The 121,896-nt window shown below is 40.2% G+C and overlaps 1 protein-coding gene across 1 annotated transcript; it reads right to left on the bottom strand.

The window, feature by feature from the left end:
• Positions 1–17,409: 17,409 nt before the first annotated feature.
• LOC132393443 (uncharacterized) lies at positions 17,410–42,509 on the bottom strand. The gene is made up of 5 exons (XM_059968673.1): positions 42,394–42,509; positions 41,639–41,977; positions 41,459–41,545; positions 32,752–32,847; positions 17,410–24,643 (listed from the first exon to the last, which is right to left on the bottom strand). The coding sequence occupies exons 1-5, from the start codon at positions 42,446–42,448 to the stop codon at positions 24,516–24,518; spliced, it is 705 nt and encodes a 234-aa protein (XP_059824656.1). The 5' UTR covers positions 42,449–42,509; the 3' UTR covers positions 17,410–24,515.
• Between the last annotated feature and the right edge of the window lie 79,387 nt (positions 42,510–121,896).

Genomic DNA, 121,896 nt, shown 5'->3' with positions numbered 1-121,896 from the left:
GGTCTTTTAAGAGACTCCTGGATAGGTACATGGAACTTAGAAAAATAGAGGGCTATGGGTCACCCTAGGTAATTTCTAAAGTAAGGGCACATTTGGCACAACTTTGTGGATTGAAGGGCCTGTAGTATGCTGTTTGTTTTCTTTGTTTCTATGTTTCTATGTTCTATGTACTTGAAAATTTTACAGTGCCTTTAATACAATAAAATATCTTCAGGCATCACATAGATGAATGGAGAACAGAAAATTTCTGGAAAAGCAATTTTTAGTTTAGAAATTTGTAATGTTTTTACAAAGCAGAAATCGGTTTGTTAAGTTCATCATGATACCATTGCTAAAGGTATAAACCTTGGCAGACATTTTTCAAAGTCCTTGTAGTGAAAATAACCAATGGTTTTCAACATGTAAAAAATGTAAGCTTTTTTTTTCTTAAAATACTTGCTCTTCTAATTTGCTTTGAATCTGCTTACAGTTTGCATCTTCACTGAACCAAATTTGTTCGTAGGGGAATTGTGATAACCGTCTCAATGATTCATTGCTGTCTTAACAGACAATGATACATTCTTCTCTAACTACCTGGAAAATGGAAAGCATGGAAGCTCATTTGTGTGTGCCAACTGAAGTGGAAAAGTGTCTCAATCTCAAAACGATAGAGGCTTTTGTGGAAGAGAATAGTAAAGCAAGAAAATTTTTTCACCAACATGTCAATACAAGTGATGCGCATTGTGATAATATCATGCTGATATTTTTATCAAAAGGTAGAGATAAAATGGATGAAGGATGACAGATAATAATCATCAGCCAAAATAAAACATGACTTGCACTAGAAATGTTACTATTAGCATTTGAGAGTTTCAGCATCTGTCATGTCTTCAGATCCTGATGACAGTTCATCCTGTTTCTATCCAATTTTCTGCTCGATTTGATGATCTCAGAGTGAATGTTCTCATTAACTCCTCTCCCAAGCATATAATGTGGTGATTTTTATTGAAATCAGGATAGGGTGGGTTGCAAAACATTGCAAATATGGGAAACCTCTCCTTTTCACTTATACTTTTTACAATACAGAAGTACACAGAATAGATTCCATGTTCTCCAGCCACTCAGTACATTATGTGCTCCAGACCTTCCGCTCTCTGATAACAAACGATCAGTCCTCAGCAAAGGCAACAGCTTGCCATCAATATTCTCCTTCTCTTATTCATCCACCTCCACCCTCAGCCTCTTAAAATTAACGTATTCACTATCTTTTTCAGTTCTGATGAAATGTCTTCAGCTTGAGCAGTTTACTGCATGACCTTCAGAGTCAATACAGAACTTTACGCTTTTTTTGCCCGTTCCCCCAATTTTTTTCTCTGTAATCTATTCTCTCTCACATACCCATGAACTTCCCCTGATGTTTTCTCACCACACATCTGCACCACCGGCCAATTAACCTTTCAACTTGCATATCTCCGGGATGTGGGAGGAAATCAGAGAACTTAGGGGAAACCCGTGCGTTCGCAGCAAGAATGTGGAAACTCCAAATAAACATCACTAGAGAACTGGGTGAAATTTAGGTTGCTGGAGTTGCGGGTCAGCACGAGATCTGAAACGAACACATTAAAATGTTGTTGCAGTTATTATCTGCAGATTGCCAAAAGAATTTAAACGAGCCCTGAAGATGACAAATGGATTTTCCTCCAATCTTTTACTAAAATATTAATTTATAAAATATTTATTATAAAATAATTTCTATATGCTTTTAATTTTCAAGAAGATTATAATGCAATTTAAGGTGAATTTTTATTGCTTTTGCTAAAATAACATCAGGAGTGGGATGGTGGCATAGCAGATAGTGTAACACTATTACAGCACCAACAATCCAGGTTCAATTCCCACCGCTGTCTATAAGAAGTTTTTACATTCTCTCCATGACCCTGACCCTGTGCGTTTCCTCCCATATTCCAAAGACGTTCTGGTTAGTAGGCTGATAGGTCACATGGTCCTGTTGAGCTGGAAAGGCCTGCGAAAGTGCTGTATTTCTAAATAAAAATAAACAGTAAAGTTAAAACAAAATCAGAACAATAAAGTTCAGAACAGGATTATTTATTCCAACTCTAACAAGAGTATGCTCCCGAATGGTGCTGTTTTCAGTGTGAAAGTGAATAAATTGCTTACCGATGTGGGGGTATTGCAAACAACGCATTGGCTATTTTGTAACATGGACTCTATACTGGCCAAATATCCTTACTTCCTTATAAGGAGGGCATTTTTTTCTCATTGGGTCTGTGGTGGCTATGCTGGAAACAGTTCCATCAGCCTCATTCCCTCATTTTGTTTAAAAATATTTATAGATTATGAGAGGAATAGATAGAGCAATAGGAACATCTTCATCGCCAGGGCAGAAGCATCTAAAGCTGAAGGTCAGAGGACTGAGGTGAGAGAGGAAAAATCTTAAGAGGGATCTGAAGTGGAATGTTTTCACACAGAGGGTGGTGGGTATTTGGAATAACTGCTAAGAGGAGGGTACAATTTCAAAGTTTAAAAAGGTATTTGGTCATTTCCATGGATAAGCAAGGTTTAGAGTTTAGAGAACTTTGAATGTGTAAAGTTCCCCTGTAAGCAGTTCTCTCTCATGTGCCCATCAAATTCCCCCATTTCCTCTATGATCCACTTACAACTTATATTTGCTGATTAATCTGCCATCGTATGTAAAGGACGTGGGAGGAAAGTGAAACACATGGACGAAGCCCATGTGGTCACATGGACAAACTGCACATAGGATGGAGCCTGTGTTGCAGAATTTGTGAGACAGCAGCTCTGAGCCGTGTCATGCCATGCACAGACCAACTACAAATACAAAAAAACAAAGATAATTCTCTCTTCACAGGAAAGAGATTTTGCACTGATATACCGTCTTATCACATCTCACTAAAAAGTGGCCTAGAGGAATAATCAACAAATGTAGAAGAGCTGTTACATCAAAGGGGAAAAAAAACAGGGTATTTCTCATATTAGAATAGAGAGAGGATTATTTCTTCACAGCTTCTTCTTTCTACTTTATAATTAAAACAGAAATAATTTTAGACCTAGCTTTTAGAGTAGGGATTTATTCTAGACCAAGTATTAGCAATGTTGGTGACTATATGTGATTACCTATGAACTTTCTAATGTGCCATTTCGTTTGATCTGCAATGTAATCGCAGTTTGTATTATCTTGGACAACTCGACAATAGCTGGTTGACTGTCCAGTTTGCCTTAATTATCAAGTCTCACTGATAACTTGGCAGGTTCAATACAGGTAATCAACACTGGGGCTGAGACAAAGAACCAGAAAATAGTTACCAACTTCCTAGTGTGTGCTAGAAAGGTAGTCTAAGTAATAAACTGGAATTTCTTTAACCAGAGACAGTCGTGGGTTGAGATGTATGCTCCTAATGCCTGCATGTGATACACTTTTTCCTATTATAAGGGGTAATGATGTGGCTCAAATCTGGTAGTCACTGAAAGCTTTAACAAGATCTTAATGAGGTGTAATGTCATGAAGGATAAAGGACATTTATCTGGTGATTTAGCTTAATTTCATTAGAAATAAATGTAAGCTCTCAATGTTTTTTCATCTTAAAATATTCAATGAAGCTCTTTCAGAAGTTGATACATCGATTTTCCAGTTGCTTGTTTTTTTATGGGGGGGGGGGGTGGAGAAAAGGCAGCCATTTACTTCAAAGATAACCTGAAATGATGGAAAAGAGATGGTGACCTTAACATAGGAAACTTCTGTTATAGAATAAGCATTTTCTAAAACAAAGTTAAAAACAAATGGAATAAATTATTATTGAAGGCAGTGAACACAGAATCTGTAGAACTGTTACAAGAATGATTTGGAGAGGAAGTTGTAGCTGTGAGCACAGATCTTGGTTAAGATAATGCCTAGTTCATGACACATTATATAATTCCTTCTTGCCAAACATAAAGTGGTATTTAGAATGCAAATAAATAAAGATTTTTATGTTTACAGTGATTTAAGTTTGTTTTAAAAATAAAGTAGACGTTAACATGGTGAAGGTAACCAAATTATCCTCAGACTAACGTAAGTCCCATTCAGCAGATAGGTGCATGCTTGTTGAAGTTAGCATAGTTACGTCTCATCCTTTTGAGGACATTTGCAATAGTTTAATTTTGCCACAGATGTAGTATGATTGAAATAGGTGTGAAGAAACCAGGGAGCAAACTACCACAACTTGGCTTTGCTGGACTGACATCATTCTGGGAAGGTTCTGTATTCAAATGAATTTACATGTCAATAATATTTCCAGATTTTTGCTTTATTCTCATTATTTAACACATGAATGTTATTGAATTTCATTACTGCTGGCATTTTCATGAGTAAAGACAACCATCTGAGCTGGAGGAAAATCATGCACATTGCAAATTTATATTTTGTCACACATTGTTAAGTTGAATATACTTAACAGTAAGTATACTTTTAAGCTGCATCACTGCCTGGTTCAGAAATTGCACCACCTCGGATTGCAAGACCCTGCAGTGGATAGTGAGGTCAGCTGAGAAGATCATCGGGGTCTCTCTTCCTGCCGTTATAGATATTTACACAGCACGCTGCATCCGCAAAGCAAACAGCATTATGAAGGACCCCATGCACCCCTCATACAAACTCTTCTCCTTCCTGCCATCTGGGAAAAGGCTCTGAAGCATTCAGGCTCTCACGACCAGACTATGTAACCGTTTCTTCCCCCAAGCTATCAGACTCCTCAATACCCAGATCCTTACTGCCCTATTGTCCTGTTTATTATTTATTGTAATGCCTGCACTGTTTTGTGTACTTTATGCAGTCCTGGGCAGGTCGGTAGTCTAGTGTAGTTTTTTTTTTCTCTCTGTGTTGTTTTTTACGTAGTTCAGTCTCGTTTTTGTACTGTGTCAAGTAACACCATGGTCCTGAAAAAAATGGTCTCATTTTTACTATATGGTCAAAATGACAATAAAAAGTGACTTCACTTGACAAATAATTTCCTGATACCATAGGGTCAATCTTATTTTTGACATGAAGGTGATGGGATGCCTATCCCCCTATAAATATAAAGATATCAATAAAATCGCCTGATTTTCTGAACGAAGCCTGTTATTTTTGAGAATATGAATTTGTATGACTTTTCATTAGTTTTGCAGGAGAGCGGACATTCACTTCAGTTTAGTATGCTATTTAAAAGATGGCTACCTTTTGTTTCAGATTGGTACACTTGATATATTCTCCCGCTGCTTTGGCTTCCTTTCACATGCATTGGTCTTTTCAAACTGGTCAAGCATTTGATTCTTCTTACAGTAAGATTCAGGGTTCAATATTGTTTAATGCCATTTCTAATACACGTGGAAAAGAGAACAAAATAATTGTTACTTTGGATTCTTCTCAAACAGGCCAGGCATCAGACTCTTCTTCCTGTATGATCACAGTAAGATTCAAGGTTCAGGATGGTTTAATGTCATTTCCAAAGCACAAGTTTAAAGGAAAATGAAATAATTATTACTTTGAATCCAATGCAGCACAAGAAAACACACCAAGATAAAGAACACTGTTGTGTGTTTAATATTTTAGTAACATTGTACTGTAACTATATTGTTTGATTAAGCATTCTCTACTTACATGATCCAATATGGGTTATATGCCAAAGTAAGTGAATGGCATATGTCATCACGTCATCGCTTCATAAGTGCACGTCTCGCTAAAGTAAAATGAAATTAGGGATACATTATTATCCAGCTCCATGTTTTGCTTTCAATTAGTTTTATGATTTAGAGTTACAAAACATAACATGCACAGTAATAAAAAAACACAATAAATATAAATACGTAAGATAGCTTATGTACATAGATTGATTGTGTGTCCATAAAGAGACACTAGGCACAGGAGTGTCTGTGTATAAGGTGATTCTGATAGGAAGTGATACATTAGTGGTGGTGTGGGTTACTGGGTGGAGGTGTCGGTCAGACTTACTGATTGGGGAAAGTAACTGTTTCTGAATCTGGTGGTGCTGATGTGGTGCTCCATAACCTCTTACCTGATGGGAGTGGGATAAGTAGTTCATGAGCAGGATGTATGGGATCCCACCATCAAGGAGGAGGTACAAAAGCACGATGAAACATATTCATTGTTTCATGAACAGCATTTTCACCTCCACCATTAGATTACTGAATTGACAATGAATCCACAAACACTATTTCTGTTTTTTAAATTTTTTTCTCTTTTCACATCTATTATTTTTATATAAAAGGTATTCACACCCCTTGGAAGTCTTCATGTTTTATTGTTTTATGACATTGAATCACAGTTAATTTAATTTGCCTTTTTTGACACTGATCAAGAGTAAGTTTTTAAAAATAATTTTATCAAAGGAAATCAACTGAACAAAACTGTCAACATAGTTATACATATATCTGAGTGTTCCACATGCATTGAAATAAATAGGAAATAATACGTCAACAGAAAATAATGACTACTGATGGTCACTAGTCAGAAAATTACACATATTTAGTCATAAATGATCCTGGTTTGTCATCATTTTCTGTCTAGCAACTTGAGCTAACTGCTATTTTCCATTAACTTAATATTTCCTGGTTATTTAAGTATTAGTGATTAACTGTGAGCCATTGCAAGGCAGTATTTTAACTTGAATGACTTTCATATAGAGATTAGGAAATTTGCGATCTTATTGCCATGGTATGTTGATCCACATTGTAGTCTTTAGAGTCATAGAGTCATAAAAAAGTACAGCATAGAAAAAGGTCATTCAACTCATCTAGTTCCTGGCTGAACCATTTAAGGGGCCTAATCCCATTGACCTGCACCTGGTCCATACCCTACCATCGATAAACTTATCTGAACTTGAAATTGATCTCACATACACCACTTGCACTTGTAGTTCTTTCAAAACTCTCATGACACTCTGAGTGAAGTAGCTCTCTCTCATGTTTCCCTGTTTTGTGGGTTCTTCCCCTGTGTGTGGGGTTTCCTCTGGATGATCCAGTTTCCTCCCATAGTCCAAAGTCACACTGGTTAATAGTTTGATTGGTCATTGTAAATTGTCCTGTGATAAATCGATGGGTTGCATGGCAGTACGGACCGGTGGGCCTGTTCCACGCTGTATCTCTAAATAAAAATAGAAATAAACTTTACACGTTTCACCCTTAACCCATGACCTCTAGATGTTGTAGTCCCACCCAACCTCAGTGGAAAAAGCCTGCTTGCATTTGCCCTATCAATACCCTTCATTATTTTGTATACCCCTATCAAATCTCCCCTCAATCTTCATCGTTCTAGGGAATAAAGTTATAACCTATCCAATCTTTCCTTATAATTTGGAGAATTGTGTATAGTTCTGGTCACTGAATTATAGGAAAGATATCAACAAAACAGAGAGAGTACAGAGGAGATTTACTAGAGTGTGGGATTCAGCACCCAAGTTACAGAAAAAGGTTGAATGTTAGGTCTTTATTCTTTGGAGCATAGAAGGTTGAGGGGGGACTTGATAGAGGTATTTACAATTATGAGGGGAATAGATAGAGTTGACGTGGATAGGCTTTTTCCATTGAGAGTAGGGGAGATTCAAACAAGAGGACATGAGTTGTAAGTTAGGGGGCAAAAGTTTAGGGGTAACATGAGGGGGAACTTCTTTACTCAGAGAGTTGTAGCTGTGTGGAACAAGCTTCCAGTAGAAGTGGTAGAGGCAGGTTCAATATTGTCTTTTAAAAAAAAATTGGATAGATATATGGACAGGAAAGGAATGGAGGATTATGGACTGAGTGCAGGTCGGTGGGATAAGGTGAGAGTAAGCATTTGGCATGGACTGGAAGGGCCGAGATGGCCTGTTTCCATGCTGTAATTGTTATATGGTTATGTAGTTATAACTCAGGTCCTCCACTCCAGGCAACATCCTTCTAAGTTTTCTCTGTACTCTTTCAAAGTTTTTTTCCTGTAGGTGGGTGACCAAAACTGCACACCAAACTCCAAATTAGGCCTCACCAACATCTTATGCAGTTTCAACATAACATCCCATAATATAATAATTATGAGGGGTGTAGAGAGGGTAAATGCAAGCAGGCTTTTTCCGCTGAGGTCGGGTGAGACTACAACTGGAGGTCATGGGTTAAGGATGAAAGGTGAAGTGTTTAAAGGGAACATGAAGGAAAATGTCTTAACCGAGAGGAAGGTGAGAGTATGGAACAAGCTGCCAGAGCAAGTGGTGGATGTGATTTTGATTTCAATATTTAAGAGAAGTTTGGATAGGTACATGGATGGTAGGGACAGGCATGGCTATGATCCTAGTGCAAGTTGATGGGTCTAGGGAGTTTAAGTAGTTCGGTAGGGACTAGATGAGCTGAACGGCCTGTTTCTCTGCTGTAGTTTTCTATGACTCAAGCAATACACACAAATTGCTGGACGAACTCAGCAGACCAGGCAGAATCTATGGAAAAGAGTCCAGTTGACGTTTTGGCCTGAAACATCGACTACTTTCTTGCATAGATGCTGCTCAGCCTGCTGAGTTCCTCCAGCATTTTCTGTGTGTTGCTCGGATTTCCAAAATCTGCAGATTTTCTCTTGTTTGTGTTTGTCTGTGACTCTATGTCTTTAAATTTGACAGACCATAGAGAAGCTAAAGAGTAGCCATTTTCAAAGAGGAAATCAAAGTGAACAGGCTAATTACAGACCAGTTAGTTTACCAGAAGAAGTGGCATGCAGTCCCTCAGCCTCTTTACTCTCTTTCATTATTTGATGAGATTAAGATCTATTGGTAACTGGTTTCTAATTGTTTTACTGTATAACCCAGTCCATTACTCTCAGATCTAAAATTATCTAAGAGACAGCCTACAGTTTTCTGGTGATAGAGCGTGAAAAAGTCAAGTGTGATAGTTGTTCCCCTTGTGTTTATGGCTTGTAATTGTCCTGATTACACCAGTCACTCTTTTTGTCCCTTATCTTGGATTGCATCTACTTTTGGTGTGCTGAAATATTGTTACATTAAGAACTAATGTTAAATTTGATTCCCCTGCAACATATTACAAAATTCTTCAAAATACAACATCAAATAGGGTGTATTACAACATAATGCAGCTGATGGCAGTTTTCTGTTTAGCAATATGAGAAATGCATTAGATCTTTTAAGAGCCAAATCCCCATGGCAGTTAAAAAATTAGCAAGTAGCTCACACTTTGTTTGCCATAGAGATGAACCCCCCAGACCCAGATATCAAGAAACAATGTTTGGATCCTGTGTTAAATGCAGGAGGTTCTGCAGATGTTAGAAATTTAAATTAACAAATACAAAATGTTGCAGGAACTCAGCGAGTCAGGCAGCGTCTATGGAAGTGAATAAATGGTCGATGTTTCGGGCCGAGACCCTTCATCAGGATCCTTCATCCTGTGTGATGAAGGCGTAGGGGTGGTGGATGCAGGTCATCTTCCAGATCCACCATAAGAAGGACCTAGAGAGAGTGGCTATATTAGTTATCTCTGGGAGTGAGAACCACACAAAACGAGGAAATTTAAGAAATGTAACCTGCACATTTCTATTTACACCTACAAGCTGAAGATTTGCATAGAATTGTTTTGTGGAGGCTTAAATTCTTCAAATAAAGCCAGATTCTTAGAAATGCAGAGATATTGTAACAAACGATCGGAGTAATTGGAGCAGAGATTAATTTAGTTATTTAATCCACAGCTAATGCCTGCCTTTTGCCCTTAGGTGTGGGATGAGCTGTAATAAACCCTCCACCCAGCCCTCACCATGATCTTCATCTGCTGTTCTTCAGGCTCCATCCCTTATTGAAATCAGGAAGATTTCCACATATAGCGGAATGTGTTATTTTTTTGCATCAAAGACCAATACAGTCCAAAGATATGTTGGGAGCATGCCAGCTCCACATGCCAATGCTTCCAGTACCAACTTAGCATTCCCACAATTTACAAACCCTAACCCTTTTCTTTTGGGATGTGGGAGGAAACCAGAGCACCCAAAGCAAACCCATGCGGTCACAAACTGCTTATGGACAGCAGTGGGAATTGGACCCTGATCTTCTGATCAGTGGTGCTGTGAAGCATTATGCTATCATGCGCAATTAATGCAACCATAGGTGGTATAGGATGGGATTGCTTGCAAGAATAGAGCTTGGATGATATCTATGTCCCTGAAGAATTATGTAAAGAAAATAATTACATTTGAGCACCCATGAAATTTGGTGGTTGGGGAATGATTTATATAATGGTGGAGCTATGACCAATGTGTAACGTTAGTTGGGATTGGATAGGAATGCAGTTACAATATCCAACTGTAGCAAACTGTGACCATGCTCTGCAGGAGAAGAGGCTCAAACATGAAGAAGCACGTCCAGTCTGGTCAGTGACCAACCACTTCCTGTTGCACTTTAAAAGAGACTTTGAAATCCGTACATCTCTGTTTTTAATCATCTTAAAATGCAAAGGTGTTGCAAGATCTTAGGCTGCCTGCACATCATGGAGAAACCCCATCTGAGTCAATTTGAAGAGATAAATATATTTAACCAAAATTTAACACTGCAAAACATTATGAGAATGGTTGAAAGAATAGTTACTAAATACTTTTACAAAACAGTAGGAGGGGAACGATATTCTTTATTTAATTAGTTTAGAAATGACTGACAAAATATTTTCCTCTTGTGGACATCTCAGAACCAAACCATTGATGCACTTTCATAATAGTTTTAAAAGATGTTAACCTCATTTACAAATCACACTTAATTGGACAGAGGTGTAATCAGAATTCAAAGATATACGATGCTGGGTGATAGATTCTGGAAATTTGCTGCAAGAAGTGACTAATGTCAAAGGAAGGAAGAAGGCATAATTGAGTTTGGGTAGGATCAAAGTCTAAAATGCAGCAACCATCACAAGCAGATATTTTAATCCAGAGGTGTGAAATGATTCATTTTTATAAGAACAATAAGAAGAAATGATGCACAACAAATGGTACAATTTGGGTTCTGAAGAAGGGTCACGTTTTCCTCCATAGATGCTGCCTGACCTCCTGAGTCTTCCAGCACTTTGTATGTGATACAATTTTAATGCAGGTATGGACTGAAGAGAGGCAAGGATTCTTTGACTAAAGTAGAGGATGTGACTAAAAAAAATCAGACAAGTTCCTTGGTTAATAAATAGTCATATTGGTTGGTAGTTACTTGACCACTGTAAATTACCTCAAGTGTAGGGTGTCTGGTGTGAGAACCTTAGAATGGTTATGGCTGTGCATGATTGAATACGTCATTGGCACAGTTGTGTTTCTTCAGATCCAATGAACAAGGTTTAATCCTGAGCTCTGGTGCTCTCTATGTAAAGCCTGCAAATTCTTCCTTCAACTGCAAGGTTTCCGATGGGTAGAACCTAGAACATAGAGTATTACATAGAACATAGAGCAATATAGCCAATAATTTTGTGCTAATATTTTAACATACTTGAGGATCAATCTGACCCTTCCCTCCTACATAGTGTTCCATTTTTCTATCATCCACTGTCTATCTAAGAGTTTCTTAAAATGCTCCTAATGTATTTTCCTCTACCAAGTTTCAAGATCTCCAGTTTCTTCACACATTCCAAAGGCATGGGTGTTGTTAGGTTAATTAGCCACTGTAAATTACTCCTTAAATAGTGGATGCAGCCCAGTCAATCATGGATAAAGCCCTCCCCACCACTGAGCACGTCTAAAAGGAGCGCTCTCACAGGAAAGCAGCATCCATCATCAAGGACCCTCACCAACCAGGCCATGCTCTCTTCTCACTGCTGCCATCAGGAAAAAGTCATAGGAGTCTCAGGACCCATACCTCCAGGTTCAGGAATGGTTAATACCCTCAACCAGGCTTTTGAACCAGACGGGTTAACTTCACTCAACTTCACTCAACCCATCACTGAACTGATCCAACAACCTAGGAACTTACTTTCAAGGACTCTTCATCTCATGTTCTTGATGTTCATTGTGTTCTTTTTGTATTTTCACTGTTAATTGTCTCTTGAACATTGGTTGGTTGTCTTTGTTGAGTGTGGTTTTCTTCATTCATTCTATTGTGATTCTTTGTACTGGTTGAGTAGTCCTTATCTGAAATGCTTGAGGCCAGAAGTGTTTTCAGATTTTGGAGTTTATTGGACTTTGGAATATATAATGAGATAGCTTGGGATCACGATCATTTCTGACTCTGAATTTACGTGTTACCAGTAAGCCTGAAATAATATTGTTTTACACTTGTTCATCACACATATGTACTAGTGCAGCTGTTCAGTGTATTAGATTTGATCTTTGAAAACTCATCAAAGAATTTTTCTGCAGCTTCATGATCAGCAGATGCTTTATCACCACAAATCTCTTACAACTTAACACCGTGTCTTTTATTAAATTTCTGCAACCAGCCCGCTGAATATTCACAATTATCTTCAATTTTCAGTTCATCATGATAGATCTTTACTTGGTTTATGATCAGCATGCTGTTAAGCAGCGTTTATACACTCTGGCACTAATGAATCCACTCAATACACAGTCGAGATCTTCATCTTTCATGTTATGCAATGGTTTTCTATTTTTCATTAACTTGTGTTCATTACAGATGTGAGGTCATTTCTCAAAACTGCCTGTGGTGTGCAGAGACCTGTGCATTGCCTGCTGACCTTCTCAGTGCCTTGTGGAATTTTCCATTTGTGACATCATGTTAGTGCACCAAAAAATTTAGAATTTCAGATGTTTTCAGATTTTTAAATTTTGGATAAGGGGTAACAGCCTGCATTTACTGTGAATGCCCACAAGAAAATGAATCTCAGGATAATGTATGGTGACACATAATAAGCATATACTTTGATAATAAATTGACTTTGAACTTTGAATTTGAATATGTCTATGAATGATAGAATCTGGGCAGAGCTGATTAGAATGTGGTGAGTGTAAATGGCTGCTTGATGGCTGGTTTGGACATGATGGGCCTTAGGGCCTGTTTCTGTGCCATCTACAACTGTATGAACAAACTGCAGGGGTGTGAAAGGGAGTGAGAGATTGAATTGATTTTGCTCTGAGAGGCAGTATTGACATGAAGAGAGAATGGCTTCCTTCTATATAATGAGAAAATTTGTGGTGGTAACTGGGGTATTTATCATGCTCTGTTCTGGATATACGTCGGGAAGCATGTCAAGGCTAGAATCGTAGAGTCATAGAATGTTACAGCACTGATACAGGCTCTTTGGCCCATCTATTCTGGGCCAAAATATTATTCTGCCTAGTTCTATCAAGCTGCACTTAGGCCTCCATACCTATCCAAATTTCTCTGAACATTTAAATCAAACCCAAATCCACAACTTATGTTGGTAGCTTGTTCCATGTTCCCAACACCTCATATTCTCTTTAAGCATTTCAACTTTCACCCTTAACCATTGACTTTGAATGCTGGTCTCACCCAACCTCAGTGGAAAAGCCCTGCTTGCATTTACTTTATTTATGCTCATCCTAATTTTGCATACCTCTATCAAATCTCCCCTCAGTCTCCTGTGCTTCAGGGAATAAAGCCCTAACCTATTCAACATTTCCCTGCAGTCCAGGTCCTCTACATTATTTCAGGCTTATTGATATCTTTCATGTAGGTAGGTGACCAGAACTGCACACAATACTCCAATGTCTTATACAACTCCAACATAATGTCCCAGCTCCTATGCTCAATACTTTGATATGTCAAAAGCTCTCTTTGCTGCCTTTATCTATTTGTGATTCCACTTTCAAGGAATTATGGACTTGTATTTTCAAATCCCTCTGTTCTTTGCAAAAAAAATGTGGGGATAAGGAATTAGAATTAATTATGTACCAAGGACACAGGAACAAATGTTGGAGAAACTGGCATTATTCTCCTTGAAATAATTTGATAGAGATAAATATAACAAGCCAGTGTTGTACTTACCCAATGCAGGTAATACCAATCCAAGTAAATTTCAAGCTGGTAGCTATTGGGAAAGGTTTGGTTACTGCCAAAACTCCCCTTGTAACAAAAAAGACTGATTATTTGCTTTATAATCAGGTCTGCTGTAGTAACTTAGTGGTTATGATCCTAGACATGTAGTCTTGTAGTGATGAGTTTATATCTTGCCACAGAAAGTCAGAAAATTACCAATAAATAAAGTAGTTTTGAAAATTGGGGTGGCGATGAGTCACCACCTAGGTGTGAGGTAGAACATCTGGTTGATTGTGCTGCAATAACAACCTTATACTTAACGTCAACAAGACTAAGGAGCTAATTATTGATGAGTTACAAATCCAGAAAAGAGAACTCCGGAGACCTCAGACCTGTTTTGACTGAAGACACACCAGTGACTCTGTCTGCAGTGATACATCAGTTGAACTGATAGAGTTTGCACTGTCTTTGGACTAATCATCAGAGACGACACATCCAAGTACCACCAGGAACCAGACAAGCTAATGCCCTGGTTCAATCACAACAACTTGCAGCTGAATGCTCTCAAAACCATGGAGTTTTCATATTGACTTCAGGAGAAATCCATCTCTTTTTCATAACTAACGTCAGTTAGCACTATTTCAACATTCAGTTTCTTGGGCATCATTATTTTGCAGAACCTCTTATGGGAGAACCATATCTCCTTCATTAACAGAAATGTTTGGCAGAGGATGTATAGTACTTATTGCAGCAGTTGCTAAAGTTCCATCTTCCTCAGAACATTTTGCATCTTGGGGCTTTGTTGTTTGGCTGCCGGTGATTAGTCATATTCTGCGTGGGTTGGTGTTGGGACTGCTTCTTTTCACGTTAAGTATCAATGATTTGGTCGATGCAATTGATGGCTTTGTGGCCAAGATTGTGCACGATATGAAAACAGGTGGAGTGGCGGGTAGCATTGAGGAAGTAGGGAGCCTGCAAAAGTTTTAAGACAGTTTAGAAGAATGGACAAAGAAGTGAGTGATGGAATATAATGTGGGGAAGTGTATGTTCATGCACTTTGGTAGAAGGAATAAAGGCATAGACCATTTTCTAAATGGGAGGCAAATTTACAAAGCAGAGATGCAAAGGGTGTTGTCATGAAGGGTTCCCTAAAGGTGAACTTGAAGGTTGATTCAGTGAGGAGGAATGTCAATGCAATGTCAGCATTGATTTTGAGAGGACTAGAATATAAATACAAGAATGTAAGCTGAGGCTTTATAAGACATTGGCCAGACTGCACTTGGTGTATTGTGAGCAGTTTTGGGCCCCTTATCTAAGAAAAGATGTGCTGGCATTGGAGAAGGTCTAGAAGGTTAATATATAAGGAACATTTGATGGCTCTGGGCATGTTCTTGCTGAAGTTTAGAAGAATGAATGGGGATCTCATTAAAACCTATTGAATATTAAAAGGCCTAGAGAGGATATTTCTAATAGTGGGGAAATCTAGGATCAGAGAGCATAGCCTCAAAATAGTGGGACGTCCCTTTAAATCAGAAACAAGGAGGAATTTCTTTAGCTGGAGGTTGGTGAATCTCTGGAATTCATTGATTAGTGATGGTGTCAAAGATTAGAGGAAAAAAGTAGGACAATGGGATTGAGAGGTAATAATTAATCCATCACGATGGAAATGTGGAGTAGACTCAATGGGCCATATGACCTAATTCTCTTCTTTATCTTATGATCTAACATACCGGTGCAATTCTATGTTGCCAGTCATCCTACAGAGCATCTTGACATGAACCATTACTGTTTGGTTTAGTGCAGCATCCTCTTACAGTTTATGAAAACTACAGCAAACTCTCAGGTCAGCAGTAAAGGGTTATTGGTAGCAGTCTACTGTCATTGCAGGCTTTGTATATGTCAAGGACAAGGAGTTGGACAGGAAAAATCATTATGGACCCAACCCACCCTGCAAAGAGCTTTTCATAAAAGCTCCTTTCTGGATATCTAAAATGAACACCTCACAACATCTTAAAAATTTTTATCCAGGCTGTTAATCTAATCAACCTTTCTAGTTAGCCCCTCCCCTCTCTATCTGTTGTCCCCATCACTGCACTGCTCTCAAACCACTTTTATAATGCAATTTACAATGTAAGTACAGGCTGGTAGTTATGCACATTTTATTCTACGTCCGTAGTTTAATCTCTAAATTTATATTTGATATATTTTTATTGTTTATAATTTTTGAATGTTGTTGTTTTTGTTGCATGTCATGCCAATACACCACCTCAAATTCTTAATACATGTAAGCGGTGAATCCAGTTGATCCCTGAACCTTGATCCTTGATTGGTAGGTCAGAGGTGCAGAGAATAAGCAGAGTCAAATTCCTGATCGTTAACATCTCAGATTATATGTCCTGGTCCCAGAACGTTGATGCAGAAGGCAGGCAAATGCCACAACTTTCTTTGAAGCTTCAAGAGCTCTGGTGTGTCACCAAAATCACTAACTTGTACAGTTATACTTTTGAAAGTCTCCTGACTGATTGTATGATGGCCTGGTATGGCAATTTCAACACAGAGGAACACAAGAGGTTGAGTGTGGTGGACAAAGCCACATCCCTCCCTTCCACTGACAGCATCTACAGGAAGTGCTGCCTCCAGAAAAGGGTATGACCCCACCATCTGAGTCAAGCTCTCTGCTTGCTGCTATTGTCAGGCAGTAGGTAGAGAAGTCTTAAGGTTCACTCCACCAGGTCTAGAAACAGTTATTTTCCCATATCCATCAGATCCTTGAACTTCCTAAATCAACCCTAACCCTACCTCAGAAATGAACACTACAGACCACTTCTTGCACTGCCATGGATGTTGTTTGATCGTATCTCTGTTAATTTTTTTTAGGCACTCGTAAAATCTTTTTTTTCAACTGCAGGCATTATTTTATATTTAATTTTCATGTTATGTGTGCCTTTGCTGCAAGCAATTTTTCAGTGTACTGGGCCTCACTCTACTTGTGCACAGGACAATAAAATGAACTCGGCTTGACTTGGAAGTAGTCCTAAAAACTTGTAAAATACCAAATATTCAAATAATACCCTTCGCAAAAGGGAGGCACCCACTATTCAAGATAAAGAAGACCAAGTAAGCTTGAAGTAAATGGATTACAAGAGTAAGATTATTGGTATTTGTTATATACTAGGGAAGATTATTATTGATCAATGACACTGAAAAGTGAGTGTGGAGCATTTAACTTGTGTCATAAAGCAGAAAATTCTCGAAACACTCAACAGGTTAGTCAGCATCCGTGCAAAGAGAAAGAGCACAGTGTTTCAGATCAAAGATCTTTTGTCACTCTAACCTACAGAGGCCAGCATTTTCTGTGTTTATTTCATATTGCATATTTTTGACATTCATTTAGCTCTAAATATCAGTGGAACTGAATGTATGGAGGTAAATCAGCCAATGTGTTCAGATTTTTTATATCAACATAAACTTTATTCATAATAAAGAATATTTACAATAATAAGCTTTCAATGCCTTTTCATTCTTTACATTAATATACAATGCTATTTATTGCATTCATACATATCAATGGCACTCATGTGGCACTCTGGGGCAATACACTGCTACAATAATAATTAAGAGGCTTCCTCCCATAACCCAGCCCCTCCCTTTCCAGTAGGAGAAGAGCTCTACGTAGTGGTCCTTCCCCACCGAGCCCGTGCAGTGACCATACCAAGTTTCAGTGCCTCCTTCAGCAAATACTCCTGGAATGAGTCAGTGGGCAGTATTCATCCACAGACATCTCGCTGTGCCAGCAGACCAACAAGTTTTGGGCAGACCAAGCAACAGGTGTGTAGGGGTGTGTGTGTGTGTGTGTGTTCATTCATTCCTGGAGACTGCCCATAGATCAGTTTATGTACTGTATGTGCCATTTAGAGTTTTCTCATGGAATTGTTTTGAGGTGAAAATCTGCAAGTGGACTCAACTGACCTGACTTTGTTGTTATCCATTGTGGAAATGGTAATTCTAATTTCATACTTTCACCTTTTTTTTTAATAGGCATATATTTTATTTTCCCACAACTCTATATACTTTGGAGACACAATTGAATGCAGCTGCTGGAATCCCAAGCAAAAATAAACTGCTGGATGAACTCGGCAGGTCAAGCAACATCTGTAGAGGTAAAGGGATGGTTGACGTTTCAATTCAAGCCCCTACATGAGGATTGACTCAGGCAGAGTCTTGACTCAAAGTGTCTCTATACATGCTGTTTCACCCTCTGAGTTCCTTCAGCAGTTTACTTTTTGCTACATGTATCTCTGTTGGGTACAATCACATTGTTTATTTGATCAGATTACAAGATTTAGGAAACAAAATGACACCCCAGGAGAATGAAAGCGGATTATTTTATTTTCTATCCAGTGTAAAAAGGATGTTGGAAGCTGGAGGTCTTGGTTGCAGCTAAATGTTCCTGAGACTTCTGTCAAAGTACTTTTGCAAGTCTCGTCAGCTTTTAGCTATGAGATCCTGTGGTATGTATGTGTAAAAATTGGAAAATGCAGTATTGCCGCTCAATGCAAATCATAGATCAATTTCCACAAAATATTAAAGGAAGTCCTCCATGTCTGTCATACATAATACATGGAAGAGTCCCTATATGTCCTGTGTCTCCCAATGTTTAGCATCACCTCGATGGATTTTGAGTGGCTATGTGACATATGCATTTTGTTTTTGATCTGGTTCTGAGCATATCCATCTCTAAGTTACTTAGCTTGCTCTCCTTCAACAGGGCAAAAGTTTACAAAGATGGCATATGTGTAAATATTCTTGAGCAGGAAGGTGGCATAAGATGAATCAAAGAGTGCAAATCATATACACAGACGTCCCAGAGAAGTTGCATTGTGTTTTCTAAGTACAAACTTGAAAGTGTTAACCTCCTCCTTCACCTCCATTCAGAACCCCAAATACTCCTTCCAGGTGATGTAACTCTTCACCTGTGAACCTGCTAGGCTTCTCAATATAGCCTCCTCTACATTGGTAAGACCCGTTGTAAATTGAAGGACTGCCTTATCAAACACCTCTGCTCCACCTGCCAGAAGCACAATTTCCTGATGTTCAAACATATTAATTCCAATTCACATTCCTGTTCTAACATGTCAGTCCATGGACATCTCTTGTGCCATGATGTCCCTCATGGTGAAGGAGTAACACCTTATATTCCATTTAGGTAGCCTCCTACCTGATGGCATGAATACCAATTTCTCCTTCCGGTAAAAAATTTCCCTCTCCCACCTCTGGTCTCTCACCACTTCTTGCCTGCCTATCACCTTCCCTTGGTGCCACTCCTCCTTCCCTTTCTTCTATGGTCCACTCTCCTCTCCTATCAAATTCTTTCAATTCCCGATCTTCACTTTTCCTACTGGCTTTATCTGGCACTTTCAAGCTATTCTCTTCCCCTCCATCTACTTTTTTTATTCTGGTGTCTTTCCCCTTACTTTTCAGTCCTGAAGAAAGATCTCATTCTGAAACATCAACTGTCTATTCATTCATTAGTTGCTACCCAACATGCTGAGTTCTTCTGGCACTTTATAACCATATAACCATATAACCATATAACAATTACAGCATGGAAACAGGCCATCTCAGCCCTTCTAGTCCATGCTGAATGCTTACTCTCACCTAGTCCCACTGACCTGCACTCAGCCCATAACCCTCCATTCCTTTCCTGTCCATATACCTATCCAATTTTTACTTTAAATGACAATACCGAACCTCCCTCTACCACTTCTACTGGAAGAACGTTTCACACAGCTACCACTCTCTGAGTAAAGAAATTCCCCCTCGTGTTACCCCATAACTTCTGCCCCCTAATTCTCAACTCCTGGCCTTTTGTTTGAATCTCCCCTACTCTCAGTGGAAAAAGTCTATCCCCATCAACTCTATCTATCCCCCTCATAATTGTAAATACCTCTATCAAGTCCCCCCTCAACCTTCTATGCTCCAACTTAGGTGCTGAAACCCAGGTAACATTCTAGTAAATCTTCTCTTCACACACTTTGCGTGTGTGTTGCTTTGGATTTCCAGCATCTGCAAAATCTCTCATGTTTCAACTGTTTTTATTGTTTAATATATCAACACAAAATATCTGGAGCACACAATATAAGAAACAGTAAAAAGACAAAAGGCACTACATTTGTATGGAAATGTTGCTCCATTTTAAATATAAACACAAATTGTCCTACCCAGTTGAATATTTTAGTGTGCAAAATGCATTCATTTTCAGCATTGAAACTTTTAGCCATTTTTCATCAATGGTTATAAATATCAGCTGTTTTGTTATACATTAATGTTATGTCAGAGGTCTGATTGGTAATTCTTTCCATGAAGCATCAGCATTCAAAAAGAGAAAAGATATTTTTGTCAACTGAATGGACATCGAAATCTAGACACTTTAATTTAATTGATATATAAATAATACACCTTTCATTTAACAGAAAATACAAAATCAACCGTACTAAAGAAGGAAAATCACAGGAATAGTTTGTATGCAATGGGATCTTTCTGATATCTGTTAATCTGAAACTGGAAGTAAAATATTCAGGACCATTCACTCAATGTCAAAATTGATCTGTTTCATTGAAATAATTCAATAAAATGTGAACTACTTCTAACTAAATTGTGTTTTAACAATAAAGGGTGTCACCTTCAATTCTTGAATAATGTTGCAGTAGAAAACTTACAGGAATCAGAACATCCATCAGTTAATAGATTTGTTCCTTGAAATTGGAGCCTTAGAATTTAACTATGTGGAAGTTTAGTATATTTACATGAAATTTCTTTGTTATCATCATTAACTTTTTAATAACAGGATTAATTTATTCAGTAATGAAGTACTGTAGTTGTGTGTCATCCCATCCATGGGTCAACATAGGACTCTTTGGCTAGTGTGATTTGGAAAATCTGTTAGAAGGAATTATTGATTAAGGTAGAAATTGAAAGCTGGCATCACCACGATCAACAATCATGGTCCAATTTAACAAATTATTGCACAAATTAAAATAATGATCCATAAATCTAATTGATAGAAATGTGTCCTTAATTGTTTGAGCTAAATATGCTGAAAAGTTGGTTATATGTTCACTTGTAGAGAAATGGAAATGAACCTGGCAATGGAGTACAAACTGCAGCCACTACTACTGTGAATGCTTAAGGCTCAGAGACTGAAGATGTATTTTCACATTCCAGTTAATAATGGATTATAGTAATGAAACTCGTATGACTTAAAAACTGTACATGCAATGCAGAAATCTTCTGTTTCTAAAAATAATCTTTGAAATATTTGAAAATAGCATTCACTTAGGACTGTATATGTTAATCTCAGATTTGGATTTAAGATATGCTATTTCTTTTTAAATTCAATGGTTCAATGGTTCCATTTAATATCAGAGAATGTATATAGTATACAACCTGAAATTCTTACTCTTCACAAACATCCATGAAAACAGAAGACAACCCCAAAGAATGAATGACAGGAAAACATTAGAAGCTGAAATTCTATCAGTGACGTCCACAAAAGCAACGTTCTTCATCACTATGTAAGAATAACTGATAAGGTTACTAACTAATTCCCTGCACATCTATTTTCATAGTGAAAATAAATGGGGAAAATATATCATCCAATGCTAATCCCAGGCCTCTCAACAATAGAGGAAGGTAAATGAGACTGAATGCACTTGTGTCTGCACTCAAATCAGATGTGTACAAAGGCAGCCTTCAAACACTCAAGAGATTCTGTAGATGCTGTAAATCCAGAGTAACACACACACAAAATGGTGGAGGAACTCAGTGGGTCAGGCAGCATCTGTGAAAAGGAATAAAGAGTTGCCATTTTGGGCCGAGACCTTTCATCAATGTGCAGGCTGCCTGCTTAAATGGATACAAAGTGGTAAACGTGCTAAATTTAACCCTAACCATATCAGGAAATGTTAATTTCAACAGAAGGAACCACCACTTAAACATTCTGCAAGGTCGTCCACTTTGGAAGGGAAAATGAAAGAGCTGGTTATTATTTAAATGGTAAAAAATTACAGCATGCTGCTGTGCAGAGGGACTTGGGAGTGCTTGTGCATGAATCAGGAAAGGTTGGCTTGCAGGTGCAACAGGCTAGCAAGAAGGCAAATAGAATTATGACTTTCATTGCTAGAGGGATTGAACCTAAGAGTAGGGAGGTGATGCTGTAACTATACCGGGTACTGGTGAGGCCGCACCTGGAGTACTGCGTACAGTTCGGGTCTCCTTACTTCAGGAAGAATATACTGGCTTTGGAGGCAGTGCAGAGGAGGTTCACCAGGTTGATTCCAGAGATGAGAGGGATAGACTATGAGGAGAGATTGAGTCGCCTGGGACTGTACTCAATGGAATTCAGAAGAATGTGAGGAGATCTTATAGAAATATATAAAATTATGATAGGGATAGATAAGATAGAGGCAGGAAAGTTGATCTACTGGTAGGTGAGACTAGAACCAGGGGACTATAGACAATAGACTATAGACAACAGGTGCAGAAGTAGACCATTCGGCCCTTCAAGCCTGCACCACCATTTTGAGATCATGGCTGATCAATTACTATCAATACCCGGTTCCTGCCTTGTCCCCATATCCCTTGATTCCCCTATCCATAAGATACCTATCTAGCTTCTTCTTGAAAGCATCCAGAGAATTGGCCTCCACTACCTTCCGAGGCAGTGCATTCCAGACCCCCACAACTCTCTGGGAGAAGGTTTTAACTCTGTCCTAAATGACCTACCCCTTATTCTCAAACCATGCCCTCTGGTACTGGACTCTCCCAGCATCTGGAACATATTTACTGCCTCTATCTTGTCCAATCCCTTAATAATCTTATATGTTTCAATCAGATCCCCTCTCAATCTCCTTAATTCCAGCGTGTACAAGCCCAATCTCTCTAACCTCTCTGCATAAGACAGTCCAGACATCCCAGGAATTAACCTTGTGAATCTACACTGCACTTCCTCTACAGCCAGGATGTCCTTCCTTAACCCTGGAGACCAAAACTGTACATAATACTCCAGGTGTGGTCTCACCAGGGTTCTGAACAAATGCAAGAGGATTTCCTTGCTCTTGTACTCAATTCCCTTTGAAATAAAGGCCAACATTCCATTAGCCTTCTTCACTGCCTGCTGCACTTGCTCATTCACCTTCAGTGACTGATGAACAAGGACTCCTAGATCTCTTTGTATTTCTCCCTTACCCAACTCTACACCGTTCAGATAATAATCTGCTCTCCTGTTCTTATTCCCAAAGTGGATAACCTCACACTTATTCACATTAAACATCATCTGCCAAGTATCTGCCCACTCACCGAGCCTATCCAAGTCACCCTGAATTCTCCTAACATCCTCAACACATGTCACACTGCCACCCAGCTTAGTATCATCAGCAAACTTGCTGATGTTATTCTCAATGCCTTCATCTAAATCATTGATGAAAATCGTAAACAGCTGTGGTCCCAATACCGAGCCCTGTGGCACCCCACTATCACCACCTGCCATTCCGAGAAACACCCATTCACTGCTACCTTTTGCTTTCTATCTGCCAACCAGGTTCTTGTGCATGTCAATGCCTTCCCCCCGATGCCCTGAGCTTTGATTTTACCCACCAATCTCCTATGTGGGACCTTATCAAATGCCTTCTGAAAATCGAGGTACACTACATCCACTGGATCTCCCCCGTCTAACTTCCTCGTTACATCCTCAAGGACATAGGCCTCAAGATTCAGCGGAGTAGATTTAGGACAGAGATGTGGAGGAACTGCTTTTCTCGGAGAATGGTGAATCTGCGGATTTTTCTGCCCAATGAAGAAGTGGAGGCTACCTTAGTAAACATATGTAAGACAAGGTTGGATAGATTTTTGCATAGTAGGGGAAGTAAGGGCTATAGGGAAAAGGTAGGAAGGTCCATGGTCAGATTAGCTGTGACCTTTTTGAATGCTGGAACAGGCTTGACAGGACAGATGGCCTATTCTGCTTCTATTTCTTATGTTTTTAAGTTCTTATTCTCACAGGCAAATTCCTACAATCAACTGCTCAGTCATTTTAACCATTGAATTCTACTTACCATTGACTTCATGACAGAATTCAAATGGGATCTGACTGACTCAGTTTCTGTTCTAGGTGGATTAAGGATCAGATTAATTAACCCCAGCTGAGTGCAGTTTGATAAGCACCACAAAGGACCAGTTGAAAATGGGTCCATTCAAACAGGCAGCACATAAATTTCTCTCATAACTATGGACATTGCTTGTGGAAGAGCTAAAGAGAGTGTAATCTTTTTAGCAGCTGCCCTCATGGCTTATGATGTTGCACACTTGAGAAATATTTTTTAATTATGTCTCCTGGGGTCGTGCTGGATCCATGGGAGAGTACAGTGAGGAATGCAGAGCTCATATTTTAGTAGCTTCCATGGCACAGGCCTATGTGAATAACCAAGAAGATGGATAATAGGAGTGCAGATTTTGGAAGTTCCTTTGTGCACTTTTAAATAACATCATCAAGTTCATCAATGACATTTCACTGTAGTTTTCTTCTCATGTTTGATCCAAAGATGTTGCTTGACATGACTTCCCGTAATTAGCATATGCACCTACGTAAGTTGAATAAACAATCTCTGGAACATTGCTACTTGAATTCTCATTCCTCTTCACACCTGAACTTGCTGTAATATAAAAAATAACATTTGTTAAAAGAAAATCATTGCGATCATTCTATTCACAATCTGCACATCTAGATTATGAAGTAGAAAGCAAGTCAGAATTAGAATCAGAATCAGGTTTATTATCACCGGCATGTGACATGAAATTTGTTAACTTAGCAGCAGCAGTTCAATGCAATACATAATCTAGCAGAGAGAGAGAAAAAAATAATAAATAAAAAGTAAATCAATTATGTATATTAAATAGATTATTAAAATGTGCAAAAGCAGAAATATTGTATATTAAAAAAAAGTGAGGTAGTGTCCAAAGCTTCAAAGTCCATTGAGGAATCGGACGGCAGAGAGGAAGAAGCTGTTCCTGAATCACTGAGTGTGTGTCCAAGCTTCTGTACCTCCTACCTGATGATAACAGTGAGAAAAGGGCATGCCCTGGGTGCTGGAGGTCTTTGATAATGGACACTGCCTTTCTGAGACACCGCTCCCTGAAGATGTCCTGGGTTCTTTGTAAGGTAGTGCCCAAGATGGAGCTGACTAGATTTACAACCTGCTGCAGCTTCTTTTGGTCCTGTGCAGTAGCCGCTCCATACCAGACAGTGATGCAGTGATTAATTGTAGAAAATTAGTAATAAAAAGACTGTTTTGTAGGAATGGTTATTATCCTTCAACCAGCAGGCTCCTGAACCAATGTGGATAACTTCACTCATGTCTACACTGAACACAACCTATAGACTCACTTGCAAGAATTCTACAACACCTGTGTTCAGTATTATTTATTTACTTATTGATTAATTATTATTATGTGCTATTTTCTATTTGTACAGTTTAACTTCTGCACATTGGCTGCTTGTCAGTCTTTGTGTGTGGTTCTTCTTTGATTCTATTGTATTTCTTGTTCAACTGTGAATGCCTGCAAGAAAATGAATCTCCAGATATTTACATACTTCGAGCTTTGAGCATCCATTCTTCTTTTTTCAATTCACATTCAGTACTCGTTGCACAGTGCACTACACAGGTCACTGTACAGGACTGGAAAAAGCTGCAAAGGGTTGTAAACTCAGCTGGCTGCATCATCGGACATTTTCAAACGGCAATGCTTCAAAAAGGTAGCATCCGTTATAGGCACCGCCACCATCCAGGACATGATCTCTTTTTATTACCACCTCAGAGAGGAGGTACAGGACCCTGAAGGTACACATTTTATGCTTTAGGAACAGGTTCTTTCCCCTCTGCCATCAGAATTCTGAATGGACAATGAACCCATGAACACTATCTCAGTATTCTTGCTATTTTTTGCACTACTTATTTTTTTATCTACAGTATATTTCTTATTATAATTTATATAGGATATTTTTATGTATTGCACTGTACTGTTGCTGCAAGACAACAAATTTCACAACATACTGTCTGTCAGTGACAATAAACCTGATTCTGAATTGGGTTCTGTCTCCCTACAACCAAGCAATTGTTCTTTCAGTCTCTTTTCATTAACCTTTTCTTTGGTTTTTTTTGGTGACCTATTCCATGCATCCATTTCCATTTGAGATTATTGGCGGTATTTTCTATAAGGGTAAAACATTAAATGAAACCCCATGTTCTTGATCAAGGAAGCATCGCAAAGGTTCATGCATTACAGCACAATTTCTGCTGTAAATGTTCACTAGAGTAATTCCTGAGAGGTAGCCTTTATAGTTTGAGGAGAGATTTATTGAATTGACTTTATTACTTATATCCTTCATAAACACAAGGAGCAAAAATCTTTATGTTATGTTTCTGTGCATTGAGCAATTAATAGTAATTTATAATAAATTGTATGTACAACAGGACAGTCAGTATAACATAGAAATACAGTTGCGTCAGCATGAATGAATCAGTTTGATGGCCTGGTGGAAGAAACTGTCCCAGAGCTTCTTAGTCCTGGCTTTTATGCTGTGGACTGAGCAAATGATCTTTAGATTTTACAAGAATGAGAGCTATTCTCACTGAAATATACAACCTTCTTAAGAGGCATGGCAGAATAGATGCAAGGATGGTGTTTCCCCTGGCACAGTTGTCCAGAACCAGGAGGCACTTTTTCAAAATAATAGGCCAGTCATTAAGGACTGAGATGAGAAGACATTTCTTCAGTTGGAATCTTACACCACAGTCCAGGATTGAGCCACCAATGCACAATATCGCAAGAGCCTGCAGAGACTTATAGACTCAGCCAGTTCTATCACGGGCACAACCCTCCCTGTCACTGAGGACATTTTCAAGAGGTGGCATCGATCATTAAGGACCCTCACTATCTGGAACACGCTTTCTTCATCTTTTTACTATCAGGGAGGAGATACAGGTGCCTGAAGACCCACACTCATTGTTTCAAGAACAGCTTCTTCTCCCTCCAACATTAGATTACTGAACAACCCATGAATCCATGAACACTATCTCATCATTCATCTTTTCTGCTACTTACTTATTTTTGTAACTTATATCAATTTTATATCTTTAACTGTATTGCTATCAGTGACGATAAACCTGATTCTGATTCTGTGGCGAATCTTTAAATTCCTGAGAGGTAGGCCTTATAGTTTGAAGAGAGTTTTTTAAACCCTCTATGATTGATTTAGTTTTAAAGGAATGGGACAGATTGGGTATTAAATGATTTTGGGATCTGTTTGTTGGAGGAAACCTTGTTCATTTGAGAAATTGTCAGCTAAATATAGTTTACCCAAAACTCACTTTTTTAGCTATTTACAAACTGGAGACTTTTTAAGATTTCAATTATGTACATTCCCTATAAGCTCAGATAAGAACTTACTAGACGTAATTTTTAGTTTGACTCCTTTTCATAATGGTTCAATATCTAAGATTTATGGTACATTACTGGAGATGAGGAATGCTCCTTTAGACAAAATTAAGAATCTTTGGGAACATGATTTACAGACATTGATATCTGAGGAAATTTGGAATGAAATTTTTAAACTGGTTAATACTTCATCGCTATGTGCTCATCATTTCCTCGTACAATTTAAGGTGGTACATACAGCTCATATGACTAAGAATAAGCTATCTTGCTTTTATTCAGACATACTCCCTACTGTGACAGATGTAATAATGGAGAAGCCTCATTAATTCATATGTTTTGGTCCTGTCCGGATCTTGAAAAATATTGGAAGGCTATTTTTCAAACTTTTTCCTTACTTTTTAGTCAATTTTAAGCCTAACTCTCTGACGGCCCTTTTTGGTGTTGTTGCAGGACAAGATATTAAGTTGAAGGCATCTGTTTTACATATTTTGGCCTTGAGCTCTCTTATAGCTAGGAGGACGCTTTTGTTTAAATGGAAAGATCTTTTTTCTCGTACTCATGCTCAATGTTTATGTGACATTATGTCATGTTTAGATTTAGAGAAGATTCGTGGTTCAATTTCTGATTCTCATCAAGACTTTCAAACATTGTAAGGACCTTTTCTGAATTATTTTCAAAACCTTCAATTTGTTATTTAAACTCCGATGTTGGCTATTATTAATTTTTATTATATAAGAAGGTATAACCTTCTTTTCTCCTTAATGAACAGCTTTGGCCTTGGTAGGGGTTAGATTTTTTTTCTTTTGTAATAAATTAGTATAGTTTAATATAACTATTGACTAACTTATATGAAGACAGGGTAATATAATTGCTATTATGAACAGATGTAATGTAACTGGTTTTTTTTGTTGTCTTTTCTGACCTCTTATATACACTTTCTTGTATTCTGTATTCCTTTATGTAGAAACTAATAAAAATATTGGAAAGAAGTCACTATGCAAGATGGCAAGGAGTATTCAAGGCAGAGAATGATAGCTGTTTAGATATTAAAGGATGAAAAGATGATAGATTTAGTGGGAGAAAGTGGTGCTGAGCTACATTATGCATGATCTAGTTAAATAAGAGACAGAGTGGTCTGCTCTTTCTTCTATTTCTTATGTTATGTTGAATTATTTAGTTATGGGAATAGATTTGTCAAACATATTCATCAGCATTGCCAAAAACGTGGTCTGCGGTAACTCTCAGATGGGTTTTCTGAGGAATCTCTGATGTTGTTGCATGATGTAGCATGTGGTGAAGAAAATCTTCCTCTGAGAAAACAGAAAGGACTGGTAAAATGAAATGGCCTGTGGGAATGATGAATGAGGATGCTCAGATCAACTTAGTGGCCAAAGTCAGTGGGTTTTTGTAACTGCAGTTCTAAGTGTCTTTGGTAATAGAGTACTGTGCCTATACTGTACTTGGGCATATATACATATATAGCTAGCATGCCTAGGACTTTTGCACAGTACTGTATTTGTCAACATGGAGTGATAAGCGAGTTTGTAAATCTGAAGGGAACAAAGGATGTTGAGAAAGGCGAAGGTGGAACGCTGCAGGAGGTGTGTGGGTCAGGTGGCAGAGAAGCAGTATGAGGGGCAGGGGGTGGATTCACCCAGCTCTGAGATACAAGGCAAGGCTATTTGATTCCAAGCAATTGGTTTATTAATCATTACAGAGTGTCTCTGGTTCTTCCTGCTCCCTCCTCTCTCCCTTCCCATTTTTCCAACCATGATTCCTCTCTCCCTGTCCCCTTCCCACTCTGAGACCCATATCAGGATAAGGTTTATCATCACTCGCATATGTCATGATTCTTTTTGTGGCCGCAGTAGAATGCAATACATAAAGTGACTACAGTACTGTGCAAGTATCTTAGGCATCCTAGCTATATTATGTGCCTAAAACAGTTGACAAAGGCATAAATGTAAAAAAATTAAAATTATTAGAAACAATTAATAGACAAATACAACTCAACAGAATTATAAAACCATAAGATATAGGAGCAGAAGTAGGCCATTTGGCCCATTGAGTCTGCTCCTCCATTCAATCATGGGCTGATCTGATTCCTCCAGTCACCTCCACTCCCCTGCCTTCTCCCCATATGCTTTGATGTCCTGGCTAATCAAGAACCTATCTATCTCTGCCTTAAATGCACCCAATGACTTGGCCTCCAACAGCCGCTTGTGACAACAAATTCCACAGATTTACCACCCTCTGACCAAGGTAATCTCTCCACATCTCTATTCTAAACGAGCATCCTTCAATCTTGAAGTCATACCCTCTTGACCTAGACTCCCCTACCATGGGAAATAACTTTGTCATATCTAATCGGTTCAGGCCTTTTAACATTCGGCATGTTTCTAAGAGATCCCCCCCTCATTCTCCTGAACTCCAGGGAATACAACCTAAGAGCTGCCAGACATTCCTCATACGGTAACCCTTTCATTCCTGGAATAATTCTTGTGAACCTTCTCTGAATCCTCTCCAATGTCAGTATATCCTTTCTAAAATAAGGAGCCCAAAACTACACACAATACTCCAAGTGTGGTCTCACGAGTGCCTTATAGAGCCTCAACATCACATCCCTGCTCTTCTATTCTATACCTCTAGAAATGAATACCAATATTGTATTTGCCTTCTTCACTACCAACTCAACCTGGAGGTTAACCTTTAGGGCATCCTGCACAAGGACTCCCATCCTTGTACCTCTGCACTTTGAATTCTTTCCCCATCTAAATAATAGTCTGCCCATTTATTTCTTCCATCAAAGTGTATGACCATACACTTTCCTACATTGTATTTCATTCGCCACTTCTTTGCCCATTCCCCTAAACTATCCAAGTCTCTCTGCAGGCTCTCTGTTTCCTCAACACTACCCGCTCCTCCACCTATCTTTGTATCATAGGCAAGTTTAGCCACAAATCCATTAATACCGTAGTCCAAATCATTGACTTACATCGTAAAGAGCAGCCGTCTCAACACCAAGAAACAAGAATACTTAATTAAAATAAAAAGAGTTCCCACTTGTGAATTGCAATGTGAAAACAGGGACGTGCTATGGGTTAGTGAATAGCACCACCTCCCCCTCCTGCAACCTTCTACTCTGCCACCAATCTCACCAGGGTTCAGCAAGCTTGGCTGGGTTTCAAGCACCATACATTGGAATAGAGTTTGCAAGCTGGATGTAAAATTGAATGAAGATAAGGAATTTTTCTCTGAGGTAATTTTATTGCTTTTGATTTAAATGTGTACTTTAAAGAGGCTTATTGTCATTTTTTTTAAATTAAATTTTATATATTACTTGCTTTTTACTCTTATTTTGACTTTTTAAAAATGCTTTTGATTTTTTCAGGCCATCAGCTGCAGAGGTTATCACAAGACCATCAGGGTAATCTAGTGACCTGCAGTTCACTCTGCCTCAGGGGACGGCCATGCAGGCAAGGTTGTTGATTCAGCTGGAGCTAGATCTGAGGATCAAGGGAAAGCTTCTGATCTTCAGCACATTCTGTACTGCCATTGCCATTGCAAATCAGGGATGTCTTTTTAGTAATTTTATTAGTTATCTAAGAATTACTGGCAATTTGTAATTGCTCGTAAATTGAGCTGCTTGCTAAAACACTTAATAATTCACCACATCCGCATGACTTGAGTCACATAAGGTCCAGCGTGGGTGAAGATGTCAAATTTTCAGTCACCGAAGGATATTAGTGAACCATATTGTTTTTTATGAGAATCTAATAACTTTGTGGTCATTACAAAAAATTATTTTTGTTGTTTTTTAAATTTGTTAACCTGTGATATTAAAATTTAGGTCATTGGATTACTTTGGTAATTGTACTGCTAGAAAAGGAGATAATTGGAAGCTCTCCCCTGAACTATCAGGAGCACAATCCAGACCCATGTTCTAATGCTTATAGAGAAAAATGCCATCTCATGTAACACAAACATGAGGAAATCTGCAGATGTTGGAAATTCAAGCAACACATACAAAATGCTGGTGATATGCAGCAGACCAGGCAGCATCTATAGGGAGAAGCATAGACGACATTTCGGGCCAAGACCCTTATGCTAGGTGTTCATAACCCAGTCACATGCCGTATGAAGTTGGAAGAATCTGGAAATGTATATTCCACAAGAGATTTCTGTAAACGATATCTAATCTCATTTGTAGTTCAAAGGCTCTTCCAGATTTGAACTTGTTATTGTTTTATTTCATGATCTATTAATCAGGATTGAATCATATACAGGCCACTAAATATTAGATAAAATAACAAAAGACAACTTGGCACTTAGTTTTGTGTTACATTGCTGGAGAACTTGTTCACTGTTTCGTGATTTAATTTGTCTGGAGCTCTGACTCTATTTGCCCACTAGTCCTTACACACAATTTTCTGCTTGCGACTCTGGATAGTAAAAGGCATTAGGATATTAGAGCCATGCTGAATGCTGCTCCAGCCTGAGTGCTCTGTTTGAGATTGGAGAGCTGGGTGGTGTCTACCCCTACTGCCTCCCTATTCGGCCCTGGGGGCCAAGTGGTCAAAGAGCAGCTTAACCACTGAACTCTCAGTAAACTGGCAGTCAAGTTTGAGGGGTCACCTGATCTTCCTATCTGAGATTGACGACTGAACAGTGGAAACAAAAATTAATATTAGAAAAAATAAAAAGGAAGTTATGATTTATAAAACATAAGAGATTCAGCAGATGCTGGAAATCCAGAGTGACACATATAAAATTCTAGAGCAACTCAGTAGGTGAGGCAATTTCTATAGAGAGGAATAGACGGTCGGTGCCGAGTTCTGAATAGAGAGTTGCTGTTTCAGGCTGAGACCCTTCGTCAGGACCGGAAAAGAAGGGAGTGGGGACATTCTCGAAGTTATGATTCCTTCCTACTTTTAAAGATTTATTGGAATATGCATATGATAATTACATGCTTTTACATCATAATCACAACAGATTCTACAGATGCTGGAAATCCAGAGCAACAAATAGAAAATGTTTGAGGAACTCAGTAGGTCAGCCCACATCCGTGGAGAAGAAGCGACCCATCAGTGCTGAGTCCTGACGAGGGTCTCAGCCCAAAGTGTCAACTGCATATTCCTCTCCATAGATGTTGCCTGACCTGCTGAGATCCTCCAGCATTTTGTGTTTAGTTTGTTCTCATAATATATGCATAAAATCTTATGTAAGGATTAATTTTAAAAGGTTTCTTGCACCATTGACCTAAGTATATTGCCTGAAGAGCACAGTATTATGTCACAGCATATCATGTAATTTTGGAAAGACTCACCAGCCGCTGTATTTCTCCACATTCTTCTGCACATGAAGCATATGGATATAACACAGATTACAGCAGTCCCAAGCAGACTGGCACTAATGATAATGGCTACGGGGAGAAATAAAAGGCAAGGTCAATGCAAAGAAAACTGATGAGGTGCCTTGAAGTCATTTAGAGGTATGTTTTATTACTAAATCTGAAACTCCAGCAATGCTTTTCCAGCAAATGATGCAAAATTTAAATATTTCAAGTTTCAGGAGTCCTATCAAATTACATACAAGAAACTGAGTGATCTAAGGTGGGGCAGTTGTAAAATAGCATCCAACTGTCAAAATGAGAATTATGTGTGAAGAAAGTTAGGAAATGCTTCTTCTCATTTAAAGACAGCAATGCATTTCTGTATTTTCTGTAACAATAATAGACAAATGCTGGTGTATTTATTGTCCTTGAGAAATGCTATAGTAAAGAAAATAAAATAATTTCACAGGAGCAATGCCAATTGTACTCTGAAGCCATATTTTTAGCTGGTTTTCGTTAATTTGATCATGCCAAGACTAGAAAACCATAAGATACAAGAAAAGGGGAAGACAATTCAGTCTATTAAATCTTTGTTACAATTTTAAAAAGATTGTTAATGATCTGATATTCCATGTTCTTTTTCCTATCCTTTCCATAATCCTTGATTTTTTTTTACTGATTTAAAGACAATTTATCTCAGCTGTAAGTATACAATGGATTCTGCCGCCATAGTTCTCTATGATTAGAATTTCCAAAGAGTCACACTGAGAGAAGAAATTCTTCCTCATCTCTCTTCAACGGACATCACCTTTTTCTGAAACCATGCCGTTTTTCTATATATACCCATTGGAAAAACATCCTCTCAACACTTATGCTGCCTGGCTCACTAAGAATCTTATTTTTCAATGTGGTTGCATCAAATTCTTCTAAATTGCATTGGAGTCAAGCCTGTCTAATTTATCGGATAATCCCTCCATATCCTCAATTATCCAAGCGAACCATCTCTGAACTGCCCCCATTTAATAAAAATTTCCTTAGAAAGGGGAACAAAAATATTGCAGTGCTCTAAATCTGGGTCATTGAGGACACTGTACAGTTGCAGTAGGACTTCACTATTTTATTCTCCAAATCCTTTGAAAACAAAGGGCTACATTCCATTAGCCTTTATGCTACATTGTTTTGCAGTTTTTCTCCATAATGTGTTCTTTTCTTTTTCCTTTCATTTTTTCCCAGATTATACTTCATTCACCAATTTTTTTCTCACCCGCTTATCAGTAGCTCTCTGTAATTATTGTATGTTTCTTACAAATAAGCTTCAAGTCTATTTCAGTGGTTGTGTCCAAATTTAATCACCATAGTTCTCTTTCTTCCGTTAATGTATATAAAAATGTTTTGCTTTGAATCCTTAATCAACACAGGTTGGAAATGGAAAATGACTCCCTTATCCTTACTCAATTTATTTACCATATACACAGTCCCCTATCCATATCAATGTGTTACCTCCAGCACTATCGTCTAACAGAGCCTTTAGTAAGACCCACATAAAAATGCTTTCTTGAAATCCAAATATAATCACATTCACACAAGTCCAAATGCTGTTCCCATCCATCCACCCTTTTAAAGTTTCTTCAGAAAACTCAAATAAATTTGTGAGACACAATTTCCCCCTCAAGAATTGATGCTGATTAATTTGATTTCATTATGATTTTCCAAATGTGCTGCTCTCGGTTTCCTTGTAATTGATTCTAACAATTTCCCAGTCATAGTTATTATGCCACTCAACCTATTGTTAGACTCCCTTTCGAATAGGGTTGTCACACTAACAGTTTTCCAGTCCTCTGGTACTTTATCAAAATCTAAGGATTTTTGGAAACATAGAAACATAGAAAAACCACAGCACAATACAGGCCCTTTCGGCCCACAAAGCTGTGCTGAACATATCCCTACCTTAGAACTACCTGGGCTTTACCCATAGCCCTCTATTCTTCTAAGCTCCTGGAGTCTCTTAAAAGGCCCTATTGTTTCTGTCTCCACCACCACCACCAGCAGCCCATTCCACACATTCACCACTCTCTACGTATAGCAAATATATCTACCACCTCAGTGGTCACTGCTGTTAAGGATATTAGGATGTATGAGACCCTGTTTTTTAGTTTGCCTATTACTGTTTCTCTTGTGACTGATATTTAATTCTTCTTTAGCATTATTCAGTATTAATGAGATGTTCATGGCATCAGATAGGCAAAGGTTTTCAGTAAGTTTACACTGATATAAATATTAACACAAAAATGATAGTCCATTGAACATAACACAGTACAGTGCAGGTCCTTTGGCCCGGTATGTTGTGCCGACCTTTTAAACTAACCCAAAATCAATCTAACCCTTTCCATGTACTGTACCTGTCTAAGGATCTCTTAAATCACCCAAATGTATCTGCCTCTAACAATGTGTTGCCACTCTCTGTGTAAAAAAAAACTTACCTCTGACATCCTCCCCACCCCATACTTTCCTCAAATCAACTTCAAATTATGTCTCCCCTTATGAGCCAATGCTGTTCTAGGAGAAAGATGCTGACTGGCCATTCCATCTTTAACTCCAAAGAGAAAAACCCTAACTAACTCAGTCTTACCTATAAGTCATGCTCTCCAAACTAGTGAGGTAAAACTCCTCTGCACCCTCTTTAAAGCTTCCACATCCTTCCTATAATGAGGTGACCAGAATTGAACACAATATTCCAAGAATGTTGAGTTTTATAGAACTGCAACATTATCTCTGTGCTCTTGAACACAATCACTCAACTAATGGTCTAATTATCCTTGACAGTATGAAAGCCACTGCTACAATCATTCTGAAGGATATTTCTGTAACTTTAATGAGATCATCTGCATGAATATTTTGACATGAAAGGACCCTGCTCTTTTATTTAAACTGTTCAAAATTTATAATGTGTAATTGCCTTTTGAAGTGCCTTCCTAGTCATTGAAACCAATTGCCTTTCCATGGGTCTCTATATATTTCATATAAAGATATTATATATATATATATATATATATATATATATATAATAAATATAATTTTGAATGATACTTTTCAGTCATTAATGGGTTAGAATACCAAAAAATGTGAACAACCTTTCCAAAATATGAAAAGATGTTCTCAAAACTCTGATAATTATATAATCATACAGGTAAGCTCTAGTTTTGTACTGACGAAGGTTCTCGGCCTGAAACATCGACTCTTTATTCCTCTCCATAGATGCTGCCTGACCTGCTGAATTCCTCCAGAATTTTTTGTGTGTTACTTTCTATATAATTATTCTTAATTTTCTGTACTATTGGGGAGTTCCTCTGCTATCCTTCACTTGTTTATCTAAACAAAATGCTAAGGAGAAATAGAACAGAACATATTATTCTAAGATGGTTCCTTATTGAAGGAAAGAATGGAGCAGTGATAAAATCCATTTTCACTTTGGATCAAAATTACATTCAAAAATTGTTGGATCGGAAGATTATTTGAAGGTAGCTATTACTTTTAATGGGGTTTCTAAAAGGATAGTTACAAGAATCGTCTACATTTTGAAATTTACTTTCAACAGAGGATGAACATTATTTTATTTGCATATCTCTGTTGATACTGTATACACTAGAGACCCCCAGAAGGGAAAAGATGTTTTACCAAATGTTGGCTTAACATTGTAAATTGCAGAACAATACAAAGTTGAATTTTAAAATTTTGTATTATTATTTGGCTTAAAATAAAGGCTTTCATCCAAATTTGTCCTAACGGAAATTTATTTCTAAGCTTATATTTATCTTAATTTTTTTAAGAGAGATAGCACAGAATAAACCCTTCTGGCCTTTCAAGCCCTGCCACCCAGCAAACCCCAACAACTTTGATTTAACCCTAACCTAATCAGAGGGCAGTTTACAAAAAGCTACTCAGTATGCCTTTGGACAGTGGGAGAAAACCTGAGTATCTGGAGAAAATCCATATATTGCGCAGGGAGGACTGTTTGACTCCTTACAGATGACATGCGATGGAACTCTAAACAATTGACGCCTCGAGCTGTAACAGCATTGCTCTAACTGCTATGCTACCCCGTGATACCCCATGAATCATTTCTTGTCTGACTATCTTGACTTACCTTAAAGTAATATTTGGGAGTTGTATGAAAGTCAAAAGGGTCTTGACAGAGAAGTTGTAAGGACAAAAACTGTGTTTTTGTCAGTGAGAATTCAAAGATATAGATTGTCTGGGCAGTTATGTAGAAAAGTGGCAAATTGGATTTAATCTGGGAAATGAGAAGTTAACCATTTTTGGAGGCTTTATGACACAAAGAAATTGATAATAAATGGGAAAATATTTAGTAATGTGGAGTAATCATTCTATTCTGGAGAAGTACCAGAGAATTTTAGAGTGTATGTTCACAGATCTTTATAGGTAACAGGTCAGTTGGGCAAATGAGATACTTTACTTTAACTAGTAAGGCCTGAACTACAAGGAATGGGAAGTTATTAAATAACATTTACAAAATTCTGGAGGAACACAGCATGTCAGGCACCATCTGTGGAAAGGAATAAAAACGTGACATTTCAGGCCTTCATTGCGGCTTTATTTCTTTCCATACATGCTTCCTGACCTGCTGAGTTCCTTCAGCATTTTTAATGCAATTCAATTCAAGTTTAATTGTCATTCAGCCATGCATGAATACTGATCAATGCAGCCAAACAAGACAGTGTTACTCCAGGATCAAAGTGCAAAATACAGTACCAACAATTACACAGCACAAGGCACACAGAGCTTATACAAGATAACAACCACATGAAGATATCAGTAAGATACCGCCTAGCAAAAAATGTCTAGACCCAAGCCATGAATGTCGCAGAAATTGTGTGTGTTACTCTGGGTTTCCAGCATCTGCAGAATCTCTTGTAGTTATCAAATAACCCTATGAAATGCTTGTTAGAACAGACATCATGTACCATTCTTGTCACTATATTACAAGAGAGATGTGACTGTACTGAATAACATACAGAAGAAATTGACAAAGTTATCACCAGGACTGAGAAGTTTTAATTATGAGGAAAAATTGGTCGAGTTATGGCTAATTGCTTGAGAAGGAAGACTTAATTGATGTGCATAAGATTATGAGAGGTCTCAGTGTGTTAAATGGAAAGTGTCCTGATGAAGGGTCTTGGCCCAATATGTTGACAGTTTATTAATTTCCATGAGTTCCTCCAGCATTTTGTACATGTTGCTCTGGATTTCCAGCAGCTGCAGAATCTCTTGGGAAGACTTATTCCATTAGCAGACAGTTGAAAGAATGGATACAGATTTTTGAGTTACTTGATGAAAGACAGTGAGAAGTGAACATACAAGCAAAGGATGGGCCTCATTGCTGAAAAAGTAGTAGGGGCAGAAACCCTCCCTGGTTTTAAAAATACTGGGATTTGCTCCTGAAAAGGCATGACCTGCAGGGCTACAGATCTGATGCTGAAAGGTGAGATTAGACAGCATAGGCAAGATGACTGAATGGTCTCATGTGTTTTACATTTTCTATCATCTCTATCTTTGTTGTCAAAAACATTTATTATAGAGGTTCACCTTTTTCTAAACTGTCCACTACTGTCAATTTGTTTGTGTCAATATACCATATATATTTTTCAGGACATGTAGCTCAGCTAATGTAACCAACATCCATTTTTTAAATTTTAGAAATATTTTTAAAGATTTCTATGTATTTGGTGAAATAATTATCAATTAAAAATGTTAATCATTTTCATTGAACTAACAGTGCTAATGTCAAAGCAAAATTATAGGTTGCAGGCTTGGAATCATAACTAGAACCCACCAAATGATTTGAATCTTACATAGAGAAATCTTGCTTGTTCAATAGTATTTATTTAATAACAAATGCCACCAGATGCTGGAGGTTATCTTATTACTTTATATAGAAAAAACACACTGATATTAGAAATCAATTATGTGGTTATCAAATCATGTGTTTCCATATACTGAGTTGCCAAAACATGTTGCCTGAATTACCAAAATGCTATTTTCCATCCATTACAATGACTGAGTGCACTTTCAAAAATAAATCAGTAATATTTTCCCTTGATATAATATTTACAGCCGTCATCCCACTCATAAGTCATCCCACTGAATAAGTTCAGTATCTGAATGTAATGATATAGAAAAATGCTGAAGGAACTCAGCAGGTCAGACAACCATCTATAGGACAGGAACAAAAACAGTTGCATTTTGGCTGAGACTGTTTATCAGGACTGGAAAGGAAGGGGAAAGAAGCTAGAAGTGTGGGAGGATTACATTGGTTTTATAATACAGATTATTCACTTAGAAAATGGGTAGCTTGGGTGGTTGCTTGTTGACTTGCATTGTTCTCCGATCTTGGCACTGCAGTTGCAAACGTCTTGTCACCAAACGAGGAGGTATCATCAGTGTGCTGTTAATTAACAGTGTGCTAATGATATTTCTATGTATGGTGATGAAACATTTGCAAGTGGTGTGCCAAGATCAACCCAACAGATTAATCAGGCTGAACAAAATGAGGGTAAATGCTCGAGGAACTGAATGGCCAACTGCCATTCTGGAGCTCCTGCATCAGCTGTGTGAAGTTACTGTTGCTTTGGCCACGATTCTGTGTCTCAGTTAATATAGCACAAGTCAGAGGCATTTATTTTACATAAAGTCAACAACTTTTATCTTTTCTGCCATCATTAGCAGGAAGTATTATGCTGAAAATAATAAAAGCAGAAAATCCTGGAAACCATCAACAGCTCAGGATTTTCTTATTTATTTATTGATTGATTAATTGATTGAGATGCAATGTGGAATAGACCCTTCTGGTCTTCCAAGCTGCGCCAGCCAGCAATCACCCAAATTAATCCTAGCCTAATCGTGAGACAAGTTAAAATGACCAATAAACCTACCAACCATTCTTTGGAATGTGGGAGGAAACTGGAGCACCTGGAGAAAACACACCTAGTTAGGGGAAAAATGTACAAACTCTCTACAGACAGCAGTGGGAATGGAACCTGGGCCGCCTGTACAGTGAAGTATTGTGCTAACCATTGTGTTACCATGCCACCCCGCTCTTTCTACTTCTTATTAGCAACATGCACTATTTTTTTGATTATCATGAAAGGGGTGTCACTTCAAACATATCAGAAAGTCAATCTTACCACAGTGTCTCAACCTTTCTACAAAGTAGAAACTGGCTGATGGAAGTAAAATTAGTAACTGATGTACTTTGAGTTTACAACGTGACCTGACAGGGAAGTTAATTAATAAAACACACACTGTTCAGAAAAACACTCAAAATCTTAAACAGGCTTTCCTCATGAAATATTGATTTTGTTTGTAGCTATTTAAGATTAATTTATTTGTTTATTTATTTTTTGATGATATTGCCACATCCTGTTTATTGATTTGAAATCTGATGTATAGCACAAGAATGGCATTGATGTGTTGCTGAGAGAAAATTTTCTCACACTGGTGTTGACACACAATGGCTGTAGCAAGACAGCAAGTACAATAGAATTTTGTCCAAACAAATCTGATTTTGTTAATCAGTACATTATCAATGAAAAAAATACATAAATGTGTTATATGCAATGTCTCATTTTATGTACTTTACTCATAGCTCCACAAATATTTCTTCAACTATATATCAAAATTCTTTTGAAAATTGCTTTAGGTTCTGTTTCCACTATTCTTTGATGCTATGGATACAATCTTAACAATTATTAATGAAATTTATTAATATAAATATTGATATTAACAATGGTTATAATCTGGAATGCATAGAGTCAAATAAAAGCAGAAGCAGAATCTCAAGCAACTTTCAAAGGATTTTGACATGTATTTGAAAAATAATTGTTCATAGTACTATAAGGAAAGAGCGATCAAAGAGGCATCGATTAGCACAGTTATGTTGATATGAAGGCCCTTTTTACATCACTTTCATTAAAACTGCACACCGCCAATACTGATTTCACTCCTCTTTGATCTAACTCTAATTATAAAATTGCACACTCTTGTTGCTTTATCCACCAGCAGATAAAATTCTTGTTTTATCCTAAGAAATAATATTTTCATAATTTTAAACATCTTAATTAAACCACCTCTTAAATATATAAAACCTTAAAACTGTAAGGTATAGGAGCAGAATTAGGCCATTTGGCCCATTGAGTCTGCTCTGCCATTTCATCATGGCCGTTTTATTTTCCCTCTGAGCCCCAATCTCCTGCCTTCTCCCAGTATTCTTTCATGCCCTGACTAATCAAGAACCTATCACCCCCTGCCTTAAATATACCCAATGACTTAGCCTGCACAGCCGCCTGTGGCAATGAATTCCACAAATTCACCGCTCTCTAGCTAAAGAAATTCTTCCTCATCTTAATTTTAAAAGGATGCCCCTCTATTCTGAGGCTGTGTCCTCTGGTCTTAGACTCCCCCATCATAGTAAACATCCTCTCCACATCCACTCTATAAAGGCCTTTCAACATCGGATAGATTTCAATGAGGTCACCCATCATTCTTATAAATTCCAGTGAGCAGAGGCCCGAAGCCATCAAACGCTCCGAACATGACAATCCTTTATGTATATTTAATCTTAATTCAGTATCTTTCAAACATTACCCCGATCAGTTAGATTGAATAATTGGCGTTAAAAACTTACCAGTGAATTTCCACCATTTGTTGGCCTCAGTACTTGTTATATTTTCTTCATTGTTAATCTGTTCATCATTAGGATCATTTGTTCTGGCTTTTAAAATAGGACACAAAAGTCTGTTAGTAGAAGTGTCCAGGTAAAACAAAATGTTTTTAAAATGTTATTCCCAACATCTGAGGAACTTACCAGTTACAAACAACTGCTTTTTTATTGTCACTTGTTTCCCTGTAGTGTTGTCTATCAATGTCACAGTGTACAATCCTGTATCATTCAGTTGAATGTTAGTTAATGCAAAGGAGCCGTTTTCAAAAAATTCCACTCGTCCTTCGTAACTTTCAAAAATAGTGTGCTCCCGTACGCCAAATGGAAGCATTACGATATAATGTTCGCTATTTCCACTTTTCTTCCATTCTATTGATAGATTCAGGGAAGGGGTACAGTTTACAGAAAATAGCACACTTCCTCCAACAGTGGCATTGATTGTTTCTTCCACTTTGGCACTCTCTGATGGAGTCACAATCTGACCTGCAAAAAAAAAACACAGAAATGCAACAGCATTGGCTGTGATTTAATCTGATTAAAGGGTCAGGGTGATTAATTATGCAAAAGATACAATCAAAAATACCAGACGTTGCTTTTGTCAATACCAAGTACAGTGTTTATATCATATCAGATAGAATGTTAAAGCTAGGTAAAAGATTATGGCTAGACAAAGCATATACAATATCTTTTCTAACAATAGAGTTCAGATCATAAAACTATGCCATGAGAAGAGAATTCTCCCTAATTCCTCTTAGATTCTTTTGTCAATTACAGTATATTCAATTGGTATTCTTTCCCTATCTGCAGTTTCTTCTTAAGTCTCGAAAATCCTTCATCATTTTCCTTCAAAATCTCTTCTTTAATAAAAACAAATTCAGAGAAACAAATTGATAACTTACTTTTAAAAAAGAAGACGCATAGCTTGAGCATTACAACGTTAATTATACAAGTCATGCTGCCGTGATCACACCGGTGTTCTGAAACAAAAAAAATCGATGCTAGTGATTTAGTGAAGCTGACGCGTGCACGTGTGGTTAGATGAGTTTTGTCAGTGAACACAGTCTCACCCACACATTAGCATATTGAAATGAGTTCTTGCCATTGGTGCTCTCTGCAAGCGGAAGAGAATGTGAAGTTCAACATGAATGCAATACAAAGCATGAGAAATAAAACAAAGTAAATGATCATCTCCATGCAATGCGAAATAGGTTAGGATCTCTATTACCAACTACTTCATTGGCGGATCATGTCAGAAGTATTAGAGTAGAATTTTGATCAACTTTGAAGAACATTACTTTCCAGAATATGTTGTTCTTAAATTTAGATTTAAGCGAGTCATCACAATGGAAAGAAAAACTGTAGTTCACAGCTTGAGACCTACATTTGAGTTACAATAGAGCTATGTGGAATTGACCTTCCAAACCAGGTTACCATTATTTTACCACAACTTACTGCACAGAAACTATTGCTAATAAATACACTGGAATGTTTGATTTACGAGCACCCTTTAAGTCTTATCCCATTCTCCTGCTGCTGAGTCAGGACTATTCAATTTTAAAACAGTTTCCCTTCCACCAACTGTAGTTCCTAAAATTTTTAAATCATGTTATATAAGTCAACGAAAAAGCAAGGTTGAAATGCAAACTCTTTTTCCAAGTTCTTACATGGATTAAAACCTATTAAGCAAACAGGAGGAAATCTGCAGATGCTGGAAATTCAAACAACAACACACACAAAAGAAGTCCTGACGAAGGGTCTCGGCCCAAAACGTCGACAGTGAGTCCTGACGAAGGGTCTCGGCCCGAAACGTCGACAGTACTTCTACTATAGATGCTGCCTGGCCTGCTGTGTTCCACCAGCATTTTGTGTGTGTTGTTGTTTAAAACCTATTAATACTGTATTATAAACCAGATTTTTAAGTAAGTTTTTAATTTATCTGATTAAATTTTAAAAAAAATATTTTGTTAAAATTATTTAAAGTTAAAGTACTTTGTTAAAGTAGAAAAAATTAACATCAGATTGGTATTATTAAATACACATAAAATATCTAAAATAATTCTTTGGAATAATGAAATGCTCATACTGAATTAAAAATAAAATTAAGAAGTTTGTCCTTGATTTCCAATTTTTCAGCTGAGTTATTGCAAGAAGATTTAAATCAAAGTGAGCTATCATTGACCTGAAACTTATGATGATCCCTAATTTTACAATAAAGTTAGTCAGCAGAACATTACTGGAAACAGCACAGTTACCAGCATTCACAATTATCCATTAATCTTATTTGACCAAGTCTTCCATTTTTGTCTAAAATATTTTCAACCTCCAGAAGACCATAATATATCGGAGTAGAATTAAGCCATCTGGTCCATTGCGTCTGCTCTGCCATTTAAAAATGGCTGAATTATTTTACGCTCTAAACTTCATTTTCCTGCCTTCTTCCCATAACTTTAGATACTTTTACTAATCAACTTCTGCTTAAAATATGCAGCCTCCACAGCCAACTGTGGCAATGATCTTTCCTCTGGCCTGTAAGTGAGGTGGAACTTAATGCAATAGATGTGTGGACATACTGTTTAATACCCCATTCACTGCAATCCACTCAATGCTACCAAATTGTAAGTATTTGTCAAAGTGTCACAGTACAATATTATTTCTATTATTTTGTTCAAAAATGACTGGATGTGTAATTTCACTTTTTTGATATATTGCCTGTTTGCTTCAACAATTTGTGTGAGGTTTTAAGTGATAGTTTGCAAACTGTGGTTTACTGCTCTAGAAACTGCCATCCTCACACCTTGCATACAAGTACACTGAAACTGCTGACTTTCCCCCCATCTATCATGTGCCTTCTCTTCAGAATGTTTATCGCCTACATGCATTTAACCTCCTCCTACATCTCTCTCTCTCTCGCACACACATTTGTGTCCATGACTATATATTTCCATTCAGCCTTTTCTGCTTGCTTCTTTACTAATCTTTCAGAATTTTGGAAGAGACTGAATGCTCCAGATTTTAAAATACCGGCAATTCTGCTGTTCCTGCTGAGGACAGGAAATGTGTTGTGTGATATTGTTTGGCCTGCTGTTGGGCTATTGAATCCATGTGCCCATATAAAGCTGGAAGCAACCATTGAGGGGGAAGTCTTGAAAGTGACTGTGGGTTGTAATCAGATAACTCTGTTCAGTTTTCAACCCTAGCCCTAGCTGACAAAAGAATCTGAGTTAATAATTGGTAGTGCAATTCCCACACTCAATGCTCCCCTCACATCTGCCACAACACCACCAATTTATATTTATGTCATGTAGAACTACCCTTAAGGTCTTCACAAGGCCATAAGGACGCAAACCAAGGGAGAAATAAGAAGGGTTTGAGAGGTAAAGGGGAAGAAGTTGCAGTGGAGGCTTTTTCAGGTAGCTGAAGTCCTCCTGCCAGTGCTGATGGTAGGGAAAAGAGATGACACCTGAGAACAAATTGAAAGCAGAACTTGTGGATGGATTTAAACACAAGATTGGAAATTTGAAATGTAAGATCAGAAGCCTGATTTCCTCAAATGTTTTGCAGAAGCTCACTTATCTGGAGTTGTCACTCACTTTCGGTTTGTCTGAAAATCATTTCAAGTGAAAGCCTCCTTCAATAGATCATCGGTGCTGATCATTAGAAGTGGAAAATTCTGGTGGATGGGGTGGGGGACACACTGATCAATGTATTTCATAGGTAGAAACATAGAAAACCTACAGCACAATACAGGCCTTTCGGCCCACAAAGTTGTGCCGAACATGTCCCTACCCTAGAAATTACTAGCTTACCCATAGACCTCTATTTTACTAAACTTCATGTACCTATCTAAAAGCCTCTTAAAAGACCCTATCATATCCACCTCCACCACCGTCGCTGGCAGCCCATTCTACACACTCACCACTCTCTGAGTAAGAAACTTACCCCTGACATTTCCTCTGTACCTACTCCCCAGCACCTAATCCTGTATCCTCTCATGCTAGCCATTTCAGCCCTGGGAAAAAGCCTCTGACTATCCACACGATCAATGCCTCTCATCATCTTATACACCACTATCAGGTCACCACTCATCCTCTGTCACTCCAAGGAGAAAAGGCCGAGTTCACTCAACCTATCCTCATAAGGCATGCTCCCCAATCCAGGCAACATCCTTGTAAATCTCCTCTGCACCCTTTCTATGGCTTCCACATCCTTCCTGTAGTGAGGCGACCAGAACTGAGCACAGTACTGCGGCGGGGGCGGTGGGGGATCCTATATAGCTGCAACATTACCTCTTGGCTCCTAAATTCAATTCCATGATTGATGAAGGCCAATACACCATACATCTTCTTAACCACTGAGTCAACCTGCGCAGCTGCTTTGTGCGTCCTATGGACTCAGATCCCAAGATCCCTCTGATCCACCACAATGCCAAGAGTCTTACCATTCATACTATATTCTGCCATCATGTTTGACCTACCAGAATAGTTGTTTGATAAGGTAACAGGGGAGAGGGAGAAGTGCAGTTAATTCAGACTTCTGAGGGGTGTTTCAAAAAGAACCCCAGGATAGGTTTGACACCAAGATATTTAAAAGAGGCAGCAGCAACATGGGGAGAAAATTAGCTCAGTGACACGAAACAGTTTGTGGCAGCAAACGGTTGCTTTTGGATTCACAGTGAAGTGAAAAGAAATTTCAGGGAGGCATGGTAGCGCAGCGGTTAGCAAGGATGGGTTCCACAGAGTGGGACACCCTAATGAAGGATGCAGAGGTTAGTTGCAGACACACTTATTCAATCAGTATAGGCTCTGCTTGCTATGTTCCATTGCTGGAAGCATTGGTATGGAAGTGTCTGGTCACAAAAGGTGGGTTGTGAATGTTGGGGCAGGAGGTAAAAATGAGCCCATCAGAAAAGAAACTCGTCCAGAGAGCACAGAGTCACCATATTCTGCAATGGATATTCACTTTTCAGGGCCTAAGAGAATTATTGCAAACTTTAGCTTTCGACTACAGCACAGCTCTGTAAGATATAGGAGTAGAATTAGGCCATTTGGCCCACTTAATCTGTTCTGCCATTTCATCATGGCTGATCAATTTTCCCTTTTAGCCCCAGTCTTCTGTCTTCTCCCCATATCCCTTCATGCTCTGATTAATCAAGCATCTATCATCCTCAGACTTAAATATACATATAGACTTGACCACCAAAGCTGCTTGAGACAATTAATTCCACCAATTCACCACTCTCCGAATAAAGAAATTCTTCCTCACCTCCATTCTAACAGAATGCTCCTCTTTTCTGAGGCTATGTTCCCTGGTCTTAGATTCCCTCCACCATAGAAAACATCCTCTCCACATCCACTCTATTGAGACCTTTCACCATTCAATAGGTTTCAATGAGGTTATCCCTCATTCTTTTGAATTCAAGTGAGTACAGGCCCAGAACTTTCATATGCTCCCCATATGACAGAATAATTTTCATGAACCTCCTTTGAGCCCCACTCCAATGCCACTACATCCTTTTTAAGATAAAGGGCCCAAAACAGCTCATAATACTCCAAATGAGACCTCACCAGTGTTTTATAAAACCTCATATTTGTTTTTATATTGTAGTCCTCTTGAAACACTATCAACATAACCTGCAAATTAACCTTTAGGGAATCCTACACAAGGATTCCCAAGCATCTTTGCACCTCAGATTTCTGTATTTTCTCTCCATTTAGAAAATAATCTAGCCTTTCATTTCTCCTACCAATGTGCATGACCATACATTTCCCAACACTGTATCCCATCTGCCATTTCTTTGCCCACTCTCCTAATCTGTCTAAGACCTTCGGTAGCCTCTCTTCTTCCTAAAAACTACCTTCCCATCCAACTATCATCATATCAACTGTAAACTTTGCAACAAAGCCATCAATTCTATCATCCAAACCATTGACATATTATGTAAAAAGAATCGGTCCAAACACAGACCACCATGGAACCTACAGTTAACCAGAAAAAGCTCACTTTATTCCCACTCTATGACTCCTGCCAATCAGCCACTGCTTTATTCATGTTAATTTCTTTCCTGTAATACCATGGGCTCTTATTAAGCAGCCTCAAGTGTAGCACCTTGTCAAATTCTTTCTGAAAATCCAAGTACACAACATCCACTGATTCTCCTTTGTCTATCCTGCTTGTTATTTCTTCAAAGACTTCCAACAGATTTGTCAGGCAACATTTTCCTTTGAGGAAACCATGCTGACTTTGATCTATTTTAACATGTGCCTCCAATGACCTCAAAACCACCTCCTTAATAATCAACCCCAACATCTGCCATTTCCTTGTCCCCTATTACTACCTCTCGAACATTGTTATCCAGATGTCCAATATCCACTCTTGCCTCTCTTTTACACTTTATGTATTTGAAGAAAGTTTTGGTATCATTTTCAATAATTTACTTTTGTATTCCATCTTTTCCTTCTTTTTTGTCATTTATTTTTAATTGAAGTTCATCATCAAACAAATCCATAAGATGTATTTCAGACACTGTACATATATATCATATAATCATATATATCACAAATCTCCACAAAGTATTTATCTGAGGTATACACTTATAGAAAAGAGTGGAAAGAAAAAACAAGCAAAAGGAAAGAACGATGTACAAGTAGGGAGTGATCTTTTTTTCACAACAGATACATTGATTTGTGAGAATAAAATCAGGCCTATGAGGCATTATGTAGTTAAACCATTTTTCCCAGCATGAATCAAATTGTTCCAGCTTATGGTTAACAGATGCTGTTATCTTCTCTATTTTGTAAATGTCCATTGTAATTTCCATCCATGTATGTAAATTTGGGCTCTCCTGTGATAACCATTTCCTAGTAAGAGTCTTTTTACCAGCCACCAACAGTATATTCATTAAATATTTATCTCTTTTCAACCATTCTTGAGGTATATATCCAAAATATATGGTCTTACTCTCTAAGGGTATTTCACATTTAAAGATGTCTTGTAGGGAATTGTGTATCCCCCTTCAATAGTTTTTGATAACAGGGCAGTCCCAAAAAATATGATAATGATTTGCATTTTGGTTTCCACAATTTCTCCAGCAAACAGGGAGGTTACTATCATAATGGGATTTCTGAGACTTCTTAATGACACTTTCAGTGACCTTCTGGTAGTTTTAAAAAGCTTCCCAAACCTCTTACTTCCCACTAATTCTTACTCTTTTATATGCCCTCTCTTTTAGTTTATATTGGCCTTGCCTTGTCTTATAAACCATGGTTGTATTATCTTGGCTTCAGAATACTTCTTTCTCTTTCTTTCTATATCTTGTGTCTCCTGACTTGCTTCCAGAAATTAAAGCAATTGCTGCTCTGCTGACATCTCTGCCAGTGGTCTTTTCCAATAAATTTTGGCCAGCTCCTCTCTCGTGCCTCTGTAATTTCCTTTACTCTATTGTTATACTGATACATATGGCTCTAGCTTCTCCTCAAATTTCGGAGTGAATTCTATCAAATTAAGAGTATTTAGTGTTGCATTTGTTATGTTATGATTGCACTGCTCCTGGGAAACGCTGTCTCATTCTGCCCTGCAGAGCTGATGTACAGTTAGAATGACAATAAAGTTTTTGAATCTTTGAAAGTGTTCCTTTACCTTAAGCTCTCCAATCAATTCCGGTTCATTGCACAACGCCCAATCCAGAATATTTGATCTTCTAGTGGGCTCAACCACAAGCTGCTCTAAAAATTTATCTCATAGACATACTAGAAATACACTGTTTTGGGATCCAGCATCAACCTGATTTTACCAACCTGCATACTGAAATCCCCCATGTTTATTGTAACATTGCCCTTTTGGCATGCATTTTCTATCTTCCATTTTAATTTGTAAACTGCATTCTTACCACTGTTTGAGGTTCTGTATGCATCTCCCATCAGGGTTTTTTTCAACCCTTGCAGTTCCTTTAGTTTTGCCCACAATATTTTAAGACTGTCTGACCCTATGTCATCTCTTTCTAATAATTTGATTTCATTTTAATTACCAACAGAGCCAAATCATCCTTTTTGCCTACCTGCCTGTCCCTTAAATACAATTTGTATCCTTGCTCCCAGCTATAATTTTCTTTTAGCCATGATTCAGTGATATCCACAATGCCATACAGCATGTGCCAATCTGTGACTGTGCTACAAATTTATCTAATTTATTCTGCATACTTCGCATATACAAATACAACATCTTCAGTCCTGTTTTCATCCTTTTTGATTTTGTCTGCTTTTTCATTGTAACCCACCCCTTTGCTTGCAATTTTGCCCTACCTTCAGCCTCTCCTTGTTAACAGTCTTACTACCCACTGCTTCTGTTTGTAAACTACCTACCTTATCCTCGGCACTCTCACTCCAGTTCCCATACCCTGCCAAATTAGGAAGCAAGAAGCAGGAAGTTCCTCACAATCAATATTCGCAAGGGACTTTTCCAGTGTTATCGTCTCGTCTTTGGAGTTACATCAGGTCCTGCAATCTGGTAGAGAGCGATAAGTCTATTAGGCCATAAGGTCATAAGACTTATGAGCAGAATTAGGCCATTCAGACCATTGAATTTGCTCCGCCAACCTGTCATTGCTAATACCAGATTCCACTTAACCCCATACACCTGACTTCTCACCATATCTTTTGATAAACTGACCGATCAGGAAACGATCAACTTCTGCCTTAAGTAAACCCATGAACTTGGCCTCCACTGCAGTCTGTGGCACAGCATTCTACAGATTCACTACTCTCTGGCTAAAAACAAAATTCCTCCTTACCTCTGTTCAAAAAGATCGCCCCTCGATCTTGAGGTTGTGCCCTCTAGTTCTGGAAACCCCCACTGAAGGAAATATCCCCTCCACATCTGCCCTATTTAGTCCTTTCAATGCTCAGTTGGTTTCAATGAGTTCTCCATGCATTCCAGTGAGTACAGGCCCAAAGTAGCCAAACATCCCTCATATGTTAACCCCTTCATTCCTAGAATCATCCTCATGAACCTCCTCTGGATTCTCTCCAATGGCAACACATCCTTTCTGAGATAAGGGCCCATAACTGTTGGCAATACACCAAGTGCAGCCTGACTAGTGTCTGATAAAGCCTCAGTGTTATCTCCTTCCTTTTGTATTCTGTTCCCCTTGAAGTAAGACCATAAGTCCATTTAGGAGCAGAAGTAGGCCATTTCGGCCCATTGAGTCTTTTCTCCCATTTAATCATGGACTGATCCAATTCTTCCAGTCATCCCCACTCCCCTGCCTTCTCTCCATACCCTTTGATGCCCTGGCTAATCAAGAGCCTATCTATTTCTGCCTTAAATACACCCAATGACTTGAACTCCACTGCCGCTCGTGGCAACAAATTCCACAGATTTATCACCTTCTGACTAAAGTAATTCCTCCGCATCTCTGTTCTAAATGGACGTCCTTCAATCCTGAAGTTGTGCCCTCTTGTCCTGGACTCCCCTACCATGGGAAATAACTTTGCCATATCTAATCTGTTCAGGCCTTTTAACATTTGGAATGTTTCTATGAGATCCCCCCTTATTCTCCTGAACTCCAGGGAACACAACTCAAAAGCTGCCAGACATTCCTCATACAGTAGCCCTTTCATTCCTGGAATCATTCTTGTGAATCTCCTCTGAGCCCTCTCCAATGTCAGTATATCTTTTCTAAAATAAGGAGCCCAAAACTGCACACAACAAGTGTGGTATCACGAGTGCAATATAGAGTCTCAAAATCGCATCCCTGCTATTACATTCTATACCTCTAGAAATGAATGCCAATATTGCATTCGCCTTTTTCACAACCGACACAATCTGGAGGTTAACCTTTAGGGTATCCTGCACAAGGACTCCCAAGTCCCTTTGCATCTCTACATTTTAAATTCTCTCCCCATCTAAATAATAATCTGTCAGTTTATTTCTTCCATCAAAGTGCATGACCATTCACTTTCCAACTTTGTATTTCATTTGCCATTTCTTTGCCCATTCCCCTAAACTACCTAAGTCTCTCTGGAGGCTCTCTGTTTCCTCAACACCACCCACTCATTCACCAATCTTTGTATCATTGAAAAATTTAGCTACAAATCCATTAATACCGTAGTCCAAATCATTGACTTACATCGTAAAGAGCAGTGGTCCCAACACCTAGAATTCACAGGTACCATGCAACCCAGCAACGCTTATGGCTTGTCACATCTTCCACTGTTGGCCATGGAAGAAGAAAAGTCTTCATACTACAACCCAGCAGATGTGTTCCACACAGCACTGGTGGACCAGATGCCGGTAACAAATTCCAGAATACAAAGGGAAACAAAGAATGACCTGATATTGTCAAAAGTCTATGATGTCACCATGCGAGGATGGCCAGCTCATGGTAATCCTGTGCTTCCACAGTTCTCAGTGAGATGAGAACAACTTCTAGTATGTCAATGACCGCTGATGTGTGGAGCTCATGTTGTAGTTCCCTCTAAACTGTGTTAGAAAATCTGCATGTAGGACACCTGGGAACAGTCAAGATGAAGAGTCTCACTGGATCTACATGTGGTGCTAGGAGTAGATAGACATATTGAAGTCTTGACGCAAAGCTGTTCAGGATGTCACAAAGTTCAAAATGCACCCTCACAGGCACCTTTACACCGGTGGGAGTGGCAGTCTTCACCATGGCAAAAAGTGTGTATTGACATTACTGGGCCACTCATGAACTCCATATCTCTGATTGCTGTGGATGCACATTCGAAGTGGCCTGAAGTCATATCAATAAAGTCAAATGCATCAGAAAAGATTGTTTCTGCTCTGAGAACTATCTTCTTCAGAAGCCGCTTACCAGAACGAATTGTGAGTGGCTACAGATCACAATGCACGTCTGAAGAGTTCAGACTATTCATGAAGAAAAATTTCATCAAACATTTCAAGTCAGCTCCTCACCACCCAGCAATGAATGGGTTAGCTGAAAGGTTTATCCAAACATTCAAGAAGTTCATTATGGACAAGGATGACATTTCTCTAGAACACAAGGTGGACAACTTTCTTCTTGTGTATCAGAACACTGTTCATGCAACGACAAATCAAACACCTGCAATGCTGCACATGATGAGGAATCTGAGATCCCGCATAGACCTCCTGAATCCAGGTTGAAAGAGGGAAGTGCAGAATAAACAGTTCAGCCAGTTGCCCTGTAAACCAGCAAGGAGCTTCGAGGTTGGATGGGAAGTCTGAGTTTGTGATTACTGAAAAGACAAGTGGACACCCGGTAGGAAAGCTACAAGAACTGGACCTCTGATGTACACAGTGGATGTTGAAGATCAGACATGGAGATGTCATGTGGACCAGATACTGGATGCTCAGCAGAAGAACACACCTGAGCTGATGCAGCCAACAAGATGGACACATTACAACTGACTTACCTCTCACTGACTTACCTCCAGTGAGTCACATCATCACTGACTTACCTCTCAGTGATGATCATGTCACTAACAGCAACATGAGACCTGCAACAGAGACGGTTGTCTTTGAGAAGACACCTGCTAAACCTAATGCTACTCCACAGGTCTGGAGGCGCCATCATGAAGGCAACTGAGTGCCACTCAAAGGACTGGACCTTCAGTACAGTGAAGTTAGTTATGGACTGTTATTGTGACAGCATGTTTATTTGAATATCGTTTGTTAAAGGGAAATTTAATGCTTTGTTACATATTTTATGTTACATTAATCTAAAGGGGAGGAAGTGCAATGCATAGATCTATTTCTTTTAGCGCTAATTATTGACTGATAATATACACATGCACGTTGACCTGTTGCTCTGTCTGCAAAGTGAATACACATGTTAACATCTCTTCCAAGTGTATGTCTTTACTTATTTGATATGTAGTTTTACAGAAACACCACCTTCCATGATTCCCTTGTCGATTCATCCCTCTCCAATAATTTCCCTCTTGGTACAAATCCCATCAAGTGACTGAAATGCTACACCTGCCCACTCACCTCTTCCTTTACCTCCAATCAGGTGCTAAACAGTCCTTCCAGGTGAGAGAAAACATCACCTGCGAATCTGCTGGGGCTGTCTATTCTGTCCGGTTCTCCTTTTGCAATCTCCTCTACGTTGGTGCACCTCATTGTAAATTGGGGGAACTGATTCATTGAGCACCTCTGCACCATCCACCAAAAGCAGAACTTCCCAGTGGCTCAAAATTTTAATTGTGGCTCCCACTCCTGTTCTGACATGTCAGTCCACGGTCCCCTCTTGTGCCACGATGAGGCTGTGCTCAGGGTAGAGGAACAATACCTTATATTCAATCTGGGTAGCTTCCAGACTGATGACATGAATATTGATTACTCCTTCCGGTACAAAAATCTGTTCCCTCCCCTCCCCTCTTCTTCTATTCCCATTCTGGCCTCTTACCTCATTTCAGCTGCCTATCAACTCCCGCTGGTGTTCCTCCTCCTTCGATCCACCCTCCTGTCCTATCAGATTCTTTCATCTCCAGCCATTAACCTTTTCCAACCACTTGGCTTCACCTATCATGGTCTAGCTATCCTTCTTCCCCTCCCCTCAACCTTTTTACTCTGGCGTCTTCTCCCTTCCTTTCCAGTCCTGAAGAAAGTTCTAAGTGTCAGCTGTTTGTTAATTTCCCCAGGTGTTGCCAGACCTGCTGAGTTTCTCTGGTGATTTGTGAATGTTGCTTTGGATTTCCAGCAGCTGCAGAATTTCCTGTGTTTAAACAGGTTTGCGAGCTGGAACCATCTCCAACCTGTCGGGAGGGGTAGGGACTCCGTTACTTAGCAGTTGAAATTGGCAGCTAGACTTTGCCACAGAGACTAGACAATGAAGTAAGATAGTTCTTGAAGTGTAGGTGGATACAATATAACCTCCCTATAATGAGGATAACTGTAGATAATATTTGTATGGGATTGGGCTTAAAATCTTCTTTTTGAGTTTATGGCTTTGTGGACAGGGAACCCTGTTGGCCTTTTCTGTTGGAATATTTTTTCCAGGTCCAGTGTTTTCAAGCATATCATCGCTGAGATCTGCAACTATTTGTAATGAGACTATAATATACAAGGGCAAACTTTCACTTTATCTAGACACAATCAAGGCTTTGCTCTACCTTAAGTATGCTCAATTGAAATTCATGACATTAGCAATACTTGTGGGGCATGTAGTGATGGTAGCAGCTGCTGCACCCGAGAAGTTTATCTTTGTGTTATTAAGTATTTATCAAACTAGATGAAAACATCCTGCAATAGTACTAATGTCTTACAAATGTTTTGTAATGACTCTAGAACATATGGTATATTAGTGGAAAATCATAACATCGTTCAATAAATAATGTACCTTTTTCCTATTCAAATCCATGAGGCAACACAAGTGAATTGAATTGAATTGACTTTATTTCTTACATCTTTCACATACATGAGTAAAAATCTTCACGTTACGTCTCCACCTAAATGTGCAATGTGCAATCATAGTAAATAATAATAATTTATAATGAATAGAACAGTCAATGTAATATAGAGTACACTCAAGTCAGAGTCAGTTCATCAGTCTGATGGCTTGTTGGAAGAAGCTGTCCTGGATCCTGTTTGGTCCTGGCTTTTATGTTGCGGTTCCGCTTCCCGGATGGTAGCAGCTGGAATAGATTGTAGTTGGGATGGCTTGGGTCCCCAATGATCCTACGGGCTCTTTTTACACACCTGTCTTTGTAAATATCCTGAACAGTGTGAAGTTCACAACTACAGATGCGCTGGGCTGTCCGCACCCACTCTCTGCAGAGTCCTGCGATTAAGGGAGATACAGTTCCCATACCAGACAGTGATGCAGCCAGTCAGGATGCTCTCAATTGTGCCCCTGTAGAAAATTCTTAGGATTTGGGGGTCTGGACCAAACTTCCTCAACTGTCTGAGGTGAAAGAGATGCTGTTGTGCCTTTTTCACCACACAGCTGGTGTGTACAGACCATGTGAGATCCTTGATGTGTATGCGGAGGAACTTGAAGCTGTTTACCCTCTCAACCACAGATCCATTGATGTCAGTAGGGATTAGGCTGTCTCCATTCATCCTGTAGTCCACAACCAGCTCCTTTGTTTTGCGACATTGAGGGAGAGGTTGTTTTCTTGACACCACTATGTCAAAGAGATGACTTCTTCCCTGTCGGCCACCTTGTTATTATTTGAGATAAGGCCAATCAATGTAGTGTTGTCAGCAAATTTAATTAGCAGATTGGAGCTGTCGGTGGTGATAGATACAGTCATGGGTATACAGGGAGTAAAGGAGGGGACTCAGTATGCAGCCCTGAGGAGATCCTGTACTGAGAGTCAGAGGGTTAAAGGTGAGAGAGCCCACTCTTACAACCGGCTGGCTATCTGACAGGAAGTCCAGGATCCAGCTGCACAAGGCAGGGTGAAGGCCCAGGTCTCTGAGCTTCTTGTCGAGCCTGGAGGGGATTATGGTGTTGAATGCTGAACTGTAGACCAAGATCAGCATTCTTCTTCTCCAGAGGTGTAAGGATGGTGTGTAGAACAGTGGCTATAAGTGACAGGGATCTCAAGTAAACAGCAAACTGCTGGATGGACTCAACAAGCTAAACAGCATCTTTGGAGTCAAAAGGATGGTTGATGTTTCAGGACTGGACCCTGCATCAGGACAGATGTAGGTGAGTTTCAATGTCCTGGTATTACAATACTCTGTGTGCTGGTAGCCAGTCTGCTGGAAGACTGCACCCTCTGCCTTTGATTTTTAAGACAATTATTCAAGACTGACAACCCAATGTGCAAAACAAGGCAAAATAGGCAAATAAAAATAATATCAAGAGCATGAGAGGTCATAGAATGAGTTCAGAGTAGTGGTGAATGAAGTTGTCTGTGCTAGTTCAGGATCCTGAATTGTAATAACTGCTCCTGAACCTGGTGTGTGGGACCTAAGGCTTTTTTTTTACCTCCTGTCTGATGTTAATAGCGAGAAGAGGCCATAACCTGGATGGTGAGGGTCTTGTGATGAAAGCAACTTTATCATGGTACTCAACTGAGTACACTGGGGCAGTTTGGGTGGGTGGATATCACTTGACTACCCCTTGCCCCTGCATGATTTAATTTTGGCAAATACCCACTCCCAGAATGCAGCCTACTGCTTGTTATAGCATTATGTACCTTTAAGACATAGAATCTTCCAACCTGCACTTTTCTTAAGATGACAGTCTCCCGAGCGGCAGCTGTGTGGTTTCAGAGTGATGATGAACTGTGGCCTACTTCATCCCCTTCCTCCACTCTCTTTCAATCAACCTTTATACTCTGAGTGATTGTGGTCCGGGGAGGGGAGAACATGATTCTCTCCTTGTGTCCTGCACAGGAAAAATGGAAGGTTGATACATTGGTGGGTTGCCACTAAATACTGTGGTGCTGCTGCAGCTGTGTTGATGGCATTCAGAACGTCTTCTGTAGATGAAAACAAAGTGGATATGGTTATCAGAGCGATGTAAAGCAATGAGCTGCTTGACAGATTTCTAATACTCCTTGCTCTTCAGATGATTTGGCTATTCTGCGCAACCAGAAGTAAGCCCCTTTCAGTCTGGTGAGGAGTTGAAATTGTGAGATATTTTCCATTGTGAATAGTTTCCCTTTGCCAACCTTTTAGTGCTATGGTTTGAAAAGAGCGAGCCTGATTTTCTGAAGTGCGAAGCTTATTCTTTACTTGGACGAGGAGAGAGAGTAGACTGTCAATACTGGATTGAGGTTGGAGTTAATGTTTATTTATTTATTTAGCAATACAGAGTAGAATAGATCCTTCAGCCCAATGAGCTGTCTCACCCAGGAAACCACCTATTTTTAACCCTAGCCTAATCACAGGACAATTTACAATGACCAATTAACCTACCGACCGATATGTCTTTGGACTGCCGGAGGAAACTCATGGAGAGAACACACAAGTTCTTTACAGATGGCACTGGAATTGAACTCTGAACTATGATGCCCTGAGCTGCATGTATAAAAGGTGTGTGTGTGTGTGTGTTGGGATAATTAGGGCTCTGTAAGGCAACCCTATTTGTTGTACAAAATAGCTGTCTTTCAGCAACTTTGTCAGATCACAAACTTCCCTGTAACATACTCCATTATCACAAACTTTCTTTGGATGTACTCTATTCTACTATATTCTCACTATGGAAGACATCGCTTGGAATTGGTTTGTTACTGCACATATCATGGATATAGTGAAAAGCTTTTCTTGCACTATGTTCATACAGATCAAATCATTGCACGGTGCACTGAGGTAGAACAAGGTAAGACAATAACAGCATGCAGAATGAAATGTAACAGCTACAAAGGAAGTACAGTGCGGGTAACCCATAAGAAACAGGAGCATGATTAGGCCATTCAGCTCATTTAAGTCTGCTCTGGCATTCCATCATGGCTAATTTATTATTCTTCTCAACTCCATTTTCTTACTTTCTCCCCATAACCTTTGATATCCTTGCTAATTATGAACCTATCAACCTCCATTTTCAACATACCCAATGACTTGGCCTCCATAGTTGTCTGCAGTAATGAATTCCACAGGTTCACCACCCTATGGCTAAAGAAATTCCTCTTCATCTCTGTTCTAAAGGGACATCTGAGCCTGTTCCTTTTGGTCATAGACTCTTCCAACATTGGGAAGCATCCTCTCCATGACCTTTCAATTTTCTGTAGGTTTCAATGAGATCTTCTCCCCCCATTCTTCTGAATTCCAGCATGTACAGCCCAGAGCCATCAAATACTTCTGATATGTCAGTCCATTCATTCCCAGGATCATATTGAAAATCTCTTCTGGACCCTTCCTTAGATAAGGGGTCCAAAACTGCTCACAATACTCCAAATGTTGTCTGACCAATGCACTATAAAGCCTCAGAATTATACCCTTGTTTTTAAACTCTAGTCCTCTTGAAATGAATGTAAACATTGCATTTGTCTTCCTTACTAGTGACTCAACTTGGAGGTTAACTTTTGTAGAACCCTGCACGAGGACTCCCAAATCCTCTTGCACCTCCAATTTCTGCAGTTGCTGCATGTGAGACAATAAACCTCATGGTAAACCTAAGGTGTTGCCTTAAGAAGACACCATCCATCATCAACAGTCCCTACCATCCAAGCCATATCATCTCTTGCAGTGACCACTGGGCAGAAGGTACAGAAGCTTGAAGCCCCACACCATCAGGTTCAAAAACAGCTACTCTCTTCAATCTTTCAGTTCTTGAACCAACAGCTAAATTCCTAATTACTACATCTTAGCAACAATATGACTAATTTATACAGCGGACATTATTGATTCCTAAGTGTGTTCTTTCTTGTAAAAAATTGTTTCTATGACACAATTATGTTGAAAATTGCTTTCTTGTAAATTCTGTTTATACGTATGTGCCTTATAAAATGCATAACATATATAAATATATAGTTTTATTTACTTAAAATGTACTGTAGAAAAGTCTTAGACATGTACATATATATATGTGTGTGTGTGTGTGTGTGTATATATATATATATATATATATATATATATATATATATATATCAGGGTGCCCAGGACATTTGCACTGTACTGCTGCCACAAAAACAAATTTCATGACATTTATGAATGATGATAAAACTGATTCTGATATGTGTCTCTCTTGTGGATGGAGAGGGGGAAAGGAAGATTGTGTAGGAAGCACCAGAGAGATGTTCTGTGATGATCAATGAACCAATTGTTTGGAATCAAATGACCTTGTGTGGTGTCTCTGGGCAGGATGTTTCTGCACTCGTACTACCCCTGGTTCGTGGCACTCAGAAGTACACAAGGACATAAGTAAAGGAGCAGGAATGGGCCATCTGGCTCATCAAGCCTGCTCCACCACTCAATAAGATCATGGCTGATCTGGCCATGGACTCATCTCCACCTACCTGCCTTTTCTCCATAACCCTTAATTCCCCAACTATACAAAAATCTATCCAACCCTGTCTTAAATATATTTACTGAAGTAGTCTCTATTGTTTCATTGGGCAGAGAATTCCACAGATTCACCACTCTCTGGGAAAAGCAATTCCTTTTCGACTCCGTCCTAAATCCACTCTCCCGAATCTTGAGGCTCTGTCTCCTAATTCTAATCTCACCTACCAGTGGAAACAACTTTTCTGCCTCTATCTTATCTATTCCTTTCATCGTTTTATATATTTCTATAATATCTCCTCTCATTCTTCTGAATTGCAATGAATACAGCACTAGATGACTCGATCTCTAACCACCTAATCTCTGGATCAACCAAGTGAACCTCCTCTGAACCGCCTCCAAAACCAGTATATCCTTCCTTAATAAGGAGACCAGAACTGTATGCAGTACTCTAGGTGTGGCCTCACCAGTACCCTTATGGTTACAGCATCACCTCCCTGCTCTTAAATTCAATCCCTCTAGCAATGGCCAACATTCCATTTGCCTTCTTGATAACTTGCTGCACCTGCAAACCAACCATTTGTGATTCATGCACAAGCACCCCCTAGTCGCTCTGCACAGCAGCATGCTACAGTTTTTTACCATTTAAGTAATAATCTGCTCTTTCAATATTCCTTCCAAACCATGCATTTACCATCTGCCAGACACTTGCCCACTCACTTAACCTATCTATATCTCTCTGCAGACTCTCTGTATCTTCCAAACCATGCATTTACCATCTGTCAGACACTTGCCCACTCATTTAACCTATCTATCTCTCTCTGCAGACTCTCTGTATCTCAGTATCAATTTGCTTTCTCACTCAATTTAGTATCATCAGCAAACTTAGATACGTTACACCATGTCACCTCTTACAGATCATTAATGTACATCGTGAACAATTGTGGGCCTAGCACCGACCCTGCGGCACACCACTCACCAATGTAACACGTATGTACACCAACCCTCTGCTTTCTGTTAGTTAACCAATCGTTTATCCATGTTAATACATCACCTCCAACGTCATGCATCCTTATCTTATGGATAAGTCTTTTATGTGGCACCTTGTAGAACACTTAGAAATCCAAGTAAATAACATCCATATGTTCCCCTCTATCCACTGAACTTGTTATATCCTCAAAAAACTCCAGTAAGTTTGTCAAACAGGACCTGCCTTTGCTGAATCCTTGCTGTGTCTCCCTGATGGATCCATTTCTTTCCAGATGCCTTGCTATTTCTTCTTTAATGATAGCTTCAAGCATTTTCCTAACTGACCTATAGTTAACTGCTTTTTGCCTACATCCTTTTTTGAACAGTGGCATGACATTTGCCATCTTCCAATCCACTGGGACCTGCTCAGAGTACAGATAATTTTTGGTAAATTATCACCAAAGCCTCGACAATAAACTCTGCCATTTCTTTCAGTATCCTGGGATGCATTCCATCAGGGCCAGTGGACTTGTCTATCTTCAGGCCCAGAAGTTTGCTCAGCACTACCTCTTTAGTGATAGCTATGGTATTGAGGTCCTCACCTCTCATCACATCCATATCATCTCTCTTTCACATGTTAGACGAGTCCTCCACAGTTAAGACCAACACAAAATAGCCATTTAAAACCTCTGCCATTTCCTCATTACCCAATATTAATTTGTGCTTACACTCATTGCGATTTTAAAATCTTGTAATCTTTTACTCTTTTGCACTTGACTTTTCTTCACTCCACTTTTATTTTTCTCTTCTTTATCTTCTGCTTTTTCTTTATCCTTATCTACACTTTCCTTTTTTACTTTACTTCTCCAATCTGTCAAACCCATACCCCTAATATATAGTTTAAAGCCCTATCCACAGCACTAGTTATTCAATTCACTAGGATCCAAGACCCATCCCGGTTCAGGTGGAGCACATCCCATTGGTACAGCTCCCTCTTTCCCCAATACTGTTGCCAGTTTCACATGAATTCAAACACACTTCTCCCACACCAATCCCTGAGCCACACATTTACCTCTCTAATTTTCTTGACCCTGTGCCAATTTGCATGTGGCTCAAGTAGTAATCCAGAGATTACCACCATTTTGGTTTTACTTTTTAATTTAGTCCCTAGCTGCTCAAATTCCCTTAGCAGATTCCCTTTCCTCATTCTGCCTATGTCGTTGGTACCCACATGGACCATGACAACTGGATCTTCCCCTCCCACTGCAAATTCCTCTGCAGGTCAGATAAGATGGCCCGAATCCGGGCACCTGGCAGGCAACACAGCCTTTGGGACATTCTACCTTCATGACAGAGAACCCTGACTATACCATCCCCAATTACTTCTACATTTCTCTTCTCTCCCCCTTCTTCTATGGCTCCCTGAACTATGGTGCCACAGTTAGGTTGCTCATCCTTTCTACAGCCTCCACTCTCATCCACACAGGGAACGAGAATCCCAGAACTGATGGAGAAGCTCAAGAGCTGACACTCCTCCAGCACTGACCCTTGGATCCCAGTAGCTGCCTCACTCGCAGTCCCTGACCACAGACTGAACGTGAGGCAGCTAATCTGGTGAGTGTGAGTACCTCCTGAAACAGAGAATCCAGGTAACTCTTCCCCTTTCCGATGTGCTGCAGGGTTTGAAGCTCAGGTTCCAGGTCATCAACTTTGAGCCTGGGTTCTTCGAGCAGCCAACACTTGCTGCACTTGCACCAGGAACCAAGATGGGGTCCACCAGCTCCCACATCAAGCAGCTACAGCACATCACTTGATCCTGCATCATCCTTTTATTTAATTGGCTGTAATTCAGTGACTTTTTATTCAACCACTACAAAAGCCTTACCTGCCGCTTACCTGAGCCTCCTCACTGAAGCCTCTTGACCCAAAGCCTCAAGTTCCCACTCCTACACTGGTCCACTCACACAATGGCCGCTCTGCTTAGACCCTGCTTTACTTTTATTTGCTCCTGATAATGAATCGAGAATTGATTTGTCTGTCGCTAATATGCCGAGCCACACAAAATATTCTTCTCCCCAACCTGTGCAACTTTCTCTCTCTCTCTCCCTCTCTGTGAACTGATTGGTCTCCCGCTAATGCTTTCTTTGCCATCTATCCCTCACCGCTCTCTGTTTATAGGAATACAATGGAATTCTTTTCTGTAACAATATATATATTGCTATAGGAAAGAACAAAATATATATTATGTTTTGGCAGATATTTTACATACTTATTAATCTGAGCAAGGAGCTTCCCTTTCAGAGTGTAAAACTCCACTGTCATTTCCTTGGTGAAGTACTTTAGGTCTGTTGATTCAACCTGAGCCATGCATACAGTCTCTGTGTACAAAAAAGAAACGCTTGCCCCGCACATCTCCTTTAACCTTTTCCCCTCTCATGTTAACTGCATGTCCTCTTGTATTTGATCATTCTAATCTGGGCAAAAAATTCTCACCAGCTTCCCATTCTATGTCTCTCATAGTTTTATATCAGGTCTCCCCTCGATGACCAGTGCTCGAGAGAAAGCTTCTCTACTTTGTTCAACCTCTCCTTATCATTCATACTCTTTAATCTAGGCAGTTTCTTGGTAAATCTTTCCTTACCTTTCCAAAGCTTTCACATCCTTCCTAAAAAGGGGCGACAAGAATTGCACACAGTACTCCAAGCTGTTGTAGCTTTATTTAAGAAAGGCTGCAAGTAAAAACCAAGGAAAAACAGGTTGGTGAATCTGATAAAGTTACTGGAGGGAATTCTGAAAGGAACTACCTACAAAGTTACCTGTATTTGGAAAGAGGAAGACTGATTAGGGATAGATAGTGTGGCTTTGTGTGGGAAATTCAGTCTCCCAAGATGATTTAGTTTTTTGAAGAGACAACCAAGAGTATCGATGAGGGAAGGGCATTAGAAGTTGTCTACATGGATCTTAGCTAGGCCTTTGACTTGATCCTGCATGGTAGGTGTGGTGAACTACATATACCATTCTGGACACTCCCCCTGCTGACTGCTCCTGTGGCTCCTCCCACAGACCCCTGTATAAAGGCGATCAAGGCCTGAACCTGGCCTCTCAGTCTCCAGGATGTAATATGGTGGTCACTCACTGTTTGTTCCTTCTTCCAGTCAATAAAAGCCGATATCTCGCCTTACGTCTCAGAGTGAGTAATTGATGGTGCATCAGTAGGCTAATTCAGAAGTTGGATCTCATAGAATCCAGGGCTAGTTTTACTAATTAGATGCCATACTAGCTTGGTACTAGGTGATGGAGGGTTCTTTTTCAGATTGGAGGCCTGCGTCCAGTGGCTGTATGTCCTCTGTTGCATATCAAATCCATATTTTAGATGAGGATGTAATTGGCATGATAAGTAATGATTAGCTCCATAAGACCATAAAACTTAGGAGCAGCATTAGGCCATCTGGCCCATCGAGTCTGCTCTGCCATTCAATCATGGCTGATCCCTTTGTTCCCTTCTCCTCGACCCCATTTCCCAGCCTTCTCCCTATACCCTTTGATGCCATGTCCAATCAAGAACCTATCAATTCCTGCCTTAAATACACCCAACGACTTGGCCTCCACAGTTGCACAGCCCCACATCCAGAAATTTGCCGACGACACCAGTGTTTGTAGTACAATCTCAGATGGTGATGAGGTGGTGTACAGGAGTGAAATAGACCAGCTGGATGAATGGTGTTGCAGTGACAACTCTACAATGAACGTCAGCATGACCAAAGAATTGATTGTGGACTTCAGGAAGGGGAAGCTGGGGAAAACACACATCAATCCACTTTGAAATGGGTAAGCAGCTTCAAGTTTCTGTGCATCAGCATCTCAGAGGATTTATCCTGGGCTGCATATATTGGTGCAATCATGATGAAGGAACACAAGTGACTCTACTTCCTCAGGACTTTGAGAAGATCTAGTTTGGCACCAAAGACTCGAACAAGTCTCTACAGATGCAGCGTGGAGAGCATTCCAACTGATCGTATTATCATCTGGTTGTTATTTGGATTTAATACCAGATTGCTGAGAGCCCCAGGGGTCTTGGAACTTTATTAAAAGTTTAGGGAGATCTTGTATGCTACCAAAAACTTCAGGAGGTTTCTGCAGATGCAGAAGTATTCTGACTGTATCACTGCCTAGTATGGTGGCTCCAATGTGCAGGATTGAATGAGGCTGCAGGGGGTTATAGAATCAGCCTGCTCCATCACAGGCACAAACCTATACAACATTGAGAACATCTTCAGAAGGCAGTGTGTCAGGAGGGCTGTATCCATCGAGAAAGACCCTCATCTTTCAGGACATGCCCCTTTCTCACTACTACCATCAGGGAGGAAGCACAGGGACCTGAAGATAAACACTCAATACTTAATGATCAGTTTATTTCCCTCTACCATCAGATTTCTGGATAGTCCGTAAACTCGCGAAGACCACCTCTCTATTCCTCTTACACACTGTTTATTTCAAAGTTCAAAGCTTGAAGTAAACTTATGGTCAAAGTTGATACATGTCACCATATATAACCTGAGATAGATTTTCTTGTGGGCATATACAGTAAACACAAGAAACACAATAGAATCAACATAAGTCGACACCCAACAGGATGACAAACAACCAAAATGCAAAAGACAACAAACTACAAATAAAAAATGAAAAAAGAAGAAATAATAATAAGTAAATAAGTGATGAATATCAAGACATGAAATGAAGAGTTCTTGAAAGTGAGTCCATTGGTTGTGGAAACAATTCTATGATGGGGTAAGTGAAGTTATCTGCTTTGGTTCAAGAGTCTAATGGTTGAGGAATAACTTTTCCTGAACCTAGTGGTGTGAATCCTGAGACTCCTGTACTTTCTCCCTGATAGCAGCAGTGAGAAGAAAGCATGGTCTGGATGGTGGAGTCCCTTGATGAAGAATGCAGCTTTCTGACAACGGTGTTCCTTGTAGATATACTCAACGGAGGGGAGGGCTTTACCTGTGATGGACTGGGCTGTATCCACTACTATTTATAGGCTCTTCTGTTCAAGGGTATTGGTGTTTCCATGTCAAGCTGTGATGCAAGTACTCAATATACTCTCAACCACACATCTATTGAAGTTCTTCAAAGTCTTAGATGACATGTCGATGCTTCACAAATTTCTAAGAAAGTAGAGGCACCACTGTGCTTTCTTTGTAATGGCACTTGCATGCTAGACCCAAGGCAAATCCTCTGGAGTGGTAACACCAAGAAATTTCAAGTTGCTAACTCTCTCCTCCTCTGATCCCCCACTGAGGACTGGCTTGTGGACTGTCAGTTTCCTCCTCCTGAAGTAAAAAATCAGCTCCTCAGTCTTGCTGATATTGAGTGAGAGGTTGTTATTGTGGCACCACTCAGCCAGATTTTCAATCTTCCTCTAATATACTAATTCATCTCCGCCTTTGCTTTGGCCAATGACAGTGACATTAGCAAACATAAATATGTCATTAGAGCAGTGCTTAGCCTCCCAGTCATCAGTATAAAGTGAGCAGAGCAGAGGGCTAAGCCCACAGCCTTGTGGTGCACCTGTGATGACGGAGATCGTGGAGGCGATGTTGTTGTCAATTCGACCTAACTGATGTCTGAAAGCGAGGAAATCGAAGATCCAGCAGCACAAGGAAGTATTGAGGCCAAAGGCTTGAAGCTTTTTGATCAGTTTTGAGGGAAAGATAGTATCATATGCTGAGCTGTAGTCAATGAAGGACATCCTGATGTATGGATCCTTGTTCCAGGGTTGAGCCATGAGCCAATGAAATATCATTTGCTATTGTCCCCTTGTGTCGGTAGACAAATTGGAGCAGATCCAAGTTGCCTCTCAAGCAGGAGTTGATGTGTTTCATCATCACCTCTCAAAGCACTTCATCACATTGGATGTAATTGATACCGGATGATAGCAGTTACTTACGTATGTTTGTATTTATTTATTTGTTTGTTTATTTATTGTAATTTATAGTAATTTGTTATGCTGTTCTGCACCCACAAAACAAGAATCTTTTTTATTTTTTGACAGAGACAATAAATTTGATTCTCATTCAAAATATGCAATAGAACTACCAGAGATCTGCAAATTCTCAGCATTTAGCTAACGTGCTTCTTTTTGCTTCTCCCTGTCAAAATTGAATATTTTCCGTTTTTCTGCATTATGCTCTATTTTCCATATATTTGCCTACTCTGGTTCCCTTTTTATTTGGCTATTTTAAAAAATGCTTGAGATCAGGGAAAATTGTAAATCGTAACACTCACATACCTAGGAAAGCAAGGTGCAGATTGAGAATCTGTGAAACGATATAGATAAGATGAGTGGGAAATATCCATTGATCTACTTTATTTATTAAGGAGTTATCCATGAAACCTTTGCAGGGGATGCTTGTAGTATTATATTCTGGAAATTAAACATTGTTACCCTATCATTAATGTTCTATGACACATAGAATATATGAATTTAAGGCTCTCAGAGCAAAGGATATCTTCAGCTTGCAGTAGGTATAGATTCTTTAGTTATGTCTTTTTCCAAAACAGCTTTGTGTCACTCATACTAAACTGCAAGGTTGTAATTCAAAGCTGTCATACTCTAAAGCAGCCGGGTGACTAATCAGTTATCGCACGTATGTTGAAATATACAATGAAATGCATCCTGTGCGTTAACAACCAAAACACCCAAGGTTGTATTGGAGAGAGCCTGCAAGTGTCATCACACACTCTGGCATCAACATAGCATGCCTAAAGTGTCTGGTAAAACAGCACAAGCAACAACGACAGCAATAAAAACCCCCTCTCCACCCCACCCACCCCGCAGAGACAAAACAGACCTCCATCCCAAAGCCAGACAGCCTGCAAGCCTTGGTCCCATTCTCTCAGGCTTGCACACATCAGGCCCTCAGTTTTAGACTTTTCCCCAAGACTTGTCAATCACGCCTTTGACCATTGGATCTTGACTTCCGGACTTGCATGGACCTCCGACCCAGGTGTTTCATGGCGGTAAAAACATCATTCTCCAATCATAAAATATTAATCCACACATTGAAACAAAACTTTTGTAATTTTCTCAGAGTAAAAGAGAAAATACCTGTACAGGATACATATTTCTACTTCTACAGGTCACAACTCCTACATTCTTTTGTCTATAGCGCAAACACGAGGAAATCTGCAGATGCTGGAAATTCAAACAACACACACAAAATGCTGGTGGAACGCAGCAGGCCAGGCAGCATCTGTAGGGAGAAGCACTGTCGACGTTTCGGGCCGAGACCCTTCGTCAGGACTAACTCCTACAACTCCTACATTCTTTTTCTATATTTGACTCTGTTTTCAGTCTCTAACTGCTCTCATTCACTGATTGACCAGACACATCCCACTCATTACCCTCCCCCTACAGTCCTTTCAACAAAAATGTTCTTTTTCATCATAAACAAACAGCTTATAAACATAGGAGATTCTGTAGTTGCTGGAAATTTTGAGTGATGCGCACAAAATGCTGGTGGAGTGCAGCAAACCAGGCATCATCTGTGGAGGGGAATAAACAGCTGTTGTTTCAGACTGAGTCACTTCATCAGGAATTGAAAGGGAGGTGCAGGAGCCAGAATCAAGCTTCTTCAGAATCAGAATTAACCCGGGAGCCACGACTCAGCCCAGAGCTTTGTTTCTTCATTCCCTCCATTGATGCTGCCTGACTGCTGAGTTTCTCCAGCATTTTGTGTGAGTTTCTTTTGTCTCCTTCCCAGTTCTGACTAAGCATATTGGTCCTGAAATGCTAGCTCTCTTCCCAGAGGTTCAGACTGACCGGCCCAGTATTTCCAGCATTTAAAAATTTTTATTTCAGATTTTCAGCTTCTGTAGTTTTATTTGGACTATTCACTTACAAGGGGAAAGAAGCCACAGTTGCAATGGTGGTACGGAAACATTCGTGCAGGATATTTGAGAGAGAGCAGATGGGAAATAAATTACTGTAGAACAGTGAAAAGGAGAGACCATCCTCTCTTCCCCCCAGTAACACACACACACACGCACTTGACATTCTGGACCATGAACCTTCATCAGTTCTGACTTGCTGAGTTCCTCCAGCATTGTGTGCTTTGCTCAAGATTTCCCTGCAGTATCGCTTGTGTCTCTCCTTCTTCCACTGAGTGTGAGAGAGAACTGGCATAGAAAGAGGCTCTTAGGCCCTTTGCAACCATTAACAGTATATCCACACTAATCCTACATTAATCTTCAAACAAGAGAAACTCTGCAGATGCCGGAAATTTGAGCAACACACACAAAATGCCGCAGGAACTCAGCAGGCCAGGCAGCATCTATGGAAAAAAGTACAGTTTATTACTCTTCCATTCTCATCAGTATGTCTTGACATATTCCTACCAAATTTGTTTACAACGTTGAGCACTTCTGCTCACTGAGTGAAAAGCAGCTCACAGAATTATCTCACACCCCCCTGTTTTTCTGTTAAGCACATCCTCAGCATAGGCCTATCAACAGCCCCTAAGATTCTACCACTCACCTGCACATTAGAGGCTATTTATAGTGACAAATCAATCTTGCAACCTGTGTGTCGTGGGGATGTGGGAGAAAACCTCAGCCCCCGGGGAAACCCTTGCAGTTGCACGGAGAAAGTTCACACTGCAGAGAGAGCACCACTGCAGGTCAGGACAGAAACCCAAGAGCTGTGGGTCTCCACTGCCACTGTGCTGTTCATAAATATTAACAAGTTAATTTATCTCACAGTTTTAGATGATCAGTACTCATTTTCTCTTGATTAAAATCTCATGCTCACAGTCTGCTTTTCATCTTCTGCACGGTTCTTTGCACTGGAGAAGGTATGCTGACAGCCTGGAAAGAGCAAAGATGTTTTGGGAATCTGATTGCAAACCTAATCCTTTCTCAATTCACTGCTGAATCCGAATCAGGTTGATTATCACTGATATATGTCATAAAATGTGTTATTTTGCAAGTACTTTGCAAGACATAAAAAATATTCTTATGTTACAAAAATGAGTAAATATCATATACGAGGAATAAGAAGGCAATGCTCATGATTTTATGGACCATCCAGAAATCTGTTGGAGTGTGGGTCTTCGGGCTCCTGAACCTTCTCCTCAATGGTAGGAATGCAAAAAGGGCATAACTGAGATGGTAAAGAACTTCAGTGATGGAAGCTGCCTTTTTAAGATGATGTCCTTGAGGGAGGAAATTGTTGTTTTGATGGTACTGGCTGAGTTTATTACGCATTGCAGCCTCTTGCTTTCACTGCCGGTGCAACACTCCAGCTCTGATACTGCTTCTCTTTAAACCACATTTTCAACTCCCACAACTGATCCGTTTTAAAATGAGCGATTCATTCAGAAACATCTGCTTCTGAGCAGATTGTTCTCATTAGCTTCAACTGTAGCGCACCTACCTGTACATTAGTTTCTCATTTATTACTTCTTTTGCTGAGCTGATGATCAGCTCCTCAGACAGTCTTCATCTTTTAGATTATCCGCTCTGAACTCACTTCTGCTCCAAGAGCTGAAGCGCAAGTTATAACAACAGTTTATTTTAGATCCCTGAGCTTTTTACCAGCACCTTTTCTCAATCCTCTTAATGCCATGACTTTGCAACAACACTTCCTCCACACACTGTCACCACAAAGCTGTATGCTTAGCACGCACACCCCAGCTCTGCTCTACTCACTTTATACTTAAAATCTTGAGGCTAAGTACAGCTCCAATGTCATATTTAAGTTTGCTGATGTTGGTGATGAATTGGTATATTTGGTAAGATTTGGTTGAGTGGTACAACAATCTCTCACTCCCCATCAACAAAGCCAAAGAACTGATTATTGACTACAGGAGGAAGTCCTGATTTGGGGAACAGAGGTCAGTAGCTTTGAATTCCTCAGCACCAACATAACAGAGGGATATGCACATTAAGTATCATCCTAAAGAAGGGACAACAGTGTCTCTATGTTTTTAGAAGTTTGCTTAGATTCAGCATATTGTAGCAATGTGCTACACACAGAGCTAGAAATGACACACAGTCTGTAAGTTGCACTCGAGACTGGTTTATTCAAACTTCGCGGCACTGGCTTTTACGCAGTTCCATTCCCGCCCTCTCCGAGTAGAAATAGCATCAGAGGTGCATTACAAAAGTCTCTTCCCGTGGGCGGGCTTTCTGCCCTTGCTGGTGAAGAAGAAGGCCCAGCGCCATTTTGGGACTGGCCTCTCTACCGACACGCGCGTCACTTTGTGAGCTGGTTCGCCTGCGTAGAAAGTGGGTCGCCACAATATCATGAAAAATTTGGACATACCTCTATAGATGCACAGTGGAGAGCATCCTAAATGGTTGCATCATGACTTGGTATGGAAACAGCAGTGCCCATGAACATACAAGGCTTCAGAAAGTGGTGGATCCAGCTCAGTTCATCACATGGCAAGTCCTCCCCACAGCTGAGTACATTTACATTGAGCACAGGCACAAGAAAGCAGTTCACTATTATCAAGCAGGAGGTACAGAAGCCTTTAGACTCTCACCACCAGGTTTAGGAACAATTATTACCCACCAAACATCAGGCTCCTGAACTGGTGCGGTTAACTTCATCCACTATTCATAAACACAAGAGATTCTGAAGATGCTGGAAATCCAGAGCAACACACTCAAAATACTGGAGGAACTGAACCGCTCAGGCAGCACCCATGGGTATGAATAAATGGGGACTCTTCATCGGCACGGGAAAGGAAGGAGCAAAAAGCCAGAATAAGAAAGTGTATGGAAAGAGTACAAGCTGGCAAGTGGTAGGTGAAATGAGGTGAAAGGGAAGTTGGGTAATTAGCTTTAAATTGAAAATTCAGAAGAGTCACTGATGCGGGATCCTGGAATGTTGTATGATATAAGCCTCGAGGGGTTGTAGCCAAAGGCGTTGCTGCCCACCTTCAGGTTTGGGGCTCTGCTCTTGGCTCTATCAGGGAATGTTGTACTGAGGCAGTGCGTTTAGGTAAAAGTGTTCCCATAACCCATTAGGATGCAGCACCCTGTTCTTCTGCTGTCTCCCCTCCCACCATCCCGTCATTCTCCAGACCTCAAAGTCCAACCCCAACTGAATAAATTCTTATGAAAGTGAACAAGCACAGTCCAGCGCCAGCATGAACATTTCCCCAGAAGTCATGTTTAACACTGCATGAGAAAATAAAGGTCAAAGATAGGCCCAGCAGGAAACCCACAGCATAAACCAATAAACTAGCAACTATGACGGTTGAAGGATAAGTTTGTGGCCTAAGGTAGGAGTCAATTTTAGAAAACCTAGCACATTTATTTTTCAACATAGTCTCCTCCTACATGTACACACTTAGTCCAGTGGTCGTGGAGCATACAATCCCTTCTTTGTAGAAGTGGTCCACAGCAGGGGTGATTGATAAGTTTGTGGCCTAAGGTAGAAGGAGATGAGTTATACAGCTACTGTTAAACGCATGCGCAGGTCAACTCTTTGAGTGAAACTGCAGAAAGTTTGAAGTTGATAGCTCATCTCCTTCTACCCTAGGCCACAAACTTATCAATCACCCCATGCTGTGGACCGGTTCTGGAGGTCCAAGACGCCGACTTCTACAAAGAAGGGATCTGTATGCTCCATGACCACTGGACTAAGTGTGTAAATGTAGGAGGGGACTATGTTGAAAAATAAATGTGCTAGGTTTTCTAAAATTGACTCCTTCTACCTTAGGCCATGAACCTATCAATCACCCCTCGTAAGTTAAATGGATCAAGCCTTCTATTGTTTCACTCCTGCGGAGTGTCTGCTGAATTCATGAGTGTAGATTGCGTGGTGATTCAGGAGATAAGAGAAATGGATTTCACCACTGAACCCTATAAGAAATATGGAACCCTTTCCCAAGTGTATAACGGTCTATAATAATGTGCATAATATTTAATAATGGTTTCAGCATGCACCAGGAGTGTTAGCAGAATACTCTGCTCAACATGGATGATGGCACACTTCTGAGTCCCAAAAGTTTTGAAGATCAACAAGATAAATAGAACCTAGTTATCCTGGTGAAGAGTCCTGGTGAAGGGTCTTGATTTGAAACATTTGCTCCTAATTTTTCTCTTAGACGCTGCCTGACCTGCTGAGTTCGTTCAGCATTGTGTATGTGTTACATGATATCTAACAGTGCTTAATCTCAATTTTTTGCCTGCACCGTGGAAAATTGTAGGTTAGTAGAAAGCCTTATTTGGGCAGTGGCTCCCATTTTCCAATACAAGTTCAGTATGGTGGTTGACAATGCTGAACCTATTATGGGTGGGTGGATCTAATTAATTCTTTGTTTCCATTTATGTGGTCTGTCTACTCAGAATTGGACTAAGTGCTAATCGTGAATGACTTGCTCAACACCGACAAGCAGGCTTAATGAATGAAACGCTTCATTCTCTATTTTTTAATGAGTCAACAAATCAACAAAGGTCACAATTGAAGCAAAGCACAATTATCAAAAATTAAACGACGCTTTCCTACTACTGCTTACAGTTTGCTAGATACGACTTTAGGATTAATATCGGCATCTGTAAGACTTCGTATCATTGTAGTGGTGAAAATAACACCTTATAGATGTATCAACGTTCGGCTGGGTTTTCAGAGAAAGAAAATTGTTGCTAGAAAAATGTCGAAGCCCATGAAGTTGATATGGCACTTGTGCTGTTCCCAGCCACCCTTCTGATTTTCATTAATGAAGCAGTGACTATCAATATGAAAACAGTACAAAACACAAATGTTTTTCAAAGCATCCATTAACCAATTCTTAAAATTAGCTCATTGATTGTTAACTGTTAATGATATAATGAGCTTTACTGCTGGATAGCAATGGAAGAAAATGAAATCCATGAAATGATGTGTAAGTGTTTTGCGATCAACAAAGTACCTTTGGAAAGCTAACCATAGCAGCAGTCAGCATAACACTTGGTAATCTCCCATATGCAGCAGTGTGATGATTTTTTTTTTGGTTGATGTAGATAGAGAGACTAATATTGGTTAGGGCATTGAATATATCTTCCCTATTCTTTTAAATATTGTTGTGCTAAGTCAAGTACAGAGCAGGTTGATCAGTTACACTTTGAGTGCAAGGAATTCAGAAGCTTAATGGCCAGAGGGAAGAAACAATTTCCCATCCTGACCATCGGAGTCTCCTGCCTGATGGTAGAAAGTCAAAGAGGATGATGGATAATTGAATGAGGCCCTTAATAATACACAATGCTCCTGATAAATGACCCTGACTGATGATAGGGAGACATCTATGATCTTCTCAGCAGTGTTCACAGTCCTTTGCAGGGATTTCCGGTCTGAAGCTCAGCCAGAAGGAGATGCAACTTGTCACTTTTCTGACTTGTTCCAACCAAGTCAGGGGTAGGGTAGCAGGTGCATGGGAACACTAACAGTTACAAGTGCTTTTCTAGGCTGAATACTATTCTGATTTGGAATTGTATTGTTGGTCCTCTGTCATCATAATCATAGGGTCATAGTGTACCAGAGCACAGAACAAGTCTTTCAGCCCATGTCGTCTGTGTCAACCTGGTGTTCTGCCTAGTATCATCTCCTGCTCCTAGACCATGGTCCTCCATATCTCTCTCATCCAAAAACCTATCCAACTTTCTTTTAGATGTTACAGATTAAACCACACCAACCACTCCTGCTGGCAGTTCGTTCCACACTCGCACTACCCTATGTGCGAAGAATTTCAGATTTCCCTTAAATATTTCACCTTTCACCCTAAGCCTGTGAGCTCCAATTCTTGTTACACCAATAAGAGGAAAATATTGATGCATTCATCCTATCTGTACGCCTCACAATTTTTTATACCATTACAAGATCTCCCTTCATCTTCCTGCATTCCAGGGAATGAAGTTCTAACGTCTTCAACTTTTTCCTGTTTTGCAGGCCTTCAAATGCCTGCAATATCCTTGTAAATTTTCTCTGCACTCTTTCAAGCTGAATGATATCTCTCTGGCAGATAGTTGACCAGAACTACACACAATGCTTCTCATCAGGCCTTAACAATGTCTTGTACAATTTCAGCATAATATCCCAACTCCTGTAACCTGACCAGGCTGATGTGCTAAAAGCTCTCTTTATGACCCTGCATATCTGTGATGCCTCTTTCAGAAGGTTATGGATCTACATTCAAAGGCCTCTTTGCTCTACCACACGCTCAGAGCCCTACAATTTTCCTCCTTAACATGCAGTTTAATTAGATGCAGATCTGGCAGGAAGAGCTTGTATCTGAAAGCTGTCATATGCCCTCATAGCACAGTTAAACAGGGATGAGCTGAAGTTGGAGTGACTGAAGGCTGGGATTTTCCCCAACATTGACACAATTAATTTGCATGAGGAGTCATGATAATTGAATGTAGAAGTACTTTCCCCTTCAGTTCCTTCTATCATTTACAAGATTGCATTTGTAATTCATTTTGATTCTCTGCAACAGCAAAATAAAATTGATTATTTTGCATCATTGTTTGAAAAGACATCCGATATTCAAAAGGAACAAATGCAATTCAGCAATGCTCACTGAGAAGGGTTTCAAACGAAGTTCAGATAATATGTATTTCTTAATTGTTAATTATTTTCTATTTTTCTTTGAGGCTTTATGACTACAAACACTTCAAAATCCTTAAGGCATCCTTTTTCCAAATGTAATGGAGAGTTGATTTTCTTCTCCTGAACAATTTTGAACAAAATTTGAACAATTTCTTTTCTTCGGTATTCACTAAGGAGAAGGATATTGAATTATGTAAGGTAAGGGAAACAAATAGTGCCATTATGGAATGGAAACTATGATGATTACAGAAGAGGACGTAGTGGTGCTTTTAAAGAATATAAAAGTGGATAACTCTCCGGGTCCTGACAAGATATTCCCTAGGACCTTGAGGGAAGTTAGCATAGAAATAGCAGGGGCTCTGACAGAAATATTCCAAATGTCATTAGTGATGGGGATAGTGCTGGAGGATTGGCTTATTGCTCACGTGGTTCCATTGTTTAAAAAGGGTTCTAAGAGTAAACCTAGCAATTATCGGCCTGTAAGTTTGATGTCAGTGGTGGGTAAGTTAATGGAAAGTATTGTTCGAGGTGGGATATATGAGATGTTCTATGGTATATATAATTATCTGGATAGACAGGGTCTGATTAGGAACAGTCAACATGGACTTGTGCGTGGAAGGTCATGTTTGACAAATCTTACTGAATTTTTTGAAGAATTTTTCCTAGAGGTTACTAGGAAAGTTGACGAGGGTAAAGCAGTGGATGTTGTTTATATGGAATTCAGTAAGGCCTTTGACAAGGTTCCACATGGAAGGTTAGTTAGGAAGGTTCAATCGTTAGGTATTAATATTGAAGTAGTAAAATGGATTCAACAGTGGCTGGGTGGGAGATGCCAGAGAGTAATGGTGGATAACAGTTTGTCAGGTTGGAGGCTGGTGAGTAGTGGTGTGCCTCAGGGATCTGTACTGGGTCCAATGTTGTTTGTCATATACATTAATGATCTGGATGATGGGGTGGTAAATTGGATTAGTAAGTATGCAGATGATACTAAAGTAGGTGGCGTTGTGGATAATGAAGTAGGTTTTCAAAGCTTGCAGAGAGATTTAGGCCAGTTAGAAGGGTGGGCTAAAAGATGGCAGATAGAGTTTAATGCTGATAAGTGTGAGGTGCTACATTTTGGCGGGACTAATCAAAATAGGACATACGGTAAATGGTAGGGCTTTGAAGAATGCGGTAGAACAGAGTGATCGAGGAATAATGGTGCATAGTTCCCTGAAGGTGGAATCTCATGTGGATAGGGTGGTGAAGAAAGCTTTTGGTATGCTGGCCGTTGTAAATCAAAGCATTGAGTATAGGAGTTGGGATGCAATGTTACAATTGTACAAGGCATTGGTAAGGCCACATTTGGAGTATTGTGTACAGTTCTGGTCACCGAATTATAGGAAAAATGTCAACAAAATAGAGAGAGTGCAGAGAAGATTTACTAGAATGTTACCTGGATTTCAGCACCTAAGTTACAGAGAAAGGTTGAGCAAGTTAGGTCTTTATTCTTTGGAGTGTAGAAGGTTGAGGGGGGACTTGATAGAGGTATTTAAAATTACGAAGGGGATAGATAGAGTTGACGTGGATAGGTTTTTTTCCATTGAGAGTAGGGGAGATTCAAACAAGAGGACATGAGTTGAGAGTTAGGGGGCAAAAGTTTAGGGGTAACACAAGGGGGACTTACTTTACTCAGAGAGTACGAGCTTCCAGTAGAAGTGGTAGAGGCAGGTTCAGTATTGTCATTTAAAGTAAAATTGAATAGGTATATGGACAGGAAAGGAATGGAGGGTTATGGGCTGAGCGCATGTCAGTGGGACTAGTTGAGAGTAAGCGTTCGGCGTGGACTAAGAAGGCCATGGTGGCCTGTTTCCATGCTGTAATTGTTATATGGTTATATGGTTATTCTCTCTCATGCTTCTGGGGAAAAGAGCATAAGGAAGAGGAGTACTGGTACTAAGACAGGAAGAATGATTACTCAGAACTCGAATCAGAATCAGAAATGGGGAAAGTACACTAACGATTGTGCAGTGGAAAACTGAAGAACTAGGAGTTTTATCTTTTGAGCATTCATCTCAAGAACATTTTTGTGTGACATGCTCTTTGAGGAGAGGAATTCAGTGAATCCAAAAAGTTGACTATTCCTCTCCATAGATGCCGTCTGGTCCATTGAGTTTCTCCAGCTTTCTGTGTGTTCTCCAGATTGCAGTCTCTTGTGCTGTCATGGAACTTAAATTCATTGCTTTTTTTAAAACTGAGATGCACACAATCAGCTCTTGCCATGTTAAACAAATTGGGAGTTGATGTTCTTCATAATATTTTTCTTGTTTCCTGATGAAAATGCAAAATTTTGGACATTATTCTTGTGCTGAAAATGTATGCTGCAAACCTGTGAGATGCTTTGGGTGAGGCATTATTCAAAAACACCAAAAGCTAGAGTTAAAAATTGGCTTAAAACATTTGTCAGGTAACAAACTCGTATAGGAATAAAGAACATATAACATTGGGTGGTTTTTGTCATTGTAACATTTATGACACAAATGGAAATGCTTGTGCAAATGTTTGCAGAAACATCAGCACTTTTTTGCTGACCTCAAAAGCAAATTCTAAGCATAATGCATACGTTAATAATAGTAGAGGACGTTTTAATAAATGCCATTTCATTTCTGAAGCAAGTAATTTCTATCACATATAGGTCTATTTTAAACATCTCCAGATCTATGTATTTCTGGCAACTACTGATAAGAACAATTTTCCTTTCTCCTTGAACAAAGTGTCTGCTGGAATGCAGGAATGGAAAATGTCAGATATCCATGTTGGGGTTATCAGCATCTCTGGGCAAAACAACACCTCAAATGATTACTATCATGTCCCCTCACTAGTCTGCATTTTAGACCATAAGACCATAAGATACAGGAACAGAATTAGGCCATTTGGCCCATCAAGTCTGCTCTGTCAATTCATTGTTGCTGATGCAACTTTCCTTCCAATCCCCTGCCTTCTCCCCATATTCCTTCATGCCTTGACCAAACAAAAATCTATCAATCTCTGCCTTAAATATGCATACAGACTTGGCTCTGCCTCTGCCTGTGGTAACAAATTCCATAGATTCAGCACTTTCGCTAAAGAAATTCTTCCTCATCTCAGTTCTAAAATGATGTCCCTCTATTCTGAGGCTGTGTCCTCTGGTCTTAGACTCTTCCACCATAGGAAACATCATCTCCACATCTACTTTATCAAGATCTTTCAGCCCTTATGTTTCTTATTTCCAGCATTTAAGACCATAAGCAGAATTAGGCCATTCAGCCCATTGAGTCTTTGCTGCCATTTAATCAAGGCTGATTTATTATCCCTTGTAAGAGCCATGTCCCTATTTATTGTCTGTATAGTATTTGTGTTGCAAATCCTCACTCTGGGTTAAGGTAATATGTCACATGGGTTTGGGTAATGGTTAAGGGGTGGCACGCCAGATTGGGTGGCAGTAGAAATAAATGAATATAGTCACCCGTTCACCCGCATGGCGGCAAAGACCGGAGGTCAGTAGGGAACACATATTATTTTGTCGACCACTCATCTTTGTTTGAATTTGATCCAATTATGCTCGTTTTAATTTTACATGAATCACAGAAGAGTCAAATGATTTTATTGTTGGTTTGTAATGGAGGATTAAACGTACTGTTTGGCTTGGAATTCAGTACGTCATACAGTGCGGTACTCCCTCACTTAGCATTTTCGGTAACATTTAGTTTGCTTTGAAGTAGTCGCTAAAACCCCTCTCAACCCCAGTCTCCAGCCTTCTCCTCACAACCTTTGACATCCTTGCCAATCAAGAACCTATCAACCTCTGCTTCAAATATACCCAATGACTTGACTGCCACAGCTACCTATGACATTCACAGCTTTTCTTATTCGTTCATTGTTTGTTAGTGTGGTGTTTTGCTTGAATAACACCAAATAGATCAATAATTTCTGGGCTGATTTCTCATCTTTTTTCTCCAATTCTGATGAAGGGTCTCGGCCTGAAATATCGACTGTTTACTTTTTTCCATAGATGCTACCTGGCCTGCGAGTTCCTTTAGCATTTTGTGTGTGTGTTGCAATAATTTGTTGGGATCTGGGTAAAGAACAAGAGCCTGGAATCTCTTACGAAGAGTCATTATAGACACAGTCAGTGCCCTCACGAGGAAATCTGCAGATGCTGGAAATTCAAGCAACACACACAAAATGCTGGTGGAATGCAGCAGGCCAGGCAGCATCTATAGGAGGAAGTACAATCAGTACAGTCAGTGTCCTGATAACCCTGAAGTTCATAATGCCTTGTTATCTGCTCCGCTCTCTTGAACAGAATCTCCTAAAGGCAGATTGGTGACAGTACAGTAGGAATATTACCAACACTAAATCCCTCAGGATCAATATCCCTGAGGGTTACCACAGATTAAGAACAGGAGTTGCTATAAAATCAATAGCAGGTTAGAGGCTAGGAATCCTATGGCAAGTAACTCACTTCCTAACTCCCCGAAGCCTGTATACCATCTTAAAACTCATCAGGTTTGCGAAGGAATATTTTCAGCTTCCCTGAGTGAGTGCAGCTTCAACAACATACAAGAATCTGAATACCATGCAGAGCTGGAATTCATAACGGGCTGGTTGCAGAAGCAGAGGAGCAAATTCGGGATTGCTTTGAGCTGGTGGACTGGACCATGTTCAAGGATCTACATGAATATGCCGCAGTTGCCACTTACTTTATATGGGTGAGTGTGTACCTTGTTCTGCATTTTCCCCAGCCAGAGCCCTGGATGAACCAGGGGATTCATAATCTGCTGAGGGCTGGAGCTGTCGCATTTAGGACTGGCGACCCAGAATCGCTTAAGAAGTCCAGTTACGACCCCCAGAAGGCCATTGTGAGAGCAAGGAGGTAACTTCAGACTGAACTAGATGGATGCTCAGCAGGTCTGGCAGGGGTTTCACAGAAGAACTTCCTACAGGGTGGGATGTGATAGCATAAGCAGCAATGATCTATTGCTCTGGTTGAGATGAATGCCTTTTCTGCACACTTTGATAGGGAGAAGTGTGACATCCACACATAAACCCCACATCTCTGGATGCCCTGTAACTTTAGTGTCTGAGGCTGATATCTGGGCATCCTCTAGGGGGTGAATCCACAAAATGTGTGCGATTCAGATGGCTGAGTATAAAATATACGTGTGGACCAACTGGTTGGAGTATTTACAGACATATTCAAACTCTTGCTTCTGCAGTCTAAGTTTCCCGCCTGCTTTAAAAAGGTACCAGTGCCTAAGTCACTGAACTTGCGTCAATGACTTCTGTCCAGAAGCACTTATATCGATGGTAATGACAAGCTTCGATAGGTTGGTTATAGCACAAATCAACTACTGTGTCTTTAAGAAGACCTGGATTTGCTCCAATTTGCCTATCACCACAACAGGTCACCAGCTGATATGATTTCTCTGGCTCTTCACTCTGCTCTGTGCCATCTGGACAACAGGAACTCGTTCATTGGTCAGAGCTCAGTGTCAACACAATTATCCCTTTCAAGCTCATCATCAAGCTTCAGGATGCAGGCCTCAGAATCTTCTTCAGCAACTGGAGTTCTAGCAGACCTCTTGTTAGTGAGGACTGGTAACACCATCTCCTCCTCACTGACCAACAACAGAGCTGTACCTCAAGGCCACATGCTTAACCCTCTGCTTTACTCTCTGAACACTCATGACTATGTGGCTAAGCATAACTCTAATGCCACCTTCAACTCTGCTGATGACACCACTGTTGCTGGACAAATCGCAGGTGAGAATGAGTCACCTGACTGGAGTGAATAGGACTCATAGTGAAGTGGTGACAACAACAACAACAACCTTTTGCTTAATGTTGACAAAGCTAAAGAGCTAATTGATAAATTACGGAGGCAGAATGAGGGCGAATATGTTCCAGTCTAAATTGGCGAGTTGCTGGTGGAGCGAGTCAGCAGCTTTAACATATCAGATGACCAGTCCTTGGCCCCATACATGGATGCAATGATAAAGAAAGCACACCAGCGTCAGAATCAGAATTAGGTTTAATGTCATTGGCATACTTTGTGAAACTTGTTGTTTTGTGGCAGCAGTACATTGCAAATGGGGCATCCAGGGAGGGGTAGCACCTCTGGTGGAGGGGCTTGTCGTGTCTATTCCTGGGCAGCTCACTGACATTTGGTCCCCACCAGACGCTCAGCTCTCACCGGGGGCTCCAAATAGCTGTTTGCATGTGACAACAGCCACAGCCCGATACACCACTTTGACAGGAGAAACTAGGTGAGAGTAGCTGGTGGTTTCATCGCTCAGTGACCACGTGCCTGTCCTAGCATGCAAAGTCAACTCCAGTGGGGTGGGCGGATGAGAGCTACAGTGAGATCTAATGGCTAGGAAGGCTGTACTGCAACAATCCATGGAGAGCAAAGGGCACGACAAGGAACAGTAGATAACTGCAACTAAGGAAGATGTCAGTTTGTGACACTTATTCATACTGCTGGACCCAGACTCTGTGGTCAAGAGACTGGTCTTGCCCCAGTGCAATGGTTTTTCCATTTTAAAAACTCTCCTGCACAAATTTCCTGTCATCATCAGACACGATGGACAACCACCACAATGCAATGCATAATAATAATAAAACTATAAAATTACAATAAGAAATGTATAGTCTCCACAGTATATATAATAAATTAAATATGTGGTTCACAATAGAGCAAGGAAAGAAAGAAAAACAGTGAGCTAGTGTACATGGACTCATTGTCCATACAGAAATCAGATGGTAGTGGGAAAGAAGTTGTTCCCAAAATGTTGAGTGTGTATCTTTATGCTCCAGTACTTCTTCCTTGATGATAGCAATGAGAAGAGGGCATGCCCTGGCTGTTGGGGGTCCTTAATGATGGATGCTGCCTTTTTGAAGCATCACCTTTTGAAGATCATCACGATGCTGGGGAGTCTCGCGCCCATGATGGAGCTGGCTGAGTTTGCAACTTTCTGCAGCTTTTTCCGATCCTGTGCAGTGACCCCCTCCACATGAGACGGTGATGCAACCAGTTAGAATGCTCTCCATGGTACAACTGTAGAAATTTGCAAGAGTCATTAGTGATATACCAAGTCTCCTCAAAATCCTAATGAAATATTGCTGCCCTCATTCCTTTTCTAGTAATTGCATCAATATTTTGGATAGATCTTCAGAGTTGTTGACACCCAGGAACTTGAAGCTGCTCACCCTTTCCATTGCTGATCCCTTGATGAGAACTGGTACATTTTCTCTCAACTTTGATCACTTTGCACTAAAGTGGGCTTGCTATTTTTGTTTTAAATATCTTCTCTCTTGAAAAATTGTATATAATTTATATATTTTTGTGAATGCTACTTATCTGATGCTATGTGCCTGTGATGCTGCTGTAAGTGAGCTTTTCATTGCACCTGTGCATACATGTACTTGTTCGTGTGCCAATAACCTTGACCTTGACCAGTTTGAGAAGGCAGCTCAGCACAGCCTTCTCAGCTTGCAAAACCAAATTCTCTGAATGAACAAAAAAAAAGCGTGGATAAGAAAAACCAAATTATTCAATTAAGTATATCCATCTTAATCTCCTATCCTTATTGTTTGTTTTCCAGTCTCTATCCTGACAACATTACGTCTCATCAGTAGCCATTCTTATAGACTTTTAAAGACAATTCTGAAGACTTACAAGATTCAGACAATTAAAATTTCACCTCATCTCTGTCTTTCAAGTTCAAATTTATTGTCATTCATCTATATACGTAAGCAGACAAAACAAAACTTCGTTCCTCTGTGGTCAAGTTGCAAAAACAAAACATACCTGTATAATCATACACAGCGCATATAGTTATGATCCAGTACTTACAGTTGCAAAATAAAATTGCCACATCTCTGAGTGGAATGCCTGAAGATTGACAGGTTGGCATAAATGGTGAGGTGCATGTTAATGTATAATACAACTGGCATTATTATCATAAAACAAGCTGTTGCATAAATATGCGTAACAGTAGCAATAAAAGGTGAAAATTGACCAGTGCAGGATGAGATTCAAGATTCAAGATTTAGGATTGTTTAATGACATTTCCTGTACACAGTTGTAAAGGAGAACAAAATAATTGTAACTCCAGATTTGATGCAGCACAAAAAAACACAGAAGTTGAAGAACACAAAAATAATAAAAAAATAAATATAAATACATAAGTTAAAAATGCCATTTCCCCAAAATGGAACTTCTCAGTGGACAAACCATTTAAATCTGATTCCCATTCCCTTTTCAAAATGTTGGTCCATAGCCTCCTCTTACATCAAGATGAGGCCACCCTCAGGGTGGAGGAGCAATACCTTATATTTCTTCTGGGTAGCCTCCAATCTGATGGCCGGAATGTCGATTTCTCCTTCTGACAGAAGCACATTTCCCTTCCCCTTCTCATTGCTGTATTGCCTCTTGCCTCTTCCCACCTGCCTATCACCTCCCTCTGGTTCCTTCCCTTTTCCATTTCTCCTATGATCCACTCTTCTCTCCTGTCAGATTCCTGCCTCTCCAGCCCTTTATCATTCCTACCCACCTGCTTCACCTATCACCCTCCAGCTATCCTTCTTCCTACCCTCCCCCCCCATTTCACTCTGGTGCCTCCCTCTTCCTTTCCAGTCCTGAAGAAGGGGCTTGGCCTGAAAAGTCGACTGTTTATTGATTTCCATAGATGCTGCCTGACTTGCTGAGTTCCTCCAGCATTGCTTGTTCCCAGTACCTACAGAGCTTTTGGTGTTAACTTATATACATAGATTGATTGTATGTCTGTAAAGTGACATTAGGCTCTATATTAGGTGATTATCAGGAAATAATAAAGTAGTGATGGAATTAGTGGGTGGAGGCATTGATCAGCCTTACTGCTTGGGATAAGTAACTGTTTTTGAATCTGGTTGTCCTAGACTCCTCCCTGATGGCCACACACACACACACACACACACACACACACACACACACACACACACACACACACACACACACACACACACACACACACACACACACACACACACACACACACACACACACACACACCCCGAACACCACTCCACTCCCTTTGCAATTTTTGCTCATTTCTTTCTCAATTCCTGCTAAAACATTGTTTACATTTACATTTACATCATTTATTATTATATTGTAATTTGCCCTTTACTGTGCCTGTTGTCTTGCTTATTAATTATTGTACTGTCTTGCACTGTTTTGTGCACTTTATGTGGTCCCATGTAGGGCTGAAGTCTAAGGTAGTTTTGTCTTGTTTCAGGTAGTCTTGTGTAGTTTTGTGTTGTTTCATGTAGCACCAGGGTCCTGGAGGAACGTTGTTTTGATTTACTATGTACTGTATCAGCAGTTATGTTGAAATGACAATAAAAGCGACTTGACTTGACTTGACTTGAGTGGGAAAAACAGTCCATGAGCAGGATGTGTGGGATTATTTATGACGATACTGGCCCTTTTCTGGCACCTCTCTGTATAAATGTCCTCGGTGGTGGGTAGACTGGTGCCAGAGATGCATTGTACAGGTTTAAATACCCACTGCAGAGCCCTCTTGTCTGCTGCAGTGCGGTTTCTGTACCAAGCAGTGATGCAACTTGTTGAGATGTTCTCCACTACGCATCTGTAGAATGAAATGAGTATGGATATGTGAAGTCCAGCTCCGTTCAGCCCTCTCAGAAAGCAGAAGATTGATGAGCTGTCTTGACTGTGTATGATATGCTCTGGGACCTTGAGAAGTTGTGTGGGATGGGCATTCGCAGGAATTTGCAACTGCTCACAGTTTCCACTGCTATGCTGCCGAAGTAAAGGGGTGTGTGAGTGGTGCAGGTTCTCCTGATGTTGATAACCATCTCCGTTCCTTGTTGACATTAGGGAAGAGGTTATTTGCCTGGCACCATGTCTCAGGTTCTCCCAACTTTAAGCTCTCAAAGCTATTCTAGTGCCTTATCCCTGTAATCTTTGGATTAACCAAGAACCTGTCAACCTCTGCTTTAAATATACCCAATGACTTTGCCTTTACAGCTGTCAAAGGCAATGTGTTCCAGAGATTCACCACCCTCTGACTAAAGAATCTCCTCCTTATCACTGTTCTGATTAGATTCCTCCACAATAGCAAACATCTTCTGCACATCCACTCTCTCTAGGACTTACAATATTCAATAATTTTCAATGAGACTCACCCTTATTCTTCTAAACTTCAGTAAGTACAGGCCCCAAACCACCGAACACTCCGCATACATTACCCGTTCATTCCCAGGAGCAGTCTTGTGAACCTCCTCTGGAATCTCTCCAATGCTAGCACATCTTTTAGTAGATAAGCGGCCTAAAACTTCTCACAATAGTCCTAGAGTAGTCTGAACAATGCACAATTTCCTATACAAGGCAACACTTCACCACATCCACTCTGACAAGATCACTCAGAATATCATAAGTTTCAATTCACTTCTCAGTCTTCCTAAGACAACCTGTCCATTCTACATTTAGGTTTAGTAAACCTACTCTGAATTGCTTCTTTTGCGATAACATCCTTCCTTATTAAGGAGAGCACTATTGCACAGATGATCTCACCTAAGGCCCCATGTAACTGAACACTGAAAATGGTCAATTTGTCACTGGATATCTTTAATCCAAAGCCAAGCAAAGGTTTAAATTTTATTCAGAGTCTAGAATATCTAACAAACCAGAGGCTGAATATTTATCCAAATTGAGGAAATTACTACAGAATTTAACTTTGGCAACAGGCTCTCTCAGATGCTAAGGAACAGGTTAGTTTTAGCAGTCAATGAATTTGGATAGTAAGGAGTTGTAATCAGAAATGGTACTAAAAGTTGCCCAACTGTTGAATGAACAAGTAGAAGTATACAGATCTTCCAAGTGACACTGGCTGTTCCATTTATCAACATGGCATGAGGGGCAAGTGGCAAAATAAACTGCTCCAAAGATAACAACACATCATTTTGAAATGTTAAACAGAGGCTTTTAGCACTGTGGAGGGAAACGTATGCTATCTAAATGCAGGTTCAGGCAAAAGAGTGTTATGTATGTGGTTTATAAAACCACATCACCAAAGTTTGTGGGTATAAGCATCAAGTAAAACAAAACAAAAAATAAAAGCAAGAAATTAAAGGAAGGCATTCAAAGTTTCGAAAGTTTCCACTATTCTCACCACATAATGGAAGCAAATGAAGACCACAATACAATGGTGGTGGGGGGGGGGGGGGTATCATATGTGAGAAGAAATTGCAGGGGGAGGAAACAAGGAAATAAAGAGAGGAGAATGAGATTGATAGGATTGCTCCCCTGTGATCTAGTATGGATCTGATAGGCTGAATGGCCTTATACTGAGTCCTTATCAGTATAAGGTAAGGCAAAGTTTAATGAGAATAAAGCTGACAAAACCAAAGTAAAACTAATAATTGTTTTGTGAAAGCAAACAGCAGAGAACTATTGACGAACCAGGTTGAATATGCCATTGGATGGCCAGAAAGCATTACACTTGAATTTGAAAAGAAAGCATAGTTCAAAAGGATAGTTCACACAGATGGAAACATTGTACCGTTTGTGGTCACTGAAGTGACAGGGGAATGCCAAAGAAAGATTTGAGAATTACCAGTACATGTTGCTGGTTTTGGACTGAATGCATTAGGAATTGGCTGTGTGAAAGAAATTCCCCTCGATGGGCAGAACATTTACGTGTAGGATTGCGTAAGGCTTGAACATTTCAAGCGATGCTATTCAAAGATGAGTTAGAGACTTTGAGATGATAATTCGTTTATTTCTGTCAAAGATACCAAGATAAAGTGAAAAACTTTGTCATGCTATCCATATAGATAATTTCAAAACATAAGCACATCAAAATAGTATAGAGGGAAAAGCAATATCAGAATACAGAATATAATGTTACAGTTATGGTTACAGAGAAAATGTGGAGAGATAGGCAATAAATTGGAAGGGTGTCCAAACCAAAATTTGTATTGATCCCTATGGTTTGTCGTGATTCTGCAAGCCCAGGTTAGTGCCTTATGCATTGAAAGGCAGAATTTATCAGAGAGAGAGAAAAAATAATTGAATCTTGTACTTTGATTGGGCACTGAGAAAGTATAATGAATCCATTTGGATTTATGTAGATTACAAATTGACTGTTAATCACTGTGGTGAACTACATATACCTGTCTGGACACGCCCCCTGCTGACTGCTCCTGTGGCTCCTCCCACTGACCCCTGTATAAAGGCGATCGAGGCCTGAGCCCGGCCTCTCAGTCTCCAGGATGTAATATGGTGGTCACTCACTGTTTGTTCCTTCTTCCAGTCAATAAAAGCTGATATCTCGCCTTACGTCTCAGAGTGAGTTATTGATGGTGCATCAATCACATGCCAATTCTGCAAAAGAATTCCATCCCTTAAAGAACTGACTTACTAGCAGCGACACTTACAAAGTGCTGGAGGAACACTACAGGCAACACATCATCTAGGAAAAGCGTACAGTCGATGTTCCTGTCCAAAACCCTTTGGCAGGGCTGGAGAAAAAAGGTTTAAAAGGTGGGGGTGGGGGTAGAGAGAAACACAAGGTGAAAGGTTGACATCAGTGGTGGGTAAATTAATGGAAAGCATTCTTAGAGATTGTATTAATAATTATCTGGATAGACAGGATCTGATTAGGAGTAGCCAGGATGGATTTGTGCGTGGAAGGTCATGTTTGACAAAACTTATTGAATTTTTTGAAGAAGTTACGAGGAATGTTGACGAGGGTAAGGCGGTGGATGTAGTCTATATGGACTTCAGCAAAGCCTTTGACAAAGTTCCACATGGAAGGTTAGTTAAGAAGGTTCAGTCGTTAGGTATTAATGCTGGAGTAATAAAATGGATTCAACAGTGGCTAGATGGGAGATGCCAGAGAGTAGTGGTGGATAATTGTTTATCGGGATGGAGGCCGGTGACTAGCGGGGTGCCTCAGGGATCTGTTTTGGGCCCAATGTTGTTTGTAATATACATAAATGCTCTGGATGATGGTGTGGTAAATTGGATTAGTAAGTATGCCGATGATACTAAGGTAGGAGGTGTTGTGGATAATGAGGTTGGTTTTCAAAGCTTGCAGGGAGATTTATGCCGGTTAGAAGAATGGGCTGAACATTGGCAGATGGAGTTTAATGCTGAGAAGTGTGAGGTTCTACACTTTGGCAGGAATAATCCAAATAGAACATACAGGGTAAATGGTAGGGCATTGAGGAATGCAGAGGAACAGAGAGATCTAGGAATAACAGTGCATAGTTCCCTAAAGGTGGAGTCTCATGTAGATAGGGTGGTGAAGAAGGCTTTTGGAACGCTGGCCTTTATAAATCAAAGCATTGAGTACAGAAGTTGGAATGTAATGTTAAAATTGTACAAGGTATTGGTAAGGCCAAATTTAGAATATTGTGTGCAGTTCTGGTCACCGAATTATAGGAAAGATATCAATAAATTAGAGAGAGTGCAGAGACGATTTATTAGGATGTTACCTGGGTTTCAGCACTTAAGTTACAGAGAAAGGTTGAACAAGTTAGGTCTCTATTCATTGAAGCGTAGAAGGTTGAGGGGGGATTTGATCAAGGTATTTAAAATTTTGAGAGGGATAGATAGAGTTGACGTGAATAGGCTGTTTCCATTGAGAGTAGGGGAGATTCAAACGAGAGGACATGATTTGAGAGTTAGGTGGCAGAAGTTTAAGGGAAACACGAGGGGGTATTTCTTTACTCAGAGAGTGATAGTTGTGTGAAATGAGCTTCCTGTAGAAGTAGTAGAGGCCAGTTCAGTTGTGTCATTTAAGGTAAAATTGGATAGGTATATGGACAGGAAAGGAGTGGAGGGTTATGGGCTGAGTGCGGGTAGGTGGGACTAGGTGAGATTAAGAGTTCGGCACGGACGAGGAGGGCCGAGATGGCCTGTTTCCGTGCTGTGATTGTTATATGGTTAAGGTGAAACCTGGAGAGGGAGGGATGAAGTAAAGAGCTGGGAAGTAGATTGAGATCAGTAGGGAGAGATGAATTGTCAAGGGAGTTGTGTAGGGATCGAACCATGCAGAGAGCAGAAAGTGGGGGGGGGGGGGAAGGGAAAGATACGCCTCCTCCCTCACTACCATTCAGGGCACTTAACAGTCCTTGCAGGTGAGGTGAGTCTGTTGGGGTCATATACTCTGTTTGGTGCTCCCAGTGTAACCTCCTGTATATCAGTGAGCCTTAAGCACCTACGCTTTTTATGCCAGAAAAAGCAGGATCTTCCAGTGACCACCCATTTTAATTCCACTTCCCAATCCCATTCTGATTTGTCTATCCATGGCCTCCTCCACTGTCGTGACAAGGCCACACTTAGGTTGGAGGAACAACACCTTATATTCTGTTTGCGTGGCCTCCAACCTGATGGCTTGAACATCGATTTCTTCAATTCTGGTAATGCCGTCATCCCCCTTCTTCACCACTTCCCATCCCCTTTTCCCTTTATCACCTTTCTCCACCCATTGCCTCCCTCTGGTGCTCCTCACCCCTTTTCTTTCTTCCCTGGCCTTCTGTCTCTCTCACCAATCAACTTCCCAGCTCTTTACTTCATTCCCCCCACTCCAGGTTTCACCTTTCACCTTGTGTGCCTCTCTCCCCTCACCCCGTCTTTTAAACCTACTCCACAGTCTTTTTTTCCCCAGTTCTGCTGAAGGGTTTCGGCCTGGAACATCGACAATACTCTTTACCTTGATGCTGCCTGGCCTCAGAGGTTCCTCCAGCACTTTGTGTGTGTTGCTGGAATTTCCAGCATTACAGACTTTCTCTCGTTTATGACTTATTTGCAGCTTTTTTTTTTTGGAGGACAGCACGCCCCTAAGTTGAGCCATGCCTGGCAGCAGAAAGTTCAAAAACATTAACAGATAGTTTAACAGGAGAAACATAAGCACAAGGGAATGCTGATGCTGGAATCTGAGGCAACAAAACATATCCAGGAGAAACTCAGTGAGCCAGGAAGAATCTGAAGGACTGTGAGGGGAAATAAAATGTTGGTGCTTTGGGTCCAGACCCTGCATCAGGACTGAGTATGGAGAAGGAAGATAACCATTAGTTCGAGGGGGTGATTGGTGGTTGAGGGAAGGGGAAGGACAATGGGCAGATGGAGCCAGGTGGGAGAATGGTGACAGAGGCATGTAGAACGGCAGATAGAGAAAGGTGGGAAGGGAGGGAAGGGTGAAGGTGGAGTGATGATAAGGAGGGACAAAACGACTGCCACTGCAACAAGTAAGGAAGGTGATATTGGGATCAATTTAGGGAAGAAGTGAAGGGCAGATGATACAATATGGAAGAGGGTTTCCGGCGGGTGAAACGTGCAGGTGGATGGGACCAGGAGGGGGTGGGAGACAAAAGTAGGCGAAGGAGGGGCTGGAGAGGCAACCATAGAAAAAGGACCAAAGTTTGGAGGACTGGAGTTTGATCAGAAACAGGGAGCAGAGTGTAAGATTTACCTGAAATTGTCAATGTCAGTGTTCATACCATTGGCTTGTAGATGCCTAGGCAGAATATGAAGTATTGTTTCCTGACTTTGCTCTGTGCCTTTCCCTGGTAGTTTAACAGGGGGACAGGCTAAGACAGTCATAAACATATTCTGTATTACTGTTTTCATCTTTGGTTGATCTCTAGAAAAGCTTGTTGCAGATATATGTGTTCAGCAGGCTTGGTGAAAAATAAATTTCCTGAAGGATAAAGCACATCCTCCAACTGTTTGGATGCTAGGATATTATACCCTACCTTCTCTTAACACTGCAGGCAGCCATTGTCCTTCTGGTTTAGAATCATGGAGTCCTTTAGCAGGGACATCCACACAAATCCTGCATCCCCACTCAAATCACCTCTGTCAAGAGGCAACCTACTTCGGTAATTAATTTATCAAGCAATGTTCCAGAACTTGCAAGTTCACATAGACACACCCAAGGTCAGAATACCACCCACAGTTTTTGAGCAGATGGAAGTTCTACATATTTATGAGGGAAAAGGAGGAGGTAACCTTTCCTGCAATATCAATGATAATACCATCAACCTGTTTTTTTTTAATGCCCTTAACTCCAACATGATGAGCTTTTTGCACTGATCTTTTTTGGTGATTGTTTCTGTAGCATACTCCAGTTTTTTTTTTACGAGGCTTAATGCTCAACCTAGCACAGATGTAAAGTGTGCAAGGGAGCCGGCTGGATTTGAACTCGGGACCATTCACTCCAGAGCCCAGCACTGATGCCACTATGCCACCAGCCAGCCCATCAACCTGTTTATTAAAGATTTATTTTCAGAAGGTACAAGTTATATCTCAATGTGGTACCTCATGCTATGAGCAGAGCTACATTTAATATGGGTCAACACAATACTTCTCAATGACTCTTGACCAGTGGAAGAAAGTAATTTTACAGTACAATTCCTTAAGTATATATTTGGTTTAGAAGCTGTAAAAGGAAACTAAATTGGATGATAGAACATACAGTATTTTAGGCTGGTTGAAGAACGTTCTGCTGGTTGAAGAATGTTTTAGAGTGTTCATTGATCGATCACATATATTTAAAAAAATCTAATCATGAATGTTCAATAAATAAAATCATTGGAACACTAAAATTATCACTAAGTCATTACAGTGTTCTTCCTTCTCAATTCACCAATTCTGAAAAATATCTTCAAACAGAACCTTCATTTAATCTTGCAATTCTCTGAAGGAAATTAAGCGGTGTATCTGTTTATAATTCTATTCTCTAAATGAGCCTAATCTGCCAATCTTGTTACACTGTTTAACTGGACGGGAAAAAAATGTTTTTTCAGCAATTTCTAAAAGACAACCTCATTAAAGACAATTGTCTTCAATAGAATCAAGACAGAAATAATATCAAATTGATATTAACTTCATTAAATAAAATAGCATTTGCAAGATTATCCACCTACCCCAAATGTACAAGCAATAATAATCTTCTACTTATTTTACCTAGATGGGGGTGGGGATAGGGAGTCATTGGCTTGTAGAGTAATATGCACAGAAATAGGCCTGCTTTTAGATAACCTCTTTTCACTCTGTCTCTTTCGTCTTTTCAATCTGATCTATCCAGTTCCTTTTACATCTAACCCAACCCCTGCACCCTATCTCCCTGTTTCCTTCCCCTCATCAACCCACTCCACCTGCCAATCACCCATACAATCCTCCCACTAGGACCTCTATCCTTACAGTTCTCACCTTACTTCATCAATTTTATGCTCCATCTTCCTTTCTTATCAGATTCTCTTTGTTGCTCCCACCTATCACCTCCCAGTCTCTCTCACTATTTCCACTAATCCCTCTCTTCCCTCCTTCATCTGCCTATCACTCCTTCTAACCTGGATCCGCCTATGCAACCTTTGAAATTCCAGGTGCTGAGTAAGTTTATAATCAAAGTACATAAATGTCACCATGTACTATCTTGAGATTAATTTTTCTTGCAGGTATTTACAGGAATAAATACAACTGATTTATGAAAAACCATACATAAACAAAGACTGACAAGCAGCCAATGTGCAAAAAAAACCCAAATTATGTAAGTTATAAACAATTAAATAACTAATTATCAGTCCATGAGTTGTGGTGTTCTTGAAAGTGAGTCTATAGGTTGTGGAATCAGTTCAGCATTGAGATGAGTGAAGTTATCCACACTGGTTCAGGAGCCTGATGGCTGTAGGGTAATAATTGTTCCTGAACCTGATGGTGTAGGAGCTCTTGCCCGATGATGGTAGTGAGAAGAGAGCGTAAACTGGATGATGGGGTCCTTGCTTTGCTTGCCAATTATTGTTCAAGTCTTTCCCTTCACCTATTTATCCTTCCTATATTCTTTCTATCTTTCAGTTCAGATGAAAGGTCTTGGCACATCTCCTTTTCCCTCAGCTTGACCAGCCGAGTTCCTCCAGCAGTTCATGTTATACCACAGATACAAACCCTTTGCTCCAATATGTCCAGGTTAACCATAGAATACCACTGGCAATTCTAATATAAATTAAGGCAAGTTTTCTTAATACATTTTATATCTGACCAGGAGGTTGATTTTGCATTGGAAATGTTACTTCCACACGTTGCCTGATCCAAATTCTGACTGGTATCAGTTTGCCAAAGATGAGGTTCCTTATAACGAGGGATTAAAACAAAGTAGAACAGGCCACTCCAGAATGTGTTCACCTATTACTAAAATTATACAATGGAGAAAATCAATATTCAACCAAGGAAGTAATGGAGAAAATGAGTAAGTGAACTCTGATCTACTGGGAGGAATGATTAGAGCAGGCTTACAGTACATTTACACAGTTGGGAGAAATCTTTAGATAAACCTGTGGTGCAGATTTGCAGCTTTTCTTGTAACTGAAAGGAGGAACATTGGCTAGCTGGAAAGATCCTATGTGGAATAAGTTCCAGTACCAGTTGGTAGGTTAATTGGTCATTGTAATTTGTAATTTGTAATTTGTAATGAGGCCAGGATTAAATTGGGGAATTGCTGAGTGGTGCAGCTTAAAAGGCTAGCAGGACCTATTCCACGCTGTATCCCAATAAATAAATAAATAAATAAATAAACAAACAAGTAAATAAATAAGTAGAATCCATGATTGTATGATGTAGGTGTGATGCATTATATGATCTTTGATCCAGACCTGATTCAGGGTCTTGTTTCAAAATACTGCCTATCCTTTGCTTCCAAAAATTCTGCCTAACCTCCAGCTGCTTGTATTTTCCCCAATTTTATATGATTCTGATTCGTTATTAAATGATTAATGTGGGGAATACAGATACTGTTACACTGATGTTTTGCTGCATTCTTATCTGTATGCTGTTGTAGGAGAATACAGTAGATAGACCATTACCTTGTAGGGGAATAGATGAAGTTTTACCTTGAAATACTTGGCTTAAGAATGGTTGAAACTGAAAACAGGTCTTGAATAGCTAAATATCCAAAGAAAGGGAACTTACTGACTGGACCATTGCCCCAACTATGGCATAGCCTGCCAGCGGCCCTCACCAGTGTCCTCTGTCCTAAGCAAATCTTTCAAGTTGTCCCCAGATGTAGCCCATCTTCTTGCTCTCCCAGGAATAGGATCTTTGGAACTTCTGTTGGTGTTTCTGTAACACTAGGTTTATACGGAACGGGGTTACTAGCATCTTCTTTTCTCAGCCTGGCTTAGGACTGTCCATGGGCGGAGTTAAAGAAACAGAAGGAAAGAATATAATTTACTCTCAATCTTGCTAATAGGAAAGTTCTTTTTTGTTACTATGGTTTTCTGTTATTCTCAACCAAGAGTTTCAGGTTATCAATCACTTTTACTTTAATGTGTTTTTGTCTCTGTAACAGTCTGACTTGAAAGGAGGACATTAGATTCTTCAAGTCTTTGCTGATTCTCATCACAGCAATCCCAACAATCCCATTCCCACTCATTTTATTCCCTCATGGTCTTGTAATTTATTCTCTCCCACGTGCCCACTAACTTCCTGTTTTAATCATTTGCAGTAGCTACTTAACTTGCCAGCGTGTTTTTTAGGATGTTGGGGGGAGGGAATGGGGACAGGAGTCAGAAGGACTAACTACTGTGCCACCATTCTGCCCTTGAATTTCCACCTAACTGCCCGTATGTCTTCATAATGCCAAGAGCAATTCTTGGTCAATGAAATGTAATAGCATCTGTTGGTAATTTGTGTACTTCAAGGTCCCACAAACAGCGTATGAAGAAGTCAGCTGTTTATTTCCACACAATACAGTCAACCAAAGTGTTGGAGCATACTGTGAAGTGCCAATGTATTTCCATGCAAGTTCCATCAAGCTCAGGGTTCCTCAGATGGGTCATCTGATGGTTTCCTATCCCTGCTGAACTGGAGCCCTCATGGAATTCCATTTCTCAGTACTATACAAAGGACTCTGCTGGTTGGACTTGCACTAGGGGACACCTGAACAGCTTTGCTTGAAATAGTTGAATCAATAGAGTTTGTTTAAATGTTTTCATTGTTCAAAACAATTAAAAATTTTTTAAGTATTTTAATTAGTTCTAATTTTTACTGAAATTTTGAATGTTTTTATTTGTTTCTGGTTGGGGATATTTAGGTGCTTTTCAAGTTCTTGACAGGTCGAACAATTGACCCAACTTGGTATATGATCGAGCTAGCAACATTTATTCAGTTACTACATGGGCAAGGCTGGTTATGGCCCACCTTTAACTTCCGCGGAAAGGCATCAGCACATATATCAGAGAAAGTGTTACCACATACAGGTTTCCCATTTTGGACAGGAAACATTGGTCAACGTGCCACAGAAACAGATCTGGAAAAAAAGTCAAATTCAACTTACAGGTCAACAGTGAGGTCAGATAACTTCAGGCCTTCAAGTTTTGGTTTGTTCTGCTTGCTCTTCATTCTAAAGCTTTCAGCTGAGCTTAAGATATGGGATATATTTCAGCTAGGCTTAAGAAGCGAAATATTTTCCAGTTGCAAGCGCACTTGGTTGCAACAGCCCCTATGGATCCAACAAATTGTGTAAATTTGTGCCTTAAACGACTTCCTTGTTATTGAAAGACCTTACTGAGCATTGGTAATCTAAAATACTGCAAGATAGGTTGATTGCTTCATTGGTAGGGGAAACGATTGGCCTCGCTGGTGTGGAATTGCCTATAATAGCCACCCCGGGAGGAGGCACTGGAGGTGGTGTGTGAGAGAACAGAGATGTAGCAAGGACACTGAAGCCTATGGTGGGTTGGGGCTGGACCCTACAGGCTGGCTCTCCCGTCAGTACTTTTGTCTACAGCTGACAGCACAAGATGAGGAACTTGCTCTTGCAGAAATGTGGCTCCAGGACAATATCCCATGCACAACCATGCCCCTTGTGCTAATGTTATTTTTATGACTGTATATGCTATCATTACGACCTATGCTGTGTGTTGTGTGACTGTATTTTGCACCTTGTCCCTGGTGGAACACTATTTCAGTTAGCCATATACACGTGCATGGTTAATTGACTACAGAACTTGAATTTGACCTTGAAACAAGTCTATTTTATTAGACAATTTGTAAATGTGTTTTGCCCAGCAAATGGCAACATCTGATCTGATCCTGATCTACAATAAGGAAAATGAAGAAAATAAATTAGTCATATTTGGACAAAATGCCATATGTTCCCTAAGAACTTAAAACACATTCCTGTGCTCCGGTGTAAGCTTTGAGGACATAATATGAATGCTTTGACCTGTGCATAAAAACATGGTATACAGAGTGGTTTCTGCATTTATTAACTTCTACCACTGAAGGCTACACAGACACAAGAAATTCTGCAGATTCGCATGTGGGAATTCAGAATTCTGGCACAAGCTTGAGGAGGTGGTTGAAATTCACCAGATGCTCCTTAAAAATACACACGTGTTGGTAAAAGCAAAGTGGCCGAGGAATATGTGGGAAAAAATGGTCTATGGGGTGTAGGATGGTACATGGGAAACTTCTGGGAATGTCAGCAAAGAAGAGAGATATTGCTCTTTTAAAGGGAAAATGAGGCAGAGATTGGGGGAAGCTGAGAGTAACAGGAGAACAATAATAGCCATGATTCAAGGAGCTGATGAGCCAGCCATGGATAATGCAGAACGTAAATATTGAGCATACGGGGAGTTTCAGGGTTGGATAATCCAGGGAGGGATGACCCAGAATTCCTGAAAATGATGAATGAAGACCTGAGCTCAGCCCAGCAGGACGTTTTAGATCTGGGGACAGTGGTGGAGTTGACCTTCTCTGCGACAGTTTCCGAGGCCAGTGAGATAGAGCAAAGAAAATGCAAGAGAAATCGTATAAAGTGGCTACAGTGGATGCAGCCGCTGTGACGTCACAGGGGGTTTGCTTTGTGTGCCAGCAACCAGGTCACCTAGCAACGGACTGCCGGCACAGGTGTAAAACAGTAAAGGAGTCGATGTGCTACAGCTATAGCTTATTGAGGAATGGTTGGAGGCAGTGACCAAAATAGGAAAAAATCAGGCAAAAGCCACAGCAACTCTCAGCCCACCAGTGCCCAGTCTGTCCAGTCTGACTGTCTATCATAGAGCTGGTGAAGATAGCTTCTAGGTCAGAAAAGTAGATGGTGACAGCCCCCACTACTAGCACTGGTGATTCATGGATGTACACAACAGCATTGCTAGGGGGCTGGCAATATGATATGTTAGTGGACCCAGGGGCATCAGTACCAATAATAGACCTACACTTGACACCAACCAGTCAGGCTATTCATATTAGGGGTAGAGGAGGGAAAACAGTGAAAGCAGAAAGAAGTGAGTCACAAATAGCAGCTTCCAGTGTATTTCTGGTTTGGTCCTGACTAGATATCAGGAAATGCCAATAGCGATTATATAGCTTCTCCCACCCAAGACAACTCTGCCTTCATGTAGGACTTAGGGCAGGATGCACCCTGTCTCGCTGAAGGAGCTCTGTCTATGGGAAGTGTTTGGTGTCAGAAAAATAACCAGACCGATGGTGGTGATGTCACCTAAAATCACTGAAGTCTCCGGCAGCAGGGAGATGGATTCCAAGCTTTGGTGGAGGATCGTCTTTGTACAACAACAGCGAAGGTTGGGTAACGTCCAGTGTATGATTCCCAATTGGGAACACCAGCAGAGGTCAAATGCTCTAATTAGATGAGCACTGTGGCAACAGAAAGCAATGGCAAACCACTGTTGAAATTTCTGCCTAGTCAATCATGGAAAGAAACAAAAGAAGGAAACCAGACAACAGAGTGAATGTTAAATTAGTTAAATTAAGGGGTAACCCTTTTAACATTAGCATAATTCAAGCCTATGCGCCAATAAATGATGCGGATGAAGAGGATATCAATAAGTTTTATGAATACCTTGACAGTGCTTATGAGCAACGTAAATCTCAGGATATAAAACTATTCATGGGAGATTTAACTCCAAAGTCAGACAGGAAAGGGTTAATAACATCATAGCACTTTTTGGATTGGGGAGAAAAATGAAAATGGAGAAAGGTTTACTGATTGGTGTGTCTTGGTATAAAAACCATCCATGTAGAATGTGTACTTGAATTAACCCTGGAGATCAAACAAGGAATCAAATAGATTTCACTACCATCAATAATTACTTTAGAAATAATATCACAAATTCTAAAGCTGACCCAGGAGCAGACTGTGGTTCAGATCACCATCCGGTAATAGCTACCATCAAAACAAAATTAAAGAAACTGAAATGTAGAAAAAAAGAGAATGAAGTATGTGTTGGGAGAACTTAAAAATGATAGCATATTCAAGCAACAATTCAAAACAGCTGTAGAAGAACACCTCAACAAAAACAAAACAACACCTATTTGGGACAGATTTAAATAATCTATACAGCAAACAGCAGAGGAGATAAACCCAGTACCAGAAATCCAACATACCAACAAGGGGTGGATAACCCAAGAATTTCTAGATCTGATGGAACAAAGGAGGTTAGTAAAGAATAATGAAGTGCAATACAGAGAGCTAGACAGACAGACCAGACAATTGTGCAATATTGCAAAGGAAGAATGGCTGAATCAAAAATGCCATGAAGTAGAAGGCCATATTAACAACAACAAAGAAGTGCACAAGAAAATTAAGGAAATTACTGGAATTAAGAAAATCTTCTCTACAGGGTGCATAAGATCAGCAGGCGGGTCCATACTAACAGATCCAGATAAAGTATGTGGGAGGTGGATTCAGTATATAGGGCAGCTTTTTGAAGATAGTAGAGGGGAACCCCCAGATATTAAACACCCTAATTCTGGCTCACCCTATTACCAAAGAAGAAATAACTAAAGCAATGAAAAGCGTGAAACATTGTAAAGCCACTGGACCTGATGAAATTTCAGTGGAAATGATACAAGCCCAAGAAGATCTGGGCATAGATATTCTTTTTGAAATCTTTAATGGCATATATATGAGTCTGGTGTATTGCCTGTTGATCTCTTGAGATCAGTAGTTATATCTCCACCAAAAATTCCTGGAACTATTGACTATGAAAATGATAGCAGTCAGTCTTACGAGTCACATAATAAAGATTTTAAGAATTGTTCTGAGTTGAATTAAAAACAAGTTAAGGCCAGAAACTTCTAAACTGCAATATGGGTTTATTGAGGATAGAGGAACTAGGAATGCAATTTTCATATTATGAATGCTTTCAGAAAGGGCAATTGAATATCAAAATGATGTCTTTTTATGTTTTATTGATTTCACTAAAGCATTCAACAAAGTGCAACATGAAAAAGTTAGTAGATTAGTTTAGTTCAAGAAGGCATTGTAAGATGGTTTTGTTTGGATTCTCCTGAATTTTATTTGATCCTTAGCTTATAAAATGCTGGGCAGTGCTTGGCCAGGCAGACCTTTTGCCAACTAGAAGGGTCTCCATATGATGCCTGCTGTATTTTGTTTTGTCGAATAAAGATGCTGCTTCATTCCAGTGACTTCATTCACGCGACGACAATCTTCACCTGTACATAGATGATAGATGAGCTCAGAGCACATTAAGTCTTCTTCCCATCTGGTGAATCAAATTCGCTGATCTTTCCAAAAGCTGAAAGTGCAGGAAATACTTAGCAGGTCAGACCACAAAGTGTCCCTCCCATGCTATATGTAGGGAATTCCAGGATTTAGACCCAGTAACTATGAATATACTTCCAAGTCAGAATGGAGTGAGAATTGTTGGGACTGCACTCATTTAGACTGGTTTCGTCTCACCCCTGACATGTGTCTTCCAAACTGTGGAATTGTATTGAGAGGTAAGTACTGACTGAGAGATCCACAGTCTCTGATGTGCCCCTATACTCATGTTACTTATGCAGCAAGTTTAAATGAATTTCCCCTCACTTCCAAGTTACTCATTGTTGAAGATTTGATCATAGTAATACCATTGAATGTCCCTTTCCCTGAGATGATCATGATACTTTTTGTGGCGTTTTTGTGATTTGTCATTTACCAGACAATGCTTGAATGGTGTCTGGCTTCTGGACTACTTCATTGGCACATGATTTGAGTGTGCAATCGTCAGTCAACAGCTCACTTCTGACTTGATGGCAGAATGGTTTCATGGGTTTCTGCAGAAGGAATTAGGAAGGTGAAAATTGGCTTGCTCCTGCCCAATATTCAATGGCCTCTTTTAGGTGTGTGTGTGTGTGAGTGAGCATATCCATTTGCAGCTGTATATATATAAGCATTTTTAAATAGACTTATGCAATGCGATGGGCACAGGCATGAATACCTGGACATGTGTGTATGTGTAGATATGTACTAAGGTGTGAATGCATAAATCTGTCTTTATGTTTCTGTGTAAATTGGCATGTGCGAATAGGTGTGGGTGTGCATTTTAGGATGTATATATCTGCATATTGTTACGTCCGTGGCCCCCTCCTTTTTGAGAATCGCAAGATCACTATTAAGTCAGTTCAGGAGACCCAGGAAATGAGAGAAAGACATGCAGAATCCACAAAGAGCTTGGAATGTGTCCTGGCCTCCAAAAGGCAGAATCATTGATAATGGCTATTGTCTCTTGGAGACGGAATTGTGTATTGAATACTGTACGATGCATCGAAGCCCCCAGGCAATGAACCGAGGGGGGTTGGTGGAGGGATTGCATCATCCCAACCTGATTGACATCTGAGACCCTGTGAGTCAGGATAAAAGAGGGTCTGGGGAACAGCCCCTTCAGATGCACCAGAAGAAATGCTAGAACTCCTGTAACAGCGTAACAGCGAAAGCCGGTGGAAAAGCCCACGTGCATCCTTTTCCATTTGCCTCGGAATTGGTGGGGCCATTACCACGGAAGCACGGCTTTAGCTAACAACAAAGGGGAAATCAGCCCCCAACGACTCTCGAAGGATTGACATCATAAAAGGAATGGGCAAGTTAAACCTCCGTCTTTCTCTCCAACCAAAAAGCTGCAGCTTGAATGAACTTGAGTGACTTTTATATTTCCATCGGACAATACATTATCTCCTAGACAACAATAGAGCGATTTCTTATTGATTATTATTATACCTGCGCTTTTAGATTTAGTATTGACCAGGTACATTATCTGTATGTTTGCATTGATATTATTTTTGTGTATTTTTATCAATAAATAGTTAAAAATAGTACCATCAGACTTCAACGGACCTCTCTATCTTTGATGGTAAGTGACCCAGTTATGGGGTACGTAACAATATTTACATACACATATGAAAGACACCAAATTTTCCCGAGCTTGCTGTAGAACTGAAGCATCGGGTAACTAATGCACCCAGCTTTGCACAGTAGCACACCTGTCCTCAGCTTCTGGGCGTAATGGTGCAAGGTGAGAGTTTTAAGCTCATTGTGGCAGGTATGAGTCCAGCTCATCCCTGATGTCCGTCTTGCTGCACAGTCAGGGAAGTAGGAGATGGGCTGACCAGTACTGAGGAAGTTGTCTCCACAGAACACCAGTAAAAGGCAAGCATAATCAATAGCTCAAGACAAGTTCTGTGAAATGATCTACTGGAACTGGGATCTACTAGAGGAACTCAGCAAATCAGGCAACATCTCCACTGTGAAATAAGCAGCTGTGAGCTGTCCATAGAATATTCCCCTCTGTCGATGTTATCTAATGTGCTGAGTTCCTTCAGCATTTTGCTCAGTATTTCCAGCATCTGCAGAATCTCATGTGCCTGTAATTTACTGAGAACTAGTACATGGAACCACAAGGTGGCACTCCGTGAAAGCAGAACCAGGCACCAGTCAGCGAAAGCTGTTTTACTTGTAATGTATGAAGCTCATCGTGATATATGAGCATCAGCTGGGCTATATAAAGGGCTATTTTTTGCTTGCTTTCACTAACAACTGCAGCACACTTTGTCAAATTTGCTTGATGTTTAGCTAGACACTAGAAAGGAATTGTACATACATTTAAAAATGTCTGTGGGGGGTGCATCCTGTCTGGAATGACAATTATGATGTCTTTACATGAGGTCCAGATATCTCAAGAGAAAAGGGACCACATTTGATTCTCCAGAATAAAGAACAACCTATAGCCACAAGACCACAAGAATTAGGCCATTTGGCCCATCGAGTCTGCTCTGTCATTCAAACATGGCTGATCCCTTTTTTCCTCTCCTCAACCCCACACTCCGGCCTCTCCCCATAATGTTTGATGCTGTGTCCAATCAAGATTTTTTTGCATCTCTGTTTTAAATGGATGCCCCTCTATCCTCAGGCTGTGCCTTCTTGTCCTTGACTCTACCACTATGGGATACGTCCTTTGCACATCTACTCTGTCTAGGCCTTTCAATATTCCAAAGGTTTCAATGACGTTCCCCCCCACCGCCCACCGTCCTTCTAAGTCCTAATGAGTACAAACCCAGTGTTATCAAATGTTTCATTCCTGGAAACATATTTGTGAACCTCGTCTGAACCCTCTCCAATGCCAGCACATCTGATTAGATGAGGAGTTCAAAACTGTTCACAATATTCAAGGAGAGGCCTCATCTGTGCCTTATAAAGCTACAGCATCACATCACATCTCTGCTCTTGTATTCTAGGCCTCTTGAAATGAATGCTAACATTGCATTTACCTTCCTCACCACTGACTCAACCTACAAGTTAACCTTTAGGGTGTTCTGCACAAGGACTCCCAAGTCCCTTTGCATCTCAGATCTTTGGATTTCCTCCCCATTTAGAAAATAGTCTGCACATTTATTTCTACCACCTAAGTGCATGACCATGCATTTTCCAACATTGTCTTTCATTTGCCACATTCTTGCCCATTCTCCTAATCTGTCTAAATCCTTCTGGGGCCTACTTATTTTCTCAACACTACTTGCCCCTCCATAAACTTCATATCATCTGCAAACTTGACAACAAAACCATCTATTCCATTATCTAAATCTCAGATATGTAGCATAAAAAAAAGTGGTTCCACAGGATTCCATGGCTAATATTTCTTTATCTACTCAATCTATGGAATGGAGAATAGAGGCAGCACACCAGGTTGGAGAACTGAAACATTAACTCTGTTTCTCTTTCCACTGATGCCGTCTGACCTGAAAAATGTTTCAAGCATTCTCCGATTTTATTTCAGATTTCCATCAGCTGTAGCTATTTGATTTTCTCCTCCAGCTTTTCCGTTTGCTCGGCTGCCAGGAAGGAAACTTCAAGGAAGAAAAGATAATGAGGTCCTATCATCATTACATTTACAGAAGCTCTGTAGTTCCAGCAATTCCAGATGTCCAGGCCACAAAATGCTCTCCCATGTTTATGCTGGAGCCATTGTGTGTTTACTGCACCTCGGAGTCCTGATTTTATAAGGACCTGTTGGTGATTTTTGATGTTCACAGATCATAAAATTGAGTCCAACTGTTTGTAATAAGCTGTTTCTTTTTTGAGAAAAGAGAACTACACTACAGGCGAGCTGAAATCACATTTAAACGAGCTGTTTCTGTCAATAAGGTCCGTCACTAAACTTCACAAGACTGGATGAGGGGGCCACCCACGATACGCAGCTGGCTCATGTAAAAATTTGACACATGACAGCTAAATAGGCGTGCTTTAGCGTAACGTACCTGGGTGGTTGTTGCAAAGGCATCAGCTGTAGTTTGCTGCATGGCTGCATCCTACTGTTTCTGCAGGTTTTATTCATTGGGCTGCTGTGGCCTCACTTTGTCCAAGCTCCACATTCCAGTGGTCATCAATTCATCTGGCATTGATGTTGTCAGCTATGGCAAGTTGTGCAATCTGGATTTCTCCTGGCCACCCCTCTTGTTTTGGAAAGGCTAGTAAATAAGATTAAATTCTTGATGGGCTAATGGCTTAATCTGGAAAAACATTTCAAAACTTCAGGATTTTTTTTATAAGAAATCTAATTTATGAGACCTTGCCATTCATACTGGGGTACGTCAAGTTGTTTGCAATTCATTGTGGTGCTATTTTGACTGACAGATAATCCTAATATTTAGGCTTGTTCCTCATGTAAGTGAGAAAATCAGCGTGGCATTATGCTTTAAGGGGAAAAAATTGATTTCTCTCGGGAATTGCTTTCAAAATTTCTCTAACCTTTTTTTGTTCACAACAAATAGCAGCAATAATGAACAGTAATAAAAGAATTAAGGTTACTTCCACTATCTGTACCAGAATAAATACTGGTGCATAGCAACAAAGCAATGGAGGCACTTAGCATCTATGATTGATGCTGTCTGACCCATTGAATTCCATCAGCTTTTCACCGCATATGTTGCAGTGAAAAGCTTTATCAGCCACAATACTTGACCTACTTTGTAACCTAAGGCTCAATGTGTTAAGTTGTATTAAGTGGGGGCGGGCTATGGTCAGGTTTACTATTCTTTATGCAATGATAGACTTGAACTTGAAGGTTCAAACCACAAGGACCTCCTGTAAGGTAATGGCAGGTACCTGAGCCCGCCTGTTTTCTGGCATTTTATCCATCCATTGAGGGTCCTAAGCTGCACAGTTAACAGCAGCGTCTCAGCAAAACAGATGAATGACCACAGGACACACCTCATGCAGTTCGCCTTCCACGTCATGAATCGAGCTGGACTCTCCCACTAGTTAATCATTAATCATCTGGGAATCAAAGAGGCAGTAGCATGGCAGCTAACGTAATGCTTTACACAGCCAGTGATTGCGATCGGGGTTCAGTTCCCGGTGCTGTCTACAAGGAGTTTGTACGCTCTCCCCTTGCCTGAATCAGTTTCCTCCAGGTGCTCCGGTTTCCTCCCACATTCTAAAGGTGTACTGGATAGAATTAGTAAGATAGGGGCAGACCATGTTGTGTTGACGCTTGTGGGCTGCCCCACACAACCTCGGACGGTGTTGGTTCAACACATTTCACTGCACGCTTCGATGTTTTGATACACATCTGACAAATAAAGGTAATCTCTAATCTGAATGATGTCCTTGTTCTTTTAAGTGACCATTTGGCTGTTCAACGGCCTTTGTGTGGGAGAGAAGAATTTGTAGGACCAAGGGTAAAGGGATGAGGAACAGGGTTGGAGAATGTACCGCCAGGAACCAAAATAGATACAATGGACTGAAGAACTGCTTTCTGTGCACAGCGGTTTTATAGTTCTATGAAAAGTGCCTTTACAACAATGTGGAAGTTTAGTGCTCACCTTTGCTTAAAAGGGAATTACAGATTTAATTAATCCACTAATTAACTTTCACTTCCCCAGATGCCAAAGTGGGACTCAAACTCATGTTTCAGGATTAACGGTTCAGCCTCTTGGATACTAGTTCATAGCTTAACTATTATATAAACCTTACTCCACAACTTGATAGATGCTGACACTTAAAAATAAGTGCCCAAGCTATTAATGAACCATTTACACCATTACTAACAAAATGGCTGCCATGTATTTGAAGACACCAGTGATGTAGATGCTGGAATCTGGGGCATGGATTCTACTGACTTTCTTTGTTTTGTGGCTGCCTGTAAGGAGAGAAATATCAAGATTGTATATAGTATACATAATTTGATAATAACTGTACCTTGAACATTGAACTTGGAATTCATTGGGCCAGCCAGCATCTAACAGAGGAGCTTAGGAGGATTAATGGAGCATAACGGTAACTCCTTTGCTTGCATCTTCTATTTCCATCTTTAATATTTCTATTTTTCTTTTCCAGTGTTCTTTTGAAGACCCACGGTTCTTTGCGGGAATGGAACCTGCTCTTGGGGTTTCATGAATGGCCGTTGTTCGGTATGGAAAAGGCTCGGCCTAAGACCTTCGCTTGCCTTCAGAGGGCCAAGATTTTGTGGAGACGGGTGGATTTAAGGTCGGTATCATGGCAGGAGACCGGTGTGTCGTCAGGGGAGTTGGAAGATCTACGGCTGTGTGCCTGGAGACCTGAGATCTTTGGGCATAGAGCTTGGAAAAAGCGATGCAATGGACTTTTAACATCATAAACCAGTGAGTGTTTGTTATGTCACCCCTCTCGTTGTTGACAGGGAGACATATTAGGGGGAGAGAGAACCTGTGGTATGTCAAATACTGGGTGAACAAGTTGTAGTAACTGCAAGTCAGTGCCTTTGCTGTTGCTTTGCTCATGCTTGAACATTCAGAGGCGAGTGCCAATGATTTTTTTTGCCGGTGGGGAGAGGGGTTATTGGTGCTCACTGCCACTTATGTATGGGAAGAAGGTAGCTGGGGGGACTTCGGGGTTCTTTTAACTGTCATTCATTTCTTGGAGCAACAGAAGATGAGAGGTGACCTGATAGAGGTGTATTAGATGATGAGAGGCATTGATCTTGTGGATAGTCAGAGGCTTTTTCCTAGGGCTGGAATAGCTATCACGAGAGGGCACAGTTTTAAGGTGCTTGGAAGTTGGTACAGAGGAGATGTCAGAGGTAAGTTTTTTACACAGAGAGTGGTAAATGTGTGGAGTGGGTTGCTGGCGATGGTGCTGGAGGAAGATATGATAGTGTCTTTTAAGAGACTCCTGGATAAGTACCTCAGAAAAATAGAGGGCTATGGGTAACATTAGGTAATTTCTAAGGTAGGGACATGTTCGGCACAGCTTTGTAGGCCAAAGGGCCTGTATTGTGCTGTAGGTTTTCTCTGTTTCTATCTTTCTCTTCTTTGGGGGCACTCCTCTGCTTTTGTGGATGGTTGTAAAGAAAAAGCGTTTCAGCATGTATATTGTATACTCTTTTCTGTCATTAGATGTAACTTTGAAACCTCAGAAACCTTTGAAACATAGAAGCTGCCTGACTCACCGAGTTCCTTCATAGCTTTGTACGGTGCTGTGTATTTGGTTTGGGGTGCCTTGCATGTTAGAAAACTCCTGACATTGAGGAGGCACTTAATCTAAGAAAAAAGAAAGAAAAATAGCTTTATTTGTCATGTGTACATTGAAACATATAGTGAATTGTGTGTTCGTGTCAACGATCAACACAGTCTGAAGATGTGCTGGGGCCAGACGCAAATGTCACCACGCTTTTGGCACTATCATAGCATGTCCACAACTTACTAACCATAATCCACATGCCTTTGGATTGTCGCTCTGGGACACCCAGATGAAACCAACAAAGTCACGCTGAGAATGTCAAAATTCTTTACAGACTGTGGTGGGAATTGATCCCTGATTGCTGACACTGTACAGCATTATGTTAACCGCTACGCTGCCACACAGCTCTACTCTATCATTTCATGATGATCACAAAGGATGAGAGAAAGGTTTTCCTTATCCTCTTTTTTTTTGGTGTGAAATCAGATCCAAATCTCTTCTATGCAGAGGAGAAAACAAAAGAAAACTTGCACTTATGTGGTTCCAATGATGATCTCAGGACATATCAATGCATGTTGAAGTCAATGTGGTCAGCTCTGCAGTATCAGAGACACAGGCTATGTATCATCCTGTGTCTTTGCTAATGACAGAAATTCACTGCTTAGAATGTGGTAAGTTTCACAACGTTCTGTGGTTTTGTTGGAGTGTAGGACATTCCAATCTACTTATCTTCACGTTCATTTCACTTTCTGAGCATGGTTATAGCCGCATTTTATGATGCTGTGGTGACCCATTTCCTAGCACACTCGAACCGGCTCACAAATAGCCAGCACGCAGGCGCAAAGGCCAGGTCCGCAACAAAGGGGAAAAGCCTGCGGGGGTTTGTGAGTACGTGTCCCTTAGAGCATCCGCACCTGGGGAGGGTGGGATGAGGGAAGCTTTAAAGCAAGGCTGTGAAGTTCGAATAAAATCATCTTTAATTGCAGCTTACTGACTCCATGTCGTTATTTTAGCGCTGCGTGTAGCACACCGCTACAATGCTTTATTATGTCCTCAGCATATTCCATTTTGAAGCAAAGATTTACAGGCAAATGTGTCAATAAATAGATAGTCATAGCCATAGGACACTTCAGCGCAGAATCAGGTTCTTCAGCCCATCTAGTCTGCGCTGAACTATTAATCTTCCTTTTGCCATCGACCTGCACCTGAACCATAGCCCTTGGTACACTGCCTACCCATGCACCCATACAAATTTAATTTCGATGTTGAAATGGAACCTGCACCTTCCACTTGCAATGGCAGCTTGTTCCACATTTTCACCACACTCTGAGTCAAGAGTTTCCCCTTCATATTCTCCTTAAAGAACATTACCATGAAGCACAAGATCAGACCCCTGCATTGGTATTGTCCATCTTCTTGTATGCATGTGAGACATGGACCCTCACAGCAGAGCTACAGAGGCAGATACAGGCATTGGAAATTAGATGCTATTGCAATATCTCGGGCATCTCACACTTGGGCCACATCACAAACGAGCAGGTCTGCAAGTCCATCCAGCACCACGTTGGCCCCCATGAAGACCTTCTCACAACGGTGAAGAAAGCTGAGATGGTATGGCCATGTAACAAGATCCAGTGGCCTTGCAAAGACTGTTCTACAATGAACTGTGGAGGGGAAAAGAAGGAGAGGCAGACAGAGAAAAAGATGGAGGGCAACATTAAAGAATGAACAGGGAAAACATTTGTGGTGACCCAGGCCCTGGCATACAACTGTGACAGGTGGAACAGACTGGTGTAAAGCTTGTCATGATGGTGCCCGGACAACTCCACCAGGAGTTAAGGGCGCAAGAAGAAGACTCTCCTTAACATCTCACCTTTCACCTTTATCAATGATTACTGTGCTAGTCTGGAAACCTGGAGACAGCAGCTCTACTTTAAGGACACTTTAATGCTCTGGCAGGTAGGACCTCAATTTATCTCGCCTGGTAGCTGGCATGTCAGACAATACAGCATTCCCTCAGGACTGCAAAAGGTTTTATTGGGAGAAACAATAGACATCCAGAGAAAGCAATCACCAGCATCTGGGACTGAAAGACTCCCCCAGGGCGCCGACGTTAATTGTAATCCATTTAGAGGAAGTGGCTTTCTCTAAGATTTGAAGTGTCTGTTATGAAGAGCAGTCAATATATTCAGGACTCCAGTAGTCTATCAGAGAAATCAGTCAATATCACATACTGATGGGAATGCTCATCAGAGGAAATAGTCAACATGGTCTCTGGATTCTGAAGCATCAAACAAGGCAAGAATTCAGGCTTGTTCTAAGCGGTAGGTGATGTATCAAGATACATACCTGTTGCAAAGGTCTTCGAGATATATTTTTCAGCTGTTGCGACATCAAACCTGCTTCACATCTCATCCACTTGGATTGTTCACTTTAGGCTACTCATTTTTTTTGAATACATGAGCCATGAATATAAGCCTGAGACTATTCTGATGGTTAACTGTGCAAATGAAATGGAATTGAACTTTACTTCTTGTAAACAGTCAAAGATGGTGCAGTAATAGAATTACAGATTACATGTCAGCTGCCATTCATCTTGATTTCTGCTCAGTTGTGTTGTAATTTTAGCCTAGCGAGTTCCCCAAAGCTATTCCCCACACAGCAAGCACAGATTTTATTATTTTACTTGCTCCTCTCTCTGAATTGCCAGTAATATTATGGATGGAAGCTGTGCTTGTTTCTTGCTTCTTGTGCTGTGCGAGGCTGACAGAGTCAGTTCTTGTTAGGGGAAGGTAAACAAATCAGTTTGGATTAAGCAAAGGTTTGGGACTCAGAGACAAGGCAGGCCTCAATTTGCAAGAGCAGACAGGTTAAGTGTGTGAAGGCGGGTAGAATTGTTTTGAAAGGATTTAGGTAGATTGTACAAATAAGAAGCAATCAACTCATTAGAAGACAAGCGGAATGAAATGCAGCCAAATGAATTCAGGAAATTGATTTAAATTAATTGGGACAGGAAATTTGGGTTTGCTGGAATATACCTATGTGCAGTATATGAACTTGCTTGAATGCATCTGTCATTGGAATTCTCATCCTTGATTTTATTACATCCAGATTTGGCTGGTCCAGGGCCTTCCTCACCAACCTCCCACCAAAGTACAACATTGCCCTCCATCTATTTGTTGTTAATTTCCTGGCTTGTAATAGGAGCACTCACATCTCATCCTTGTGCCCATTGACTTTTATTAACTCCTGGTCCACCATCACTCAACATTACTTTTTTTTAGAACATCTTGTTCTCTCTGGGACGTTGAAGTGAAGGAGGATGAGAGTTGACTTGACAGACATGTACAAGGTGATGGAACATAGATCAAGTAGATAGTCAGATACCTTTTTTCTTCCCCAGGGTGGAAATGGCTAAGATGGAGGGGCATAATTTTAAGATGGCTTGAGGAAAGTAAAGGGGTAAGCTTTTTAGTCAGAGAGCATCGAATAACTTGCCAGGATGGGTGGTAGAAGCACATAAGGCACATTTATACTACTCATGGATAAGCACATGAATGACAGAAGGGCTATGCAGGAGGGAAGGATTAGATTGTTCTTGGAGTGGGATAAAAGGTTGGCTCAATGTTGTTGGCTGAAGGACTTATAGTGTGCTGTTGTGTTCTATGTTCAAAATCCTATGATTTCCTATAGTCCCATGAGCACTCTGTGACCACCAATTTCGGATTTCTGTGCATCCTTGTCTCATATTTGGCAGATATGCTTCCATCTGCCAAAGTCTGAGGCTCTGGAATTCCAGTCCCAAGGTTCTCCAACCTTCCCCTATTGTCACCCCTTAAGATACTCATTAAACCTCACTTCTTTGTTCAAGATTTTTGTCACTTCGCCTATGTTCAGCATAAACTTTCTCTGACTAAGTACCTGAGAAGCAGTTTGGAATATTTATTGAGCCAGAGGTATCATAAAATCACCAGTTATACATTTGGTTAGAAGTATGGAACAAGCAATTCTGCGCAAAATGGGAAATCAAGAGATCTTTACCATTCTCAGAGAGCAAGAGTTTCTAGTCCACCCACATCTTAAAAGATACCATTAAGACAAGTGGGAGAAGTGAGTTACCACCACTGGTTGAGGGAGTGCAATAAAAATAGGAGGTCCTGGTTTAAGCAATGCAGGAAACTCTTGTGAGATCTGAGGTTATATGAAGAGGTAGGCAAAGTATGATGTAAATGAGAACAGTGAATCAGGGAAGGGAATTTATGAGCAATACTTCATGTCAAGGAACAAAGTTATGCCAGAGAAAAATGTATAACTGCCTTTTAGGAGAATCTCACCTGGTCCCTCAACACCAGCTCCATAGCAAAGAAAGCCCAGCAGCATCTCTACTTTTTTGAAGGCTGAGGAAAGTCCATCTCCCACCCCCCCATCCTCATCACATTCTACAGGGGTTGTATTGAGAGCATCCTGAGCAGCTGCATCACTGTCTGGTTTGGAAATTGCACCATCTTGGATCGCAAGACCCTGTAGCGGATAGTGAGGTCAGCTGAGGAGATCATCGGGATCTCTCCTCCCGCCATTACGGACATTTACACCACACGCTGCATCCACAAAGCAAGCAGCATTATGAAGGACCCCACGCACCCCTCATGCAAATGCTTCTCTCTCCTGCTGTCTGGGAAAAGGCACTGAAGCATTCGGGCTGTCACGACCAGACTATGTAACAGTTTCTTCCCGCAAGCCGTCAGACTCCTCAATACCCAGAGTCTGCACTGACACCTTACTGCCCTATTGGCTTGTTTATTGTTTATTGTAATGCCTGCACTGTCTTGTGCACTTTATGCAGTCCTAGGTAGGTCTGTAGTCTAGTGTAATTTTTTTTTCTCTGTGTTGTTTTTTACGTAGTTCAGTCTAGTTTTTGTACTGTGTCACGTAACACCATGGTCCTGAAAAACATTGTCTCATCTTAACTATGTACTGTACTAGCAGTTATGGTCGAAATGACAATAAAATGTGACTTGACTTGACTTATACTGTATATCAGAGAACTTGGCATATGTGATTGAGATGTCAGCTTTGGTACGAAACCACTGCCTGCACCTATGTGTTCCCTTGACATCTGTGTGTGAACATTCCTGTTTACGACATTAAACCCTGCAGAGATACTTGGCATGTGGAGGAAGTAGCTGTGGTGGATGTGAGGTGTATCAATATTTCTGTGAAATTGAATCTAGACTTATCTGTCTAAAATCTACCCCTGGTACTTAGGAATGCTGACTATCCAAGAACACAGGAGTAGTTCACCTGATCTCTCCACCCTGACCTGGCACTTGGGAGTTCTGTGATATCAAAAAGCCTTCATGGAGTCAGAGAACAGAAGTCACTGTCAGATTCATTTGTTGTTCTACACACCAGGAGTCATAAAATCACCAGTTATAGCTTTGGTTAAAAGTATGGAACTTCCTTACATGGAAGAGTAGTGATTAGCGCATCATCTTACAGTGCCAGCGATAACAACGATCGGGGTTCAGTTCCTGCCACTGCCTGTAAGCAGTTTGTACACTCTCCCATGACTGTGTGCATTTCCTCGGGGTGACCTGGTTTCCTCCCACATTCCAAGGGTGTTCTGTGGTCAGGGTTAGCTAGTTGTGGGTACGCTGAGCTGGCATTGGAAATGCGGCGACACTTGGGAGCTGCCTAGCACAATAATAAATAAATATTTATTTATTATTACCTTTTTTTATTGCACAGTTTGTTGCCTTTTGCACGGTGGATGAATGCTGAAGTTGGTGTGGCCTTTCATTGATCCTGTTATGGTTATTATTTTATTATGGATTTATTGAGTATGCCCATGAGAAAATGAATCTCAGGGTCATATATGGTGACATATATGTACTTTGATAATTAATTTACTTTGAATTTTGAACTTTTCCTGTCTAAGAGCCTCTTAAATGTCTTTATTGTACCTGCCTTCATTACCATCCCTGGTAGTCTATTCTAGGCATCCACCACTCTGTGTGTGAACAAATTCCCCTATGTCGTCTAGTATTAGACGTTTTGACTCTGGGAAACTAAAAAGATACTGGCAACCTATCTAAGGCTAACATGATTTTATAAACTTCTCTGAGGTCTCCCCTCAGCCTTTGTGTTCAGTCTCTCCTTATCGTACACCCTCTAATCCAGCCAGCATCCCGGTAAACCTCATCTGCATTATCTCCAAAGTCTTCAATTTCTTTCTATAGAAGGGCAACTAGAATTGAATGCAATACTCCAGATGTAGCCATGTTGGAGCTTTATATAGCTCCAATATAACTTCCTTACTTGTGCAGTCATTTCCATAGAACTATGGACTTGAAGCTTAAGATCCTGCTCTACATTAATGCTGCCAAGGGTCCTGCTTTCCTCACCCTTTAGGGTTACTTTTCCAAAGAGCAATACCTCATACGTTCCCATAACAAATTACATCTGCCTTTTCTCTGCCCCTATTTGAACTGATCTATATACCCATGTGACCTTTGTCAATCATCCATAGTACCTCCAATCTTTGAGTGATTTGCAAACTTACTAACTCACCCTTTCATGTTTTTATCCAAGTCATTTACTTATTTATCAAAAACAGCAGAGGACCCACTGTGAATCTTTGTGAAACACCACTAGTTGTGGCCATCCAGCGAGAATAATGACCAATGGGCAAGCCAGTGTGCAAAACAGAGTCTGACAATGTGGCAGAATCTCTGGGAAGGGGGATGTGAAATAGGTAAGACTCTTATTAGCATATAAACAGTTCCTTCTCTGCTCTGTTAAGTGAAGTTTGTATATACTGTGTCAGAGCAATGAAGCCTGATCATTGGTGACTCAGGATGATGACAAGTCCTTTGGGTATTGTAATGAGATTTTGTGACAAAGGGAGGTGGTGAGATTCACCTCTGATGCAGGTAGCCATTGTTCGCTACCTAAGTGATCAAATCATACACTTTGCAAGCCTAAATGTTTTCCAGGTCTTAATGGCATAGTCTGCTTCATTATCTGGGGAACTGTGAATGCAGAGAAAAAAAAATCAGTGGTTAATTGGAAGAAAACGATGAAGTGGCTGAAGGTATTTGGCCAAGCAGAATCCTTGAGAAACTTTTGCCTCCAATAATCTGACCTATCTTTCTACCTGGAAGGTCTCACTTCATCCTCAGCTGTATTTTCTATCTTTTCCCACAGTTACTGCAACTTTACTGAAATCTCCTGTCTGTCACAAATATTTACTTACTCGCGTAAGCCCATCAGCCCAGCTAGGGCATAGGCTGCTGACAGCAGCTCACCACAGTCCTCCATCCTCAGCTAGTCTTTCAAATTGTCTCCTGGTGTAGCCCAACTTGGAAAATCCTTCACCCTGCAGGGAAGCAGTTTTTGGTGCTTCCGTCAGTGTTTTTGTAGCTCTGGGCATTTACATGATGGGCTGCTAGCCCCATGCCCAAACCTGTTCCATTCACAGCCAGGCTTAGGACTGTCCATGGCAGAGATGCGTCACAATCACTGGCTGATGTCAAATAAACTTCAACCTCGGAATTCAGCTCCTCGGCCCATGTCTGGACCAAAGATGTAATAAAGTCAGGAAAAGAGTGGCTGCAATAAAATCTAAAGTGAAGATTAGTAAGCATCAGGCTTTCATAGTCATAAGTATTTAGAATCATGGAGACGTACAGCACAGACAGGCCCTTCAGCCCACTATGTTTGTGCTAACCATCAACTGCCTATCTGTGTAGTACTATTTACCAGCACTTGGTCTGCACCCTCCTATACTTCAAATACTTGACCAAATATTTCTTAAAATATCATAAGAGCACCTGCTTTCACCTTCTACTCAGGCTTCCAAACTTCTAAACTGGTGAAAAAATATGTTTTTCTCACATTCCCTGTAAATATTTTATTCTTCACCATAAACCCATGTCCTTTGGTCTAAGATACCTCTGTCATGGGAACAAGTTTCTGACCATCTGCCCTCTCTGTGCATTTTGTTAATTCATATACCTCCATCAGGTCCTCGCTCAACATCCTCTGGCACAAAGAAGACAAGCCCAATCTATCCAGTCTGCTCATAATTGAAATGTTCCAGTATCTAACAAATTTGCTCCGCACTGTGTCCAATGCAATCTTCTCCTTCTTATACTGTGGCAACCAGAAATGCAAACATAATTTTCTATCTGTGCCCCAAGGTTGTACCAAGGTCTCTTGCTCTTTTGTTCTGTGCCTGAGCTAATGAAGGCAGGCCTTCTTCACCACCCTTCAAGGACCTTTGCATTCATTCTACAAAATTCCATTAATCCTCAACATCCCCTGCCCTTCAGAGCCTATATATTCACAGTATATGTCCTGCCCTTATTAGACCACCATACTGCACCACTTCACACTTATTACGATTAAACTCCATGTCCCGTTGTTCTATCCAACACACCAGCTAATTGCTATCATTCTGTAGTATCAGCACTATCAAAAGCACCAGCAATTTTAATTTCATCTCATTATAACGCTGATGTGCAATACCATATCAGGAAGAATTATCTTTCATCTACCTGGGAGCTAACCTAAATCTAACTCTTCACCTTTTCATACTGGCAAGTGTGTAGGCATAATGTAAGATACATGCAAAACTTAGCAATAAATGCTGCATGAAATTAGTTTATTTTGTACCTTTTAATTTGTAGCTTACTATTATTAAATGCACACATCAAGCCGTCGGTGTATTTTTTTCTTTTACATAAACCAACATTCCCATTAGCATCTTATGTTGTTAATACTATGGCATTTTTTACGTGCTCATGTTTTTACCACATTATTATTTCAAATGATAATAAATTGTTAATAAATTATTCCTCTATTTTATGACTGGAAAAATGCATTCAAATGTGTTTGTTTCAATGCTACATCTTTTTTTTCTCTAAGCTATTCACTTATTCTCAAGAAGCACACAAAATCAATTACATGTGTAATTGTGGCTAAAAAGGTAAGAAATTGTAGCAGCTGTAGGCCATGTAAACTCTCAAGCATTCATGGCACAAGAGTTTCTGAGGATGCTGGAAATCCAGGATACCTACCTACTCACAGTTGGTGTTTAGAGCAGTAATGAAGGTCCTCCATCTCTGGTAGCATTCAAGGCTTCAATATCATATCAGTAGCTCAGTTTTCACTACTGTCAGTCACACAAGTTCTGAGTGAAAGCTCAGGAATACCATCACACTCATATATATAGAAGGATTCATCATCATTTCTTTAAAGTAACACGGAAAAAATGCTGGAGGAACTCAGCAGGATAGGCAGCATCTATGGAGAGGAATAAACAGTCGACGTTTCAGGCTGAAACCCCTCATGAGTGCTGATGAAAGGTAGGCTGTTTATTTTTCTCGATCAATGCTGCCTGGCCTGCTGAGTTCCTCCAGCATTTTGTGTAAGCTGTTCAAGATGTCCGGCATCTGCATCATCTCACGTGTTGTCAATGTGCAAAGTTCGTCATTTAGTGTTGATGTGATTTTTAAAATTGCAATGTTGTTTGATTTCTGGTGCCATGCAAATGAATCTTCCACTTGGGCTGGAAGGTAGCAAATGAAGTACAACACATACACAAAATGTTGGAGGAACTCAGCCGGTCAGGCAGCATCTGTGGAAGAGAGAAAATAGTCGATGTTTTGGGCCAAGACCCTTGATGGAGAACAAAATGCTGGCTTGATTTGCAATTTACTCTAGACAAAACTTTATGATCTAATTAGACCATTTTGAAAAACCAGATGAGAGGTCTTGTGTAATTAGTTCTAACGAAGGCATGCACTGGCATTGCTCTTCAGGTTTTATATGTGCATTAAAACATTTTTTCTTACCTTTTTCTGTAAGAAACGTTGTCAGTCTGTATATGAATTTAGACCATAAGATAGGAGCAGAATCAGGCCATTCTGCCCATCAATTTAGCTCTGTTATTCCATCATGGCTGATTTATTATCCCTCCCAATCCCATTCGCTTGCCTTTTTCCCTCTAACCGTAGAGGCATTAGTTAATCAAAAACTCATCAACTTCTGCTTTAAATATACTCAATGACTGGCCTCCAGAGCCAACTGTGGCAATGACTTCCACAGATTCACCAGCCTCTCCCTAAAGAAATGCCTCCTTATCTCTATTCCAAAGGGACTTCTCTATATTGAATTTAATAGATTAACACCAGTATTTTTAGGCAGCTATAAATAAAAAGTGCCAACTTAAACAATAAACATAAAAAATCATGCACACACAACAATTATCAACTTTACTTCTAAATCCATGTGATGCTACAGATGTCAAAAGTACATAATTTTTCTAATAGGTTTGATCTAATGGCACAATTAGTTGTAGTGGTGAAATAAATGATGCAGCTGAACACAACCTTAGAACTAATGAGTCCATTTCCCAAATAATTCATAACCAGAAATTATATTAAATGTGTATGGATCATTACCCTCAAATTCAATTCAATGTCACTGTTTACAATAATGGTACATTTTAGATAAATAATGTTAGCAGCTGTTCTATGCTTCATAGATTTGCACATCTGGGCAAAAACATTTTCATGGGGTACTGCAGTTGCTAGAACTTTGTAAGGTAATGGAAGATAGATAAAAAGCATCTTTGCAGTTAGAAGGATTGTTCCAGCCAATAATATACTATTTGGTACAATACTGAGTCACATGGGCCAGATCTCTTAGGTTTCATTCTTTCTGTCCACCATTCTTAAATTCAGAGTTTGGTTGTCGTTATGCTTCTGAACTCCCTGCTGCATTGCATTCAAAATGTCACTGGTTAATCTGTTCTGCACCTTAAAATATTTAGTTTATGCACCTTAGTTTGTTTACTTACTTGTAATCCATCTGTAGATTTCATCCTTACTTTCATAAGTTATCATATGCTTTGTGTGTTATGTGCTTTACACCCTGGTGCGGAGAAAGGTTGACGCGTTTGACGGCTAAATGACAATAAACTTGACTTAACTATAATTGACCCCTATGCAGCTGAACTGGGGAGGAAATAGATCAGCTAGCAATCATGGTTATTCTTTGTTGCTTCTTCATTGAATCTTGGTTGAATCTCTATGAATATGTACAGTACATGCACGAGCACGTGCACACACAGATGGTCATACCTCATTTTCAGGTGATGCCCACTAATGTCAAATATTTCATTAGCCCCGAGTATTTTTCAGAGTCACAAAGTAAGAACAAATGCAAGGATGGTACATTAAGAATCTGTAGCTACAGAATTGCACCCTATCAAAAATCAACACCTTCCAAAGGAGATGCAAATAAGAAATTCTATATGAACAATCTGATATGCAGGGCACTATTTTGAAAAGTTAATTTCATATTCTCCTCTCTAATTATGAGAAAGAAGACACTGTGCTGTTTCAGAGCGTGTCAGCATCTGACAAGTTAATTAGCCATTTAAAGGGATTGCACTTTATTCCTTTACTGACAGTCCGGTGTATTAAGATATAGAAGTAGAATAATGTAAAAATTTACTTTAAAAATGAATTTCAAATGAAGTGGCAAACAGGCAGCCTGACCCAATTTGCCAGATCACTAACTGTATGGTGACACATCCCACAGGCTATCAGTCTCGTTATTCAAGATAACATGCGTCTATCGTGAGAAAACATGACCAACTGAATTACAATTCATTCTCCAACTATTTAAATAGAATATTAAACTTATACACATCAAAAACACTGCTACTTGAATGGCACATCTTAGACACATAAATCAAATCAAATGCTACCTTTTAATAATAAGTGACTCCAGGATTTGTGTTTTTGACTTGCGGTTATAAATTACCTGCTGTGTTAATTAGAAGCAGGTTTGTTTCCCTATGTGTCGACAGTGAGATTTTTGCAGCAAGATCCTTGGGCTGGAAATTGTGTGGCACGCAGGAGCTTGTGCTGGAATAGCACTACTTGGGGATGGTAGCAGTTTCTACGTGGGGCTGCAAGGAAAGGCCTCTCTTCCACACAAGCAGTGCATGCCTTTAGTGTTTGGTGTTGTCATATGCCATAACCACCCATGCTACTTCAGAGGTTGCATCTAAAATAGTGCACGCCATAGGGAAGTGAATGGTCACGCACTCTGGTAAAAGGAATAAAGGTGGAGACAGTTTTCTAAACGGGGACCAAGTTCAAAAATCAGAGGTTCATGGGGACTTGAGAGTCCTCATGCAGGATTCACTGAAGGATCATTTGCTGGTTGAGTCAGTGGTGAGGAAGGTAAATGTTAGCATTCATTTCAAAAGGACCAGAATATAAAAGTTAGGAGGTAATGCTGAAGCTTTATAAGAAGTTGGTCAGACTGTACCTGGAGTTTTGTGAGCAGATTTGGGTCCCTAATATAAGTAGGGTGTGCTGACATTGGAGAGGGTCCAGAGGAGGTTTACAAGGATGACTGAGAGTACGCGCTGGAGTTTAGAAAAATGAGATAGGGATCTCATTGAAATTGACTGAATATTGAAAGGCTGAGATAGATTGGACATGGAGACGATGTTTTCTACAATCCTGCTGCCCTTTATTAGGTACTTCCTTATGTTTGTGGTCTTCTGCTGCTGTAGTCCATCCACGTCAAGGTTCAATGTCTTGAGTGTTCAGAGGTGCTCTGCACACCACTGTTGTAAGGTGTGGAGATTTCAGTTACTGTCGCCTTCCTGTCAGCTTGAACCAGTCTGGCCATTCTCCTCCGACCTCTCTCATTAACAAAACATTTCACTCACAGAACTGCTGCTCACTGGGTGTTTTTTATTTGTTTCTTGCACCACTCTCTAAAACTCTAGAGATTGCTGTGTGTGTAAATCCCAGGAGATCAGCAGGTTCTGAGATACTCAAAGCACCCCATCTGGCACCAGTGATCAAAGTCACTTAGATCACATTTCTTAACCACTCTGATGTTTGGTCTGAGCAACAACTCAATCTCTTCACCGTGTCTGTATGCTTTTATGCATTGAGTTGCTGCCACATGATTGGTTGATAAGATACTTGCATTAACAAGTAAATGTACAACTGTATCTCATAAAGTGGCCTCTGAGAATATAGTGTGGGAGTTGAGGACCAGAGGGCACAACCTGTGAATACAAGTATATCAATTTAGAACAGAGTTGAATAGGAATTTCTTTAGCCAGAAGGTAGTGAACCTGTGGAATTCATTGCTGCAGACAGCTGTGAAGGCAGCGTTAATGGGTATATATATTTACAGTGGAAATTGATAGTTTCTCGATTAGTCAGCGATTATGGGAAGAAGGCAAAAGAATGTTGAGAGGGATAATAAATCAGCCATGATGAAATGGTAGATCAGACTTGATGAATGAATTGCCTAATTCTGCCCAAATACCTTACGGTCTTATGGTCTAAAATCCAGCTTACCTGTGCAATCAACTACCATAGAGAGAGCTCAAAGCTTGATTCACAACAAAAATCTCGTGGTTGTGGATTCTGAGCACATGAACAGCAGCTGTCACAAAGTCAAACTTTGTAGCAGAAGACTTGGCCATTGAGGTCAAGAATCAGACTGGTCAGGATTGGAACTGAGGCGTGGTGGTGCACATTGAAAGGAGGAGCCCTCACCTGCTGAAAACAGAGTAACAAATGTCTCTTTAACTAAAGCTCGAGCAGGCTTATAAGCAAGACTCAGGGCCAGCTTCCCTAGTCAAGACCCATGCAAGTCCTATGGTGTAGAAGCTCCCATGAGATGGTTGTCGTTGGTATGTGCGCAGGTGTGTTACAGTCGAAGAAATCCAGAATTCAATGTCCGGGAAACGTTGCTCATCTACCGTTTACTCTTTCGTGCACCTTCAATTTGCATATACATGCACAGGTCGCGTATAAGCACCAAATTAACTGATAGTCAAATGAAACTCAGTATCTAGTCCAGGGACCAGATGACACTAAACCAAGATTTGGGCACATCACGCATGGCCTCTTAATTCCACTTAAACAATATTTGGCAAGCGGACATTCATTTGAATTTAGTAACTGAACTGGATCGAACAAGAAAGTAAAGACAAAGTAGGTCGCAGGGTCTGTTGGCTGGGTGCTGTCCGAGAGCCAGTTACTGTTGGGGCCTCAAGTCTGATCAGATTTCATGTGTTGCAAAGGTTAGTTGTGATCATGTGGTAAATCAGCTCCTGTTAAAAATGACGCTGGCGAGACAGAGTGATGCTTTGCAGGTAGCAAGCACAACTGCTAGGTATTCTATTAATTACACTTTTCCTGGATTATGATCAGTGCACCCCACAGCTTGTAATTTCCCTTTGGGAGTTGTGCTTTTGAACTGTCAGTACAACCTGGTATTTTTTCAGGATCCTTAAGGATTTGGCAAATAGGACTCTTGAGACACTGATAATTGCAGATCATTGGGATCAGATTGGGACAGTGGGGCCTGGATCCAAAAGTGAAAAATGATCTGTGGTTTGACCGATTTAAGCATTGAGCCAGATTAAAGGATTGAAGAGGTGTCTAGGCCAAGGGCAAATGATGAAGCAGTGTTCAGCAAGCTACTCCATGAGGCCTTGCTTGTCTCAGTGTTGAATTAACTCTGCAGCCATCGGCACTTCCCTCAGTGCTGAGCTGCCTCTGTGGCTGTGAACTCCCTTTTGGGGACTCTGCAGTTCATGCTCTGTGTGTTATTTGTTACTTTTTTAAATTGTTTGCCAATTTATTCTTTTTTTAATCACGTATTGGGCGTTTGACAGTCTGTGTGGGTTTTTTAATGGGTTCCATTGTGTTTTGTAAGAAGACAAATCTCAAGGTTGTAAGTAGTATACAAACTTCGGTAATAAATGTACTCTGAAATGTGAGGTTAAGCATTATACATCACTCAGTGCAATGAGATAACAATCATAGTTTTCAATTGATTATACACTTCCATTAAGCAGACTACACTGTTCAATTTGTAGGACAAAGTATTTTCTTTCCAGTTAAAAGGACGAACTGGTGTTGGGACATATGTGCCTTACATCATTGGTTCTGTCTCCTCAATGAAATTCATCAAAGAATTAGATATTTAGGGGAAGGAAAAGATGATTTTAATTTTGGAAAATAAAAATAAAAATAATAGAAGGCATTAACAGTTTTATTAACAAATCTTAGCCTGAAGCTTCTATTTTGCTGCAGAAATACCATTTTATCAAT

The sequence above is a fragment of the Hypanus sabinus genome, chromosome 4 (assembly GCF_030144855.1).
Source record: "Hypanus sabinus isolate sHypSab1 chromosome 4, sHypSab1.hap1, whole genome shotgun sequence".
Lineage (NCBI taxonomy): Eukaryota > Metazoa > Chordata > Chondrichthyes > Myliobatiformes > Dasyatidae > Hypanus > Hypanus sabinus.
The sequence above is the reverse complement of the archived record's forward strand: the minus strand, read 5'-3'. Positions and strand labels throughout refer to the sequence as shown.

What these genes read in the sequence shown, in the direction of transcription:
- LOC132393443 (XM_059968673.1), bottom strand. Translation starts at nt 42,448, where the DNA reads ATGACTTGTATAATTAACGTTGTAATGCTCAAGCTATGCGTCTTCTTT. An exon ending in CAAATGGTGGAAATTCACTG is followed by an intron (nt 32,848 to 41,458) that starts GTAAGTTTTTAA and finishes TTCTCCCCGTAG; the next exon opens with CCATTATCATTAGTGCCAGT. An exon ending in GTGGAGAAATACAGCGGCTG is followed by an intron (nt 24,644 to 32,751) that starts GTGAGTCTTTCC and finishes TTTATATTACAG; the next exon opens with CAAGTTCAGGTGTGAAGAGG.